At 47.2% G+C, this 139,345-nt stretch overlaps 11 protein-coding genes across 12 annotated transcripts; all 11 read right to left on the minus strand.

Annotated features, from left to right (window-relative positions):
• Nucleotides 1-13,478: 13,478 nt before the first annotated feature.
• On the minus strand, nt 13,479-15,903 carry HOXA1 (homeobox A1). Its single transcript, XM_033067434.2, has 2 exons — nt 15,279-15,903; nt 13,479-14,848 (listed from the first exon to the last, which is right to left on the minus strand). The coding sequence occupies exons 1-2, from the start codon at nt 15,895-15,897 to the stop codon at nt 14,493-14,495; spliced, it is 975 nt and encodes a 324-aa protein (XP_032923325.1). The 5' UTR covers nt 15,898-15,903; the 3' UTR covers nt 13,479-14,492.
• Nucleotides 15,904-20,450: 4,547 nt separating this feature from the next.
• HOXA2 (homeobox A2) lies at nt 20,451-22,813 on the minus strand. Its single transcript, XM_033066345.1, has 2 exons — nt 22,167-22,813; nt 20,451-21,492 (listed from the first exon to the last, which is right to left on the minus strand). The coding sequence occupies exons 1-2, from the start codon at nt 22,546-22,548 to the stop codon at nt 20,738-20,740; spliced, it is 1,137 nt and encodes a 378-aa protein (XP_032922236.1). The 5' UTR covers nt 22,549-22,813; the 3' UTR covers nt 20,451-20,737.
• Nucleotides 22,814-27,315: 4,502 nt separating this feature from the next.
• On the minus strand, nt 27,316-42,030 carry HOXA3 (homeobox A3). Of its 2 annotated transcripts, none has more exons than XM_033066081.1 (3): nt 41,948-42,030; nt 30,133-30,721; nt 27,316-28,598 (listed from the first exon to the last, which is right to left on the minus strand). In XM_033066081.1, the coding sequence occupies exons 2-3, from the start codon at nt 30,602-30,604 to the stop codon at nt 27,829-27,831; spliced, it is 1,242 nt and encodes a 413-aa protein (XP_032921972.1). In that variant the 5' UTR covers nt 30,605-30,721; nt 41,948-42,030; the 3' UTR covers nt 27,316-27,828. The 2 variants fall into 2 exon arrangements, with proteins under 2 accessions (XP_032921972.1, XP_032921981.1); XM_033066090.1 differs by lacking the exon at nt 41,948-42,030 and adding an exon at nt 38,038-38,102.
• Nucleotides 42,031-48,214: 6,184 nt separating this feature from the next.
• On the minus strand, nt 48,215-49,774 carry HOXA4 (homeobox A4). Its single transcript, XM_033066672.2, has 2 exons — nt 49,127-49,774; nt 48,215-48,585 (listed from the first exon to the last, which is right to left on the minus strand). The coding sequence occupies exons 1-2, from the start codon at nt 49,707-49,709 to the stop codon at nt 48,257-48,259; spliced, it is 912 nt and encodes a 303-aa protein (XP_032922563.1). The 5' UTR covers nt 49,710-49,774; the 3' UTR covers nt 48,215-48,256.
• An 11,573-nt stretch (nt 49,775-61,347) lies between these two features.
• On the minus strand, nt 61,348-63,502 carry HOXA5 (homeobox A5). The gene is made up of 2 exons (XM_033082622.1): nt 62,881-63,502; nt 61,348-61,894 (listed from the first exon to the last, which is right to left on the minus strand). The coding sequence occupies exons 1-2, from the start codon at nt 63,440-63,442 to the stop codon at nt 61,644-61,646; spliced, it is 813 nt and encodes a 270-aa protein (XP_032938513.1). The 5' UTR covers nt 63,443-63,502; the 3' UTR covers nt 61,348-61,643.
• Nucleotides 63,503-65,561: 2,059 nt separating this feature from the next.
• Nucleotides 65,562-67,611, minus strand: HOXA6 (homeobox A6). Its single transcript, XM_033082633.1, has 2 exons — nt 67,176-67,611; nt 65,562-65,849 (listed from the first exon to the last, which is right to left on the minus strand). The coding sequence occupies exons 1-2, from the start codon at nt 67,609-67,611 to the stop codon at nt 65,590-65,592; spliced, it is 696 nt and encodes a 231-aa protein (XP_032938524.1). The 3' UTR covers nt 65,562-65,589.
• Nucleotides 67,612-73,128: 5,517 nt separating this feature from the next.
• Nucleotides 73,129-76,517, minus strand: HOXA7 (homeobox A7). The gene is made up of 2 exons (XM_033066570.1): nt 76,009-76,517; nt 73,129-74,960 (listed from the first exon to the last, which is right to left on the minus strand). Exons 1-2 carry the CDS (start codon nt 76,382-76,384, stop codon nt 74,677-74,679), a joined length of 660 nt encoding a protein of 219 aa, XP_032922461.1. The 5' UTR covers nt 76,385-76,517; the 3' UTR covers nt 73,129-74,676.
• A 6,794-nt stretch (nt 76,518-83,311) lies between these two features.
• On the minus strand, nt 83,312-85,359 carry HOXA9 (homeobox A9). The gene is made up of 2 exons (XM_033068876.1): nt 84,775-85,359; nt 83,312-83,625 (listed from the first exon to the last, which is right to left on the minus strand). Exons 1-2 carry the CDS (start codon nt 85,319-85,321, stop codon nt 83,387-83,389), a joined length of 786 nt encoding a protein of 261 aa, XP_032924767.1. The 5' UTR covers nt 85,322-85,359; the 3' UTR covers nt 83,312-83,386.
• Nucleotides 85,360-91,925: 6,566 nt separating this feature from the next.
• On the minus strand, nt 91,926-94,457 carry HOXA10 (homeobox A10). The gene is made up of 2 exons (XM_033069000.1): nt 93,638-94,457; nt 91,926-92,200 (listed from the first exon to the last, which is right to left on the minus strand). Exons 1-2 carry the CDS (start codon nt 94,455-94,457, stop codon nt 91,926-91,928), a joined length of 1,095 nt encoding a protein of 364 aa, XP_032924891.1.
• Nucleotides 94,458-103,970: 9,513 nt separating this feature from the next.
• Nucleotides 103,971-106,361, minus strand: HOXA11 (homeobox A11). Its single transcript, XM_033071282.1, has 2 exons — nt 105,698-106,361; nt 103,971-104,203 (listed from the first exon to the last, which is right to left on the minus strand). Exons 1-2 carry the CDS (start codon nt 106,359-106,361, stop codon nt 103,971-103,973), a joined length of 897 nt encoding a protein of 298 aa, XP_032927173.1.
• A 15,210-nt stretch (nt 106,362-121,571) lies between these two features.
• Nucleotides 121,572-123,143, minus strand: HOXA13 (homeobox A13). The gene is made up of 2 exons (XM_033077658.1): nt 122,471-123,143; nt 121,572-121,862 (listed from the first exon to the last, which is right to left on the minus strand). Exons 1-2 carry the CDS (start codon nt 123,141-123,143, stop codon nt 121,618-121,620), a joined length of 918 nt encoding a protein of 305 aa, XP_032933549.1. The 3' UTR covers nt 121,572-121,617.
• Between the last annotated feature and the right edge of the window lie 16,202 nt (nt 123,144-139,345).

Genomic DNA, 139,345 nt, shown 5'->3' on the forward strand with positions numbered 1-139,345 from the left:
AGTCAATATTTATAAGACAGAAAGCAGCTGCAGCACGCAAGTTAGCATAGTGCATAAATCTTTGCAGCAGGTTATAGCAAGATGATGATACTATCCACAGGTAACACGATGGAAGCACTGCCACAACAGAGCCTTCCTAATGGTGGTCATCCATTTACCAGTGTGAGCCACGCTAATGAGGTCACACTGATTCACTTCATGTCATTTCCCCTTTGGAAGCAATCAGCGCAAATATAAACCAGTAATACATTAGAAGAGGTCACCCAGCGCAGTAGCTCTGCAAAGAGTGAGCTGTTTGTATAGGACTCCGAGCCAGATCCGAGCCTGCCTGGAGCAATAGGACGTGTGGCTACTGACATCAGGGCCTGGGAAGCAGATTAACCCCCTGTCCCCATGAAAGCTGGCTGAGGTAAAGCGCTGCTCTCGGCTTTGCCTGTGGTGCAGCTCTTCATCCCCCCTCTCTCATCACCCCTCCACATCGGTGCTGGGGGTCGCGGGAAGGGCAGAGGGTTAACTCTCAGTTTTCCTTCTGCTGATTGAAGCTTTTGCCTCCTGCCTGGTGATGCCGGATGGCAGCTTTGGGGCAGCAGAGGGACAGGGGCACAGCACTGCCAGGAGTTGTGGCAGATGTGGTCCTGCCTCCCTCACAGGGGGACAAGAGACTTATCATATGAGAGAGGTACTGACCTCCTTCCCCATCACTCCACCTCTCTTGCTTGATGCGCTAGCAATGAGACACCCAGTGTCCCTTTTTTCCACAACAGAGACCTGGTGTGGTCAGCAACAGGATGATGCCTGACCAACCAACCAGGAAATCCCCAGCAATGCCCAGCCTTGCCTTCCATATCTTCAGCCCAGCAATCATTCCCCTCCACGGAATATGATGAGCTCTGCAGTGGGGAGGCTAGAGCTGATCTAATTTTTACTGTGCAAGTTTATACAGGTTTTCCACATCTCTGTCAGTCCTTTTCCCAGTGCTGAGATTGAAGATATCAAACCCCTTGCCACAGAATTGTCTCTGAAACTAGAAGTGAAGGAAGTTCTGCCTATCAAAGTACTTGAATATTTCTCCCCCTTCTTGAGAAGGCTGTCATGCCAAAATTTTGGGGTTCTGGCACTTTTCACACGAGCGCAGCTACTCACTTACGAGACCATATGCAGTTTCAAGTCCAGAGCTCTCTCTCTAGCCACTGCTGCACTAGCTCTGACATTTCCAGCCTCACTTGACCAAATTATATGGGGTTGGAGGCAAAGACATTTGAAATTTAATGTTGGATAGATGCAGATTGAGCCCACATGGGAGGGAAATACAGTAGAAATGTGGAACCCCATTATAAGAATTTATCAGTGTACAGTCTGCATGCTTTATAAATTTCACTAGCACGATCATCTATTTCATTTCTAGAAGAGAAAAAGCTATATTAATTTCTTGAAATAGGCAACAGAAAGAGATTGACTTGAAATAAACAAAATAGTTGAAATTAAATTTTCTTGGCAAGATTTGCTTGTGTTGTTCGTCAAATAAATGTACATTATGTCTTGCACTGTTACTCAGCTGTGATCCTGTAATGTGTTCTCTGCATCCTGTCAGACATATGATCCTTTGTCCCATAATAGACCCAACTATCTCACAACCAGCTGAGCTCAGGGTCATTCCAGGGTCAGGCTGGTTAAAGATGGCTGTCAGTTCTCTGCCTGACTCACAGACGAACTTTAAATCACCTTTATCTTACTTGTGCTGATGTTTTCCAGCCATCACTGCAGCAGGAGCTGTAGCATCTATGTACAATATGAGGAAATGTCTTACAGCATCCCTGAAAATTTCTCTGTGGTTCTGCAATGTGCAGTGCACTCAATACGAAAAAAGTGCAGCTTGATGTATAATGTGAAATGGGAACTATTTCAAATACCTTTATGCAAGGTAGTTAACAATACTGTTCTCATCCATCTTGCAGATGAAAACAATAATTCAGAAGGTGAAATATCACCTTTCAGATCTGAAATATAATTATTACTTGGTCTGAAATTTCCAGCAAAAAGAGTATTTGCATAAGAAGGACAGATAATCTGGGAAATACATCACCTAATGTTTTTATTGTGACAAATACCTCTCTTCAGCTTCTGCAGCTATACAACTTCTTAATGTTTGTCACTAGTCTCCAAGGTATAGAAGAAAGACATGCCTTAATTGTGAATTTACACATGCTTTATTACTGGTGCAATGGCATAAACACATTTAACAGGATTGTCATTCCAGTTAATTATGCTGACACTGACATGTACCTATCTCATCTAAAATTGATAGTGCCTTTTGACCAGTTAGTAGCATCACGATGTGTTGTATCTTTCTCTCTAAGTTAAGCATGTTAGGGGCCAGAGAACAGCAGGAGAAAAAGAGTCCCTGCATATCAAGTAAATACCAACAGATCAGCAGCCAAACCTCCTTTTAAGAAAACTGTAGACAGCTGAACCCCAGCACATGTTCTGCATTTCTATGTCTGTTCCAGCCACAGCACACCTGCCCCAGGCAAAGACAACAATCTCCATTATGTCTAATAGTAAATAACACTGTTCCAGTTCCTCAAAAACTCTTGGTCTCGTTCACAATGTGTAGTACCCAGCACCCAAGCAGATGGTAACACTTATTAAAGATGTTAAAGCAGAAGAAAAGACAGCAGAAAAGGAGGCAACTATTAGAGAAAACGTTGTGACAAGGGAAAAAACAATTTTCATGTTTTCCCTGCAGCGGAAGAAATTGGGGGAAGATGTGAAATCAACAGCAAAAAGCAAACAAGCATCCAATGACAATAAAACATCACCCTTACCTTCAGCAGAATTATCAAGGCTCAGATCAAGGCCTCATTTTCAAACCTCACACTGGGAAGGAAACCACACATATTCCTTTCCTTCCACACAATCCAGTATAAACCTGGCAGGGCATTCCAGAAGGGAGATGGAGGTACAAATATCTTACAGTCACATCTGGGTGACAAGGGTAATGGAAGGAAGGAAGGAAGGAAGGAAGGAAGGAAGGAAGGAAGGAAGGAAGGAAGGAAGGAAGGAAGGAAGGAAGGAAGGAAGGAAGGAAGGAAGGAAGGAAGGAAGGAAGGAAGGAAGGAAGGAAGGAAGGAAGGAAGGAAGGAAGGAAGGAAGGAAGGAAGGAAGGAAGGAAGGAAGGAAGGAAGGAAGGAAGGAAGGAAGGAAGGAAGGAAGGAAGGAAGGAAGGAAGGAAGGAAGGAAGGAAGGAAGGAAGGAAGGAAGGAAGGAAGGAAGGAAGGAAGGAAGGAAGGAAGGAAGGAAGGAAGGAAGGAAGGAAGGAAGGAAGGAAGGAAGGAAGGAAGGAAGGAAGGAAGGAAGGAAGGAAGGAAGGAAGGAAGGAAGGAAGGAAGGAAGGAAGGAAGGAAGGAAGGAAGGAAGGAAGGAAGGAAGGAAGGAAGGAAGGAAGGAAGGAAGGAAGGAAGGAAGGAAGGAAGGAAGGAAGGAAGGAAGGAAGGAAGGAAGGAAGGAAGGAAGGAAGGAAGGAAGGAAGGAAGGAAGGAAGGAAGGAAGGAAGGGATCCAATTTTGTAAAAAATATATTAAAAAATCTTCAAGTCATTCATTTTCTCTCCTGTGATCCACATGCCTTTTAAAGAAAAGCAAGCTTTTACATCCTATCAAAAGCATAAAACCATAGCTGATGGCAGGTGAACTAAAGAGTGCAAAAAACCTGGAAGAATAAACCTTGAGGAATTAAAAATGCATTGAATAATAGCAATCCTGTTGGACAGTCACATAAATTGCAACTTGAAATGCATCTCTGTGTAATACAGAATTTCATTCTGTCCTTGGGAAAGGAGAAGATACCACCAGTGGGGACTCTTGTCTATGCTGTACACCCTCTCCTGCCCCTACTGCTGGGCAGCAGCCTCTCCCTACAGCTACCCCACAGATCTATAGCCAGTATTCTTGGGGGCAGTGACAGCCACGTCCAACAGAATCCCTGCACTGCTGTCCATCTTCCTTCCTCACACAAGCCCTTTTGACCATCTTCATTCTAACCTAGATTATAGCAATGGAAGACCTGCACCAAAGGCTGGAGAACATAAACTCATGAAGACTGGAAAACTGGAAAGGCTTGAATCACCAGTGAACAGATGCTGAAGACCTTGTCTCATAGCTGTGGGTAAGCATCTGGAAAACATCTAGATAAAGCTTTATTTTTAATATTCTTTTAAGCAGGAGGAAGGAGCAAGGAAGAATTAATTTCCTCCATTTTCCTTAAAAGAATTTTGCAGTTCTTCAGCTTTTGAGTACATCTAGAATTCATTTTGCTGGTCAAGAAAAAGCCATATTTTCAATAGTGGCATTCTGACTAAACCCACAATACTCCTGCTCACAATTAAAGGGATGTTCTCATGTGACAGCTCAAGGCGTGTCCTTCAGATCCAGCTGGCAGGGTCTCTGGAGCAGAGCATGGTTCCTGCCTTCGGACAAACTCACATTAAGCAGGTACGCCTCAAGACAGTGCTGCTGAAAGATTTCATTCCTTTCTCCCTCTTCTGTTTGAGCTCAGATAGTGGTTACTTCATGAGTGGTGCGACTTTTAGAGCTACTTTCACAGTCCTTTTTCTGGGAAACTCCTCACTGGAACTACTAGGCCTTTTCATAGAGCACAAATAGTGCAGGAGTTAACCTTTTGTGATAAAAGGAAATCTATTTGATGACTACTGGTATTTTTTTACTCTAAATATTTTACTACAATAATAAAATAAAATAAAATAAAATAAAATAAAATAAAATAAAATAAAATAAAATAAAATAAAATAAAATAAAACACCCTCTGAGATGTGAACAATATATCTTAAATTACTTAATATTCACTTAAATGCAGATTGTTTTTTACAAAGGCTGATATATATTCCTTGCCCTGGAGAATATTTAGAGACAAATCTAATTTTAAGGCTCAGGCTGGACTCCATCACTTTTAGTGCTGCTGCTCCAAACTACTATGGAATTGCACTAAACAAAATACCTGATTTAAGGATTAAAAACATGAAATAACGTGCCTCATTCTCATGAATCCTAAAGGACACACCTATGCACCCTTAGATGAGTCTTTTCCTTCAACACAGACATTTCAGACATGTCAGCACATGGAGCAGCTCTCAAAGGTGCTTCACCAAGGAAAATGGCTATTGGAATTTCCTATATGAAATAACAGCATCCTTCTCACTCTGACGTTCCATGCAGACACCAGGGGTGCAGGGGTCCCTGTGCAGCTGCATGGGGATCGCTGTCCCACGTGGCTGAACATGCATCCTGCCCTCAAGGAAAGGGGCCAGGTTTGTCTTAGCCAGCACACACCTGAATGCAGTTAATATTGTTCAGCTCTTCCATTCATCTCCTGGCCAGTATTTCGGTCTCTAAGAGGAAAGGAATTTTATGAAATAAAGATCTAAGGGCTGAAAATGTGCTTGCAGAGGAGTGGGGGGTGGGGAGTGTGACAAACCTTGTAGCCCATGTGAAAGGTTGCTTTGCTTCTAGACCAAAGGGGAGGAGGCCTGATCCTGCTCCCATGCTAGATAAGCAGATATCCTGCAGGCAAGCAAAGCTGGCAACAGGCTGAAATCATGGTGAGAGTTGAAAAGCTTGTTTTTCTATATGCACAACAAACCAGAAACGTTGACAGAAAAGTAAAAGAACATCTGCTCATGCTGATCTATGAATGCTTTTCCTGGATCCATTAACCTCCTTTCTTTGTCTGTCTCTCTTTTTTCCTAAACTGAAAATTATCATTTTAAATATTTCAAGGCTTTCATTTCTCTATTAATCAAATTAAATCTCCTTAGCTACAGTTAAAATACTCTGTGAGGTCCTTCGACCAAAGATTATCTGCCTCGCAATTAGAAGTCATTTTTAATACAACAGGCGGGAAATAGAGAACCACAGCTGTAGAATCAATACAACTATAAATTACATGGGAAAGGAAACGGTAGCATCCTAGCTTGAAACAACAGATTTATTATCAAAGAGGATGGTATTTTATCGACAGAGTACATAAGTTTTATAAAGAAAAAGAGAAGGAGACACAGAGAGAGAAATCAATGTTGACATGGGCTCACAGTTTCTTTAAATGCTGCATTTGTGGTAACTAATTTTCATTTCTTTTTATAATTTATAAAATGTCACACTGAAAAATGTTTACTGGCTAAAAAATCCTGAGTGGAGAATTTTCTAAGGCAAAACTCCACTGATTTTAATGAATAAGATCTGTAGAAGAAGGTCCCATTATGTGTTGTGTATTTTATCCTGGTTAAGACTGGTTACTAAAGGACTTCATCCATTCCCATATTTTGAACAATATCCTAGTTCTGACTGCAGGTAAGATTTGTATTTAAACTTCAAAGATTTGTGTTTATTTTGATTTCACCTACAGAATAGGGTGAGAATAATTGTTCTTTCTGATTGCAACAAATACTTTAAATGCATCACCTTCCACAAACAGAATTCATCTGTGGGTGGTTACATATAGTATACCAAAAAAATCCCTGAACCTGGGATCAGAAGATTTGTCGCTAGATGTTCACTGCTTTCAGTGCACAGTCTGCCCTGCTGTCTTCTCAGTGAAAAGCAAAGGGGAAATTTTTGCCTGTTGTTGACTATGGAATTTCCAGTTAGGGCCTGATCCAAAAGTCAAGGTAATACCTATGTCTTCTTCTCTTCCAGCTCCAACAAAAGTGGGAGTCACCCTGTATGGTTGGCCAGTCTCAAAATACATCATGATGTTCAAAAAAGGGGATTACATAGAGATTATCTGGATTTCTAGAGTCTCTCATCTGATATGCAATCAAACTGTCTAGTTAGAGGGTCCTCAGCAGAATTTCTGTAGTTTTGGCTGCATTCCTTAAAAACTTTACTGTATAAATGCTGTTCTACCCCTAGGGTAAGAAAGATGTGATCTGAAGAGAAAAAACTTATCTTTACTGGTGAATTACTAGGCTCAGTGAGGCTGATTTTTGGATTTGCAGACTTGTGGGTCTCAGGTGAGCTGAGTCTCCCTGAGCAATGAGCCACAGTAGGTCCCACTCAAAACCAAGATATGTATCCAGTACAAGCCTCAAAATCTTTCAAATCTTTCTGTTTGTGAGCTGACTTGAAAGAAGCTTGGGTGATGCTCCTTTATGTGAATCTAAGTTTTTTTGGGACATCCATGTTCCTATAGATATAGAAAAACACTGTATGTTTCCTGTGCAGTGGGATTTGAGCCCTGTCACTGAAGACAGGTCTTCCCAGAGCCTTTTTGCCCCACCTTCTATTTCCATGATCTCTGCCTTGACTCATAGCACTGTCAGAAATACAGAAAATAAAATATACAGGGGGATGTAATGAACTGCAAAGCCCCATGGGGTCCTGCCTGTCTGCAATACCCACTTCTATGTCTAAACATATTGTTCATGTTAATACTGTTTGCTGGTAGGAGTGTTTCTCCAAGATAACATTTTTGTGCAGTGAAATATGCATGGCTCTCAGATGGCTCAGCTCAGATGGGATCACCTTTCAGTTTTCTAGACAGTGTTATTTTTTTACCCATTTTTTCCCCATCACAGCATGAAGAACACAACACTACCTCACCAATGCCTTTTGTTTTATGACCCATCTGTCCACAGAAATATGCAAGGATGTTAAATCCACTGATAATGCAGAGCTGTGCTGCAAGGATTTTTTATTTCTTCCAAAACAGAGTAATGTGGTCCAAGTGTCTACCTTTGCTGGGTGCTAGTGGGAATATTTTACAACTATGCAAAGAAAATAAATTGAGGTTTGGATGACATTTCCACTACAGCTGATGTTTTGCAGTAGAGTTATTTGAGGTAATATATCCATTGAAAAAGAAAAAGCTTGGTTTTATTGGAACAGAAGAGTTTCAATTGTATAGAAATTTCCACTTCTGTGGCTTAGCCCCTTCCATGACCTTCACCTTCTTATGAGATGGGAAGTTTGGGCACGAGGTTGTTCTCCAAGACCTCTCCAATATGTCCCCACTCTAACCAGAAGGGGTTTGTGATTTATACAGGTGTGCTTTGCACCTGAAGGTTCACTGGTGTGCAGTGGAGGAGGCCCCCCATTTCCACCACCAGCCTCATCCTCACCCCCATCTCTTTTCATTGCTTAACTAAGCTGGTCTCCTGTGTTTTCTCTGCTCTTTATTGCTTGTCACCGGGGCTGAGTGACTGCTGAAGATGAGAGGGGATGAGGAGTGTGAAGAGGGAAGCTTCTGCCTTTGGTCTGAGCCTGACGGGGAATGATGAAAAACACATGGGCTATGAAAAAGTCCAGTCCAACTTTCTGTTTACCGAGCTCCCTAGAAACGTCAACATCTGTCACCAAGTTACCCCTAAAAGGGGCACCCCCTTGCTACGGGACCCCGATGGCAGGTCCCATCCCTCTTCCCCCAGCACGGGCTGGAGCGGAGGGGTGTTGACAGAGGGAAAGGGAGGTTATCCGGGATTTGGTGATGGCTGTAGTAATAGACAAAGGACATCAGAGGCGATATCCCCGCCTCAGCGCTGCGGTGCCACCTCAGGCTCTGCCATTCGGCCCGCAGAGATGGGGTGGGTGCCGGGGCAGCCCTGGGGTGAGCCTGACTTTTGCCGTCCCCGCAGGCGGGTCCCGAGGGAGAGAGGGACTGGGAGCTGAGCAGGGTTCGGAGGAGCGCGGCCGGCTCGTACCGAACGGAGCGGCCCGGCGGTCACAGCCCCACTCCCTTGTTATTCCAACCCACACAACGAATTTTCCTCCTATTAGTAATTTCACGAAGATCAAATACAAAGACAGCTGCGAATGAAATCGATCCCTACAAAATGCGTTAGATAAGTGTTCAGTCAAAGTAGATATTTCCTTGTTCTTTCTTTTTTTCTAATTTGTAATAGTCCATAGCATATCGCTATATTTTTTTTCTTTCCTTTCCTTTCCTTTCCTTTCCTTTCCTTTCCTTTCCTTTCCTTTCCTTTCCTTTCCTTTCCTTTCCTTTCCTTTCCTTTCCTTTCCTTTCCTTTCCTTTCCTTTCCTTTCCTTTCCTTTCCTTTCCTTTCCTTTCCTTTTTTTTTTCCCTTTCCTTTTTTTTTTCCTTGCCCCGCATGGGATAGAAGTAGAGTATGCATAAGTACCTTGGCAAAGCCAAGCTTATCGGATGCAAACAGGAGCCGCTGCGCAGCGCCGAGACACCAGGCGGGCATCGAGACGGGCACAGGGGCAAGCACCGGGGCACGGCACGCTCGTCCCTGGCTCTCGACCTCTCAGACACTGTCAACAACTCTGGCGAGCAAAACTCTCCATCAGTCCTTGTATACTCCTGATCCCCCCGCCCGCCCCTGGCTGCACCATATCTGAGACCGATGTGAACACAGGAACGAGAGTTGTGGCTGAGATTGGCTTCGTACCTCCCGCTGTCCACCTTGTATTTGGAGTTATTTGATTTTTTTTTTCTTTTTGCTACTTTTACTTTCTTGAGCGGGAGAAGTTTTGAAATACTTTGAGTTTGTGTTTATAAAACGGGCATTCGGAGAACTCATGAGCTGGTTACTGGTTTCATCATAGTCGAGACTGATCATTATTATCAGAATCAGTAGTTCCGATTTCAATTTGTGAGATATACATTTTCAAGGAAAATAGATTGGAAAGACAAAATAATGGTAAAAGTAATAGTTGAAGCATTCTCCATGTGAAGCAAAGGCTTACACTGTGTCTCTGCCCTATAAAAAGTAGCACAGTAGCATTCTCCGGACCCATTCCTACTCGTATTAGTGAAATGTGTAATCCTTTTGAAGTTACATGGCAAAGAGAGCTCCTTGCATGATCAAAATCAACACAGTTTGCTCCCGGATGCCTAGGCACAAGAGAAGACTTTTTTTTCCCTACAGCGCCCATTGATGTCATTGGTCTTTCCGAGCCTGAAACAGGAGTAACTGTGACCTGTAATATTTTATGACACATAAACCATAAAAGAATAATGTTAACAATGAGAGCCGGCCAAGTAGTGTGCCTGAGGGAGAAAAGGAATGTTTGTCTTGGAAAAGGAGAAAGGCAAAAGGGAAAGAGGAAGAGGGAGAGAAAGGGAGAAAAAGTGAGAAAGGCAGACCAAAAAAAAAAAGGAAGGAAGGAAGGCAGGAAGAAAGGCAGGAAGGAAGGAAGAAAGAGAGAAAGAGAGAAAGAGAGAAAGAAAGAAAGAAAGAAAGAAAGAAAGAAAGAAAGAAAGAAAGAAAGAAAGAAAGAAAGAAAGAAAGAAAGAAAGAAAGAAAGAAAGAAAGAAAGAAAGAAAGAAAGAAAAAGAAAGAAAGAAAGAAAGAAAGAAAGAAAGAAAGAAAGAAAGAAAGAAAGAAAGAAAGAAAGAAAGAAAGAAAGAAAGAAAGAAAGAATTCTCAAAATGCATTACATATCTGTTTATTCATATATTATTAACTTCATTATTTATATAATGCTTTTTTTGCGGTTACCAATTTTCTGTGATCTCAGAGAGCTAATTACTAAAGAAAACCAAAAAAAAGCAATCTTGCTCCTAAGCTGACGAGGAAAACATCCCTAAGCTACTCTTTCCCCCTTCAAAAAAAAAAATTGACAGCCGCGTGTCCCCGCCGGGTCCGGGCCCGGCCGTGCCGCCGGCAGGAGCTGCCTCCCTCGGGGCCGTCCCCAGCGCGGCGCTGCCGCCCGGGCTCTCCCGCGGGCTCCGGCCTCGCTCGGAGCATCCCCGGGGCCTGGCCGGGAGCTCATCGCCTTCCATGCCCAGGGTCCCCCGGCAATTCCTGGGTGGGAGGGGGCATCGCTCTGGAAAAGCAGTTTGCCGGTAGAAAGCCGCTCGGGTCTATAGTCCAAACGTGAGCTGCCATTAGAGAGTTACTAATAAATCCCTATTAAGCATGCATTTATGCAGTGATTATGTGAACTTTGGCCTTTGCAGAGTCCCAGCAATTAACGACGACGTCTATCGCGTTTTTGCTCAGATTTCTGCTCCTTTCCCATGCAGGATGGAGAGGGGAGCACGGCTCCATCAGCTCCTCCAGCTACCGGGTACCTCTCCAGCCATCCCTTTCCTCATCACTGCTGAGGAGAAAGCCCCAAGTATCCCCCTCCTTTGCCCCTGGACCCCCGCTTGAAAATGCCGGGTCCTTTGCAGGATGGGTTTTTTCCCCTCACTCCGGTACCTCTCCGGGGTATGCCCGCCTGAGCGTCGGATGCAGCGCGGGAAAGATGCCGAGTTTTTGCTGTCTCCGCAAAACAGCGGAAAGCTGTTAAAATTTAGTAAAAACATGCTGGGCAAAAATGAGAGGAAAGTTGCCGCTGCCGGGGAGACAGCGAGAGAGAGAGAGGGAGAGGGATGACTCTGTAATTGTTGCCTTTATCAAGGCTGTGAGATTAACTACTGGGATTTATTCTAAAGTGACCCATCACCGAATTCATTTCTGCTTGAACTTTCGGTGAACCTGAGATTAAAGAGGGGAGAGCAGCTAAGCAGTTTGTTGTTAGCTGCCTTTTCAACAGCCCTTTCAGACTGAGTAAATATTGATCGGTTTCAATCTGATTGCCCCAGAGGAAAACACCAAAGCATCTCAATAGCCTCCAAAAGTAAACTTTAAAGGTGAACAGCAGAAATGGCCTTAAGTATGATAGGAAGATACTAAACTCCGTTTGACATTTGAATGCGATTTGTGTTGACGGGTTTTGATGAGATGTGGGGTTTTTTCTTCATTTTTCCCTCGAGATTCTAGAGAGATTTTTTTTTTTAATTTAAAAATGTATTTTTAAAAAAAATCCTCACAGCCCGAAGCGTAAATTAGTGTCTTGATTGAAAGCACTTTGTGGGGGATTTTTAACGATATTTTTGTGGTAGAAACTATAAGCTAGAGATTTTCATTTCTCTTCGCCGCACCCCTGAACCCAAAAGCTGATGTTATCGAAATAGTATTAATGCTAACAAAATGAGACAGGATCGGGAGGTTTGGAGCGTCTTTGCTCGAAATACATTATGACTGCGGGGAGATATATACATACATATATATCCCGATATATATATAGGGTTTGGGCTTGGAAGGAGATGGAATTCTTTGCCCAACAATCTCTCATCGGAGACTGATGCACTGATAAGTGTCTTGTCTCTCGAATTTAGGCTTTAATTTATGGCCGCTCTTTCTAACACATTAAGTCAACACCGGTGGAATCGAGTTGTAGATCCGGATTCCAGCGATGTTTAGATCCAGATTTCGATATTGAAATGCCCTCATTGGCATGTAAATGCCACTTTAACACATCCAAGACTCTGGAAGAAGGCCATCTGTTTTGCTTTGTGGCTTTACACTAATAAACAAAAGGTAAAGTATATGGCAGGAGGGGAAATGAAAGAAATAGAGGCATCGGCGGGAGCCTTTGGAGACAGCCCTTCTCCCTTGTAGATAGCTCGGCTCTTGATATGGCCGCCGCGCCTTGCAAATCAGGGCTTGTCTCTTTTGACACCGAAGTGAAGAAAATTTCGTTGACTCTCTGCGGATCCCGCAAAGCAAAGCCTGCGTGGGCAGACCCGCCTCAGGAGAAACCCGCTGGCACTTCCCGCAGCTGGACCGGGTGAAGAAGATGTTAGGCGTGTTTGCGTTGTAATTCAAGAGGTATCAGTGACTTGGGACATCCCCCGTCCAGCTGAGCATGCCTCTGTCCTGTCCTGCCACCCAGGTTCTCCCCACAGAGGCTCTTCTCCCTCCCCGACCTGTTCGCTTGATATTTCTTGAAATAGTTATTATATTTACCTGCAAGCTTTCTCTTGTACACCCGGGGGAGTGGGGGGGTGGAGAGGTACCGAGATAGAAGGGAAGGGACGGTGAAGTGGGCTGGGGCTAATGCAAAAAACACACTGGGAGCCATCTCCCATTTCGGCATCCCGTCAAAGCGCTGGGGATAGCAGCTTGGGGTAGGAGAGAGAAGCCGGACAAGCTTAGTGCCCAGGCTAATTAAATGTGCAGTCCTTGAAGAGGGGCCTGCAGTGTGAGGAAAGACTGGCTGAAGAGAGTTTCTGCTTTTGAAGGGTGCTCTGTTTATTTAAGTGTCAGCATCCATCCCGAGGTGAAAAGGTTAGCACTTGACCCAGGAAGTTCTCCTGTTTGTGCTTCAGAATTAGATTGGGATCATAAATTCCTCCCAGTAACCAAGAATGGAGAGAAGGGCCTTATATTGTCTAAAAATAATATTATTTGAGCATAGGAGTGGAAGAAGTTTTGTATAGGAAGTCAGATTGGTCAGACAGAGCACTGGCTCTGACAGAACAACATAGAAGGAGTAAGGTTGTGAGGCTCTTACCCCATTTTCCCTTTGGAAAGACCCCAGTAGAAGAAAATAAGGGAAACAAAACTGCTGAGCCCAGCCTGTGACTCAGCTCTGACGTCACGCAGAGGTAGGCAGACGAGGGCTACCTGAAAGTGGAATATATTTATTACAGACATTATAAGGACCCGTAAATCCTGCCCTGGATTCCACCACCGGTGGAATCACAGAGCCTTTCATGATTGTACAGAAAAATCAGGAGGACATTTTGCTCACACACGACAACTGATAGAACTCAGTGTACCCGCAGTACAGCAAAGCACAGTGCGTCATGCAAAGGTCTGGACACCAACCACAGAAATTATACATTCATTTGGCCATTTGTCACATTCACGAGTAGTTTGAAAAGACATCGAGTCTAAAGGAAGGTTAATATGAAAATAGGAAGAGGCGAAGTCTTTTGGATGGTTGTACCCTTCAGCTGAGCATAAACCAACACAGCTTTTGGGGCAGGGGGAAAAGGAGAGGGAGCAAGCACACCGGGCAAGGTTTAAAAAACCTAGTGCAATTGAAGCCTTGTTTGTCACATTTAAAGAAATAGCGCTACTTTTTTGAGGTATCTGCTTGAGCTTAAGACGTTTACTTGATACGGTCATCTACTTTACCAATATAAAAATGGATCCAGTTTGGCGAATGCACTCACCCTGCTTAACCTGATAATCGAAACATCATTCTAGAAAAATCTGTAAAAAGATAAATCTCTCGGACAAAGTATTTACAAGCAACAAACTCATTGACACGAACAAAGAATACATTAAATTAAGGGGATGAAAGTCCTATAAGTCGTGTAAACACTTGCAATAGTGCATCTCTTTGTGAGGTTATGTACCCTAAATAACCTGTCTTTCACTCAGGGAAACTCGGTGGAACGTCCTTGCAGTGGAGGAGGGAGACCCTTACACTTGTGCCAACACATCTCCTCCAGCAGAAGAGGAAGTGGGGGCCGGGATGAAAATCCCCTGGCACCACGGCGCCGGAACCCGGCGGAACCGGCACCCCTAGGGCTGGACAGCGACGAGGGCGGCGGAGGTAGTAGGGGAGGGAGCGGCTGCTCGCCGGGACCTCTCGGGATACCGACCGACCGAGGGACCGACATAGCAGCGGTGGACGGACACGTCGCGCCCGGCGGCCGTCGGGGCGCGGCCGGTCTCAGTTGGAGGTAGCGAGCGTGTCCGAGGCGGAGGAGGCGGGCGAGGCGCTGCAGGGCGAGGAGCAGGACTTCTCCGACGAGTCCTCCGCCTTCTCCTCGCAGCCCGTGGGAGTGGCGGGGGAGATGGGCAGCAGCCCCTCTTTCTCACGCTTCTTTTGCTTCATCCGCCGGTTCTGGAACCAGATCTTCACCTGCGTCTCGTTGAGCTGGAGGGAGGCGGCGATCTCCACCCGCCTAGCCCTGGTCAGGTATTTGTTGAAATGAAACTCCTTCTCCAGCTCGGTGAGCTGCTTGGTGGTGAAGTTGGTTCTCACGGTGTTGGGCTGCCCCACGAAGCCGTACTCGCCAGCCTTGCCTGCGAGGGGACATGCAGCGGTAAGTAACAGAGCGCAAATGATTTATAGGCGATGTAATCAATATGTCCACACCGGCTAAGCGATAGGGAGCAAGAACTTCCTAGGATAAGAGGGAAACCCCGGCAGGGTGAGTGATGGAGTGCGAGGTGCTAAACCGGAGTCAGCCTCTAGTGTCAGAGCAAACTTGATAAGTGGTTTATGAATTACCAGAAATACGACCACGGGAGAGGAGAAGAAGGGGGAGTCAGGAATAAGTGAGGAATAAGCAGCACTGGCTTTCAGCTCCGCGGGCAGACAGCCGTGACTGTTCCCAGAGCTGCGGGCCTCCCTACCTGCCCAGTGTCCCGCGGGATACCGCGCCTCTTTCCCCACATCCGCGGCGGAGAGAACGGAGCGGCCCCAGCTCCGGCCCACCCGCCTGCCACTGACCTGTTTTGGGTGGGTTTCTTTTCACTTTCATCCAGTCGAAGGTTTGCGCCGGCGGCGAGGTCTCGGTGGAGGGGGAGCGGGCGTTTTCCCGGTGGCCAGCGTGGAGGGGAGACAGGGCATGGTTGTAGGTGCCCAGGGGCAGGCTCTGCTGCTCCTGCCCGTAGGGGGGAGGCACGTACTGAGCGGGGGCCCCCGCGTAGCCCTGGTGCTGGAGCGGGTGCTGCGCAGCGGCGGAGGAGGAGATGCTCCCCGAGTACACGGCGGGGGCACAGGGAGGGAAGCCGCCGCCCAGCTCCGCGTCCTGCCCCAGGGGGTAGGGGCTGTACGGCGCTCCGAAGCCCTGCGCGCTGTAGGTCGGGCCGCAGCCGGGGTGCGCGTAGGACACCCCCAGCCCGCCGTGGTGCTGGTAGGCGGCAGGCTGGGCCGGGGTGTGGTGATGGTGGCGGTGGGGGCTGATGGACACCCCGCGGCCCGCCAGGAAGCGGTCCTCTCCGCTGCAGCTGCCGGCGCTGACGGCGCAGGGCTGGAAAGTTGTAATCCCGTGGTCGGGGTGGTAGGCGCGGGCGGCGCAGCCCCCCGCCTCGCCGCCGAGGACAGGGTACTCGAGGAAGGAGCTCATCCTCGCCGCGTCGCTCTGTCACGCCGCCACCGGGTCTTCAGCGTCCGGCGGGGCCGCGCCAACTTTCCCACTTCCTCCATGGGGCCGGCAGGAAAATGACACGAAGGCGCCGGCAGCGGGCAGGCACGTGGGGGGCGGCAGCCAATGGCTGCGGCGCCCGTGGGGCTTCCCCGGCTCCTGTCGCTGATACAGCGCCGCGTCGGGGGCATTTAAACGCCGAGCGCTCCGACCCGCGGCACCGCGGGGCAGGGAGGCGGTGGCCGTGGCCCCCCAGGGGGTGGGGGGCGGGCCGGGCTGTACACACACACACACACACACACACACACACACACACACACACACACACACACACACACACACACACACCCACCCACCCCCGCCGCGGCAGCCCCCTGGGTCTCGTCCGCCAGCTGAGAGAGGAAGGCAGGAGAGACCCGGAGGCTGTGCCCGGCCCGCGGAGCCCACCGGTCGTCCTCTCCAGGGTGAGTGCTGCTGCCAGGGTGCCCCAGCATCACCCTGCTGTCGGCGCTGTCAAGCTTGTACGGGGCACCTCTGGTGTCCGCCAACCCCTCGCCGGGGCAGCTTCGTGGGGGGATGGCGAGGGGAGGCGACTGGATCCATGGCACCGGGCGAGGGATGGGGCGGAGAGAGGCAGAGACAGTGCTGAGACTATTATCCCATGGAACGGGAGTGAGAATGGGACGGTGGATACGGCTGGGGACTTCTACGGGGATGAGAATTGAGACAGGGACCGGAAGGAAGGTAAGGATAAGGTAGAGAATAGATAGGCATGGGACCGAGGATACGGATGTGGATGCGATGCGTGTGAAAATGGAGACGGTAATAGTGCCGGTGCCGGGGGATCTCGCTGGTCCTGCCCCGCCGCAGTCCCAACGCGTCGCCACGCCAAGAATTAAAGGGGCTTGTCCAGCCGCATCACCAGGCGGCCGCGGACATTAGCATGGAAATGAGGCGCTTTTGGGACTGACGACCATTGTGCTCTCCCAGGATCACCGGTCACCCTCTGGCCCTCATCCCTGCTCCCCCCGCATCTCTGCCAGGCTCACCCTCGCCAGCCCAGGGCTAGGGCAGGGAAGGAGGAGCCGGGGACAGGAGGACGAATGATTGGACGGGGTACCGGGGGCTCCGCAGCCCATCTGCTGTGCTCCCGCAGCGCCGCTGCCGCTGGGACAGGGTGGAGGCACGGCTGTCCGGGGTGCCGCGGGTCGCAGCCCGAGGAGGCGACCCGGGACAGGGGCAGAGGAGCTGCGGGAGGCGCAGGGCCCGCCGCCTCGGCCCCTTTGTCCCTGCACTCCGCCACCCGGGTCGGCGGTGGGGAGAGGTAGCAGATGGCCAGTGGCAGAGGCGGCCCCAGAACCCTTGGGAACCGCGCTGAGCATCGACTCCAACCTACCCCTCCCCAACACCGTGGGGAGGTGAGTCAAAACATGGGTACGTGGCCAGAGAAGGAGGGATAGAGGTGAGATGTGGGTTACGACCTCATATTCGGTTTACGTGTGCGGAAAGGGAAAGGGAAGATAAAGGCCGGGCATCCGTCTGTCCCAGCGCACCCAGCCGTCTGCAGGCAGAAAGGACGGCACCAAATGTCTTCAAAAGAAGTTCTGCAAAACGTCAACCTCGGAGAGAGATGGGTGGAAAGTCATGTCCCCTGACACCAGCCCCAGGAGGGGCTACCCCGTCTATTTCTGCAGGTGCCGACTCTTACGTCCCTCTCTTCCCACGCTCGATTCTTGCTTGTTTTGAAATCCAAAAGACTCTTCTACCCCGCCACCACTCCCCGCTCACGAATACACACACCCACCCACATACACACCCTGAAGCTCCTCCCTCTCACATGAACTACAACACTCTCTCCTAGGTGCAAAGCTCTCCTACTGCTCTTAGGTCAGCCCTTTATCCCACGGCATCTGCACGGCCTCTCTTTATCGTCAGCCAAAACCGAAGGGCGCCTCTCTCCACCACGCGTCTATCCCGGTGCCCTCCGTATGTCTATTTGTTCTGATTTACTGCAGAGGCAGGGATGGTTAAGGGCCCTCTGGAAAGGTTCAGTTTCTTAAACTGCAGGGGGGCGGAGTGGAGGACAAGAGCAACAACACTCCAGAGGCATTTATGGTGTTATACTGCGCCAATTTTGGCTATGGTTACAGCTGTAAACACATTTATTTCATTCATGTAAACCAGTTGTGTTAAATACTGCATGAAGCAGAGAAAAAAGACAGCGATTAGGACTGTTTACTAATAAAAGGGCTGACATCTTCTCAATGCTTTTTCCTTCAGCCAAGAAAGAAAATATTTTACTACAAGTAGATCCCTTTTACCCTTAAATTCCGATTAATCACTTTTCTTACAGACTCCAGCATCCTGAAATCCCTTTTTCTCTGCCTTTTTGGTGCCATTGTCTCTTGTTGCATTGTTTCTCTGGCGGGGCTTTCGGGTTTTGCTGCCCGCACTAAGCGTGGGGGCAACATCATGAGAAGGGTCGGAGCAGAGGAGGAACACACACCACACCCTCCCTCCTCGCGTCCAGGCGAGGGGGAGCTGCTGCCCCTTCCCCCTGCCCTCCGGCCATCCCGGCCCCTCCGCGCCCCTCCGCGGCTTCGCTCCGCGTTTCCTGCCGCGGAACAGAGGCTGAGGGGGCGATCCCGGCTCTTCAGGATTTTCCGTGGGAGTGTGCCCCCGCTGTGGCCCCAGAGTTCACCCGGAGACTTGGAGGCGGCTCCCTCTTGTTGGATTCCCCCATTTATTTAAATTGAGTTAGCGAGAAGTTTAAACCTCGTAGCACGTTTCCTTTTCCTTTTTTTTTTTTTTATTGTTATGTTTCTGGTTTTTGTTTGGGGGGATTTTGTTTCACTGTTTGGGGGATTTTTTTAGTTCGTTTTGCTTTGGCTTTCTTTAAACGTTGTCAGCATCCGGAAATCTGGGCACAAAAGAAACCCCAACCCTCACATGTACGTTGCGGTCCAATCTAACCCAGTGGCAGAGGAGTGAAAATGTCGGTAAGATTGCTCGCTTTCCGCAGGGACATGGCTGGAGCAGAGGGAAGGAGGAGAACCAAGGCCGAGGTTTCACCGCGCCCGCAGCTCAGCCAAGCTGTTGTTTTAAAAGAGCAATAAAAGTGAATTATGACTAAACGCCTTCTCACTTAATGGTTTTAGACGGGGATCCCCAGCCCCGGCAAATACGTAAGAGGATTTTTATTTGTGAATGTGTTCCTGCAATTGATCTCTTTGATGACATTCTCATTCATAGAAAGAGTTTGATTTATGACTTTCGGAAGAATTGCGTTCAGCCCTTCTAGCTATAACCCACGCATCCCAGCTCCACAACGTGTTACAGGGCTGGGAGACAGCGCTGCTCGCATGGACGGACAGCAGAGCCCCGCTCACAAACCCCCACCCAAGCCCCACTCGCTTGTGTAATGCGACCACTCGCACCCACACGCACTCCAGGAGCCGCGAACGCTCCCGCCCGGGATTCCCTGGCCCCGGAGCGGCAGAGCCCCGCCGGCATCTGTTGCTCGTTTTTAGCCCGAAGGACGGGGCTCACCCTCCCCTTTGGGGTTCGGCAACGCCGGGTGGTAGGAAATTTGGTGGAGATTTCTAAAAGCCCGTCTTTGCCGCCTTCAGCAGAAGAGTAAGGAGCCCGAGGAAATTTTAACTTTAAACTCAGAGATTCCCCTTTTCGCTATCAGTCTTTCACCTCCCAAGAAGGCTTACACAGAAAAATATCTTCGGGTCTGCCCCCACACCGCCCCCGAAAAGGATGGAGTGGAGAGCCCGGTTCCTCCCTAAATGCTTTTTTCTTCCCCCTGCGTTTCTGCCACCCTTTTGATTTCAAAGGCACTAACTTCTCCATTTCCTCTCCTCCTAGGATTTCTTGGATTACTCAGCACGTGAGAAGTAACCAACCACATTCTTTGTGAGCTCTGGTATTTTTTAAGATACGTTTCACGAAATATCTTGCTGGCTGCTAAGCACTACTTTCTAGAAAAACAGGATTAAAAAAAAATAGCCCCTTTCCTTCATGTAACAGGCTGGTTTCTGCAGGGGACGTTTCTCCTACTCAGTCTCTCTTTCTCTTACATTCTGCCTGTAACAGAGAAAGTCCTCGCTCATGCTTTTGTTACAGCTCAGGATTTTCAAGCTTTGTATCCTCACAGAGATAAGATGAGATATTTATACATTAAAAGGAACAAATCTCCACCAAACCTGTGAACGGTTTTAATTTATTTAGTTTGAGTTTCCTTCCCTTGTGAGAATCCTTATAATAAAAAAAAGGGGAAAAAAAAAAAAAGAACTAATTTTTCCTCCCTAATGAATGTCCTAAATTTCCAAAAGGGAAAAGTTCGTTGTCAGAACGCTGGATTTTGATTATTAATAAATTAATAGTGGAAGGGATTGAGAGAGATATCCGTCATGTTACCCATCTTGAAAGCAGAGAGAAAGAGAGGAGAAAGAGAAAGAAAAAAGAGAAAGCTCCTTGTAGCAAACAAGAATTTATTCTACCAAAAATACTTATGACAACTCATCCTAATGCAATACAAAAATAAAAAGAAAGTGAAGATACATTCCTATATGATCACTTTCTTACAGACCTCATATATTGCTTTCATAGAAGGACCTAGAATGTGGCTAGGTTAAAATTGAACACAACTAAAACTTCATAAGAAACGGCAAAATGGCATATCAGAGGGAGGTAACAAACAGAAAATACTGAGGAGGGAAAGGGAGGGGGAAAATAAAATTAATTCACTGGGGAAAAAAATTAAGTAGAATAAGGAGGAGAAAGCAGGACCCTTGGAGAGAACGTCTTTAATTTCTTAGTAATTCAGATGCTGCAAGTCAATTGTGGTGAGTGTGTCTGTAAAAAAGTCAAAACTGTCAGCAGAGATATCTACGGGACTGTCCAGAGATCCTGGCAAACTGGGGGAAACTGCATCTGAAAGCTGTAGGCAGGAATCTGTGGAGAAAACGTTAAAGTCCTGTAAAGAAGGGACATCTAGGGCCTCAGGACTGTCATTGTTCAGGCCAGCTGCACAGTTCTGGGCCATTGTTGAGAGGCAGTTTTGAACAGTGGGTGACTGATGTTGAAAATGTTTCAGATTTTTCTCATTGCTCGTTAAAGGCGAAACGGGGAAAGTTTGGGATTCGCCATTGTGCGCATTCTGCGCCTGCTGCTGGGAGAGGGCATTCTGCTGGAAAGCGTAGCCTTCCCGCTCCAGGAGAGCGCCGGAGACATTGCTGAGGGCTTGCTCGAAGAGGGATTTCTCCTCCTCCTCCTCTTCTTCCTCGTCCACCGCTTTTTCGGGGTCCTCTAGGTTCTTAAATTTCCCCTCGCTGTTTTGATTCTCCTTGCACTGGGTCTGTCTCTTGTGCTTCATCCTCCTGTTCTGGAACCAGACTTTGACTTGTCTCTCAGTCAGATCCAGCAAGGCTGCAATCTCAACCCTCCTTGGTCTACAGAGATACTTGTTGAAATGAAATTCTTTCTCTAGCTCCAAAAGCTGGGTGTTGGTGTAAGCCGTCCTCAGGCGCCTAGATCCACCGCTACCGCTATCGGGGATTTCAAGGGGGTCTGTTAAAAAAGAAAGAAAAAAAAAAAAGAAAAACACCACCACCACACGCACCCCAAAGCATCACCGCCAGAACAGCGAAAGCAAAGACACACGGACACACATACAAAACAGATAAATGCACGGATTGAATTTCAGCACCCCAGCACATCGCATCCCGGGGGGGTGGGGGGGAGTGCTCTCTCTGCATGTATGTGTCTATATCTATATGTCCATATAGCATAAAATAGCAACTGCAACAAAATGGCCGCCTTTGGATGCAGTAAACCCATTGTGTTGCACTGCTGAGAGCCCGGTGTTGCGTGCCCCTCGGCCACCTCCGCCAAACCGCTGCCTCCAGCTCCCCAACCTCCCCACACCACAGCAAACTTTATATTAGCCATACCGCAATTTATAATTAATGCATCAGCTGCTTAGCTGAGCGGGAGCAATCTATCACTCTTCATTACTGTCAAATATCCTAACTCTAGGACGGCGAGACAAGAGAGGTCAGCTCCAACTCAAATAAATCATCCCGCATTAGGCAAGTTTGGGGAAAGTTTGGGTTTCCATCGAGCCCCGCCAGCTCCGTCCTTCCCGCCCGCCCGCCCTCCGCCTCGTCCCCCCGCGAAGCCGGGGGGATGCGGGGAGCCAAAATAGCGGCCCGGCGGGGCTGGCGGCACGTCTTTGGACTGACCTTTGTGGCTGAGGCAGGCAGGTCCAGCGGCTGAGGCGGAGGCCGAGGCGGGCGGCAGCGCGGATCGCTTGGACGCCTTTTTCTCTTTCATCCAGGGGTACTCCGGGGGCGGCGGGGCTCCAGCGGGGCCCGGGCTGCCGCTGCGGCCGCGGGGGCTCGCCTTGGGGCGACCGCCGCCGCTGTGGCGAGGGTGGCTGCCGGGGTTCAGGCTGGGGATGGTCTGCTCGAAAGGAGGAGGAATCAGTGTCGAGTGTGAAAGCGTCGAGTTCTTGATTGATGAACTTTGAAATGTATCACCGACAGGGGGAAAAGATGTCAGGCACTCAGCAAGCGATGGCTGGCTATTGATAAAACCGATCTCTCGCTCAAATGCGAAATTCATGGCCTTCAACTGGCAGCCCCCGCGGAGAAAAAGTTCCCTCGGATTCAGGGGCCTCGGGGGGAGGGGAAGGCCCAGGAAAAAGGAGAGAGAGGAGAAAAAAAATATAGCATAGAAGATCGCTGGTGGGGTGTTTTTTTTCTAATTCACTGATTACAGCCGTATGGGGACCGTGCTACTATTAAACTATTGAATTCATGGAGACAAGGTTGAAATTGGACCGAATTGGCTGTCACATGATTGCCTCTGCCCAATGACAATTTGGGCTTTAATCAAAAGAAGCCACTGTCTGTTTGATTGATCCAAAAAAGTCGGGAAGGAACGCCTCATTGGGGGCCAGAAAGGCTTTATTTACACTTTTTTTTAAAAGGGGAAATGATATCTCGAGTATCTATCCCCTTGGCGTCCTAATCTGAAATGATCGGGGGTGGGGAGGAGAGTGCGTGTGCGTGGATATGCTTGTGAGAGAGGCTGCGAGTGTGTGTGTGTGTGTGTGAGTGTGTGTGTGTGTGTGGCTGCTTGTCCTGCAGCCTGCTGCCTTCCTCGCATCCACCCGCACACTCTTCTCTCATTGTTTGGGACTGTCAGGAAAACGCTTTGCACCTCACAAATCATTTAAGCACCTCAATCTGACGCCTTGAGTCATTAACAAAGTAATCCATTAATCTTCAAAGTTTTGACACCGTCAGGCCCCCGCATAAGAAGTTGCGCCCAGGCAGGAGTCTGAAGCAGAGGGTCTTGATTTTTTCCTAGGAATAGTACTTCCTCCAAAACTAGTTTCTCCTTCCCGACTCAGCGTCAATGGGCTCCTTTGCTCCTTTGTATTTTTGTTTATTTGTTTGTTAGGCTCTGTGTTCTTGTTTGATTTTTCTTTCTTTTTTTCCTTTTTTTCCTCTCTTCGTCTTTTTTTTTTAACTCTTCTTTTTTGGTGGCTATCGGGTGTACAGTACGGAGAACAATCGGTCGTCGGTGCTGAGCCATTGTTTATCAGGATCTTCCTCAGCAACCTTGCTTCGAGGGGAAGAGTCACATAGGCAGGAGCCCTGGCGCTTCATGACTTCCCTCTCCAGTTGGCTTCCCGGGATTGGACCGTAGCACATAACCCTAGGAGAACCTCTCTGGGCGAGCCAAATCGCAAGGCTGCAAACGCGTCTGGCTGTTGCCTCTTAAAAAAAAGTATATATCCCGTGCCTTAGCTCGCAAACGATACTCCCGTCTGCTGGCATAATTTGCTTAATAACCGTAGTAGGCTGGGTCTGGTGAGTATTTTCGATTACCAGGAAATATATGGGTTGGTAGCGGGTTTGTTTTGAAGGGACCAGACAGAGCGAAAATTCTACGGGGTTCTGGCTTGAGAGACGGTACTCGCCTCCGATGCTTGGCTCCTGCCGCCGCCGCCTCCAGTCACCCCTGCCAGGTCGAGGCAAGTCCCGAATTTGGATGCTTTGGACATAATTTTCCAACCATACCAAGACGACAGGGAGTGATGACAATGATGGCCACAATCACCAACCCGATGAATTCTATGGTCACAGGCACCCTAGACAGCCCGGACGGGTTTTGCTTGCCCGCGGAGCCCGGGGTGCAAGGCAGGGTGGGGTGCGCCGCGGGCCGGGGGGAAGGCGCTTCCGAGCCGCTCTCCGCGTCCTCCAGGAGCCAGAAACCATAGCCAGCGCGATGAGGTGCCGTCTCACTTTATTTTCAGAGTCACCAAGAATGGGTCGGCAACCGTCTTCGTAATTATATTAAAAAATAAAATTAAAAAAAAAAAAGAAAAAAAACGGGGGGCGAAAAATAGAAATCAAGACCCCAAGCACTCAGTGGATCAGTCTGCGTCCAGTCTGCACGAAGTGCATTTAAAAAATCGGTTTTAAGTTAATGCACCCACAAGATATAGCATATCTGCGAAGGCATTGGAGAGAGGGGGAGGGGAGGGGCCGAGGGGCTTTAAATGGGCTTTTTGGTGGTTGCTTGTTTAAATAAAATATAGAACGAGACTTGTCATTTAATCCCTCAAAAGGGATGCCTTACAAATATCGATGCTGTTGGAAAATGCAAGGGGTTTAATTTTCTTGCTTTTAGTCCAAACAAAGCTCTGGTGGTGTCTGCCCGCGATCAATCTTGGCCGCCAAAAGGTTTGACAGCTACTGGCCCTTAAGAACACATTTAAAGCTTCTTGCTCTTTCCAAGATCAAATGTGGCCGTGAAAAGAGGCAGAGCAAGAAACGCAAGTAAACAAGGAAAAAAGCTGCTTTTAAAATATGCTGGCAGAGGACTGGGCTGCTTGTGGGAAAAGTCCAGTTTTATTTTGCTTTTTGGTGCCTACGTTTTCTTTTCTCTGATTTTTTTTTCCTTTTTTTTTTTTTTCTATTTTTTTCCCCCTCTGGAAAATACTGGGATTAAGAGCAGGATGACAAATAATAAAGAGAGAGGTTTGGACTTTAACCAGGCTTTGTGAGTAAAACCTGTGTGGGTGTCTCCATTCTGCACATTTGTTTCTTGTGGTCAGTCTAATACAAAAACCACCTGGAACAAAACCTTTGCAGAGAGGACGAGAAATTCTTGGGAAAATCAATTACTGCTGCCTCCAGGGGGATCTTTTAATCGGACGAATCTTAAATGCAAAATTACAAATTCTTATTTGCAACCTACAGGCTCTGAAGAGAGGATTGAATACGATTTATGGAAAGAAGGGAAAAAATCGCCTGTATTTTTCTTTCTTCGGGGTGGGAGGGGAGTGAAACGCCAACTTCCTTCTATTTGAACGTTTTCCTAAATGTAATTCGTGGTGCTAAAGGAACCACTCAGTAAGTATCGTGGCTGTACCGTTACCTTTTGTTGTATCTAACCTAGCTGATCCGAGAGCTGGGGGGGGAGGGAGGAAAAGGGGGGGCGGCTTGAATTTTATATGGGCTCTCCTTTGAAACGAGCATTGTCTTGCAATGTTGTAAAAACCCTTCCTTTGCCTACAAAAGTAATAATCAGTCGCTGGTCTGTATTGGGTAATAATCAGGTTTCAGTGAAAAATATTAGCCTACATAGCCTTTCCTTCCACGGTTACATGTCTATATATACAATAAACAGCACGGTATAAATCTATTTGCTGTCCTTTTCTTTGACTGGGCATGCTTTATCTATTTATGCAGAAAAGCTCTATATAGATTCACGGATGCATGACAATGTTTCGGCATCAGGCAGGGATGGTTCTGGGAACAAGGTAAAGCCCAAAGATTAATAATATTTCAGCATGAGACCAAAATGGCGACATTTTTTTTCTGTGCTCTAAAAGATACAGATGGTGAACAGCGTGCGTTATTATCTACACAGCATAGGAATATGTCTTTATAAACGTGCAGGGGTATATTTTACCTAGTCTATTAAGGTCCGTTTTGATTTATCTTTCAAGTTTCAATCTAAAAATTACGGACATTTCGCCTGAAAGGAAGAAAAATCTGATTTAAGCAGAAGCTTGCGGGTTTCTCCCTTCTACCTCGAGCAGATTCGGACCGGAGACACCCCGAGTTCTCGTTTGGGGCCGGGACCGTCGCCCTTCTACAGAACCGTGTGTCCTTCCCCCCCGCCCCCCCCACAGAAATACACATCCGCACACACACATCCACACCCCCCCGCGGGAAGAAATGGAGCACAAGGCTCCCCTCCCCCACACCTTCAGGGAGGAAAGGCGGCTCAGCAAGAATGAAATCAACCCCAGTAAAAAAAAAAAAAAAAAAAAAAAAAAATATATATATATATGTATATTCGGGGAGGGGGGGTGGGAAAGAGGGAAAGGAAAAGGTAAAATCCACTTCTTAAAAGAAAAGGGAAAAACGGCGGGGGCAGAGAAGGAAGGAGCAGCAGTGCGCGCATCCAGCCCCCAGCGCGTCCGCGGTTCGGCCAGAGCCTGCTCCCGGTGCTGGCGGGGCTCCGCAGCCTCGGCCGCCCGGCTCAGGCCCCTCCGCGCCCGCACCCACGCGGGGCTTTATCCTGACCCCCAGTGCCTGTGTTTCCCGCACACGCTTGTACACCCACACCCACACCCAGAGGCCCGGCTGCCCTCCCGGCGCTGCCCCGCTGCCGATCCCCCAGCGCAGCCCGCGGGGAGGGGGCGATCAGCGCCCGCCGGGCACCGCGCAGTGGGCGCGGGAGGAGGCGGCGGCCGCGAGCCCTGAAACCCTGCTGGAAGAAAGGAGAAAAAAAAAAAATGAAAAAGAGGGGTGGGGGGGAAAGAAAAATCTGTCTCCCTGCCTATGAAATGCTGAAAAGGCGTCGCGGGGCCCTTCGGGTGAGCAGATCCTCGTGTAACTTTACAGACGAGTTTCCTAGCTCCCCACGTCATGAAGGGCTCTCCATTCCCCTGCGCTGCGAAGAACATGTTCTTAACTCTTTATTATTCAGAATAAAAACTTTATTTTTTTTTTTCCAGAACGTGAGCAGCAAGGAATGTATAACTTTCAAAACAAATCTAGCCTTTTCAGTTTCACACACTTTTTGCCTAGCTGGATGTCACAAGCATAAAATATTCAAACCGCGATCTTTTTTCCCAGATTTTATTGCATCGTCATCATCATTATTATCACTATTTTTAATAAAAGGAGTTAATAGTTTCCTTTCAAATGATATTTCTAACACGTGCCGATATGCCATCTAATATATGGCCTCCTGAATATTCAGGGTACAGATTTTTTTATATATATATAAATATGAACAAATGGGGATAAATAAAATTTTAAACACTTAGATTATTCAATGTTTGCGAAAAAAAAAATATAAATAAATCTGAATGTTCACCAGCATACACACATTGAAAGACTTACACGTATCAATAATTGTCCAGGAAGTCCCTGTCCAAGCGCTTTTGATGTCTTTCTTGCTATTTAAAAGAAGTGCAATAAAAAAAATTGCTTCCCCGTGGGATCAATCATGTACGAACAAATTCACATTTAAGAATTCCTTTTATAGAAAATTTGTTCATATACCCTGTTTTGATAAAAGTGTAGAAGGTAAAGTATAAAGCCTCTGCATACTCCCAAAGTGAGACACAAGGCTACAGTTCAAGAAGATAAATATCCACTAGTGAAACTATAGAGCAATTCAAGCAACAAATATTGCTACGTCACATAAACTAGAAAACGCTTTTACGAAAGGAAACAAAACAAACCAAAACGAACAAAAGAAACGAGAAGGGAAGGGGAGGGCACATGTTGGGAGGAGGAGAGAGAAGGGAAGGGATGAGTACTTTCCAAAACTTGGGGGCTTGGTGTTCCTCTTAGTGACTCCTGTCTCTTACAGATGAGTGAGTTTGGGCGCTTCCTGAATTCTTCCCTGAGAAGGATGGTGAGCGGTAAGGTCTGTGTATGTTGGATGTGGATCACAAGGTCCATGGTGGTGATTGTTGGCCATTGGCCCAGCCCCACTGTAGTCCATGTTGGCAGAGGGAGGATGAGGGAGATGAGTTAGACCGAAGATGGAAGGCCCAGAATTGGTCATGGTCTCCACGTAGTTGCCCCCTACATAGACGGGGCTTCCCTGTATGTGTGGATTCCCATAACCGTTGCCTTGAAGAGGATGAGTATCATATTCAGGTGTCACAGCTGCTGTCCCCGTGTATCTCTTTTGAGGCGGTGGGCAATTGTTAAGAGGAGCAGTATAAGATGCAGGGATGCCATAGGTGTTTTGATGAGGCTTGTTAAATGGTGGAGGCGACTGGGGCTCGTAGGGGACACTGTTTACTAAAGAATGCATAGAGTTTAGATATCCCCCAGCAGCTGGAGGGACAGGGCTTCTGCTTGGGGACTGTCCTCCTGAAGAGGTCATCATACCCTTTCCCTTTTGATCCTTTTTGTATTTCATTCTGCGGTTTTGAAACCAGATTTTGATCTGTCTTTCTGTGAGATTGAGCAAATTAGCCATTTCTACCCTTCGTGGCCTGCAAAGGTACCTATTGAAGTGGAACTCCTTTTCCAGTTCTACCAGCTGGGCACTTGTATAAGCTGTACGGGCTCGCTTAGAGGAGGCTTGCCCTGGAGGGCTTTTATCACCAGCACAACTCTCACCTATGTAAATCACACAAAGAACACAATCAGCATGGTGAACCTACACATGGCAACATGAGAAAATGGCCAACAACACCAGCACCTGGAGACTTCAGCTCCCAAAGGCAAGATGGACGCCCATGCGTACAAGTGGTCCCCCATGGCATGAGCTCAGTTGCACCAAGCTCCAAGCCTCAAAAGAGTTCCTTCACCTCATGAGTGCCACTGTACGAGTACACTTGCTTCCCTTAAGAATGATAGCATGCAACATGTCTTGAGTTTGGTAAAGAGAAGCAAGGAAGGTTCAAGGAAACACAGTGAGGTTTACAAACTCTGAAAGTGAACCTGTGTCTCTGCTGATGTAGTGGGGATCAGGGTCTTCAAGAATTAGCTCTTCTCCATTGCTGTAAAGACCTAAAGCCCTCTTCTCTGAAAACCCATACATATATGTGTGTATATATATAAATATATATATATACACACACAAATACTGGAAAGTTGGGTATTTACAATACAAAATTTTTACATTTAAATATAGAGTTGTCAGTATAGTGGATTTTTTTGTCATGTCTGGTATACAGCATGAACATATGGTAATGATTGGGAAGTATAATAGATATAAATATACATAAAATAATAATTATATATATAAAGATTATCATATAGTAGCTATGCAAGCTAGGCTTGCATATAGGCATAGAGATATATTTAAATGTTGCTGTTTTGCAATAAAATAAATACATTATATGGAAGGCTGTAAACAGCAGTGTTACCACAGCTTTAAAAAGCAGACTGGCAAAACATTTACTAAAGTTTGGAACTGTATTTCCAAGGTACATTTAAGCAAAAAAAGAGGAAAAAGTTAGAGTAAGCCTGACTTCTGGGCTTTGGAACTAGCACTGGTGTTATCAGCTTGGGTTTCCTTGAGTAATAAAAGCATTGATATACACTTCCATCCCTCAAATAATGTTTTATGGGCTGAAGTTTATAGCACTCCAGAATGATTTTTGTTTACCAGGCTTGTAACTTTGCCAATCAGCTTATTAAAATAGGACGAGGTTCTGACTGCATGCAGGGCATTGATCCTGCCTGCACATGATTATGAGCTATTTTATTCCCGTTACACTTCAGCAGAGATAGGTCACTGTCTTATTAATCTAACAGCACCATGCCAACAAAGTACTCGGGACAAGCCTCTGGCTTAAGGCCTGGTCTGCTCCACACTGACATGATTTACTGAAGGGGGGATTACCTAAGAAATGTGATAGATGTTGGAGGGCACAAGTGGTCCTGCCACTAGGAAGCAAAGTCAGTTCAGACCCTTTCTGTAAGGCTGGGAAAGTTCTGTATGGAGCATTTTTTTCACTGAGCTCCCCTCAGTGAATAAGCAGAGTGATGGCAAGCCCTTTCCAAAAGTTTCATGGGGTCAACCCAGAGGGTAAAAAAGCCCCCACCCTCCCCTCCCTGAAGTGAAGGTGGGCACGACAGCCCTCCTCCCCACCGGATGCGTAGTCAGCCCAGGAATACCCAGGGAGAGGGGGAGCATGTTTCGTACCTGAACTGGAACTGCTGTTTTTCTGCTTTGTGTTTTGCCGAGACTCTTTCATCCATGGGAATATCTGTTTGGACACGGTGGGTGAGTTAAGAGCTGGGCTCTTGGTGGGGTTGGCCGGGGCAGGGTTGCTGCTGGCATTTTGAGATGGTGAAGTGGAGGACGGAGGTGGAGGTTGTGACTGCTGGGCTGGAGGCGGCTGCGGTGGAGCCTGTGGGTCAGCGATGCTGGGGGGCTGGAGAGTCTGGTTGGGGAGGGTCCTCATGCAACTCTCACTGATGTCATTGGCCTTGTGATGGGACACAGAGCTGCCAGGGGACTGGAGGGAGCACGCGGGGCGATGGTACTCAGTTTCCACAAGTGATGAAGATGGAGGATATTGCTGCTGACTCGCATTATAAGTGAAACCATTTGCTCCTTGGTAGGGGTAGGCACCATAGATTGCAGAGCTGTCGTAGTAGGTCGCTTTTTGCATTTCGTTGTTTCCCAATATTTATTTCGCAAACTGACAGGGTCTTGACACCCTTGGAGAATAACATTGGCACCCCTCTGTCACGTGGCGCTCTTCCTCCAATGGCCTCTCCGGGCAGACCTGGGGTGTGGGGAGAGCAGAGCAGGGTGAAGAAATGGTACAAATCCATCTTACTTTCAATAGCTAAGTGACATGAAAGCCATAAAAGAAAAAGTGGTCAGCAATATTTAGCAGCATGACTTGGCCTCAGGCGTGGAGCATTTCGATATAAAAGCTGCCTGGATTTACTGGCAGCGACAAATATGTGCTTTGCTGCACCGGGATAGAGGCTTTCTAGGTTTGTTTTTTTATTATTATTTCTTTCTTCTTAAGGAACAGAGCAAGCGGGTTGATCGTTTATCACCAAGAGGCTGTTTTAATACCGGTCTCTGAGATAAGGGTGATCGAGGAATCGGTAATGCAAAGGGGCTGGGCTATTACTTCAGCCCAGCTCTAAGATCAAACCCTCTCCTTTAACCAAAGTCGTTTTATTTTTAGCCTTTCTCTCCTGGTTACGGCTCTTTATGCAACTTCAAAGAAATATATGAGATGGTTCCCGTCTACGTGTGGCAGGGGGCAGGAGCGGGGTGGAAAGGTTTCCTAAGCAGGGATATTTAAACACCCCGATCCCAAGTGATGGATTTCGGCTTGTCTATAAAATGCTCGATAGGAAAATAAACGAAGCCAGCACCTTCTCCCCTCCGTGCCCGCACACCGCCCGGGCCGCCCAGGTCACGCGCCCTGGCAGCGGTGGTTTCTGCCCGGGCGAGCCCCGCCAGCCGCCCGCCGCGGCTCCCTCTCGGTCCTGGAGCGCGGCTTGGGCCGCTCCACGGAGCCCCCGAGCCTGCTCCCCAATCGCGAGTGGGGTTGGAGCCTCAGCTGCGCCCGGCGCCGCGCAAAGCCCCTTCAGCGAGGCCAGCAGGGGCGGTCGTTGGTTTGTTTTTTTCAGCAGTTATTTTCAAGACACTAACTTTTCGTGGAATCAGCCAGATCCTACCTGTTAAAACATGATGGATTGGGGGAAAAAAACACACCAGAAACCTGAAAAACCAGCGTTCATCTCCATGACCACGGCTTGAACTTTCCTTCCAACTTAGCGATAATAGGTTCTGTCTTGGAAACTGCTATGTAATTTGATGTATGAGGGTCACTTGGCTGGGGAGAGGGTGGACACAAACTCAGAGAATGCTTCTCCTGCCCGGGCGAATCCCTTCCCCCCCACCCCTTTTTTTTTTTTCCTTTTTTTTCTTTTTTTCATCCATCCACCTTTCTTTCTGGAACTCCCCCCCCCCCCCCCCCCCCAATTACAGTCTATTCGTCACCTGCCTGAAAATAACCAATTAAAGAATCGCCCGTGCCCGTGTTAATGAGAGAGGAGACCTGTGTGTAACCTCCGATCTAGGAGGTGTTTCCATACGCACTCACATTGTTCTCAGAAACTGAAGTGTTTTCCTCACTGTCCCCCTAACCCCTTGCTGGCAAATAACCACATCTTTTCAGATCAGAAGAGCCTCTTTCCTTTTACCACTTTCCCTGTACTTAAGCAGCTGGATATTTCCCCCCCAAAACATCTAACGAGGACAAATGCTTAGGGGCGAAAAGCCTTACACAACACAAGCACCAAACGAGCTCGTTCTACGCCTTTCAAGTCATACAAGTTCTTAGAAAACAGTATTCCCTTTGTTAGATCGTAACAAAATGAAGGCAACACACCTACAACAGGGCGGTTACCCTGTTATTGCACTAATCAAGCTCTTTGGATGCTATTAAGCTAATAAGCCGATGGAGATCTGAGGCGCATACACAATTTCCAGCTCCTCGCCTCTCCTTCCCTGTGCTATCGAGGCCTGGTGTGATTTTTCTCAGTTCCTTTGAAAGAGATACTATAGACACCACTACCAGAGGACAAGGAGGAAACAATCAGCCAGCGGTGATTTCACAAAGGCACCCGCCTTTCATGACCGCGACACCAAATATTTCACCTTCCTTCGGCCGCTGCGAAGTTTGTGGCGCTGGCAGGACGGGCAGCGCGGAGCGAGGATGTGGGGTGCGCTGCTCCCGTAGCTGCCGGCCTGCAGACAATAGGCAACTTTACTTGGAAGGCAAAATATTATTGGAGCTTCGGCCGCCTGCCAGCAAGTTAAAAAAAAAAAAAAAATCAGATCCCGAGTTTGGGTTCGCCAAGTTAATCACTTCCTACAAAGTTATAAAGAAGCGGGGGTAACCTGAGGAGCGCCCGGTCATTCCAGGAGAAAGTGGGAATAGCGGGATTAAGAGCGACAACGATCACGACAGCGTCCTAACGGGAAAGGGGAGAGGAGGTGGATTTATCACCCCAGCCAGTGCCTGGGATTGGAAGAGCTCTCCTCTCCCCTTTCGAAGACAAAAAAGACAGGTCTTACAAACACAAATGGGTCCTCAACCTTTCCAGTGCCTGTTTTATCGGCTCCATCTCGGTTTGTGAAATACACGGCTCTGCACTTTACCAACTTCTTTTCCCCCCACCCAAACAGCCCAGAAACAGCAGATGAAAGTTGCCTGGGGAGGCAAATCCGCTTATTTTCCCCCACTCCCCACTTCAGCTCTCGCCTACCCTCTCCTTCCCTGCTCTTCCCCCCTTTCCCAAGCACACCAGATTTTTACCCTGCAACTCCCAATCGAGCCCCAAACTCTGACTCTAGGACGAAAAACCAGGCAGCCCCCCTGAAAGATTTCCTGAAAGATAAAGACAAAGTTGAGGGAAGGTGGGGGGTGGGGGGAAGAGAGGAGAGAGAGCTGCCTGAACACGAAGTGTAAGGGTATCAGTCACTGCCTGGAAGGAAGCCCCAGCTTGTGAACTCTTCTTGAACCGACATTTAAGTCTACGGTCATAAATCACTGGGACATAAACTCCGCCATTCACGACTGATAGCAGCGTATTTGTGGCCTGCTTACCTTAACTTCTGACGACTGAGGCGGAAGCCAGCATGCTCTCTCTCTCGCTCTCTCTCTCTCTTTTTTTTTTTTTTTTTTTTTTTGGAGGCGACACAACCCAGAGAGCAGGGGCTGTCTGCCCCAGCTCGATCCCTGTGGCCGCGGGGTGGGCACCAGCTCAGCTCATCCGCACCCGGCACCCCCCGGCCGGGAGGGGCGAGTCCTGCCCCGCACGGGATGGGGTCGGTAGCTCCGCACACCCACCTACCCTGCTCCCCTGACGCTTCAGGCTGCGCACCCTACCCCGAGCCGGTCCCCGGCGTACCGGGCTCCCCCTGTGCGGGGCACGGAGCACGGGGATGTTTCCCAGGGCTGCTCTGGGAAGGGAAGGAGAGAGAGGGAAGGAGGAGGGGGGGAGTTGGAGGGGGGGGAAAATGGAAAATATAAAAAAAAAAAAGGAAGGAAGAAAGAAAGGCGGACGCCTGGGGAAGCATGGGGCAGGGTGGGGGCTGGGGAGGGAGCGCAGGAGCACGGCAGTGAAGGAGTGCGGCCCCCCCGCACCCGGGCGTCACCGAAGTCCAGGAAAATTATGCTAATGAAGACAAACGGCGCTCACAAAGGGTCGCTCTCACCAGCCTCCAGGGTGCTGCTGTGGGGGTTTGAGTTTGTCCCTCTTACCCGTGGGCTTGGGGGGCAGCTGCAGAATAGCCCCTCTGCCGCTCCCCACGGCCAGGAGCCCCGCACAGCTCCGGCTGGGTCCCGGGGAGGGGAGCAAAGCCCGGAGAGCCGGGGCTGGGTCCGGAGAGCCAACCGAAGCCCACCAGGATCCCCGCTCTGGGCAATGCTTTCAGAGCCACGCTGGAAATCATTAGAGTTACTAATTATTAACTCATGCATGCGTGAGCGCACACACACACAGATGTACACACAGACACCCCCCTGCCCCCCTCAAATATCCCCAGCGCCCGGGACGGGCACAGAGGCGCTCACGCACACACATGTGCTGCACAGACGGGTCGGGGTGCCCGCAGCACCCCGTGGGGACGCGTGGGCTGCAGCCTCGCGTGGATGAGGGCCCGGAGCCTCACAGCTCGCCTTCGCCTTCTTTCCGCGGCGAAAAAACTGGGGAAGGCGCTCGCCTCTTTCCTCAGCGCCACGGGGTTTGGGGGTGGTGGTGTCCCCCCAGTTTCCTGCAACAGAAACACGGCAGCCACCGTGCAAACGAGAACTCAAAGTTGCAGATCCTGCCCGTCTGGGTAATGGAGCTCTGGGCTCCGTGCGTTAAGCGGAGCCTGCGAATAAAATCTAGGTGTAAACTTGACGTTACTTCGTTAATTAAGGCATTATAAATATAACTAGTCCGTTTAAAGCACGAGGGAACCCAGCGTCATCTTTAAACACAAACAAAGCGAGGGGGAAGCGAGAAATAAAAAGCACTATAAGGCTGGGGTGGCCTCTTACGCATACCAATGGTTTTTGTCATTTATGGCTATGCAAGATTTATGACTTCGTGCACCAAAGCTGTAAACAGAGCACTAAAACAGAAAACACTTGCTCCTTATGGCATAAGTGAGAAGGCACCACATGAAAGGGGAAGCGGCCAGCGTAGGAGGAGAGAAGAGGCAAAAATCCTTCGTATGCGTTTTGCTTCAAACAATCCTGTGAATGTTGCTTTGGAAGAAGAAAAAAAAAAAAAAAAGTCTTTTTAGTCAATAATCAACCCCACACTTTCTTCTGAAACTGCTGATCTGCCATTCGCCCACTTGCCCGGCCAAATACTGAGAGGCAGCGCTGCGCCCCGACGGAGCCCCCCGGACCGGCGAGGAGGATTTGGACAGGGAGAGGAAAGATGGGGACTGCCGAAACCTGCGGACACCGGGGAGCCTGCCGATTTGGGGGGCCCTGCCGAAAGCCGGGCCAGTTTTTCCTTAAGAGAGCCTTTCAACTTGGGAGCCGTCTCCAACGGGATATTCTGACTAAATGTCTGTATTTAGGAACGGGGAACGGGAAGTGGGGGGAGGTTTTTTTAAAAATGAAAGGATATGTAAGGATTTTAATCGTGAGAACCGAAGTAGTTCATAGGAATATGGAAGTGTTTCTTCCATTCATCTTACTGCCTGCAAATAGTATTTTGCGAGATTTCTTCAATTAGTCCCATTTCCCCACGCCCCCTCTCTCCCCAAAGAGGTAATTTTAAACATGAGAAGATGATTATTTTTCTTTATGTCTCCTATGATGTCGGGATAAGTGTCCCAACGCACAGATCCCTGCTGCTTTTATCTGTCTTTCCCTCCCAGAGGCCGAATATTTTCTTTCTGCTCCATTCCGCGGAGAGACATAGGGCTCAGCTCGGGGAGGGACAGGCAGTGTTTGGGGCTGATTTCTGAGTCAGAAATGACCTGCCTTTTCTCCCCGAAGAGTCCCACTCTGTGGCACTCCCTCCCCTCCCTCCCCCCACCTCCCCCGAATTACTATTTTCCGAATAAAATAATGCCTGTAAAGCGCCTTGTCCTTGGATGCCCCGAAATAGAAGCAGGCAGCACCATAACTCAGGGCTGGTTCTGAGGGATTTCTTGGAGATGAAAAAGCAAGGCGGGGAGTTGAGGGAGAAGGGGGCCAGTTCTGGAAGTGGTGCCTGTCCAAGTCGTAAGAGAGTTCGAAGGGGGTATCAGCTGAATTAGAGAAGGGCTGGACAATCGAAGCAAGCCGTGGTCAATCTAAATTGTTGTTTATGAATTCTAACACTAGAGAGGCAACACACTCTTCGCTATTTGCTCATCAGACTGAAGTTATTTACACAACTCGCCGAAATCCCCCTTTCCTCCAGAACTCTTCTTGCTTTCTTCTACTCTAGAGCAGGACTGTATTATTTATGAGTGTTTTAACTGGGTCAATATGCATCCAAACTGGGTCATAAATCAGGGGAAAGGCTGCCAAGTAATTTAGCTGCAATTAAAGCTTGGATTTTATTTTTGAGGCACATTTTGTCCCATTTCAGAATACGGCAACTCCAATCTTGGCTTTTAGGCACATAGATGGGAGCAAAAGAACTCTCCTTCCCTTGCTGAAGAGACACCGTTCTCCAGTGTGGCAAGAAGGGGACATAAAATTTATTTGGGTCAGTTTTGCTTCGCGAGCCGCTTAAAAGAGCCGGAAAACGGGAGACCATCCCAAACATCACGCTGAAGAATTATCTGCAGAGAATTCTCTGAATTCTGAAGAATTCTCTGCAGAATGGCCGTGAATACCTCCGAGTGGAAATAACCTTTTTTTTGGTGCTCTCACTGGAGTTTTTATAATCGTTAACTTTTCTCCCTCTCTCTCTCTCTTTCTGACCCCTTAGAAGACGAGCAGTTACAAACAGCGCGTAACTGGACGCAAAATGGCTCAACAGAATAAGCGAGAGGTATGGAGTGAACTGGAAGAAAGCGAGTCCCAGGGCTCCAGCCTTTCCCCAAGCCGGGGCACACCAGCGAAAAAGGGTTTCATTTAGCATTTTGCCCTCTTTGGATAGTCACGTAATCTTTCAATTTTTTGTCATTTAAAGTGTATTCGTATCTATGCATTCATATTGATAAGTATACGCAAATACTTACATATTTATATATATGGATATATCTATATTTATATAAGCGAAGGCACGGATAATAATTTAGAGCTATTATATGTTCTCCTAGAAGATACTTCCTACTCCTTTTTATTCTCTCTTTCCAGATCCCCATTCAGGGACGCAGAATAAATCCCCACATTTTCAAGGCTGATTTATTTCTAGAAGCCGTGGCTGGCTCTTGGTTCAGCTCCTTCTCACCGCGGAGAAATAAAGAGGAGCGCCTTGGCTCATTTGGGAAGGGGAAGCTTTGCCATGGAGCTGAGCACTCATGCAGCGCTCCTCGCACAATAAACAAAGTACCACTAAAGCATCATAAATAAAATGGCAGCACGATCGCGCAGTCATCGATTTACGGAGCGGCAGCGGCCGAACAAACACTCATAAAACAACAACCGCTGCCGCACACACGAGCACGACCCCGACAGAGGAGCATCACACACCCCCCACATCGTTTTCTCCGACTTGCCCAAATACATAAATAAATAAACACACAAACACACAAATGAAATAATAGAGTAAAATTGAAGGGGGAAATATTCACACACGACAATAAAAGAGGCTTCCTATCTCTAGCCGGTCATAAATAATGGCAAAATGGCAATCGAGGGGCTGTAGCGGAGGCAGCTGGCCATCAACAGCAGTGTGGGATCTCTATGGAGAAAAATAAATAAAGAAGCAAACTCTGCCTGCTCTGCTCGCTGCGAGGGTAGAGTTGAATATTTACCACAGCAAATTGAAACAAAGGGGGAAGCAGCCTGGCTCCGGGTGCACACACACCCGCACGCACACACACGCACTCACTCCAGCCTCTGCTACTGACCTTTGCCTCGAACAGCAATAACTCACCACATAAATGAACAATCAACGGAAATACCTTAAAATAAAATCCATCCTTTCTAACGAAGCATTTCGTCCTCTCGGCTCGACAATAACCTTTCCATAAGGAACGAAAGCTGTCAGCGAAATGGCCAGCTCTTGTGGGGACGGTGATGGGGGCAGGAGGAAAAAAAAATAATAGAAAGCAGTGCTTCTCTGAACAGAAACTGGAAAAGCGTAATCGCAGACGGAGCCAGACCGGGTCTCCACTCCAAATGCCACAATAATGCGCTGTATTATGTGCTCACGTGGTCATACGTCAACTTAAATCCTTTTATTTGAAATAGGGAATCATTGAAGGAACAGGGTTTCTTAGCGCGAGCCTTCACTTTTTAAAGCCTTAACCCAATATGTTAAAGAAGAGTTTTAAGGGAGGAGAAAAAAAAATCTAAGAGATGCAGATGGCTGTGGAGAGAGATTGGTCTGATTATCTTTCCTCCTACACCAATATTTCTTTTCAAAAAACCCATTGGAAGGTAAGAGGAATTCTTATAACGCTGCACTTTGATACTTAGCCTAATTAACCGGCATTTGCTCCCCAGGCCCGCCACTCTGCTCCACCTCGCATGTCCTCTGCAAGCCCCAAAGAAAGCCCAAATCTTAATGCTATTATTTCCAGCCCCCTTCTAAACGGGACGATTACCAGCCTTCCCCCCACCCCCAGCTCCCTCTACCCTGCCATTGTACAGGGCTTGCTCGACTCCCACACGCTACATCAGGGCTCCTGTAGAAGCTAAAAAGACCTATAATTACCTGACAAAGGCAAAAAAGAGTCTCTTCTAAGAGGCTAGTTGATTTTTGTCCTCGTAACACACTATGAAGAATACACCTTCCTTCACTGGCGTGCCTCTGAATTTTACAAAATCTTTTGGGACCTTGCTGTTAAACCTGTGCTTACGCATTTCCTATACAGCTAGTTTGAGTGATGCACAAAATTATAGGTTTCTAACGTTGGAAAAAAAATTGGGGAGGGGGAGTTCTTTGCCTAAGGGGAAAAAATTAAGAAAAAAAGGAAAAAGAAAAGTTGTATGTGGCCCCTGAGCCAAGCAGCTTCGCCTGTGTGTGAACCCATCACATCTTCCCTGTAAGATTGTTTAACTTGTGCTATTGACACAATAAGCTAAACAAACAAAAGAAACCCTCCACTCACACAAGTTTTCTGGAAGGAGTCAAAGTAAATCAGATAGTTCGCGCTTTTAACGTGCTCTTGGTTCAGTTCTGTGACTCCAGCATTATGTATCATCATGTATACATCCTTGCCTAAATCTTTCCATCATCTCCCACGAGCTTAAAGAAGCTAACTACATATCCCCTCTTACTGTTTCACCTACACTAAGTTGAACAGAAGGGAAGGAATTTCCATTCTAGAGATGACTTCCAGTATTACGGACAAGCCTTATTATACTCTCGCCTGGATTGTAGAAATGGGCCACTGGAATGTAAACCCATTCGTAACAGTGTACAGTAGTGGCATTGCAGCAAAGTCAGCATGACGTTACAGCAGGAGAAAACTTTGCAATTTTTCATATGGAGGTGACTAAGCTAGTACCAGGGTATACATATATTATCCCTCACTAGGAACTGGCATAAAAACTACAGAATTTTTAGAAAGAGAAGGCATTAGGCACACTCGACATGCTCGAGTCTGTAACTATCAGCATGTCTAGTAACTCCACGGCTCTCGTACACCAAGGCCGATATTTGCTTGAGATGGCTTCACGGCTCTTTTAAATTTGGTGTGCTTACATCCCATAGAAGAAACACATAGAGAAGTTCTTCTGCAACAATGAAACTGAAATTAATGGGGAATGGAGCAGATGTTGAAAAAAGCAAAGCAAGTCTTTCTTGGGGTTGTTGTAAAAAGTTATCGACTGCTTTGCGTCAAAAGTAGAAAGATGGCTTTAGAAGTTACAGTCTTGAGCAAATAGAAACTACAAAAGCAATAAATCACAATCATAAGTCATCTGAAATGCCTTAACGCTAGCTGTGGCTATTGGCTTCAAAACCCTGTTTCTGTGAACATCTTTATTGGTATTAATGGTCAAGTTAATCCTAAAACTACTGTTTAACAATTAACTTGGTGTACATAGTGGGGAAACTAATTAATTCTTAAGAAAAGAAACTTCTTGACGTGTGAATACCTTTCACAGAGTGTGCTTTGGGAAGGCAGAAGGGGGAGTCTGCCTAACTTTGTGCTGCCCTGAATTACAGCCGAAAATTATTCCCTTCCGTAGAATTTGGAGAAAGTTTTCTTTGCACTAGTAGCGTGATTACGAGGTTTCAGATGCAAATTCAAATGGTCTTGCGAGTGGCAGGCGCTAGACTTCTCTCGCCACCCCATTTATTGCTTTGTTCCTATTCCTGGACACTCAACGTTGTGTTTTATTACCTTGATGATTTGGAAACCCGAAAGACTATTTCTAGTAGAAAAAAAATGTGGAGTTTATCAGTAGGTGTGCTACTGATTTTTCTGCGCTTTATACACATGGCTTCGAGCTGAGTTTAAATTCCACCCTCAGTAACAACAAACAGATCTGAGTTCGTAACGTGCCTTCATTAAGGGAGACCCTTTGTGCCCGTTCTGGTATTAATAGCCACTCTCAGCATTAATGCTATTTAAAGTTACCTTCAATATCATTAGAGCCAGAATTTTTACTGTGCTTCAAGTTTACTTTTATGCCAGTTGGTAAGAGGTGTGCATATGACTCCCATGTGGAGACGAAATGGGAATTACCCGTAAGATATAAGTACTTATTTCTTTGCTGGCTCGAAAGATTTGCAATCAGCTGGGACGCAGATCTGTTTACCTACATCCGTGCGTCTGATAAAGTTGGTCTTTGATCATTCCCAAGTAGATAAAAAGAGCAGCGTTATCGACTGTGCCCTTTTCAGAGAAGTTCTGCTCAGAGTCAGCTGAGTGTACCGGTGTTGGGTCCGTTAAGGAATCCCAAATATCTCTGCCCGCAATGCTGTGGGTACATGCCACCGGAGGAAGGTTCCTTCGTACCGTGTTTTCGCTTTCAATTTCCGAATACAAGCGTGAATAGACATTTGCAGCGCCTTTTTGTAGTTAAGATTTAAGCAGCTCATTAAGCCAACACAAAGAGCCCTTGTAGTCCTGTAATTTATGGCCGCTTTTAAAAGGTAGTAAAATACACTAATTGTACATCAACATCCAAAAAGGAGCAGGTAAATCTAGCAGGAATTTGAGCTAATTCTATATAATCCTCCCCTCTCGACGGCCGGCATAGAAAAAAGAATGTCACTATGGAAAGCATTTCTTTTCTCCTGCCAGAGAACCAAGCACATCAAGGACTTCAGCAACTCCGAACCACCAGACACCGACCTCCACTCAGTGCAAAGCAGGCCAGGACGGACAAATACCCGAGATTTATTCGCGAACCGTTCTCTTGTATGCAGGCAGACAAAAATCAGGTTTTCTAACATCCCCACATGCACTTCTCGTTTGCAGGACTGGCTGCGGAACTCCTCGAGGAGGAGGCGAACAGACAAGCCGCGATAAGCAGCCATTCAACACCGAACTGGCTCCAACCCTCTCTCCCTCTCCTGGTGCCTTTGATTTCGGAAGGAGCTAAGAACGGACAAAGAAATTCTCTAACTCTTTGGCTCTTCAGATGACTTTGCATCCTTCCTGTCCCCAATGCCTTTATAAGGATGGCGATCACTCTGGTCCCGTACACTTCTTTGTCTGCCCAGACACGCGCATTCACCACCCACGGAAGATGAATAGAGCCAATCCAGAAAAAAAATTCCATCTAGGTTAAATATTTATCGCAACAACAACAAAATCTCATTCCAGCAGTCTTGTTCTTCATGCAGGTACCAGGCAAATCGCATTCTTACAGCTGCCACCGGCGCAAAAGCAGCGGCCGCTGCCCGGCTCTTACCTCCTCCAGCTGCGCAGGGTTGGGCTGAGGCGCTCCCAGCTTCTTCCACCGCCCCGGCCGAGCGGCTTCGTTTCGGGGCTCCCTGTAAACAAGCAACAAACAGTGCCTTACCGGGGAGTGCAGGGGGAGGTATTTTGCTCCTTCATTGGCAATACATGATTTGCCGGGTGCGCTGGGAGAGCCCGAAGAGAGGCGGGCGGGGATGGAGCGGGCTCGGGCTCCCGCGAGGAGCGTGGATTCCCACCCGGGTGAAGAGCACGGGGAGCTGAGAAATAAAAGCGTGCGGTTGTTTTGGTTGGGTTTTTTTCCTTTTTTTTTTTTTTTTCCCCCGTAGACAGCTATGCCTTCTGTCTCCAAGTGTTTGGAAATATTGTCATTCCTAACTCTTGTTACATGAATGTCTGCTTTATTTTCCTCTGGGAAACCTTTGTTTAGGATCATTTAATCAAGAACAGACATTAAACACAAGTCGTGGTGTTCATCTCTGCTGAATAAAACTAGGAAAGGGTTCCAGTTTAAATGCGGGGCGTATTGTGGTTGGGCTTTTATTCAAACGGTTAGCCCGGGCCCAATCCTGCCACCACAAGCTCAGTAAGAGACTAACAATTGACCTCAGTGACGCGGGATCGGGCCCAAAAGCTTAAAAAAAAAAAAAAAAAAAAAAAAAAGGCAACGAAAAAACCAACATCGCTGAAAGCTATTGACGGACGAGAAAAAACAGGGCTGCTTCTTTTCCCCTAAAATAAACAATATTACTAAGTCCAAAAAGACAATAGTCAGGTTACTTGCATGCCACTTACTGAATCACTTTTACATATGCATTTGTCAGATATAATAATGTACCCCTGTATTCAGTCTTGCTAATAAAACCCATCTAACGCATCTTACAATCATCAGTAAATGTAAATGCTAATAATTAAATAACACCGCTCTTGCTGAAGGGTGTTATCTGAGCCCTGGAAATATTAAGTCTGTCTTGGGAGAACTTTTCGAGCAGATACTTTGCTTTGGTAATTTAGTAGTTCCATAATTACGCTAATAATTTTAAATTTGGTGTTGAACTCCAGTCTACATAAAATCATGCAATAATAGCCTACTAAACTGTTTATTGCTGTCTCATAAATTTGCGAGCGCTGACTGTTAAAATCTACTGGCAAACACAAAAGAAAATGGAAAGTTCGAACTGCAATCACAGAACCCGGGCGCTGCTTCCTGGGGTTATCCTTAACTCTACCTTTCCTTCCACTCGGCTTCAGCACAGGGGGAAACCCCTGGCTCTTCAGGCTCAAAGTCGTACTTTAGCCGTTTTGATCCCTAATCAATAATCGTGTTATAAACAGCAATAATCATCGATCAAGCGTGTCGTGACTGGGTTGCCCCACTCGTGTTAAATATGGAGCGTGTATCTGAAAATGGTGCCAGCGACTTTCTGTTATTTATTTTGGAGCAATTAGGTCACGCTACCATATTTTACACTGCCACGGTCCTTTAAAGTATGCTGTTTCTTGAAAGAGTTGCTAAGTAGCAATAAAGCACTTTACAAAAACTATGACTTTTTTTTTTTTAATTTGTTGTTATCCCAAACTCTAACATTCATTGCGGCACTCTAAGTTCGTACATAAATCGTTCAGACTAATGAGTCACAGAGAAATTCGCCCATGACTTTTCCTTTGCAATGCTCACTGCCTTTCCATTGCTTTTTTGGCCATGTATTAAGAGACGGTGATTTATTAACGCCAGGAAAATTGAACAAAGCAGGTCCTCCTGCACTGTGGCACCCAGCCTTCCACAGTGTGAATTAGAACATTATCAAGTGTGTTTGCCTCCGTAACACTTAATCACCAAAAGCCATAATGTGACCACAAGGCAACTAAAACAAAGATTTAACATTTCTAAATATTAAACTTGTTAAGCAAATGCTCAGCAGACAAAGCAAGCACAAACAATTAAAGTCATCAAGCTAGAAATACACACTACCTACTTACCAACAGACCCTATTGCTTGCTTAAGAAGTTTAGAATCTTTCAAGATAAATCAGGTAGGGATTTTTTTAAAGGGAAGAAAAAAAAATTAAAAAGCAAGAAAGAAAGAAAGAAAAACAAACTCCAGTAATAAGGAGTTGAGTTTCACTTCTGAGAGAATCACTCCTAGTGAGGACTGACGGCCACAGATCCATTCCTGACTAGCTGCATTAATTATTTAATGAGTCACGTGACCCTAAAGATTAAAATTTCAATATCTCCCCTAGAACAGACGCAACACCTTTATCTGCGAGCGCAGGGATGCTCGTACTTGGGTCCCCTAATCTCGACAGCCTTTGACAGCTCCTCAGTTTCCAGGGAGAGCTCTGGGGCATTATTTACAAAGATTTGTCCCGTTCTGCACAGCGAGCTGGGTCAGGTTTACACCGTCCGCCCCCCCACTCCAAATGAATCAGTTGAACCCAGACCGTCATTGTCCGCAGCGGGGAGGGGGCTCTTCGCTGCTGGCAGGGGGACGGGAGAGCGTCAGGGCGGCATTGCCCGGGCCGTCTTCCATGGGTGAGTGCTGCCTGTCCGCGGGCCCGGGCGGAGCCACTAGGGCTGCCCGGGGCCGGAGGGAGGCGGCCGCGGAGCTTCCCCTGCCCACGCGGGGAGCCCCGACCCCACCGGGACTCGCGTGGGCCGGGCTTGGGCTCCCGCGCAGGAGGGGACAGCCCTGGAGCGACACCCTGGGGTCCCACCCCGGCGCGGCCCGGCCAGGCCGGGAGGCTGCGGGCACGGCCAGAGCCTCCGCCTCCTCGGGGCCGTGACGTGCGGGTCCCGCGGCCGCGCCGCCCGCCCGGCTCGGCCGGAGGTGCGGGAACGGAGGGAGAGCCCGAGCTGCCCGAACACGGCCCCGACTCCAGGCGGGGGGGCCGGGAGTGCTGGAGTTTCACCGCAAGCCTGTCAGGATCTCCGCCTGTATGGGGGTTCCCCCCACCCTTTCCTCGTTTACAAACATAGGACAAGAAGACCTGGGACTGCAAGCATCCTGGGGGAGAAAAAAATGAAAAAAAAAGAAAAAAGAAAATGAAAAAAAAAAAAATCCTAGCATTGCGTAATCCACCGATGCAGGATGGCCCTGGTTATTAAATACCACAAGGCGCTTGTCACAGTTCAGCTCCTCCTGTAATGAAACACCAGGTATAGCAAGAGCTTGCAGGAGAAACGAGGAGGGGGATCTTGGAAGAGGAGTATTTTTCTTGGTGGGTGGAGGGGAGGTGGGTGCCGGGGTTAACCGAGTGGCGTTCCCTGCTGACAGCAAATTGACTCCGAGGTGATTTGGTCTTTCTTTGAAATATTGACACACTTCCATTTCCAGCGTTTTGAGCTGCGCTCGCCTTTGTGGCCAGAGCAGATAAATCCGTGTGTGAGAGACACCGGGAGAGCGGGAGAGAGGGAGGGGGAGAAGAGACATTTAGGTCCAAGTGCCGGATTAAAAAGAATACTGTCTTTAAAGGTCAAGGGTTTGAAGGGTCAGTCTGCTCCTCTAAAAAAAACAATTAATGGGATAGAAAATTTGTCCTCTCGGTGAACTCCTGGTTGCCTTAGCAAAGGGAGTACAATGCGAGAATTTAAACAGGACGATGTAATTTTTGAAGTTATTGTAAAGATGGGAGGTATTGGACGGGGAGCAGAGGGCTCCCAGCCCGGGAGCAGCATTCTGATCCCAAGACAGGCAGAAGGGGAAAAGAGGGAAGGAGAATTTACCTTAAACGATGATAATCTGCCATGGGGTATTTTGCAGTCCGCAGTTCAATCTCCAGCAAGAGAATGTACATTTTTTTAGCAGACAGCCAAGATGCTGTGTCTTTACACATGACCACTTTTTTTTTTCCCCCAGGAAAATCCTTTGCGTCTTCACAGACTTTTCCAAGAGAATGCCTTTCAGAACCGCTGTTGAATTACAAAGAAGTATTTATTGTAGGAGGTGATTAATGATTCTCGCTAAAATTGCTATTTGCAGCGTGATTTCATTTCTCTTTACAATGGGAGCAAACCAGGTTTATACGCATAGGCTGCACACTAAAGAAATCTTGCTCTGCCAGTTAATACGTTTCAGCTGGAATTTTGCTCAGTTGTGCTAATTTTGGGTCTAAATACATTAAGGGATTCTCAAGCAATAAACCAAATGAAGAGTTACACGTTTGCGGATAGTAGTTACCTCACATACAGCTACATTTTTTTCCCCTTTACAATGAGACAACTGGCGACTCGGGATTTAGTAAACAGCAATATGTGAGCAGAAGTGTGCTTTTCAGGCCTGCTCTTTGGTCAGGTATGGGGACAGCCGTATTTGTTGAGGGTGTTTACTGCTGCCACATCCCTGATGCTGAACGTGTTCTGCCAGTGGCACATTACGGGTTTTTTTTCTGGGATGGTACATACTCCATGGCTAGGCAAGGATGCTGACACAACCTTTGGCACCTGGTGCTACAGAGGTGATGATAACCCTGGTCCTGGCGGCCTCACGTGAAGAGAAGCCCTGATTCCAAGAATCCATCTTGTTTGTATTTTGGTGAGTAAATAAATAAGTATTGGCCTTCAGGTCTTCCCTGGAAGATTTACTAGCACTTGAGCTCTTTTCCAAGACTTTTCCTACCCAGTTTGGTGCTACACCATGTTGTGGAAGCCCCAAGCAGGGCTCTCCGTTAGCGGCTCTGCTTTGCCTGAACTCCTTAGCTGCCTGGAAGCAGCAAGATGCACAGCCTGAGCTGGAACCAGTTGAGTCCCATTTTACCACAGTAGTTGTAACAATCTTGGTCAAAAAAGCCTCATGAGCTGTATCCAAATTAATGTATCTACCAAGGCTTTCTCAACACATTTCGAAATAATCTTATAACAAAAACAAACAAACAAACAAAAAAATGAAACAGAAACAGAAAAGGCAGCTTAAAAGGAAACTTTAGGTTACCGTTCATGTATTCCCCTTACATAGTGCTACTCAGCTAAGAAATCATAATCAGGCGAAAACAAATGAATAAACCACGACTGGCTAAAGATTTAAAATGTTATCACGGCATGGGAGCTTATTGGCTCCCAGAAGAAGCACAGTTTCTCTTGTCAGGCAGCTGAAAATTGTCGCACGGCCAGCGGTGGAGTCAGACTCATTCTGTCTAAGTCAGCTAAAGAGAGCACCACTCACCTATACAATGAAGCAAGACCTTTCCTCCCTCTGCAACGCAATTTTTCCCAGCCAGGCAAGTAGGAGTCAGGAGGTTTTTCACCACATTTTAAATAACCATCACCTTATTGACAAGATGAATCCAACTCAAAACAATGCATTAAACTGTTGTTTTCCATTCCTGATGCCAACACCAGCCAAGCACAAGGTGGATGAAACAGCACGTAGTGGACTTGTGTTTCAAGCGTTTAATTCTTTTGTACAGAATAATCTTTATTACTAGCATTTGGCACTGTTATACATTACACCAAAAATCCACAAATTGTACATGGACCCAAACTATTTAGACGGTGCCAAATATGAAGACAGCAACAGCCTTTATAGCAATATTTCTTTAAATAAATGCAATAGGGAATGTGGAGAAAAACTAATAGATCACAACTACTGAGGGGACTACACTTAAAACCAGTTAAGTTACCTTTGATACATAAAACATTTTCCTTTAGACAGCGTAAGGGGACTTTTTCATAAGTCTTTAACCTCTTGTGGACGTGTTCGTTGTCCCTCCCGTGTTGGTCTGTGTGTGTATACACGCCTGTGCACCATCACACACACAAGCACGCACAGAAAAATCCATGAACACACCACAAAACAGCGCTATTCAAGTCAATGCCTTACACAAGTGTCTCGCGAGCTCTTTGCTTTGTTTTAAATGGTTTTGGTTTGGTTTTTTTTAATTTTTTTTTATTTTTAACGTGTTCCCTAAAAAAAAAAAAAAAAAAAGGAAAAAGAAAAAGAGTCCGTCTTAGGTACAGAGAATTCGTCCATGACAGCATCCAGCCCTCTCTTACACCGAGGGCAAGAGAGCGTTTCCATAAATAGAAAAAAATGATGGGCATGGAACCATTATCTATATACAATGTAGACAATCGTCCGGGTTTTGGTTTAAACATGTGCCCGTTCTTGGACACGTCTCGTCTTCCTTTTCTGCTCCTGTTTTGTTTTACACAGTTTGGTCCAAAAGGCCAGCCTCCACCTCGAGGCAGCTTGAAAACCCCAATAGATAGGTAAATATATATATATTTAAAAAACAACAACAACGACAACAACAAAAAAGCCAACCAAACAAAAAAGGACCAAAAAGACTCAAAGCAAAAACCGTATTTATAGCGCAGCTGAGTTGGGTGTAGCCCCATCGAGCGGATGGGGGTGGCCCTGTGTCTGTGCTTTGGACTGCTGGCTCAGTGTAGACTGGTTTGAGGAACGCATCTTTGTGTTAGGCAGTTTATGGTCTTTCTTCCACTTCATGCGCCTGTTCTGGAACCAGATTTTGACCTGGCGCTCGGAGAGGCAGAGGGTGTGCGCGATCTCGATGCGTCGCCTTCTGGTCAGGTAGCGGTTGAAGTGAAACTCCTTCTCCAGCTCCAGGACCTGCTGTCTGGTGTAGGCAGTGCGAGACCTCTTGGGCTCCCCTCCGTTGTAATTGGGGTTGACTGAAACGTGCACACACAGGCACACACATACCCACGCGGAGGGGAAAGAAGGAGAAGGAAAGGGATGGAACATAATCATTATATAATAACTTGACACCGGGTTCACATAAGATACGTAAACGGCAAGAAAAATTGTTTCCCAGCCTATCGACAGTGGGGACAATCGAGGAGCAATAAAAAATGGTGATGGGCATTTGGGTTAGAAGAAAAGCTTCAAAGACACATGGCCCAGAGCCACTGCAGGGCAATTAAATTTATGGGGGCTATAATTACTGCCCTAACAGTTTGGCGTCTCGTAAATCTTTTGATAAAGGACCCCGGATACAAAAGGTTTCTCACTTTTTTTCTTTTTTTTTTTCTTTTTTTTTTCTTTTTTTTTTTCTTTTTTTTTTTTTTTTTTACTATTGGGAAACGCGGAGGGAGAAGGAGGGGGAAAAAAAAAAGCCACACACGCAACGACCCATCCCGGTCCCGGGAGCACCCTCCCCCCTTCCCTCCTCTGCAGGCGCATCCCCACCTCCCCCTGGCAAGGGCAACTCACCCGTGCTCACATGGATCTTCTTCATCCAGGGGTAGACCACCGGCTCCTTCCCCTTCAGCCCGGGCAGGCTCTTGTCGGGCAGCAGCGGACAGGCGGGCCCGGTGCCGGCCCCGGCGGCCGGGGCTGCTTCGCAGCGGCGCTGCAGGGCATGGCCTGGGAGCAGGGGCTGGGGCGGGCCGGGGTGGCCCTTGGCGGGCGGCGGCGGCGAGGCGCCCGGGGGCGGCTGCTCGGGGCCCGGGGCGGCGCTGCCGGCGCTGCTGTAGCTGTAGGGCGCCTGGGGGTAGGAGGGTGCCTGCGCGGGGTAGAGCGCCTCGGGAGGCGGCCCCGGCGGCCCCGGCGGCGCGGCGGGAGCCTGGTAGCCCGGTTCCCGGCGCGGCCGCGGGAAGTACTCGGGCAGCGCCGGGCCCGGGTGCGCGGCGTGCAGGTGCGGCGGCGGCGGCGGCGGCGGGGCGTGCGGGTGCGAGTGGTGCGGGTGGTAGCTGGCGGAGCTGCCGGCGCTGCCGCTGTGCTGCGTGTATTCCTCGCAGGGAGGGAATTTGGGCTCGATGTAGTTGGAGTTTATCAAAAACGAACTCATGGTCATTAATTTGTGAAGTGCAAAAATACTAATTTTTCTCGCGTTGTCGTTTTTCTGGGCTCGGCGAGGCCCCTCCCCTTCCCCCCCCCTTCCCTCCCTTCCCTCCCTCTCCCCCTCCCGCTGCTGTCAAGTGCTGCCGCTGCCAAAGTTTGGGCCTCCAGCCCTTCCCCCCCTTCCCCGCTGCACTCCCCTCCCTTCCTCTCTTCCCACCCCTGGAGCGCCTACAACACACACAAACACACACCCGCGCACACACACACCCGCAGCCCCCGCCGCCCCGCCACCACCTGACCGCCAGCGCCAATTACCGCGCGGGGCCGCGGACCCCGGATCAGGAAATGGAAGAGGGACGAGCGGCCGCAGGGCAGCTCCGCGCCCGCGGACCTTCCGCGGGGACCGCGCCTCCCCCACGGGCGGCGGCTGCCTGGCGAGGGAGCGCCCCGCGTCCGCTCCTCACCAGCATCCCCGGCTCCTCCCGCCCGCCGACCCGGGCCGCGTCCAGCAGTCGCGGTGTCAAGCGAGATAAAACTAATCCGGCTTTGACAGTCTCCCACCCACCCCGCCCGCCCCAGCACTTTTTGTGTCTTCGTTCTCCCGTGGGAGAGTGTAGGAAGCGGGGCGAGGAAGCGGAGCGCAGCCCAGCTGCGTGATCCAGAGGGAGGCAGGCATTGCACAAGGCGTTGCACAATCCTTTTAAACAAGCCCATCTCCAAACGCCGGGGCTGCGCGCAGGCAGAGGGCGGCAGCGGCTGTCGGGCACAGGCCACCGGCCGCCCTCCAGGCTCTGTCCCCAGGGCCCCGCCGCTGCGGACCGCGGGCGGCCGCGAGCTCCTGGGACAGCCTTTTGCCCCTTTGAAGCTGGGCTAGTTGGAAGAATAGACGCCAAAGTTAGAATGAAGGTCGCGGGGAGGCCGAGGAGAGTCCTCGAGGGGCTTGTGGGCTGTGAGGCATAGAGCGAGCCTGAAAATAACGGGGAGCAGAGGGGGAAGGGATGGGGGGAAGACCGACACGACGGTATCAAACATTTCCTACCGGCGATTACAGGGCTCACTGTGAGCAAAGGAGAGCTTTCTGAACTACGAATTTAGATCCATCGGTTGGTGTGCCTCGTCTCGGGTTTATTTCTTAATTTTTACTACCATAAGAAATCGCTAGCGCCTTCGCAGAAGTAGCTCGCAAACCCTGGTGTAGGAGGGAGAGGGCACCCGGGCACTTCTGCGTTGCTAGAATTGAGACTGTTAACGGTATTTGCAGCTCAGAGGGGAACGAGGCAACCGCCCTGACCTTAGGTAATTGAAATTTGATGGTTAAACTAATTACGCTCTTATTCTAAGGGGAAAAAAAATACTTATTGAGCATCAACTGGTCTGCCACATTTGGAATAGGCGCGAACTTTTTCAGATTATTTTTTTCCTCTGTACAGGAAAGAATATAAACACATAGAAATATTTACCACACCCTTAGAGAATATAATTGTTGAGTGGCTAAATCTCATCTGCTAAAATGGGAAAATACTTCTAATATATCAAGCGTAAATACGATACAGTTTAGATCTTGCCCTCCTAAAGATATTACATTAACAGTTACTCTGGTTTAAATTCAGATTATTGTCTTTTGCAGTTTAATACATAATGGATACATGCAATAAAATTCTGTTTGAATATATTTTCTATCTAACAAGACACACATTGTATCGATTTATATTTTATCCACAGACACATAGGCACGCACATTGCATGCGGCTTGTAATATGTTAGAACATTTCCAGCACTTGGGTATACTGGGGTACTTATCTAAACAATCACTCATTTCCTCCTACTATCGAATGTCTAATTTGTAAAGAGAGTTAAAACACATTTACTTACTCATTTCCAACAGCACATCTATGGAACTCTAACTGGTGTAATAGATAAGTTTCTCTATTTACTCTGCGTGGAGAGGAAATGCGGTTACACACACGCGGTTACACACAGAGACAGCCGCAAGTGCTCCACAGCACACATTCGACAGAAAAGAGGAGATTGTTTTATTTAAACTCAAAACAACAACAACAACAACAAAACAACAGCAACCCATTTCCTAAAAGAAAAAACCAACTCCCATCTGCATGACTGTAAAACATAAAAGATTGCCGAAGTCCAGCACGATAGCATTTTCCCGGTATAGAGAGATACATGCACACACAGAGAAGCATACATACAAATACCTGCCGGCTAGCACCAGATGAATTACACTGGGGTATCGTAAATATTATCCTCGGCATAAGTCCTGAGGCACTATGGCCGGAGCACTACAGCGGGCTGCCGTGTTCCCACGCCACAGTAAAACACAACGAAAAGTGTTGTCTCGGTTTGTAAGACCAGTGCTATATTGGGAGAGTTGACTGGGCTCTGCTTCATATTATTTACTGTGATTAGATCTCAAAGTTTCACCGTGGCCCTTTCTACGGTAGGGCTCTGGCGCTTGGTTACAGAGAGAAGGACTCAATTTTATATACGAGTGTAAATCTGCAAGGTGACCTGAGCTGCTCAGCTCAAGTCTGGTTTTTTCGTGTGGTTCTCTTAGTCTGCGAAGATGTGCTGAGGCAGGACCTCCAAAAGGCCTGTTCCGTGTCTTTCTGGTTTTGTTATCATAAACAAGAACCCAGCCAAGACCACCAAGTGTTATCTTGCACACGGCCATTTCGACATTTTACTGCAAGATTTATGGCTGTAATAAACAATCTCAAACCCTTTTTTTCCCCAGTACTTCCCTTTAACAAACTTGTACCATCACCCTAAGTTCTCAAAGAAAGAAAAGGATAGGATAAAATAGGCCAGCTCCCTTATTTTTCCACAAGGACTAAAGTCTCGATTTCACTGGAGAAGAAGACTTCAATCAATTAATAAAGAAGAGAGAGTTTCCCGTCCGAGGCTGGCCGAAAATGGGATGGTGACAGCACTGGAATTAAGTTGAGAGGGAGAGAGTAAATTTTCATGCACCACGAAGAGGCAACTCAATACATACCGAAAGAGGGGGAAAAGGGGATCCCTCTTTTTCTTGTGAAACAGGCAAGCATTCCTGTTACCCTCCACATATGCAGCTAAATCGTAATTACCACGAAAGTGAAAAGAATAATAACAACAACAACAATAATAATAATAATAATAGTATAATAATAATAATAATAATAATAATAATAATAATAATAATAATAATTCAAGTCAACCTCTCGCCGTGCCGGGCATCCTCCACCGAGAGCGGTAGGAGGAGGAAGAATCGCACTAGCAGCCTGGCTTGACTTTGATTTGAACCATTTTGAATATATTTAGTCCCAGCTTTCCCCTCTTGAATGCGAGGCTGTCCCAAGTTTCAAAGTGACCGAAAAGTGACACCGTGTGCATTTTGTTTCTTATTAATCTTACACATTGACAGTCTTTGTTAAATAACAAGGCGTGCCCTTCACCAGGCGACATTTTCATATTTGTTAGACGCGGTGACCTGAAGTTCACCTCGGCCTTGGACTTAGTTTTTCTAAAAGGTCTATAACAGTGTCTTTTAGATAGCAGGGTGCTTTGCCCAGGTCACTACTTCTAAGGGAAAAATAAGAAAAAAATCGAGGGAAAATGTAAACGTTATGGAATGTATCGACTGTATTCCTTTCTTTGTTCCTGGGAATGATACAGCCCCGAGGCTGCTCCTGCCTCCGCGGATGAGAGGGTCTTTCCCGATGGGCGCTACAGGGGCAATGTTGGCATTTTTGCCCCAAGTTCAGCATTTGGTAAAAGCGGTAGTGTCCCTGGCACTGGGACTCCTCTTAAGAACAGCATAGTTGGCGGAGTTTGCTCACTCTGTCCTGGTGCGCTTAAATAAACAGACGTAAAATGTGATTTGTGCCCGGATTTTAAATGAATGGTCTTTTGAGCAGACCTTCCACGCCAGAGAGCCGCGTGCTGAATGCAGAGAGTGAAAGGACAGAAAGAGTTCGTCTCAAATTATTAACTGTTCTGTTCTAGGCTGTTGCCTTTTTGTTTTCTTTTTTTCTTTTCTTTTTTTTTTTTTTTTTTCTGAGGGGGGAAACAATTTAAACAATAATTATAATGAGTCAATATTTATGTAAGTAGCGGTTTCAACTTTGAAATTATTCTCATTTATGTTTTTATTTTAAACCAGATTTAAAATATGGGATCCGGACCACTAATTGTTTTCGTGAGGAAGTAAATGGATTTCTGTCACCTACTCTTGAGTAAGCCGGTTATAGTAACAGCTTTCATTCTGGGTATATCAAAGACGCATTGTTATTCTTGGAAACAATCCGCCTGCTATTCTCTAACAAAATAGATATTTGGCTACGGTTTTTAGCTTGTTATCAGGCTTCGCTCTTACACCAAATAAATAGTCTGGATGTGAAAGGTTATATACTATCTCCAGAGCGGGCAGGCTCCCTAAACGTGCAATGCCAGGGCTCGCTACAAGTGAGCAGCAGCAACAACTTGTGAACAGCGTCTACACGCCGAGCAAACACTTGCATTACACACTTTCCAGGCTTCAGCAGGTACTTTAGGCACAATCTCCGATAATCACTTTGGCTAATCTGATATCTAACCTCTCGCGTACTTGTTCCCAAGATACAGCGCTCGCCTGCCACGATCCAGCTGTGTCTCTGGCAAATAATTCACGCGTACCAGTTACACAGAGGCCGGTGTAGGCTGCTGCCTTGGGGGTGGAAAGGCAGCAATGCGTGGATGGGGGTGAGGTGCGCTCTTTCTCGGATTTCCTTGTCACACTGTCCCCTCCTCCACACCTTTCAGGTCTGATTATGGCTATTTTGGAATATCCTTTCCCTCTTCCACCGACCCTTCAGCCTTAAAATTTCAGACTGAATCCCGTCTGCGATGATGTCCTCTAAAATGAAGTTGCTTGAGCAATATTGGCTAGTTCTCCCTGCAGACACGTCTAACCAAGGAGCTAAAGCTTTTACTAAGAGGCAGCACTGGGAACAAAAAAATCCCAGCAATGTGGGAATCTCTCTGGGCTAAGAAATTCCACTAAACTTTTTCTTGGAAGGGTGAAGAGGGGTGGGTGGCGAGAGGAAAAATAACGCGTCCTACTCTCAATTTCGCTGGGAACTGCCTCCTCGGGTAATTCCAGAAGGCTGTGAGAACCCTCCAAATCACGGAGAGGCGCAGGGCGCCAGCTTCTCCGTAATATTTTCCATGGGTATCGCAACACGGCTCCACCGCTCCGCATTTTAAACGAGCTCCTTCGGACCAAACATATAGCCCGTATTATCTCCGGCATGTCCTGTTTAAGCACAGTTTAGCGGTCGCTACAGAAATGAGAGCAAAAACAAAGACGCGGCTAGGATCGATACACGCGTTAATAGCTTCGCTCCTATCTTATCTTCCTGCCATTTTGCAAAGTGAGAAGGCTTAACATTAAACCTCTTAGAGCAGGTTATTATATAATAAACAAGGGTGAGGCATTTTGCTACCTGACTTTTGGAGGAGGCAACATCAGTGGCTTCTGTGGGGGCAACACGCGTGTTTACCTGCCGCGGCTGAACCCGAGATATTCAGACACAAATGTGGCTGATAATTCAAGATGAAATACAACGTGTATTACTCTTGAAAAGAGGAATTTTCTATCCTTTCCTTGGTAATTGAGGTCATTCAGTCAGTAGGGTTCACCTGGAGTCCATACTGTGATACACACGTAACTCAAAGCTATTTTATCTTTTGTGCTGATAGTCAAGATCTCGGCTATAACATTGACATCAAACTCTGTCTGGGCGAATGACTAAGAGTGGTGCAAAACGTAAACTTTTGACCCTCAACTTTTTGACCTGCAGTTGTAACGCCCTTAACCACAAAGATATACAAAAGCTATGCAGCTTCTTTTAGGAGTAAGAGACTCGCACTGTTTGTTTCAATACTTCTGCTGTTTCCCCCAGTTTTCTAAGGGCGATTTTTTTTTTCCTTGCTGCTGAGAAATCGGATACTTTTGCATTTTTAATTTTTTATTTTCTTTTCCTTAATCTCTCAGCTTTGTAAAATGCTGTTAGATCAGTTTGCACAGCCTTTCGGCAGCGTTGGAGGGAAGCCTGTTACTCAAAGGCGCTATATGGTTACAATTGCAGGTGAAATGCTGGGTAAGTTCTGGGCGTGAGGTTGGAAGGAACGGAGCGACGAGCGTTGGGGGAAAAGCTGCAGCTCTCTGCTGAAGGGTTTTAGTCATTTCTCCTTGATTTAAACATAAAGAAACAAGTCTAATTGTTTGCGAAGCCTTGTCTAGGCAAACGAGTTGACTGTGAACTTGGTCTAAAGCGAGCTCTGCTGGTGATTCCTAGGGTGTGCAGATTTATCTTTTCTGCATTTACTTAACCTGGCAGTGAACTGCACGGGCTGCCATTTATTATCCGGAGACAGACTTCACCTCAAGCAAGGACTGTTCCACAAAATTGCAATAATTACCCAATAACCTTCATAGCAAATATTATTATTGAAAAGACATTTTTTGGGGGGAGGGGATATGGAAAAGATTCCTTTTGCGTGTTATAAGGCAAAATCCATGCAAATTTTACACGCTCTCTGTGTCAGATTTGAAATTGTTTGTGCGCGTAGCTACAGGAACATGTGACTGGGGTGGTCCACGAGCATTCGCCTTACAGAGAGACATTAGTGAAGATGCTTTAATTTGAAAGGGATAATATTTTCAAAGGTGACCAGACGACTGTGGGAACTGTGGTTTTCCGCTCTAGCTAGCAACCCCAGCCTCAAATCGGGGAGATTTTGGGGGACTAAGAAAGCCAACGACATCTTAACTTTATCAGGAGATTTACTCGTGTCTGCATTAAATGCGTTAAATCTGTGTTTGTGGGGAGGGAAAAGGCACTGCTCCCGTATTCAGGGTTTGAAATAGAAACCTCCTGATCCCCCCCTCATGATCAGTTCCATTCAATTTCCCATGAAGCAAATTGTAAACTCCTCTATTGTCACCCTTCCACAGATACACACTTGCTAAACGTAAGGAAATGGTAAGATAATGATTTCCCTGTAATGTTCTGAAATTAGGGAGTTTGCATGGTTTAGACAAGGCTGTAGAGCTGTAATTTACGGATGACTTTCCGTTAGATTGTTGTACTTCTGATTTCGAGAAAGTTATGTCTCGCAAAGTCACCAGTTCACACATTAAGAGGGCTGCCTAATCTTTAATTGGTTTTGCACTTAGACATGAGACACTAAACACAAGTATTTCTTTCAAAAGGTTTGGTAAACGGTATTTCAAATGGCAAAAAACAACTTGCCATTCCCAAAATACAAAAAATTCACACTTACTAATCCCCCAAATTCATCAGAAAAATAGCGTGTGCAGATAAAACTCCTCTCCTGATTCCCAACGATAATTTCCCATGATATTTTCCCTCGGAAAACAATTCGGACCTGGGATTATTTTCGCAGAGTTCCGCAGTCTGGGCTCGTTTGAATTTCAAATTTCAAAGCGTATTAGGAAATCTTAATGCATTTCTGGATTTGAATGGTTTCAACTGTGATGCTTAGGACAGGGCAGGGCCAGAAACATGGTGAAGTTGTCATTACTAGCTAACTTTCCTTTGTTGATAGCGTTTCTTGCAGTACAGGCGGGTTTATATGTTTCTGAACTTAGGGATATTTTTCTTTTCTGTAGTTCTTGAACCTCTGTACATGCTTTTGTGCGGGATATGGTCCAGAAGCCACATTCAAAAATGTGGAAAATACATGAGCAGCAAATCTTTTCACTCTAGGCAATGAAAAATTACAATCCAGGATGATATCCAGGATCCTAAAATATTAGTCGAACGGGTGTCTGTGCGTGCTTGTATATTGGCCAGTTAATTCAAACTGTGCAGAGTTGTTAAATACTGAGTAATCATGAGCTGTTTGTGTCTAGTGTTATTCCCATCTACAAGCAAATGGTTTTCCTTGGAAAAGGACCCATATATAAACGAAGACCAAACTTTTAAGGGTTTTTCATGCCTTGTCTCAAACGATAAAATTTTATGGCATATAGTATAATATAATACACGCCTATCACATGCAACTTTCGGATATTCCTATTGACGAAAATGTGTCAACTAGAGTACTATAAAATCTCCAGCTGTTTATAAGGAAATTATTTTCAAATGTGCTTTTGGATATGCTCTTTTAAAGACTTTCTCATTTTTAAAATATTAAATATATGGAGAGATATTTGTTTAGTGCTGACAGGAAGGATCGACAGACACAAAGGCATCAGACTCTATCTTCCACAAGGGTTGGCTTTAAATATTAAATGTTTTTTTAAAACATTTGAGCTCTTTGGGATGAACCCACCTTAGAAAATACCATTTATTTTAAGGTAAGGGCGAATAAATTAAAAATAGGAACCAGTCAGCAATATGCAACCTTGCAGAGGTACACAACAACCTTACCCTCCTGAAACACTGCACCTTTCTCCCATTTTTGCTCACAGTAGCCAAACCAGCCTAAACCACAACATTGAAATGGCATAGCACTACCGAAATAAAACAAAGCCCATTTCTCACATCAAACCACTCCATTCTTTTGCAAACCCGACTTTATGACACATAAAGGAAAACAATGCAATCTGCTGAATCAATGTTAGTCCAAACCTGTGCAGAGAAGGAGATACCCACAGCTGGTTTGGAGAGATGGATAGATAGATAGATAGATAGATAGATAGATAGATAGATAGATAGATAGATAATCGGCAATTTTCAAAATTCTACCCTAGTCCCTGACTAGTCTGTTTATACCCCCCGAGATCACTTGCCAAAGTAACAGCTCTGAGGATAAGGATCAGGCCTTAATGTTACCCAGAGAAAGATAGAGTTCCTTTCACCCTTTCATTCAAGTCCTGGAAATTCAAAGACTGAAGTTAAATCCGGCCATAAAGTTTATTGCTGAGTAATCACACTCTAGTGAGAACAGTCCACTTAAATAAAAAGAATGTTGAAGTAAACACGCAGCTGGGGCCTACCCCACAATGGCAGCCAGCAATATAAGGCAGAAAGGGAGAGAGCGGAGCTAGGGGGATATTTACAATCTTCAATAAACCAAGCCCGTATTTCATAATTTGCAGCACTCTAATGACCTGTAGTCTCTTGTATTAATGCTACAAGTTACAGTCAATTGGTTCGCTTTAAAAAAAAAAAAAAAAAAAAAAGGAAGTCGCAGGAACATATATATGTGTACACACGTACACACCCTTTATGTATATGAATGCACCAATATTAAACACATATATGCATCTGCACGGCTTTAGACAGACGTGCAAACTGATTTGTACATGCAGGCACACATGCATATAATTTAAATATATTTATATTTATGCAATTACATATAGAACCAGGAAAAAGTTATAGCAACGTTATAAATGCACATCCCCAAAACACACTACACGCTCGCAGATGTACATATACACATAGCTGAGGATTTCTGCACAACCCAATGCAGAAAACATGTATCTAAACACTCCAGTACAGTCTGTGCCATTTTAATACTGACTCTGATGCGCAACATATTTCACCAATCCAAAGATTATTACCATATCATCACGCCTCCAACTCGATCATGCCTACATAAGATACTGCCCAGATAATATCAAGCCCAATCTATTTTGTTTCCCCCTTTTTTTAATCGCCTGCAGTAACTACTCTTTGCTAAACAAAACCTCTCCAAACTTGGAGAGTCTATTGGAGCAAAGGAAGTAATTATCTTCTGCGGTAGTCAAAGTGATTAAAGCTAGGCCCCAAAATCCATCTCTGCCAAAGTCGCTTATTGTGGTTTACTTTGATTTGATCGTTAAAATAGAGAGCTAGCTGCTGCGAGTGAAGGGATGGGGGGGAGGTATTTGCAGCGCAACCTGGATCATTAGTGCTTGATCCTGCCTCTCGGGCTCGGTGGGACCGTCCTGAAAACCTCCAGGCGGAGAGGAAGGGAAAGAGAAAGAGAAAGAAAGAGAGAGGCGAGAGGCAGCGAGAGCGAGCAGGAGCCTCGGCTTCCCCACTGTACAAATAAACTTTAAGGAACTTGTGCACGAAACTTACCTTTGACTTGCAAGGAGCCATTTTTCACATAGTACTGAGAACTTGTGGTTTGGATACTTCTGTCCCTAAACCTGACAATTTGAATGGCCAGGAGGCACACGTAGCCTGCAAAAGAGTCAAATGAAGTCCAGCGTCAGTGAGATTATATGTTATGTGGTATATAATGTTGGATGTCAACTCCCCAAAACCATAAAACTTACTTTAATGGCACCACGTGACTTTTTATAGCCAGTGAGCCTATCTGTCTGTGCTATGGATGATTTTACGATCTAATTCATAGACAAAACCCTATTCATTTGGCACCCAAATGTCATATAGCCGGAACTGGGGCTTATAAAGTTTACTGTTTTATAACTTTTAAGGGAAGGCATCAATGTAACCAGTCAGTAAATGTGCAAATCTTTAGTTGCTCTTAGAAGCTCAGAAGAGTTAACCATTCAAGCTCTGATGGGGTAAGTAACATTGCGTTTATAGCAAACTAATTGTAGCGAAGAAAACCAAAAATCTTTAAAGAGTGGGAATGCGGCTAGAGAGGGTTACTAATAGACGCAGAGGGCTTGGACATGGCTGTCCTAAAATATACTTAATGAAACCACAGGAGAAATACTAGAGCGATGAAAACACACCCTGGAGTTCGCAGTGTCTTTTAACAAAGCACATGTTTTGGGGTTTGGGTTGTGGTTTTTTTTTTTCGTGGGATTTTTTTGTTGGTTTTTTTTGGTTGTTGTTTTGCTTTTTTTTTTTTTAATTTTAACCATCAGCAAATAGTTAACAGTTGATTCAGACACAAAGGGTGTTGATTGTGGTCCTGCGATGCAGCTTTCCACCTAGCGAAAAACAAGTAAGGAAGAACTTATGGTCAAACTTTCAATTAAAAATACTTGTAGCGGACAATTGCAGCATCCACCATATGCAACGTGCAGTAAGAACCAGGTAAAATATCATAACAAACTCTGCACGGGCTATTTTTTTTTTTTTCAGAGGCAAATCAGGAAGCACAACTTCTTGCTTTGCACAAATCAGATCACAAAAACTTTACAATAGAAAGTTTATTTTTTTGTTGATTTCCAGTCAGGTTTTTTTTAAAAACAAATAATAATAATAATAAAAAAAAAAGCTGATCACAGTTTGCTCAAACAGCCAGACTTTGACTATATTTGTAACTTTGTTCACAAAAAACATACATCACAGAAGCTGCGCTTAATAAGAGCCACTTCTAAGAGTTCGTGCAAAGAGTCATATACAAAGGCACAGCAAGGACATACTGCTTGGAATCACAGTTTTCGTCACAGATTCACTATTCACTACACGTAGGACAAGTTCAGTTGATTTCATCATTTCACCTCTACAACAGCATTAATTACACAGGAATTATATAGGTAGTTTGAATAAAAATATTTTTAACAGCTTGGAGCTATACAGACATTAACACTTGACCACACATGCACAGTTAAGCAGGTTGAGTGCAACACATAACATTTGTACTAAACCGGGGGAGGGTTTCCTTTCTCTCTCTCCTTTTTTTTTTTTAACTTCTTTTTTTTCCCTTTTTGTTCTTTTTTGTTTAGTTTTGTTTTGTTTTAACAGTTACTTCAAGTAACACAGCTCGCTTCATATAAATAAGTTAAAACATCTATTATTTTTTTCAAGACAAAGCCATTCAAGACAAAGAAATGTACGATAAAAGCAGATCTACTTATACACGCGAGAGAATGGTAATAAACAGGCTCATGATTAAAAGATGAATAAGGGCGACAAGAACAGGGTTTCTTCACAGAAGTAACACAAGGAAGTTTTAGAAAGTCAACTTAGTACTGACATGAGACGACGCAGGGTCAGCTAATACTGCTCAGTACTTTTAATTGATCAAACGCTTAGGGACGGAATGCCCCTCCTGCAGCTGCCATGCTCATACTTTTCAGCTTATTATCCTTTTTCCATTTCATTCTCCTGTTTTGGAACCAGATCTTTATTTGTCTCTCTGAGAGGCAAAGAGCATGTGCTATTTCAATCCTTCTTCTGCGGGTCAGGTATCTATTGAAGTGAAATTCCTTTTCGAGCTCCAAGGTCTGATAGCGGGTGTAAGCAGTCCGAGCCCTTTTCCCTTCTGGTCCCCCTATGTTGTCTGGAAGAGAAAAGTACATGATTTAGATTCTCAGCAGCCTCTCAGAGCCGTCGTGTCTTATTGCAGCTACCAGCGACCAGGACCGTTATTCTCAGTCCTGTTTGGTTTTGTTTCTGGTTTGGATAAACGCTCAACAAGTTTCCCCCTCCAGCCCCTCTTAGGAAAGGCTTGGGGGAGGGGGATTTGGTAGTCTCGGTAAGTTTTCGCTTAGATTTGCGATTCGAATTTTTTAATTTAATTTTTTTTCAATTTCTTCCTCTTTTTAAATTTTTTTAAAAATAAGGTCAATTCTTCTCCATGCCTCCCCAGATAAGCTGATTTGGAGGATGTCTCTGCTGATAGCTGGGTTTTCAGAGCTGAGAGAGCGAGGCTGAATCGTGCAGCCCTTTCCCACGGCAGAGCTGGGGAAGGCTCTGGGAGGCAGGGAGCCTCCGGCCGCTCTCCCAGCAGCGAGGGCAGGGCAGGTACCCGGGGCTGAAAGTTGCTTCGCTCCCCCGCGCCCCTCAAGCCCTCTACCCCGAGTTTGGGGCGACTCGCCCTCCCCCCTCCCCCACGGCTTCCCAGCAGTGAAAACTGCCCTTCTCGCCCTTTCCTATTCTCTTTTTAATATGTCTAAGCAAAATAAATGGGGTCAGCCGCGCCGTTCCCACTGGAAGATCCCCCATTCAGAGGAGAGCCGGGAGCAGTCTCTGCTCCCGATCTCCCTTCGGCAAGGCTCCTTCTACTCCCCCCGCCGGCGCTGGGAGCCAGGCGGGCGGTGTTTTCGGGGCCGAGCGTTATTTTTTTTTTTTTTTTTCCTTTCGGGGGGGACTCGCCCTGAGAAGGGAGAGTGCTTCCCTGCGAGCAGAGTTGTGTGCGCGGAGACTGCCCGCTCTCACGCCCTCCTCTCCCCCTCTCCCCGACCTTGCTCGGCGCAGCCACCCGGTTTACATTAAATCCTCCTTTTCCTCCAGAGAAATAAAGAAAGAACAGGGTATTTGCTTTACCATGACTTATGTGCAGTTTTCGCATCCAAGGGTAGATCTGGGGCTGTGAAGGCTGGGCTGTGCTTTGGTCGGTCGGGGCACTTGCCTGCTCGCTGCTTGCTGGAGTGTCTTCCTCAGTCCCAGACGAGGTGCCAACCCCGTCTCTGCTGATGTGCGTGTTGCTGCTGGAATTGGACGAAGTGCTGGTGGAGTTGGCGAGGGAGTTTTTCACCCCGTGGTGACTCTCGCTGACAGGCGAACCGGCCACGGCGGTGCAGGGCAGAGGGTCAGGGGGAGGCGAGTGGGAAGACGTCGCGGGCTGGTTGTACCTGGGCTCTGTCGAGGCAGAGGTGGTGTTGGCCGGGTAACTGCGGGGTCTCTCATTGGCACCAAAGTGAGTGGAAGCAGAGCGCCCGACGCTGAGGTCCATGCCATTGTAGCCGTATCCGTACCTGCCGGAGTGCATGCTGGCGGAGTCCCTGTATTGCTCGCTCACCGAGCTGTGATCTCCATAATTATGTAACTGGTAGTCCGGGCCATTTGGATAGCGACCGCAAAATGAGTTTACAAAATAAGAGCTCATTTGTTTTTTGATATGTGTGCTTGATTTGTGGCTCTTGGTCGTTTTGTGCGTCTATAGCACCCTTGCACAATTTATGATGAATTATGGAAATGACTGGGACATGTACTTGGTTCCCTCCTACGTAGGCACCCAAATATGGGGTACGGCTTCACATCACGTGCTTTTGTTGTCCAGTCGTAAATCCTGCCTGATGACCTCTAGAGGTAAACTCGTGCACTGGTGGGGGAGCTGGGAGGGCGCGGGCGGCCCGGGGCGCGCCTCCCGTGCGCGCCGCCGCCGCCGCCGCCCGCTCGTCCGCCGGCCTCCAGCGCCACCCGCTGGCGGCGCGGGGGATGGCGGCGGCTCCGCGGGGTCGGCCCGGGGTGACGGCCCCCGACGGCGGCGCGGAGCGGCGCGGAGAGACGCGGAGAGGAGCGGGGCTCGCCGTCACCGGCTGCGGCCACCGGCGGCGGGGCTGCGGGGCCGACGGGCATCGCTCGTCCGAGCCGGCCGCCGGGGAGCTGGGTGTGCAGAGAGCGCTCCGCTTTGTGCCTGCCTTCTCCTCCGTGCGAGGCTTATTTACACCAGTTCGCAAATCTTATACGATCCGTTCTCGGGTGCTGGCAAGGCTTATGTCCATTCTACGTACTATATAGGTATATGTAATATTCCCCACACTTACTCCCGTGCCGGAGATTTCGAAAGGCAGTCGGGTCCTGCCGATGTGAAATGGCAGATAGCTATTAAAGACAAATATCGTGCAGCGTTTTTCCAACTAGGGGGTCAAATTCCAGGCGACTTTATGGCTGCCGCTATTTCATCGCCTCTCGGAAGGAAAAAAATCCTCTAAATGCGGCGGTAGCCATTTTGCATTATGTTCTCCAGATTTGGCTTTTAAAACATTTGGAGTGGTAGCCCAAACTGTGCTGCCTTCCAAACAAAAGAGCCTCGATGCGCATACAAGTGCATTTGCACACAGCTTCACATGCACGCTCAAGCACACGCAATATAATATAGAGAGATATAACATATATATTAATCAATAATTTGCTGCGCTTATTTTACTTCCACAAATCTCGAAGTGGAAGCATTTTATAGCAGCTATTTTTTCTTCAAAGTATCAATTTATTTTTTCCAGTGCTAAGTAATGCGAATGTGAATTAAGATACCGCAGAAGCAGGAAAGAAAATCCCCGAGTTAACAAGACCTTTTTTTCAAATAAGAAAGAAAGACAGAAAGAGAGGAAGGAAGGAAGGAAGGAAAGAAGGAAGGAAGAAAGGGGGAAAGAAAGAGAGATAAAAGGGAAAAAAAAGATCGATCTAAGTTCACGAAGCCCCAAGAAATGTAGTCCATAATTCAAACCCCTTCAGTGCAGAGCTGAGCTTACCAAAACCTTAGCGTAAGCTCAACGGGAACCACAGAAAATTGCCCTCTTCGAAACCCCTTCCCTAGCTTCCCCTGAAGTTTAACACCGAGTTTTTACTTTAATTCTAGTAGTGCAGATTAAGCAGTTTAGCGGCATTAAAAAAAAAATCTCCCTGCAATTCATCTTCGCTTTAAGTGAAAGTTTATACACAGCGATTTGTACAACGTTATTTTAAAGAATTTTTCTTCCTTTTGCTATTTAAATATCTTAAACATAACTAAAAGTTTTTTCCCCCCTGCAGATCATAAACTCCCAAACACAGCATAACGAGATGGCCCGCCATAGCGGGAGCTAGCGAAAACATCACCCAAATATTTTCTAAAATCTCTTATCTTTCTACAATATGAGCATTTCTAATTAAAAAAAAAAAAGATTAAAAATAATTTGCTTATATTTTCTCACACAAGCACACTAGGGACACTCACCCACACACAGATGCTGATCTCAAATACTTAAAATTCTGGGCCAATTCTCTAATACTTTAACCAACGCCATATATGCTTTGGGAAGGTGGTTACATACATACATGCCTGTAGCTCAAAAGCTGGGGCTTCCACATATATTAGAGCAAGTCACAGATGATTGCAAACGTACATCTTTTAACCAAGCCTTTTGGGGATTAATAGACTGTGACAAACCTATAGGATTTCAGTAGCAGAAGGAACACAAGGTAAATAATAATAATAATAGTAGTAGTAGTAAGAGCTAAGGAAAGGCCTGGTAGCGTTTATTAAACGTAGTTCTACTCCCCTGACTTTTCCTCTGTTTCTTCGCTGCTGGGCTGTGTGGAATTTATGAATTTGTTTTCCTTTTTCCATTTCATCCGCCTGTTTTGAAACCATATTTTAATCTGGCGTTCAGTAAGGCAGAGAGCGTTTGCAATCTCAATACGTCGTCTTCGGGTTAAGTATCTGTTAAAATGAAATTCCTTCTCTAACTCTAGCGTTTGGTATCTGGTGTAAGTTTGCCTCCCTCGTCTCCCATGTGTTCCATATACTGTACCTGTAGAAGTAAAGACAAAACGATCGCATTGGATAGGGCCCAGTGATTTCAGACCAGAAAGAGAGATTAGTATATTCTGCCTCCTTTTGCAGGCACAATCACGGGGAGTGGGGAAGTTGCTCTGGTTTCCTGGAGGCTTTTTTTTTTTTTTTTTTTTTTTTCAATTCTCTCTTTTCCTTTTCTCCTGCCTGACGAGCTGTAAATGCGGATGTACAGTGTGCTAACGGTGGCGGGGTAAGTGGGATACAAAGAGGCTTTAAGGGGGACCTAGTGAAGGTGCAGGAGGTAGCACGGTGCGAGCAGAGCTGAGCAGAGGCTGCTCTGTGCGCGCTGGGAGCCTGGGCGCACACACAGGCACAGGCACACGTGTGCTATCCGGGAAGCCTCATGCATGTGTCTGTGCGTGTGTGTGTGCACGCACATGTGGCTGTGTTGACACAAACACACAGCCATTGCCATGGCTGGGACTACAGAAGGTCTCTAAGTATAATTATAGACATCAGCTAAAGATCATACAAGAGCGTTTTGCCATTTGCTCCGGAATTTATTGCTCTCGAATGCAAAGCAGCATCGGAATGGTCTTGCTAAAAGTTTAATTTTCAAAAAAAGGAGTGAAACCTACCCTGCAGCAAATATAAACTTGGGAGGATGGGAGAGAAGGCGAGTCATTCGCAAACACTTGAAGTAAACGTTTAAATTTGGGATTACAAAAAATGAATGTCACCTCAATACAACCCTCCCACTCCACCCCCACCCCTCATTCCCCCACCACCACTCCTATACAGAATAGTTCAATTATGTGAAGTTCACTCCTAAGTCTGAAAAAATTCACTATGCCATGGAAGTGCGCCCACGGCCCCAGAAACGTGCTCTCAATATCCAATACTCGCAGGCTAATGAGCTGGGGGAGGGGGGCGAGGAGGAATGTACCACAAATGCTTTGGATCCTCAGTACAGAGGGCATATTCCATGCATCGCTCTCTGACAATGAAGAAGCAGAGCAGAGGCTTTGGGGTGGCTTTAAGAGAGTGATAAAAGTGCTTTACTCCTTTTTATTTCTTCCCCACCCCTCCCTACTTTCCAAGGATTCCCCTGTAACTTTCACTAGTAAACCTACACACTGGGATCTTGGCCACCATTCCCTGGGTGCCAAGGTGCCAGGTCTAAACCTGGGAAGGTTTCATGTTACATATTGCCCTGCAGAAACCTTGATTCTCCAACAATCTGAACTTTATCTAACAACAACAACAACAAAAGAAAAAAAAAAAACAACTTTTCCTTTTCCTCCCCTCTCCGCCCTTGACTGCACCGAGATGCCTTCCTTACCAGCGCAGGAGTTCATCCGCTGCATCCAGGGGTAAACAGGGCTCGTGTACTTCCGGTCGGTGCCTTCGTCATTTATAATTTTGGCTTGCCCGCCGCTGGTTTTGTACTGTTGATCGGGAGAAAAGTGCAGGTAGTCCCCGGGCCCCCTCTGTTTGCCACTGCCGGAAGGAGAGGCGCTACTAATGTCCTTGTCCGAATAAAAACAAGAGGCTCCGTACTCATAGGAAGCCCGACTGCAAGCAATGACGGTGTTGGACTGTTGGTAGAAACAAGGTGAGGTGTAAGTCTTGTCCTGCAGGCTGCTTGCCCCGTACGAAGCCGGAAAATGCCTGAGAGCATCATAGCCCGCCGGGTACAGGGGGATCTGCCCGAGGAAGGAGTCCTGGCCCCCGGGCAGGCTCCCCGGGAAAGTGGGATTCACAAAATAGGAACTCATTTGCTCTCCCCCTCTCCCGGACCGTGATTTGTTGTGTATTAGTACATCTGGCGATAACTATTAGGAGTCATCGAAGTGGTTTGTTTCTGGATGGCCGAGCGCCAAAAGCGACAGCAGAAAATAGGAGCAGCTGACGGCGGGGCGGCCAATGGGAGCGCGCGCGGCGCCCGCTCCCCCGGGGCCGCCGCCACCGCGCCGCCAACTTACCGGCAGCCCCGGCCCCGCCGCGCCGCCCCGCGCCCCCCGCACCGCACCGCGCCGCGCAGCCCGCGGGACCGGCCGCGCCCCCGCCGCGGCACCGCCCCCACGCGGGAAAATAACCCAATAATAATAACAACAGCGGCAGCGATAATTCCCGGTAGCGCGGGCGGTGCGAGAGCGGGTAACGGGGACACCCCCCCGCCGGCTGCTGGAAGGGTGTGGGGGGGGACACCCTGAAAAGTTGGAGGCCCCACGACGAGGGAGTCGCGCGACCCCGTGGGAAGGGTGGGAGAGCCACCCCCGGCTCTCCGGCGGAGGGAAGGAGGAGGGAGGGAAGGAGAAGGCGGTGGAGGATGCTGAACTGAGGAAGGGAAACTTTGGAGCGGAGGGAGCACGTGAAAGGGGGAAAGGAGCGCCGCGCAGCGTGGGGGGCGAGGGGGGGGACGGCCTCTCTCCATTTTGCCTTCGCGATGCCACAGTCGCATCCAAGAATTTTTGAGTTGTTCTAAAACGTATTTATTTATCCATTCAGTCGAAAATTGCCCCTCCGCTAAGGCTTCCCTACGGAGCTCAGGGAGCCCGCCCCAGAGCCGAATCCAGCTTTTGTGAGAGAGGCTAACGCGTCCTGCCATGGAAGAGGTCTCGTATATTAATGAACATTCCCGTAATTAGGAGGTTGGGGAGGTGGCCTTCTGAGGAGTGGGATTTTTGATTTGTACCAAGTGCCCGAGGAGGCCTCAGGAAGAGCCGCATGGGCTCCCGACGCCCCTCGGCAGCCCAGATGAAGTTGTATGTGTCTCTTCTCCCCAAGTCTACCCTCCTCCCGCCAGAGCAGAGCCGAGGGAATCAAACACTCAAATACAAAAACGAGCCAGTAGGACTATTCCTAATTAATACAACCCCGCTAATGAGTCAGCAGAAGCCAATCGGTTTCGTTGTTGTTCCGAATAATTTGATTAAACCTGGATTTGTGTCTTTAAGAGGGGAAGAACAATACACGAAGCAAACATTTCCACCTTCATTTTTCAATATGGCAGTTACCCCATAGCGGAAATATAATTCTTGGCCCAGGGCTCGGACAGTAACAGTGCTGATGAAATTCGCTGATGCGCATTTAATTCAGCCCTAACCCTGCAGTTCCTGTAGATAACATGAGGTTGTTAATTCTAAACTGTGTTTACTCATAATCCGCCCATTACAACAGATTGAATAGACTAATTTTAAACGCGCTCTGTCACGTAAAGTGACATTCGTACGAGCATCGTTTCCTAAAGCAGCTTTCAAAGAAGAGTTTTGTTGTTGTTGTGAGACTATTTGTCTCATTTCCGGGGGCAGATTACGATACCTATAAAACAGTAGTGAGTTAAAACATCGCTCCACAATAGTTTGTATTGTTTGCAGTCTCAGCTGGACTTTCACATTCAGATGTTGATTGCCTTCGGGTTTTTTTTCAACTTCCTTAGCCTCTTCAGCCCAGCTAATCCACAAACACACCTGGTAGAATTACAGCTCACTAGCTGCATGCTTTGAGAGGTCATTTCAGAAACACGTATTTCCTGAAAAGCAGATTTCTCCGGAAAAAATAAGGTTTCTTTTACTCAGTGAGAATGGAGTTTTAAAAGGAGGAAACACCAGCAAGCAAGCACTCATACACAGAACGCTAAATGCGAAAAGGCTTTTAAAAGAGCATATTTTCGCCAGTTTAGGTCAGAACGAAAACGCACCATGAAAAAATGAATACTCGGGACAAACAAACGCCACGGGCCTTACTTCTAAAAAGTTGTGGGCAGACGATCTTTTGTTTGAATCCATCACACGAAGACCAAAACAAACATTAAAATAAAAATCGCTCCAGGCTTAGTTATTTTTACATTTTATAGCATCGGTTACACTCTGATTCCCCCCCACCCTTTTCTTTTTGTTTCTTTCCCGTTTTTCAAGTTACTGTTTGAGTCCAAACCAAGTTGCGAAAGCCAAATCGCAGGCAGCGAAAATATTTCTTCGTCGATCCCATAACACGAAAAGGAATGAAATCTGCACGTTTGCCTGACTGGGTGGTGTTCGAGTAGTTACAGTGACAGCTAAACAATCTGCACCGCAATCTCTGCTTCAGTCACATTCAGGCGTCCTTTCCGCTCCTCCCCCTACCCCAGAAAACCCCGAATCACAATAATCCGCTACCCCCATGTCTGCCGAGGAAATGTCCGGCCTGGACACATTTCGGGGCAGTTTTCCTTCACCATTCCCGCCCCCACTCTGGAAACCAGAAAGCAAGCCAGTCGCTGCATTTTGCCACCGCAACAGTCACACTTCGCGATACCTGTGTATTTCATACCCCGTTTATTTGTTTTCCTATTTCCACGCACCCCCAGCACCTCCTTCAGAGAACATTTCGCCTTCCTCCTCCCGCCGAAAACGCGTCCGCTACCCCAGCCACTTTCGGATACAGGTGCGGGATTAGTTACCCTCTTAAGCTTAAAAGCCTCCTTCTCGTCGTATATAAAACCACTTTAAAATCATTCTCGTGCTCGCCATCGTCATCAAAACCAACCTTTAACTAATAGCTCCTAATCCAAACAGTTTGGGCAAGGCGGACCGTTGTTTAGACTGGCGGGGTACAGAGAGCCCGGCCGGGGGGACGCGGGCGGGTCCTCCCCAGCCGGCTCCCACCGTGGTAACTTGCAGTTGACACACATCGAGGCAGAAGCGGAGGGGAAAGGGAGTGGGCAGAGCCGGTCCTGCCGGAATATTTTGCCTGGGGGTGAGCTCCGATATTCCCACAGAAAAAAGATAGGCCGCATTTTTTTTTTTTTCCTCTCGGTCTTTTATTTGGGCTCCCCCGAGCAGTGCAGGCTGCCAGCGCTGCTCTTCCAGGGACTGCGGGGGCCGCTCCACTCCGCGCCCGCCTCCGCCGCGCCGCCACGCCGTGGCAGCACTGAGCACCCGCGAGCCGCAATAAATAATCCGGCGCTCACTGCAGCTCCAGTCCGGCGGATACCGCAATGCAATGCAAATGCAGTGCTTTATCAGCCCGGCGGCACTGGCAGAGCCGGGGCCGCCGCTTAGAGCCTTCCGAGCCTCTCCTTCGCCGTGAGGAGGCGGGATCGGAGCCGGGTGGCAGCGGCGGGGGGTCCCGGGGGCGCCGTCCCCGGGTCCCCGCTGCCCCCCGCCGGCACACACCACGGGGCACCGGCCCGCCGGCCGCCGCTCCCCCGCCCCAGCGCCGCACCGTAACAGTCACAACAAGGAGAGAAAGGGGGGGGAAAGCTCTAAAGCTCTGTCTCCGGCACTGGAATGGGCTCAGCCGCCGCGAAGCCCGCTCCGCGCAGCCGGGGCGCGCAAGCCGCCCACGCCGCGAACCGCCGGCAATGGACCCACGGCAGGGCCAGCGATTTACGCAAGCAGCGCTTGATCTGATAAAGAAAATCTAACACATATTCGCGCTGTTTCCCCCCGTCTAGAAATAACCTTCCTCCCGGACACGGCAGAGAAGCTAGGAGACATTGTGCTGTTTGGGGCATTTTTTTTGTTGTTGTTTTTGTTTTGGTTTTTTTTTAAGTGAAACGGTAAACAATACATTACGTCTAAATTTCGTAAACCGCAAATGAAATTTAAGCTAATGAGCTAATGCAGCGAATTAATATTAAAAAATGTTTGGGGATATCACTTTTTTTCCCCTCTTGCTGGGAAAAAAAAATACCCTCCACCTATATTGTAAAACTGAATTAATAGAAAATAACCTGAACGTCACAACATATCCATGGCTAACGCAAAAAGAAATCAACTTCGTGAAAAAAAAAAAAAAAATCCACCGCTTCCTTGCTAAATCACAGAAAATAAACATTTTATTTAGGCATATTTTTGCATGCACTGGCTAAGTCAAAATCAACTGAGCTTCAGCCATCTCTATTTTTGGCCGATAACATTTCCATTTGGTTTAATTGCACATGTCTAATATTTAAAAGTATTAAACAATTTTTCCCTGCTTACAGTAGTGTCATATACATTTCTCACCTTTTAGGTTCTGGCTCACAGGAGCCCCTGCGACTTTGACAGCTGTCGCTTTGGCTGCACAGGAGACGAATCGCCCTCCTTTTGGTGCCAGAAGAAGCAGGAAATTAGCCAGGTTGCAAGTTGAAAATCTGCCACGCCAGTGCTTTGAATCCAATATGCCACACCTTCCAGCGGGGGAACTGGAAATTGCCATCCCGGATCTGTGTTCTAGGCGGCTGCTTATGCCGAACCTCCGCACACTTTGTTCACTATTGCCTTACAAAGAACAAATGAAATGGGGATTGAAAGCCAGAGAGATCCGAAGCAGGACAGAGCTCAGCAAAAGAATGCGGCTCTATTCTCGCAAGGGAAATTATAAAAAAGTTCATGTTCACGGTTACCATCCACATGACCGACAACGACCAATGGAAAAACCGAACAACTCATAAAGTTGTATTGCAAAGTTGTAAATTTTCATAAACAACAACGGATTTATGGCCTTTTCCTCATCACTAAGAAGAGGCAGGTCTTAGAGAGGCGCCATCTTACCACAGAGGCAGCCCTGGAGTTTTTTAAAAGACCTGGACTTTGTACTAATTTTATTAAAATTACAATTAGTGCGTTGAGCAGGAACGAGTGCAGCAGAAAAAAGGGAACTTCAGCGCAAATAATGCCCCAGGTCTTACCTGTATTTATCCGGCCGAATAAAAGGACTTTTTTGGGTTAATATATGTATATTTTTAATTAGAAAAAAAAAGAAAAAGGGTGACTATTAGATCTCATTGCCATTTCGTGGTACCTGGCAAAAATAAGAGGTTTTCTAAAGCGGGGCAATTTTTCCCCATTTTCGTGCCACCGTGATGCCCCCTGGCCCCCGAAAGCCACACACACGAACCACACATGTACCCGATCAGATCATTTACACTTGGAAGTTTCGCATTTCACTTTCTGTTCATTACAAAATATTCTTTCACTGCACGCGATTTCAACTTGATCGCCGATCGTCTGGACTGGGGTTATGACTGCAAGAGGACACGGGAACACGGTGGAAGGAAGCTCTTCCATAAAAAAGGCTTTCCGCTTTATTAATCAACAACGCTAGGGAAAAAAAATCACTAAGTCGAGATAGAGATATTGACTGATTCCTATCAATTTTTCACCTTGGGGTTTTGTTGTGGTTTTAGTTTTTCTTTTGGTTTTTTTCCTCTTTCAGATTACCACCCCCCCTCCCCCCAAATGTTTAGATTGTTTAATGTCTTTATTTGTCTATGTAACTTTTTTTTGGTGCTTCCCTCGAACTGGTTCCTTAATAAAGAAACGCAATTCATTGTCAACAAGCATATTTATTTTTTGTGTAACATAAAACACATTTATCGTGGGAGATAGTTGAACACGGTATCACTTCCAAAGAGAGTTCACAGACATTTTTTTTTCCCACTTCCAATACTTACACGGCATATCCAAATGTTCACAACGAACACACCGAAACACATTGTAACATACAATTTGTGAATAAACTTTAGCCAAACCTTCAAGACGGATTTATACAGAGTTCTTAACAATACATCATGCTACGAGTTTTCAAATTAATTACATACTTCCCAATTTAGGACATGATCTTACAAATGAGGTTCAAGACGAATATAAATGACAAAAAAATTACAATATCTGCTATTGTAGGAAAATTCATGGTATTACATATTAACACGTTCAGATAATCAGGACAAACAGTTTGTGGCGGTTTTTTTTTTTTTTTAAGGTGGTTACATGATCATTTAAATTCACTTTTCAAAGAACACTTTCCGCTATATTAAGTAAGATCAACATAGAATAAGAAAACGGCCTTTAGCAGAAGCAGCTGAAGGTAGAAGCCAACAGGAGATATTAAACCGCTTTGTACAATATTGGCGTGTGTTTGCTTCCTCTCTCGGAATAGCAAAGAATCGAGAACAAAGATATATTGCAGCATATGGTTTCCATTTATAATTGCTTTGGAATAAATATATTATTTTAAATTTAAATATATTCAGACTTTTCGGTACCAAATTCTATACCAAAGCTATTGATGCGTGCTTTTCGAACGACTACACTTGCATGTCTAAAAGCATTTTGCGATTCACATTAGTAATCTTGTAACATCCTTTTGACTACTAAAATACAGTATACTTTCGAAGATAGGTAGGCAGAGCAAGATATATAGGTAGGTAGTCTGGAAAATAGGTAGTACAAATAATTGCTGTAGATTGTAGTGGTTTGTGGAACATTTTCCCCCCCCCCTTAGTTGCTGTTTAACCTTTTGTTAGTGTAGCTGTTACTTATGATAGTTTTCTAACAACAATTAAAAAAAAAAAAAAAGAAAACAAAAAGAGAAGTGCAGAGCTACTTATTCAAAATTAGGTAGTTTTTCTTAATGTGAGCCTAATGCACTTTTCCCCTTACACATGATTGGGACTATGGAGTCAGGTAGTTACTTCGGAAGGTCACGGTTTACTATCTGTGCAAGCAGCAGTTCTCCCACTGAAATGTCCCCTGAAAAAGCCCACCCAGGTTTGGGCTAATGAAGAAAAAAAACAAACTGATGGTAAGATGCTCTTAGGAGATATTACCGAAAAGTTCGGCATAGGGCAGGTTTGGGGAGTATGGGAGAGTGGAGAGAAGGCTGGAAAGCCAACCCAAGAAATGTTTTCATGTTTGCAAATGCTCGCTTTCAAGATGATTATTAAAGGGAACAGATTTTTTTCTTTTTTAATAAAAACAGCAAGTCTCTCTTTTTTTTTTCCTTTTTTTCTCCCCTTTCTCCTTTAAAGGGAGCTTTTCCAACTGTCATGTGCATACACTATTCTAAGAGATCTCTTCCTCGGGTGGGACTCCTTAGTCCTCCTCCTCTTCATCTTCTTCCACTTTCTCGACAGAGGCTGCTGCTGACGTGGGCTCGTTGGGAGCCGGGGTGCTGGAGCTCTCCTCCTTGTGCTCCTTCTTCCACTTCATCCTCCGGTTTTGGAACCAGATTTTGATCTGCCTCTCCGTCAGGCAGAGGGCATGGGCGATCTCTATCCTTCGCCGCCGAGTCAGATAACGATTGAAGTGGAATTCCTTCTCCAGCTCCAGAGTCTGGTAGCGGGTGTAGGTCTGGCGCCCTCGCTTCCTATCTGGACCTGAAAACAGGCACATACACGGCCAGGAGTTAGACAAGAAGAGAATTGGAAAGTTTTCTGGTTTTATTTTTCTTATTGATGGCTTTAATAAATAAATAAATAAATAAACAAAAAAGTGGCCGAGTCAGAGTGAACGATCCCTTTCTTCGACTTCCACCCGCCCCCCCACTTTGCTCTAACAAAGACATTTCAGCCACACGACCTGCCCTGCTCAGGCAGGGCAAAAATTAAGTTGCTCGAGACCTAGAAAAAGTGAAGAGAAAGCATTCAGGAGAGGAGGTGGGGGAGGAAATTGCTTTTGGGAGGAGGAACTTTTCCCCCAGGCGATGTATTTCCCTAAAACCTTCCAGACTTTCACGTTTCGCAAGGGGAAATAAAAAGCTGGAAGGCTGGGCTGTATTTATTTTATTTTAATGTCGTGGGCTCCCCCCACCCATCCCGCCTGGATCGTAAACAATACATAGCATTTAGCTCCAGAAGAGAGCTCTCCTTTACACACACACACACACACACACACTCTCGTCCCCTAGCCCCCTCCTCCCCCCTCCCCCGTTTTCCTGTTTAGTACATTTCTATAGATCCTTATCTCCGTGGAAAGGGCAGGGGGGACGAGAGTGGCACGTCTCGGCAACGCGGGCTGGCAAAGCCCTCGACATGCCGTCCCTCGGTCCTAAACGCCTCTGTCCCCTCCGCCTTACCCAGCCAGTGGGATTTTTTTTCCCCAACTTCGACGAGAGGGTAGGGGAGACGCTTATCCGTGGGGGCTCTGGGAGCCCGCAGCCAACTCTCCGCTTTTTCATAGCAAACAGCGCAAATCAACTCAATGCTAAAATTCCATAGCAAATGGAGTTAAATAAATTTACGAGGCTAGAACCCATTAATTGGGCAATAAAAAGTTTTATGATACTCATTTACATACAATGCCACGGGCTTTCTACGCAATGGCGCCTCGGCTATAATTAAAACCATAAAGGCTGTGCTGACAGTAATCCTGGCGACACGCTTTGCCTGGCTGCCACGGCTCCGAGCCCTCTCCGCTCGCCCCTACCTGAAGACCTCATCCAGGGGTATATCCGGAAATTAGGCTCAGCCTGGTTGTGCAGGTTGCTTTCCTCCGCTTTCTCACAGCTGGGTTTGGTTAGCTCATTGCAGAGGACGGGAATGTTCTGATCAAAAGAGGAACAATGCAGGTTGTAGGCATCAGAGCCCAGGCTGTATCCGGAAGAGAACGGGCTTTGATATATGGTACTGTTCACATTGTACAAGCCGGGCATGGAGGAGGCGAAGGCACCCGCGCCTGGTCCATAGCCGCTTCTCTGGGAGTTGCTTGCAAAGGAGCAAGAAGTAGGCTCCGCATTTTGGAAAAGAGAAGCCCCCGCCGTATATTTGCTAAAAAGCGCATTCACATAATACGAAGAGCTCATAATTTTGACCTGTGATTTGTTGTCCGGCAGGCTTCAGTGTCGGTTTTACGAGGTAGCGTGATATATGATAACATTACACCCCCAGATTTACACCAAACCCCATTTTCTTTTGGACTGAGCTGCCCGGAGCACGTGACCGGTCATGTGACGCCGCCCGCCAATCCCCGCCCGCCTCACAGGTGGTGCCGGCCGGGGCCCGCCGGTGCCCGGCCATGGACGGGCTGGGGCCGGGGCCGCGCCGCGCCCGGCAGCGCCCTCCAGCCGCCGCCCGCCGGCCCCGGCACCCGCACCCCGCCTGGCGGGGGATGGCAAAAATCACGTTTTAAACCTCGGTGTATAAATGTATTTACGTGTTTATTTAGAGGAACCAGGTTTAAGGGAGGCGGCTCGCTCCCCCCCGCGCTGTTTTCTCGCAATGGCAAGAAGCGGGCGGCAACCCTGCAACAGGGTTTGCGAGGGCACCTCCGCTGCCGAAGCCTTGGAAATCAAGGAGCTTCCAAGCAGTCAGCCCCGGGGGGGTGAAAAAATCACAGTCATCCTCCCCGAGAAAGGCAAGGAGAAAAAACAAAACAACAACAACAACAACAAAAAAAAAACCCAAGAAAACCCACAAAAAACAAACCCCAAACAAACAACGACATCCAACTAAACAAAAAACACCCACCCAACAACAGAACATACAAAAAATCCCCATCACCCACCACAAATAATGGCCAAAACAATTTCAGAATTGAGGATTGAAGTTTATGAATGTCTGAAGAAGAAAAAAAAGAACAAAACCAGAATAAACCGAAACTCCAGAGTTGAAGAAATCGCCTGCAAATGGCTTCAAATCGCCGCCGCCTGTTTACTGCCCGAGTTACCTTTCCGCCCTACATACCTTGCAGTCCAGAGAGTGAGGCGGCAGCGGTACGCTCGCATGACGGGGAGAGCTGCTGCTTTTCTAAACACTGGGGTCCCCAACAATGCGAATGGCTCTCCATTGAGGATGCTGCTCCGTGCCCTTCCTTTAAACGGATCGTAAAATGAGTTTCCTTCCCTCAGACAGGGAGTCCTGGTAAAGACAGCTTTTACTGCCTGCCTGTATTGCACATCATAAACTGGAAGAAGCACAATGGAATTGCCCCGGAAATTCTCCTTTCAATTATAGTTTGGTGCCCCGTGTACAAAGACTTTCTCACCAGTTAAAATTGTTCTTGGTGATATTTCGCACGGACCCTAAACTTTATGTTTTGTAAACGTGGAGCACCCTCTCCCCCTTGCACACCTCCAACACGCACCCGCACACACACCCGCGCACCCTTTGGCACCCTTTATGCGTGGTTATTGCAGCCCCATGAACACAGGTTACTGACAGAAGCAAGTCAATTCTTGAAAGCCAGATCTCTGAGATACTGGTGCTTCAGAGAATGCAGATGCGGTGGATGTATGTAAATGTTTGCCAAGTGTTAAGTGTGTGAAAACGCAGTTATTATTCGCAGGCACAAGGGAGAAGCCGCCGAAAGAGCCCCTTCGGTTATTTCGCCCAATTCACCAATATTAGACAATATCCCTGCGGTCGCAATCACGGCGCGGGAACATGCCGGCAGAAGAGGCTGCTGGAAGGGAATAGAGGCCCAAGAACTTAAACGAATGCGATGCAAACAAGACGACGACCAAAAAGATCAAAGAGGCTGAAGTAGATGGCATTAGACCAATAAATTGCTCCTCCGGTGACAACATACCAAGATGCAAGAAAAAAGAAACAGCAAATATAACCAATGTCTAGACTTAAATTTGGATAGCGTAGGACTGAATAGATTGTCTGGATGGTTGTATTTCGAGCTCTCTGATTCTCTGCGATTTGCACGTTTATGTTTTTTTCTTTGCTTACGTGTGTTTATCGCCGCCAGGTTTTTTTCAAAATGTATTTTGCTTTCAGCTTATTTTTCCCTGCCAACCCTTTAGATTTATCTAAAAAACCTGCACTGAATAAATGCTAGAAGGACCCCTAGATATGGGTCTCCGCCACCTTGTTGACTCCCCCATCCTCTGCGAATTAGGAATAAAGCTGCATCTGAAACACCCTCTGAAACCTTTCGTTCTGTCGCTTACAGGATCAAGCTAAATCCCCGCGCCTGTAAAAGCGCTTTTCATTTGAACTTATTTTTTTCTAATCGACAAAGGGTGAACAGGCGCAGATCTCAAGTTTTTGGTCATGGCAATATTCTCACATGCTTTACAAATAATCCTCTAGGATGGAGTAGTTGTAATTTTTTTTTTCCTGGTAAGCTCTGGGCTACCCCTCTTTGGCACTGAGCTTTTCCGGGAAGTAAAATGTAGTGATAAAACGGTGCTCGTAAGTTATAAGCGACCTGGGAGCACTACATGATTATGGCTTGTGTACTAAGCAGTATCTTGATGTGGTTCATAGTAGAGAAGATTTTGTTGGTTTGGAATCTGTTCTCGCCATAATTTATCCACGATTATAATGGAACATGCTGTGCCAAGTTATTACTTAGTATGACGATGCATAAACACTTTTTAATTTCAGTATAATTTTACTGCCCAAGGAAAAAAAATAATTAATCATAATAAGTTTAGCAATGCCATTGTAGACAAACATTTGATAGCAAGGCTCTTGTTAGAAAGCAGGGAGTGGCTGTTAGTCTTTATCCCTAGAAAGAATTAAATCTTTGAATCAGTGAGGGAAAAAAACTAGCTCAGTGCATTCCCAGTGCTGACTTTCGATATAAAGAGAATGGCTTTGATTTAAGGAAATGTAAGTAAGATGCAGAGAAAGTAGTTCTGTTACAGAGTACTATGCAGCGATTTGTTTAGTTGTCTGGCTTAAACTTACAAAATACAACGTTTATACTTCAGCCCATATTTTATGCTTCCTTTCCTCCTGCATTTATTTTCCTTCCAATTACTTTTTTTCCCCAGTCTCTTTTGGCAATTGCCATCTGAAAATATTCCACAACTCCACACTAAGCCTCATTCTCAAGACGCGGGAGCCAACAAAAGCAAAGCCGTAAAGGAAAAAAAAAATAGAAAGAAAAAGAAAAATAGGGAAACGATTCGAGGAAACAAAATAGACGGCGAGAACAAGTTAGGAATGACTTTGAGAGACACGTCAAGTTTGCAGAGCATCAGCCTTCTCACATCTGTGTAATATAATCACAACGGGTCCCACAGAGCTGAAATTGCTTCGGACACAAGCAAGGCTTTTTATTTGTATCAAAGACAGCTGTTGAAGAAATTCACCCGCCGGTAAATAATTTTCAAATAAGATTTTTGCAGCACTGCCGGTTCCCCGCACGGCTGTCTCAGCTACGCGGAGCGGACAAGGGCGTTGGAAAATCCATCGATTTGGCCCTAGAGCTCCAAGGGTGAAGCTCTTCGGGCACTCTCCTCCCAGGCTGAGTCGGGGAGACCCTCTTACATCCTGCCCGAACCCTTCAATTCCCCCTTTCGCCCAATATTTCATTTCACACCAGCCTTTCGGGAAATCAGGACACCGTGTTTGCAGGCTCAGGGAAGGGCAAAGGTTTGGGGCAAGGGAGAAAACGCGGTGCAGGCAGTTCGCTGCCAGGGCTCCATCCGTCTCTGTCGCATAATAGGAAATGTCTCGGTATTTTGAGAATTAAAAATGCACAGCGTGTCCTTGGTGCAGACCAAGCTTTACTTTCACCACGAGTGCACTGAGCGTGGCCAGACGGTAAACGCCACCCTGACGGCGTTCGGTCGGCGGGATAAAGCGGGGAAAAACTCTGTGATAAGGGGGGTGAAAGCACCCTCAAACCCATCGGCCCTCGTTAAAACCAACGCAGCGCTTCGGAGCGCAGTTATGCTCCCACAAAGTCGACATTTTAGGAGCTGTCGGGGAGGCGGCCGAGCTCTTGATGGCGGAGGGCGCCGGGCGCTGTTTCGCGGGCTCACAGCGCCACCTGCCGCCGCTCGGCCGCCACAGCCGCGCCGCCCGGCCCGGCCCGGCCCGCCGGAGCCCGCGCCTCTCCCTGCCCGCCAGCCCACGGCAAGATAAATGTCCACCTCCCAGCCTGGGTTTAAGCACGGGAAGGCCAATAAAAGGTTGTTATTTCCGCTCTCCCGCTTTATCTAAAACAGCCAGACAAAACAAATGAAAAGGCTTTTGTAGAAAATCTTAATTGTGGCTGGACAGTTGTAAACTCATTAAGAGCCGAATTCCAGACAGTTTGCAGACCCGTCATTTATTACACACTCTTAATGCTGATTCTTTGAAGTTGCCTCTGTCTGCAACAACAGAGGGCGTCCCAGCATCCCCAAATACTGGCTCGGGGATCAATTAGGGGGTTTTTTGTGTGTGTGCACGCCAGAACGAGCTCCCTTTTGCTAATTAGAACTCATCAAATCTTACCTCGGATTTATTTCCTTTTTATTTTTTTTAAGGTGAAGTCGAAAGCATTTCTTTCCTCCCGCAGTCCTGCACATCTGTAAACTTCTTGCCGGCTCCCTAAGTTTTGTCTTCAGCCCTGCAGCGTTTTACACCCCATAAACGGTTACAGCAGTCATTTTCTTTTATTGCACTGTAGTATGGCTCTGAATTTTCCTAACAACAACTTCTGCCAAGACCATAAGCGTGTTCCGTCCTATTTTGCTTTCAATGCATATACAAATACATATATATGTATATATGTATGTATGTGTATATGTATGTATATATGTGTAAAGGTACCTTCATAAAACAAGAACCATTTTATTGTTACTCGCCGTATTTGCAAACAAGGGTCGGGGTGATGCAGAACTGCGCTGCGATTCATGTTATGGAGGATATTCACTGTGAGTAGTAAAATGTCCGCCCAAAACAGGGGTAAATTTCAGCAAGCTCATAGACTTTGCTATTTTCTTTTGTTGCTGAGCTTGGTTTGGCTTGGGGCGACGGGGGAGGGGTGGGTGCAATGTGGAGGGGATGTATGGAAATCTTCCGTTCCAAAGAAACCATCCTTCTCTTTTTAAAAATAAATACAATTTCGTGTTCTCTGTTGTAGACTGTTGCCAGCCCACCGCTTTCCTTCGGCTATATCAGCGACTAAAATTGACACCATAAATTCGACCATAATTGTCAGTAAAATTTTATCTGTTTCTATATCTATCTATAAATACATATATAATCTGAGGTGCTAGTAAAACCCGACTGGTCGTATTTATTTGCCACGAGACACTAAAAAGGAGGAAAAAATATAAAAGTGAAGGTAAGGGAAGGAAAAAAAGTGGATGACGTTGAAAATAACGTATTTTGCATGGACAATTATCTCTAACAGGGAATTTGAAATGAACCCCCTGATAAGGCGAGCTTCTGACATGGGTTGTGGAAGCACACTTAGCGCTGGACATTTTCTGGTGGAGGCTAATTAACAATCTCAGTTTAAATGTCGCTGTCTGAGCTGATTTACATTATTGTCCGCACCAAAGAACGTCGGACATTTTGGTTTGGTCCTAGTTCCCCCGCCCCGCCGGTGAATTTTATTAAAACTGCGTGAGCTCGGCACCGCGCCCCGCTGCCATCCAAGGGGCTCCCTCCGCACACTGCTAAGCACCCGCTTATCAAATCATACCCAAAAAGGGAGAAGAAATCCCAACCCTCCGAGAAGCTATGGCATTTAGGACCTGAATCCGTCCATTTAAGATAAAATTAAAACCAAATTTCCATCACCTGGGGGCTGCGTCTATAAAACCATGGGTTTTCCTTGGCTCAAAAATAATACCACTCCTCGCCTCACTTCTGCAGCTGCCCTAGCCCTGCCACATGTGCTGGCGAGATTTGGTGCGCCATGGAAGAACCTCTCCTCAATAATGTTAAAACATCACAAAATATAAAAGAATCAATATATTTTATTTGGCAAAAAGTTAAATATCATTTCAACACAACGATTTGGTCAGTAGGCCATGAGGTAACTGTTTCAAAATAGACAGTGTACGTTCTGCATCAACATAACTTCCCAGATTTTTTTTCTTTTTTTAATCGATACAAATTTACAATAACCAAATGTAGGTTTTTATAACGTATAATTTATTATCAATAAAATTAACCTTCATTACAATAACCATCAAATCATTCGATTAAAATTCAAACATAAACCATAGGTAGTTACCCTTTTCACATATACGTATAGCTCCGAAATCTGCTAACTGCTCACTGGTGCAAAAACAATATTTAAGCTAGTCTGTTCATTTACTTTTTTTTTTTTTAATATATAGATTATATATACAACCGACAAAGACAGTACTATATATATATCAACTGTGCATACTAAAATGACTTGCTTCATATTTTGAGAACCGTAATTCCCAGACATCCCGAACGAACGGTTTTTCTACCTTTTTTTTTTATTATTTTGCATTGGGATATATATAATATATATATTTTACAATCAGAGGTTAACTGTCTAATTATACAGAAAAGACTTAATACACTACAGAGCTATACTCTATGCAATTTTTATAATAAACAACCTGAGTTCAAATTGAATCCTAGCTTACACCATTACATCCGGTACAGCACCCAAGCACATAAATTGAGTCACAAACATAATTACCACAATAAAACACAGTGTTCAAGTATTAGAGCAGAGATCTCTCTGCCACGCAAAGAGCGAATAAAATTAACTACGTAGACTAAACTACACAGTCCGTAAATAGTTGTGCATTATGAAAAGGTAGTTTTTTTCTTTTTTTTTTTCTTTCCATAAGTGAAGAAACAGGTAGATTTATATAAGCCAGTTAAACAGCCTTTTCGTGCTAATGCCCCCTTTTTCTTTCCTATTAGAAAATTAAAAGTCTTACTGTACCTCTCCTGGCAATCTGGCCTCTGTGACTATCATTGTACAATCATAATCAGAATTTGCCAAGGGAAAAATGAGGCCTGGACCCAGACGCATTGCATGGCAGGGCTCGAGGGGATGAATTTTTTGTTTGTTTTAACTTTTTTCTTTTTTTTTTTCTTTTACATTTTGAGTTTTCATTTTAACCCACGTGTCGCCATCATTCATCCTTCGCTCGATCTTTGTTGATTTTCTTCATTTTCATCCGCCTGTTCTGAAACCAGATTTTCACTTGTCTCTCTGTTAAATTGAGGAGTCTGGCCACCTCGTATCTACGGTCCCTAGTGAGATACATATTGAACAGAAACTCCTTCTCCAGTTCCAGTGTCTGATGCTTGGTGTAAGGACATCGCTTTTTCCTGGTGGACCTTGCGTGGAGCCAGTTTGCAGCTGGATTATCTACAACGAAAACAACAGAAGATCAGGCTGAGGGGGAGGGTGGGAGGTGGAGGGAGGGGGCTGGGAGGGAAATCCACGCAGAAACAGCCCATCAGGTGTCCCGGTATTCGTGTTTAGGACGTGGCTCTCATTTCCCCAGGCACAGAGGCTCGTGAGGCACAATGGATTCCAAAATACAGACACATGGGGAGGTCACACGCAACCACACGCGGCAAAGCCCCGTTGCTCCCGCCTCCCCTCGCATTTTTTATTGTTTGGGGAATACAATTTTAAAATACTTTCTCCTCCTCTCTCTTCCTCTCTCTCTAACTCCCTCTCTCCTTCCTGGCCTCCCTACACCTCCAACTGCCAGCCCGGGGAGTGACCAGCCAGAACAACATGTCATCGAAATTGTTTGTCTTTTTAATCTCTACCTTCTCCTGTGTCATCCCTGGCAAGACCCAGGGAGCTGGCGAGTTAATCTACAGCTGGCATAATTAAACCCTCGCCTTCTTAGGACCCTTATTCGCACGGCGTTAATCGCGATAGTAATCCCGAGGCGTTCTGCCACCAGTCTCGTAGTCCTGGGAGCATCCAGCCCGGGGTTTTCCACCGGGGAGACGAAAGGGGGAGGGGATGAACCATGTAAACGGCGATGTTTCTGTTCTCAGCCCAGCAATAGCCGCCCTGGCCTGAGAGCCGTCTCAAAAAAGATCAGATTCACATCCAGTGCTTTCTAGGCACCCCTCTCCCCGGCGTCTGCCCACGCCTGGGAGTGCGGCGAGGCAGGAGGATGTGAGCACGTCCTGCTGAGTTTGCTGGGGTGGCAGGAGCGGGGATGGGCGGCTATTGCATTTCTGTCTCTCTTTTTTTTGTTGTTTTGGGGCTTTTTTTTGTTTGCTTTTTTTTTCTTTAATGTTTGTTTAAGTTGCAGTTGTAGGGTGGGTTTTTGCTTTCCTTTCACCCTGGAAAGCCAGAGCCGTCCTAGATCCCGTTCGAGCCTGGAAAAGGCAGCGCTGGCTTCTGCAGATGGCAGACCCCGGCGGGCTGGCGCAGCGGCGGCGGCAGCGGCCGGCGCTCGGCCGCGTAATTAGCCCCAGAGCCTCGACACCTCCCCGCGGCCGGCGCAGAGCCCTGAATGAAGTCCATTACCCTTGCCGTCCCACTTACTTGGATCGATCTGCGGTTTCTCTCCGTTTGCCTCACTTTCTCCATTGCTTTCAGAGAATGCGCCTTCGTGGCTTTGCTTATCCCTATCAACTGGAGGAGAACCACAAGCATAATCAGAGAGAGACAAAGTGTGAGTGTCAAACGTGGTACAGTCAGCCCTCCTGGCCGCCAGCGGTTCAGGTTTAATGCCGTAATGCCTGCTGGTAGGTAACCCGGGGAAAGACAAGGAGCCCGGCACAGGCTCAAGCCACGAACGCATGTACCTGCCGTCGGGCGGTGCCACGGGCGCCTGGTGGTGCGCGTAGGGGTGGTAGACGGCGGGGACGCCGCTGGCGCCGGCGGGGTGCGCGGGGCTCCAGGGGGGGCCGAAGACGGGCGCCTTGGGCTGGAAGCTGCAGGGGGCCAGCTCGGGGTGCTCGGCCAGCGCCGCCGGCCGCGGCGGCGGCCCCAGCGGGGCGGGGGCGTAGCGGGGCGCCGCCAGCTCGTCCCCCTCCGGCACCAGGAAGGAGTCCACGTAGTAATTGCTGAGGGTCCCGGGAGCCGACATGGCGGGCGGGCGGGCGGCGGCGGACCCGCCGCGGTTCGGGGCTGCGGGTTTCACGTAACAACTTGGTGCTGGCGGAGAAGTAGAGTCAGTAATAAGTTGAGGACAGCGCAGGCGCCCATTGGCTGCGCCTGTCACGTGGCGGGGGAGCAGAACAATAAAGTATAAATCAGTCCGCGGGCTATTAATGGGTCAGTGTTTTCCAGCCATAATTTTTATAGCGAGGCCATATGTTTTTATGCAAAGGGATATTTGAGTTATACGGCGGGTTTTGTTTTAATTGCGGCCAACTGAGATTAAAAGATCAGATTCCGTATTACAGCCCCCCTCCCCTCTTTTTCTCTTCCTCTCTCTCTTTCCCCTCTCTCTTTTCCTCTTTTTCTTTTTTTTTTTTTTTTTTTTCGTTTTAGCGGACTATTTTATATCAAAATTAATCATCCCATCAGTGGGTCGTGTTCTCCGCAAAAAAAAATTCCGCCACCCTTGTGATCGGAGACCTTCACATAAAATGATACAATAACTGAAGCAATAAAAAGAGCAAAATAGTAGTTGCGGTATACTGTATTTAAATATACATTTATTATATTTCATAAGGAGTTATTGTTTCGGGAGCCACGGGGTTGTTATTAAGTCAGTAACTATGAGCGCGCTCATTTGCATCGCTGTGTTTCACAGCAGTAAAAATTTACGAGTGCTTGGAAAGGTTAAATTATACTATTGTGTTTAGTTTGGGAACCCACTGTAAATAATACCGTTCGGCTCAGAGCTGGCAGCGGAAAGTCAAATTCAACGTATCCCCTTTCCGAAAGCCCGGCGCAGAGCCGGCCCTCCCCGCTCGGCCGGAGAAGGACAGGGGCAGGCGCTGGCTCGGTATTTAGCCTGGCCCGCACCAAACTGCACTTCACCACCCCACCCCGCCAAACATGGCTCGGCAGTGACCGAAACACCCTCCTCGTCCTCCCCGCTGCCCCTGCCCTTGGACCGGGACCCCCTCGCCAGGCCGGGGAGAGGAGCCGGGGCTGGGCGGCGGTGCGGCGGCGGCCGGAGGGGAGCCGCCGTCCTGGCCGGGAGGGAAGGAGTGCGGGCAGAGCCGGGCGGCGGTATTTATCACCACAATTAATTCTTCAACTATGCAGGGAAGCAGCGGGGGGAAAGGGGAGAAAATGCCCCGTCTCCCCTCTGCCGAAAGGCACCCTGCTTCTCCAGGCGGCTATCAAAGGGGCGTTCGCAGTCGGCCGTCCCGCATTCTGGTGAATCAAATTTATGTGCAAATATAGTTATTTATTTGCTGGCACCTCCTGTGACTGCAGGACACACGCTAGCGGCATCGGAAGCCGAGCGGAGGGTTACAATCCTCCGCAGAAGGAGGGGAGGGTGCGCGGGGGAAAGTAAGAGGCGGCCAGATCCAAGTCCAGTGTTAGGAATTAAAGTAGTGGCTGAGCTCTTGGCAAACATGCCTGCGACTCCCTGGTTTCTCCCTGGCGGACATTCACGCTGTTTATCCCCGTGGCTGGCGAAGGAGCGCGGTCACTAAGATGCAGGGGGCACAAAAAATCTCCGTGAGAGGCTCAATTTACTTGAAATATCTTGTATTGGAAATAGAGTCCAGCAAATGGTAGGGACGACTGAGTAATGATTAAAATCGCGTGTAAATATTGTGCATGCGAAAGTGTGGTTCTAATTAGTTTTACATCGCAATGTGGGCTGTCTCTCTCCCTCTCTCCCTCGCTCTCCTTATTTCTTTTTCTTTTCATGTCTTCTCAACAGTTTAATCCGAAATCTTACAGAGGTCCTATTTTAACACCGCTCTCTCCCACATTCAAAATTACAAAGGCCCATAATGAAACTATTATCCCCCATTAGAGCTCGAAAATCGTGAAACAGTTGCAAGATCTCAATAAACAAGGGCCCCGTTACTTTCTAACAATTAAAAAAATGCAAATAAAGCTCTCTTGGTTTCTTTTTTCCTCTCCCATTGTATAGACACTCCGTAATAGAAAAAAATAATTGTATTTCTTTCCTGGAAAGACGGAACTCCACGTCATTTGTATTTATTATTAAGAGTCAGCTGTGGTGAAATGTGATTGTAGAACTTCCTTTTTCCATTCAGAAAAAATAATCTTAGCTGCAGGAGTCCTGGATGTTTATATTCGAATTTGGGTTCTCAACTTCAGCAGCGGGTTTTATTTTTTTGGTTCCTCACCAAAACTAATAGCAAATGAATAACAATAACAATAGCGTTTAAAAGAACGTGACTGCATTTTTATTTCCCCTGTAAAATTCCGCATTTGTTCACTGCCAGCATCCAAGCGGCAGGAGAGGTTGTACAGAAAGTAAGAGGAGAAATACAGCAAATAACTAGACATTTTCCACGCGGTCACGTTGCTGTTAATAAGGCTGAGATATTCGACTTTTTATCGCCGTTTTAGATCCATTTTCACCCAAAGTGCGTTTTTCATACGAGCCACGAAGGCGATTTCGCTTCGTCAATCTACTTTGCGAATGACTTAGGATTTTGGTGACTTACACCTTCGGAGGCAAAAGACCCCAGACAGGGCAGAAACAGACACTGACATTAAAACGCTATATGAAACCAGAATTCCCAGGAACGAAGCACTACTGGAGCGATTGTATCCGAATAAAAGTACTCCCTGTCCTCCATCCCAACACAACCGAACTAGCAGAGCTCCCATTCCGCTAGCTCCGACCCCCGGCTGCATCAGGAAGGATCCCGTCAGTTTTTAAGCGAGGAGGGGGCATCTGCAAGCGCTGTTTCATTAGCCACGCACCACGGAGGCGCGGAACATACTCGGGCGCTGGGCAGGAATTCGCGGGCGTTGGCGATCTCTCCTGAACGGGAAGTTCAGGATCGCCTTTCCCAGGGTTTCCTGCCACTGCAGACCTCTCTCACGGAACCAGTGGTGCTACGAAGCCACGGAGGGGTTTTGGCACGGTGAAGAGAAAAAATGATTCAGAATTTAGAGGAAGCAGTCCAAAATCAGGATGAGGCGATTAAAATGGGAATCAAAAGGGCAGAGGCAAAAGACGCCATACAGGCGCACACAGACACGGCACTGTAAATACACTCCCCGAAATGTACACAGACCCTGCAGACCTTGTGTGTAGAGGCAAACACAAGCACTTCAATTTGACTGCAATGCAGAGCTCTGCTCCTGCCCGGGCCGGGGACAGCTGCTTTTCAGAGGATGGCTGAAATCCGCTATCCGAACTCATCTGAGCTCCTGCAGCCCAGCCTGAAGTTTCGAAAAACTTTTTAGATTTTACTATTCTGATTTTTTAAGGCAAAAACAATCACGACCGCTAAAAAATAAATAGAAATTATCGAGCAAGGAGTGAGTTTTCTGTCCGTTTCCCCGCCCTCCTTTCCTCCGCGGAGGGTGCCCCGCTCCGCGGCCGCGCCGGCTGCTGGCGGAGGGCCCGCCGGGAGCCCGCCCATTGCCCGCGGTCGCGCTGCGAACACAAAAGGCGGCGGTGGCGGCGACGGCAGCGGGCCCGGAGAGGTCGCTGTTGCCCGTTCCGCCGCCGCGGAGAGCCCGCACCGCAATCGTGATCGTAACCGAGGCCTTGCGGGCCGCGGGGCTGCCGGCGCCTCCGGACAGTCCCGGGGTAGCGGGCCCGACGGCGGAGCCGTGCGCCAGGCTCCCGCGGCACCGGCCAGCCCACCGCGGGGACCGAGAGCCGCCTGTGCGTCCACCCGGCCGCGGGCGCTGCGCTCCGGGCCCTGGTTTTTGATGACGCCTGGAGCGGGGCAGGCAGATTTGATCTATCCCCACCCCCTCCCCCAGGCACGCTTTCAGGTCTCTTGGTTTTTAATAAATCCAGATTGAAAAATTAAACAGTCACCCACCTCCCCCCGGCCCCCCGAGCTCGACCCACGGCGAGCGGAATGCAAAAACGCACCTGACCTTGAATGCAGCCAACGAGATATATTAAAAACCCGCAAGCAGGCAGGGACTCGCTTAGGAGCTAGCTAACCTTGAAGAACTTGTCAAGCTTCCCCCCTCGGCTGCCGTGTTTATCTGAGGAATCAAAGGAGGCTCCGCTGCAGATGGGAAACAATGGCATTGGGACTTGACGCCTACAGTTCACTTCAGCGCTAAGATTTCTTCGGGTAGAAAGGACCCTCGCAACAAGCATACCTGGTGATGATATCAACTGAAGTAATTAAGGCAGTTTCGTGCTGTAGAGAGAAAGGTGGAGCCCCAACAACATGAAACTACCTAAACCACAGAGCAGTTCTCAGGCGCTAATTATTACTTTCCCCATTGCCGTGGTCCTTAACGCAAGGATCCCGCTACGAAAATAAAACCAGAAACGTGACTATAACATCCCTCTCGCCCTCCCGCCCACCCCGCCGGCGCCCCTCCGCGCCCCCCGGCCAGCCTCGGGTGGGTTAATGAAAACAAGAGTAAAATATAATAACAACCACCCACACACACGCGCGCGGGCAGCTTTCGCCTTTCCATGCAGATGTAATCGGGGAAAAAAGGGCCGTGCACGACAATGTTACATCACGAAAAGCTAACGGCTCCCAAGAATCCCGGGTTCAAAGTCTATCCCCCCCCCCCTCCTCCCGGCATACATATACCCTTGCAAGGAAGCATTAGCTGTCTCTTCTCTTCCAGCCTTCCTTTTGCCTTCCCTTTGTGCAAGACCCTATTAGCTAAACATGCAGCAAGGAAGAAAGGATGCAAAAGGGAAGGGGGGGAAAAAAAGGGGAAAAAAATTAAAAAAAAAAAGGAAAGGCAGCCTGTGTGAAATAAGCTCTTCCACATGCAGCCAGGTAGGGAATAGCCTCGTCTGGAGGGGCCCGCTGGTAGGGAGGCGAGGCTGGGGTCCCCCCCCCCTCTCCCCATGAGCTCACCTTTACGATTTCTTCTCAGCCCTGAGATAAAGCTAGAATTTTGTCAACGTCCTCTGGAGTTAAAGATCTCCGCACACTTGTAGGTGTTCGATTAACCAAGAAAAATTTAAAAAAAAAAAAAAAGAAAAAAGAAAAAAGAGAAGAAATATATCGTTTCCCTACCCTCAAGAAATAGTAATTTGCTTCCTCAGTCTATGCAGTTCCTCAGTCAACTGAAACCACTCGTTCAAGACAGCAACAATCCAGATATACTAGCAAGTCATAAAACTGAACAAAAGCCGACAAACCTTAGAGCACCATCGCTATATGGCCCAGACAAATTACGACCGTCTAGGTAATATTTAAATAGATTCCTAAAGTAATTGCAGGGGGTTTAGGCAACTATTCCTGTTGTAAAAGTTCTCGAAGACATAAAGTAGAACCTGAGGATAAACAGTCACAAAAAGAGGTAAAATTAAAAGGATTCATTCCACGTTTTTTTTTTTTATTCTTCTATGAGAACATAAACATCGTCTTTTTCACGCACAGCAGCATTACAATATTAATTTATTCCGATTTAAGGTAAGAACTAGATATAGCTAGAACTAACATTTATAATTACGATAGAATGCATTTGCTTAAAACAGTATCGGCATTTTAATAATAATAGACATTTATCCATATCTGTATTTATAGCTTTTCCCCTTCTTTCTTTTTTTAAAATCTTTTAAATTTTTTTCACCTATATGTTTGACCCTTTAATGCATGTAACTTCACAGTATAAAGGAAGACGAACATATTCTCCCTCGCAATCTCAGACTCTGGCTCAGAAAGTCCATCTGATGTTCAGGATATATATACTTTTCAGTGAAATTAGTGAGGAAAAAAGTGACTATTTTCTTCTCAAGGGGGAATTTCTGTGTGCTTGTCATGCGTTACCAATGGTAACGTTATATATAGACACAAAAGAAAATCACCAAATTCACATATTTAAGCAAAACTACATTAAGTAAATATCTACAACCAGCGAGAGAAATTCAGAGGTAACTGTAATAATTTAGTCCATGAGTAAAACGAACTCTTTTATACCTTTAAAGAGAATATATTTCATTTTCCTGGCCAAATTTAAAGCTGTAATATTGGCTTTTAAGGTAAAGTGGGGGAAAAAAAATTAAAAAAATAAAAAAGAAAAAAAAAAAGAAAAAAATCACTCCTAACGCCCCTTCCCGTGAAACGCTTTTAAAGGATGCCTGCATTTCATTATTTTAAGTCCCGCTTTTCGAAGGAAAAAAAAAGGGGGAGGGGGAAAAAAGGCAAACAGAGAAGGGGAAAGCTCCCAATACATAGAAATATGGCAACGCTTAAATTCTTAATTGTGCAGCTACGTACGGTCCAAGTTACAGCAATTACATTTTAAACGAATGCACCTTTCACTAGGATTGTTTACTTTTCAGAGAGCGAGATAGGGGAAAACATATTTGCAGCTTCTGAAATGGTATTTTTGTGTATCAAAGCATAGAGGAACAAATTGGCCCCGGGAAAGGCTGAAGGAAGAGGGGAGGTTCACACACGACATTTTGTGCTTTAGCGTGACTTTAGTCCGCCCACCCCCCAAAGTAGCTCTTAAGAGGTTAAAGACATATTGAGAGCGCCTAAAATCGTTAATCCATACAGGTGCGGATGAATACAGCCTAGGAAAATGATACTGGCTCTTTAAACCATAAAGATGTGTTTATGGGTTCATCAAGAGAAATTAAAGTTGGCTGTGAGCTCCCGAATCCTATTCTCTCTGTTCATTTTCTTCAGTTTCATTCTGCGGTTCTGAAACCAGATTTTAACTTGTCTGTCTGTGAGGTGGACTGTGCGGCTGATCTCTAGGCGACGCTCACGAGTCAGGTACATATTGAATAGAAACTCCTTTTCCAGCTCGAGAGTTTGATGCTTGGTATAGGGGCATCGTTTCTTTCTGCCACTTTTTGCCGTGAGCCAGTTTGCTGCATTTTCTCCTTTTGAATTGCCTAGTTTTGAGAAAGTAAAAAATGGACGTTACCATCGGGTAGGAGGCAAAGATCTGTGGGGGAGAGGATGGAAGGAGCATCTGTGTGTGTGCCTGTGTCTGTGTGTGCGATGGGCTCACTCCGCCAGCTGCGGAGAGCTGGAATGTGGGGTATCCTTGAGGGAACCGAGAGCTTCAAAATGGTTTCTCAAAGGTTTTGGATAGATATGTCCGGGTGAGAACCGCCACTGCTCAAAAACCTCCAGACAGCCTCTGGTGGGGCATCGTGCCCCAGATTGTAGTTCATCTCCGACCCTTCAAAACGAGCTCCTACCCTCTCCCTGTCGGCCATTCTGGTGCTGGGGGCAGTTGGTGAAAGGCCTGCAGTCTTATTTCCTTCCCCCCAGGCACCTGCTTCCAAAAAAACAAAGCCTCCGGATCCGGGCTTTGTAAGTGCGCTACGGAGGTGGAAAACAAGGTGAGCTGGGGAGCCGGAGCCTCCCTGCCTTCAGCCCCTGCCTTTCTGGAGAGTTTCGCCATGGCCTTCTCTCTTCCAACCATTTCGGGGAAGAAAAAATACAGTCATGACAACAATAAAAACGTTTTGAGGTGATTTCTATCGGTGGAACTGGCTGGGAAAGAGGTAACACCAATCCCTTGATGGCTCAGAGCGGTTAGTGGTTTGGGGTTGGCTCTCTAGGAGTTTTTCGCTGACCCTTTTTTTTTTTTTTTTTTCCTCTAAATACTACTTTCCAACGGGTAGCCTGAAAGGAGTAACAGGGCGTCCGAAAGGCGGACGGAGAGAAGCTCCTGAAAAGTCTGCCGTCTGGGGAAGGGGAGTTATTTTTTTACCATGGGAACACGAAAGGGAAATAAATAAGGAAATGTATAAATAACTGCTCTGTTATCTAGGGTAGATGCTGAAGGATATTCGCCGTGCATTCATCAGTCTAATTTGATAGCAGCTCATAGATGGCACATTTCAGCGCGGTTGTTATTCCGAAAAGCATTCTGGATCGTAAAATATAACTTACCGCGTTAATAGGTTTATTTATTGGCACTGCCTATTGCTTATTTTGGATGCTTTACAAACATCTCTGTTATCTGGTAGGCACCTTCACATCACGGGGGAGAGATTGATCTTGTTTTTCTATATGTTTTAGCAGCATGCAGGCTAACGTTGCCCATAGCGGAGGCTCTAAGGGTTTTAAACTATAGGATGGACATTAATTTTTACGGCAAGCCCATGCCCGAATATTACAAAGTTCAGAAGGTCAGTCTGAGCAGTGCTTCTTGGCAGCCCCGCGGGGCAGCTGGGATCCTCCTTTCTCATCTCAATGCCGCTATGATCCTCAACGACTATTTTTTTTCTTTCTCTCTCTCTTTTCTTTTTTTTTTTTTTTTTCCTTTTCTTTCTCTTTAATCATCACTACCACCATCACCATCATCATTCGCTTACCTACAGGCTCTTTCTCGGGAGAAGCTTTGCTGCTCTCTGACGGAGCTGGAGAGAGCTCCTCTGCGGTGGAAGATGAAGCTTGAGTCTCGTCCTCCCTTTGGGAGACGCACGCCAAGGGGCTTGGGGAGCGTTCCTCATCCTCCTTCCTCCCCGCGTCCGGGACGGGAGGCAAAGATGGAGGCGTCTGGAAGCGACCGGGGGGCTGCGGAGGGAAGGGGGCAGCCCCGGCTGGCCCCGCGCCGTAGTTCTTGGAAGTGCCATAAGCCTGGGAGAGGCGGAAGTAGCCCGGGACGGGCACCCCGCCGCCGCTACTGGCTGGGCTGACCTCGGCACTCAGCCGGGGGAAAGGAGCGAGGTCTGTGGCGGCCGAGCCCTTGGGGCATTTCTCTGAGTCATAGAGGCAGTAGGAGCTCTCCTCCTTAATGCTCGGAGCGAAGGAGCACGATGTGGCCTGCTGGCTGTCCGGCTCTTCCATGCGACAGGACCGGGGCGGATCTAGCCACACTTCCATCCCTGACACGTACGAGTGCGAGCTGGGGACCATGCTTTGAGAAGTACCTTCATTGCGTTTGCCCAGAACGGGGAAAAGTCCGCAGCTTTGCAGCCCGTAGGACAGATCGGACGCCTGTGGCAGGTAGATACCACTGTTGGGATAGTAGCCGCCTCCGCCTCCGCCTCCGCCTCCTGCTCCCGCCGCTTCCCCTCTGCCCGAGCTGATCAGGGAGTCTACCAAAAAAGAGTTTGCAGCCGGGCTCTCGGAGCATGACATTGTTGTGGAATAATTTGGCGAAGGGAGCAGATAGCCCTTTCTGGCTGACATTTCTTGTGCAAAACATGCTGAATATGATGAGAGATACCCCCGCACCACGGCAGGCGCCCGCAGCCAATGGAAGCCCGGGCCTCCCCAGCAACCCCTCCCCGTCTGGTTTCGTATGCACAGAGCTGCTCTCAGGTCGACCTCTGAATTTGGAAGATAGATGTATATTAATGTGTAATATGGATTTCCATACACACAGGCGCGCGCGCTTCCACCACATGGGCGAGCGCCTGCGCCCAGGCGGGAGCCGCGCTCCCGGGAAGAAGAAGGGGAAGGGGGAACGGGAAAGGGGGAAGGGGAAGAGGAAGGGGAAAGGGAAGGGGAAAGGCAAGGGGAAGAAACGGGCTGTGCTGGTACTGACTCCAAGTTTTGCTCCCCTCTTATCACACGCGCCGCTATAAAATAGCCCGGCGGTCCTGATGTTTATTATACCTAGGCTGAAGCGGTGTCCAGATGAAGCTTTTACTATCGCTCCTTTCTCCCCGTGGTTGGGCTTTCCAGCAGCAACGCCTGCTCACCTCCCTGCGCAGCCTATGTGTCACACGAAATTAATAAAGCCACGGCTCGCCCGGTGTTTTATGCTCAGCCTCTGCTCATTTTATTTGATTGTCTCGTTTTTTTAAGAAATAAAAGACGTGTTATTGTTTATCACGGATCATTGGAAACCGTAAAGGGGCCTGGTGCCTCCCGCGTTAAACTACTGAGGAAGGGGGCTGCTTGCAGCCTAACATCACCGCCACGACGCCAGGCTGGGCTTAATTTTCCTGAAGATAAAATGCTCGCCGCTGCGCTGAGGAATCTCTTAGGGAGCAATACCACTCTGGGAGGATTGATCGTGCGGTTGCAGCTTCTAATGCTTTAGTTAACGCTGGATTCTTCCTGAGGTCTGATTACCATTTAAAATATAAACCCAGACATATGTCACAGAAAGAATCCAGACGCGAGCAGTTCAAATGGATCCTCGCAGGATGCTGTGCACCGTGTTTATTGATGTGTTTATATTTGGACGATCATTTTTATATCTCCCCTCCCTCCCTCTCCATTTGGGTCTTTTCACTTTTCTCCTCTTCAAAAGCATCGTCTCCCTTAAGCAATGCACTAAATAATAGAAATAAGAGTAGCTAGATAAATATCGAGATACTAGACAGCCCAGTCCAGTCAATATGTAATTGTGGCGGAGGTAGCAGACAGATAGCAGACAGGCAGGGACGCAGGCAGAGAGACAGATAGATTTCGTAATGAAATGCTTAATGATGACTTGCTTTCACTTCCATCATCTCTCGCTTATGCCATTTTGAAGTCGCCTCACTGCCTGGCCCGCGGAACTAAGGGCACTTTAGTTCAAGGGGAACCTGAGGCTACCCAGTTCTCGCTGCCCATCCCTGAGGAGCATCACTCGCTCCTCTCGCCTGCACGCCGCCTGGAGAAGCAGCCCTCGACCGGTTTCCGCTTCCAGCAGGTCGGGCGGGTGAGAGCGGCCGCCGACCGGGCGTCATCGCCGCCCGGGACGAGAGCTGCTGCCGGACACCGGGCTGCCGTGTCCGAGAGGGCACTGGCTGCGGCGATGGGGCCGCTGCCTGCGTGGAGAGATGATGCCCAGCCCCTACTCTCGGCCTTCAAAACCCCCAGGGAGCATTTCTTTCCCCTCGCCCCACGGATCTGTCAAGCCCCACGTGGTCTTGTCCCGCAGTGTTTGCCTGCCACGGGGAAAAGCTTTTTTTCCACAGCCTGATATTCCCCTGGAGGAATCCCTCCTCGCGGCAGGAGGGCAGTGACCCTTCCCGTGGGGCCCTCCCCAGCCTCCCTTCGCGCCCCCGAGGAGCACCAGGGCAGGCAGGGGATGCTATAACTTTGAAACATCCATAAAATCTCTGTGGAAAGGCGCCTGATTTTTCCAGCGTGGTGGGGCGAGCATCACAGCGCGATTTCCTTCCGACCGGCCCGTGGGATGCGGTGACAGGGGTAGATCTCCCAGCCTATAGAAACCCTTCGAGGTTTTTTTCCTTCCCGCATTTCATCCTGTAACATTGCTCGCAATTTCCCAACCTGACTAACTTCGGATGTGTTAATGTGCGATGGACGAACCCTTATCAGATTCCTAGGAGGGCCATATCATTACTAACGAAATTAATACCACATAAGGATCTGGTCTATTGGCTAGTATACAGGAAGGCTATTATCAATAGGCTTAGCTTCATAAATACAGATCTAAATAAAAAGAAACGTGAGCCCCAGCGCCGCCTTCCAAATACATTTCTCTACACAAGTCAGGTATAAAAATTACTCTGGGGAAGTCCGCTCTTGCGGTATGTTTATTTTGCATTTGCCAAATTAAATAGAAAGGGATTGCAAATCTAAAAGCCATACGGAACCGAGGAGAAACGCTTGAAATCCTTCCAGAGCTGTTTTAAAAATAAGCAGCTCCCTTTTAAAAATTGGATTAAAGTGAAGGAAAGTACTATAAAAAATATGGTGCAATCCTCGTCAGCCGGAATAAAATGACTGGAAGTACATCGATGAGACGGCGAGCTGGCTTTTCCTCCCTGCGCGATCTAATGCAGGGGAACCAGACAAAAGGCACAGAGCCCGGTGAGAATTTTTGAAGGTATTCTTTAGCCTCCCCGTTTAGGTTTTGCAGCAGTGGGTTACCCCAGCCCCATGTCAGGTCCCGTGGGGTGTTGTGTTGACCGCAGTAAACGCTGCCGGTTTGATGGTCAAGGCACCGTCTCCGTCTAGATCATGAACTCAGCTCGGCGTTGCATTATCTCCGCTTTCTTTAATCGCTAACAAGGCCAAGGCAAATAGTAACCAGCATCATCAAACCCAGCGAAGTAAAACTAATAATGTTCACTTGATTCGTAACTATAAAAGATAATGGTCAATTCTGACTAAACTGAGCTAATTTGGCATGCGCTGTGTGTAGCTACTGCATTACCAGCGCTTAACAATGTGTCCCTTGGAACTTAACCCCTATTTAAAAGAAATTTTAAAGAATATTGTGGACGCCAGGGGACGAGAATTACTTTCTTTTTAATTCTACTTCTGTAAGTAAGGCTATCCGAGGGTCTATAAAACTGAGCAAATAAAATTCTGATAAATATCAAAGCCGGCGAGAAGGTGTTTTCGTGGAGAATCTAAATTCATGGCGTACATAGACAATACTATCAAAATAAAATTTTATTGATCTAAGAAAAATATAATAGATGCATTAATAGCGTCGTTAAGCCGTTTTATTGGTTGAACTAAAATTAAAAACAAAAAGGGAATAAATAAAAACCGACAGCTCAGCCTAAGCAAACTCTGACTGGAAATCTCAAAACGTATCGTGTTAAACCGTGATTTATCTTTTTATTATTGGCCCGTATAACCCAAAAGATCAACGCTGTTAATCCAGAGACGCATTTTGCGAGCTAATTAAAATATGCTTTTATTTGTAGACACGGGCAAGCTGCAATTTGTGAAAACGTAAACGGCCTTGCAGTCTGTGCAGGAGTGCATGCGCCGCCTATCTGAGAATACAGCCGTGGACTACATTTTATACAGCTCCAAAAATTAATGCGATCAGACTATAGTTATTTAATATTGGAACTGTCAGTTCCCTGGAACGTGTGTGTGTGTGCCAGATTCCTCTTTTTTCTTTTTCTTTTCCCCCCTTTTTTTTTTTTTCTTTTTCTGGATTTACTCCAAAGAAGGCGGATTTCAGACAGGAGGTTTAGGAACTGCGTCTGTGCCAAGTTAGGTGACAAATGACGGCCCCACTAATTTTATCTTTACTAGAAATTCTTTCACGCTGGTGGTGGTGCTGGGGAGTTTGGCTTGTTTTGGCGGATTATCTTGTTAAAAATTAGGCTGCGATTTAATTTTATTCCAGCCATCCGGCGGCTTGCTCTCCTAACTATGTTTTATATTATACATGTATCGTTTTACTCATTTGGATTAGGAACATATTTTGCAAGTAATTCTGACGAGCTTCAAATGCTAGTGTGCGGCAGGACAAAATACACCCAAACCAATTCATTAGGGCTTTATTTCCTCGCCATTTTCCGGCACTGACGAGAACAAGGGGGCTTTCTATTGTCCGGAGAGCCCCAAACACCATGCAGAAGCAACAACGGTATCGAGTTATATATATGTGGGGAAAATATTGCATACCCAAGTCTGTCTTTTAAGTGTACCCCTTCTATTGCGAGAGATGGGCCGCGCAACTCTATTAAGCATTTGAAACTGTACCCCTTTTCCTTTTTTTAATCTGTATTCCCTTTAAAGAAGATCTGAATGCATATACAAATATATTTTTCTGCTGTTGTTGTGGTATAGCTTGTCTGTCAGACGCACACGTTGTCCAGAAGTTTCGATTTCAGAGCATTTAATGAAAAGATTGTGACCAAAAAAAAAAAAAAAAAAAGAAAAAAAAAAAAAAGTAGACAACAAAACACAAACCCAACGAGCTTATGAAAAAGCCTCCCAGGGGTTTGGATGTGGTATGTGAGCTGAAGTTGAGTACACGATTAATTAAACACAGTGTAGACACTGAGCTGGCTTCCCCTCTTCCCTCCAAAACATGCAAACCCAAATAATGTGAAATAATAAACAGTTATTGTAAGAAACAAGCTTGTTTTTTTAAAATATTATCCTATGACCGCGGCCGTCAGTAAACAATTCGTAACCAGAGGGCGCTTTAACTGCTGCTGGGGTCCCTTTGATTTATTCAGCTAAGTATTGAATGGGACAGGGAAACAACGAGGGGAAAAATAAATATTTGATCAAATATGCGGAGTTTAACTTGACTGGTGTAAAATGAAATGTTGCAAAGGGACCCTCAAATCTCCCTGCTTCTCACGTGGCTTCTCACGTCCTGGCATTACTGAGGGGAAGTCAAAAGGGATCAACATCCCCGAGCTTTTAATGGAGCATCTTTGATGAAATCGATAGGTTCCAATAATCATCTGAAACTGCTCTCTGTCGACTGAGCATGTGCTTTTAACTGCACTTGCAACAGTTCCCTGGAAGCACAATTTAAAAAATACTGCAGGCAACTGGCATTATATACATAGAAGAGAAAGGATAAAATAATATTTTACATTTTTCCGGGCAGATACTTTAAACTCTGTCCTAAGCAACACGTGTATTAAAATATGTAGCCAAACCAGCATCTCCTCCATGTAATACCACCTTCCCTCCCGCCCTTCTCAAATGGAGACATAAGAAAAACATGTGAAAATTTTATGGGCATGAAAAGTAACCTGGAGTTAGGGATACTCGTAGAGAGGATAGAGTTTCAAAGCTACAATCCAGAGCAGCCCTGAGCACATGAGAATGAGTGACTATTGTTTGTTTACAGCACATGTGCTGATTAAGAAGAAAGAAAGAAAGAAAGAAAGAAAGAAAGAAAGAAAGAAAGAAAGAAAGAAAGAAAATCGAAATCTAAATCTGATCTTGCATGAACATTGACTTAATATGCAATCACATGAACAGTTTTTAGCATAAGTATGTCAAAAGTTGTTTACCACAATCTGTGTCCAGCTGCAAGGAAGCAGACTACCCTTTAAAGTTACTAAACGACCCTAACTAAACTACAGTTCAAGACTAATAAGATCGTCAGAATTGTCTGTCATTTGCAGACCGTGTTGCCATAGATCTATTTGATTGAAGACACCTACTGTTCCACACATAAATGTCAAGTTTCATAATATTTCCAATGCTACACTTTTTTTCTTTTTTTTTTAAATCCTTTTTTTTCTTTTCTTTTTTTTTTTTTTTTCTTAATAAGTGGAAGAAAGCTACAAGTTACCCTGGAAAAATATTTCCAGATAACGTGTATTTTCCATGCGGCTGGCCAAAACGAAGAGAAAATTAAAGGTCAACTGCAACTTAGAAAGTCCCTTCTATATTATTTCACATCCTAATCACCAAATTTTTGCATCCCTTCCCCTCCCTACAGTTCTTTTCCGCGGTGCTCAGCGGTGGGGGCAAGGGCTACCCCACATGGCAGGGTACCATTCCGGTCACCGCGTACTCCTCGCGGTTCTCCATGCCGGGTAGATGTATAAAACACTTACCTTCGCGGATTTCCTAACCCAAAGCCCACAGGCTTTAACTCCACCGAGAAGCCCCAGCGTCTCCCCCCTCCCCCGGCATCCCGAGCGGCTTTTTGTACAGCGGAGCCCGGTAAGTGCAATAATTACCCGTGTGGCTCCAGGGATGCAAAGTGAACAAAGGCCAAGATTTTTTTTTTTTTTTTTCCCTTTGCAGAGCTGCTCCCCTTGCCCCGGGCGGCTTTGACATTGATCTGAAGATCGCCATCTTGTGGCAAAGCAGCCCCTAAACCGCGGCCGACGTCCGTCCGTCCGTCCGTCCGTGTGCCCGGCCGCCCGCCAGGGCCCCGCGGCAGGAAGGCGGGCGGGCAGGCGGACGGACAGACGGCGGCGGAGAGCAATGGTCGCTCACCTCCCGGTGTAAAAACCTCTGGGCGAACCTGCGCTGCCTTTATAGTGAGGCATTTGGTACAGGCGAGCGGACAAGTCACGGACAGTTTTTATGGCCGTAATGTCACAGCAACACAGAGGATGCGATTTTATTGGGCTAGGAAATCCAAACCCCGACCACAGAAACTCCATGTTTTTACTGTCTCTGGGATTGGCTCTGAATACCAGTTAATTTTTAACCAGGAAAGGAAGCTAGCAGGCTTAACTTTCATTGCCATTCAGCTCTCCATCCGTCCCTCTATCCCTCTCTCACCGTCTGTCCGTCCATCTGTGTGCCTCCTTTTAACCGGCATTTCCCCTTGCATACTAGACAAACAAACAAACAAACAAAGTTCCCTCTTTTCCCCCTGGTTTTCCAACATTCCCTTTGGGTAAACGTTGTCTGGCTGGGTGGCGGTGGTCAACAAAGGCCCGAAGTCAGTAAGTCCTTCACCTCAAGGTTATGGGTGATGTCCAAGCAATACAGAAGTTCAAAGCCAGTAAACAATGCAAAAACAGAATCTACTTTCTTCTCCTGATTAGGATTAGGGTCAACATTAAAGATTCAAGCACTCTTTTCAAAACACATTCCTATCTCAGCTATTGTTTGGAGTCTGGGGTTTTCTCCCCCCTGCCCCCTCCAACTTTCTCCCTCCAGCCCTCCTCCCCCCGCTGCCCGCCTCAGTCCACCCCCTCCCTGCCTTGGAGATCAAGGACAATTTCAATCAACCCATTTCCCCCACACTGCCATGTGGATTTTTTTTTCCCCAAAGACAACAATTTTCTTAGGGCTCTCAAATTCTGGCCACATCCATCAGCTGGCTCGAGCCTTCCCTTTGGTGCCGTCTTATAAAATGTGTCCCAAATGCTACTGACAAGCGTTTCTCCTGGACACATGTGGCGGGGAGCAAACAGCAATGGCACATCCAAGCCTCGAGCATAGAACCTTGCTCCGCTGGTGCTGGCAGGGTAAGGAGAAGGCCTAACACGTAGCGAGCTATGAACACACTTAATTTTCCTTTTCCTGTGACGCCCTGAATCTATGCTCGAACAAGCCTAGGTTCACTTGTTAACTCCAGAGTAGAAGATTTAACGACGAAGTTCACAAAAGAAGGGTAATTTGCCCCAAAACGACCGAACAAGATCATGAGGAATTTCGGGTCCCAGAGTTACATCGGATAAAAGAACATGCAGTAACGTAACACAGGAGTAAAAATATAAAGTTTCCATTTTTTTTTTTATTTTCCTTGTGCGCTGTTCCACTGTATACATGCAACCAAATACTTTTCGCATATTAAAAGAAAACTGTATATACATATAGATGATACATATTGAAAACAGTGACGTCATATAAAGATATTGCATGTTGTGAATTGTGACAAAGAAATTACATCCATTTGGTAAAATTTATTAATCAAAAACATTCTTATCACCACTTTGTTGCACATGTAAAGAAATCCCACACCCTTTAGCCCCAAAGGAACAATAAAAAAAAAAAAGCAACACCAACAAAAAAACCCAACCAGGGTGAAAAAAAAAAGGCATTCGAACAAAATAGGTCATGGGTTCTTTTTTTTCTTTAATATTTACAAGTCTTGTAAAACACCGTTCTTGTATGAAATATACATTCAGATATTCTCGACAGCAAATTACCTCAACGATAGAACACCGCATCCTTTGTAAACTGATATAGAATTTTAAATATTTTCCTTTTTTTTCTTTTTTTTTTTTTAAGTTTTTTTAAATTGCTTTTTTTTTTCACGCTTTGGTTCCTGCAGGGAAATATATATATTTATAGATATTTAAAATAAGTCCAAACAACTCTCCATTCTTTGCATACGTCGACTGGGCGACAAAGTAGAGCTCATGACATTTAAAGTAGACAACAACAAAATTACCATATTTACATTGTTTGGCTTCTGTTTAAACTCCTCACTAGTCACCTTTAAACGAACATGCAATCGAGTTATTTTAATCATCCAATGTTAGTACATTGCACAACTCCAAGTTTCAATTAAGTGTTGTGTGGTATTTGCTAAACTGTCGTTCTCCACAGGTATTTCCTGAAGAAAGTTCGTGAGCCAGAAGCCAGAAGGTTACTTTCCTTTATGGAGTTGTTTCTTTTAAAATGCTGAAATTCACACTCTTTTGCCGATTTACTTTTAGCATTTGTATATGATTTGTCTCCAAAAAGATGGCAACGCATAGTCTGTTGTCATAAATAAAACAGGAGCTAATTAATTTTTTCTAATTTTCTTTGTAGTGATTGTTTCTTTACGATATATGGCGAATTTATACCTGATTTTGAAAAGTAAATAATTAACTCTCTCATTTAGGCCTTTTTTCCCTCTCTCCCATCCCTCCCCACAGCCCCAAAGGAAACACTACTATAACCATCACTACATCCATATTACAACTACTCGCGGTTGGCCCCGCGAAGGTGTAGACATGACATCCCCCCTTTCTTTAATTCCCTGTGAGTGTGTATTGTGTGTGTGTGTGTCCGTCCGTCCTTCAATTCGTATTTCAAACCCACGAGCAATGGAACACTGCCTCTAACCCAGACATTTTCCTAAGGAACAACAAAAGGTTATTTCTCAGAGCTTATATTCTGCAGTGGTCCTGGTTGGGTGAGCCCGACCTGGCAATCTCCAGACAGCTGTTCCACAGCAGTACAAGGGCGAGAAAGGGCCGAGGGTGGGCGAATCCGGGGATGGAGAAGGACCATCCACGCCCGTGCCTGCCGAAAGCGGTGGCAGGGTGAGCCGCAGTGCCTGGAAAGGTAAGAGGTATGGATTTTGCACTCAGAGGTGACGTGCACGTATAGAAATGGATCCCATGTGTGTCAAAACCAAATCGATTCCAGTTGATATGTAAATATATATATAAAAAAATCATAATCGCAGTTCCAGAGTAGGTCTACATGTGTGTAAAACCTTAGATTCTTCTAGTCCCGTCAGATACACACCTCCTTCCTCCACGTAACCCCGTGGCTTGACCTTGTCAAGGGCGAAATCTGAATTTAATCTCGTCTTGAAAAACGCTATGAGTTTTAAAGTAGTGGATTAGCTGAGTAATATTGTAATCGGTCCCTGTTAATTTTTTTTTCTTTCATTCTTCTGTTCTGAAACCATATTTTGACTTGACGGTCGGTCAGATTGAGCATTCGGGAGAGCTGGAGGCGTTTCTCTTTGTTTATATAGACACTGAAGAAGAATTCCCTTTCTAACTCTCTAATCTGGTATTTGGTGTATGGGCATCTCTTTTTACGCGTACGTTGTCCACCTGTGGAGCGAAAAAAGGCAGAAACATTTGAGACCCGGCTGTGGCCGGCGGCGGGGGCTGAGAAGGGAAGGGGGGACTCTCAGGCAAAGCACGGTAACATGGAAAAGACGCGTTTTGCTCGCTCCCGGCTCGGCTTTGCTAGGTCCGAGGCTTGGCGCCAGCCCTCCGCCTTGGCTGGTGCGCGCAGCCGGGCCCGGGACCCGCCGGCACACCCCGGCTCCTGCAGCGCCGCGGCCCCGGGCAGCGTGCAGGGCGAAACCCCCGCCGAGACGCGGGGATCCGGCCTCGCTTCCTCCGCGGGGAGGGCAGCTGGAGGAAAGAGTGGTGGCGGGGGGTTCTTGCGGATTTCACGAGCCGGAGGAAAGCCTTTGTAGGCTGCCCCGCCGGGCGCCGCCGCGCACGCGGAGCTGCCCAGGGAGCAGCCGTCACCTGGCTGCCTGCGGCGGGCAGCGCTGCGGCGGGCGGGGGGGCCCGCGCCCAGCCCTCCCCGAGCCCGTACCCGCTGGGATCTCGCCTTCGCTCCCTGGCCTAATCCCGTCTCTACGTCCCGAGCAGAGGAAAAGCCCCTGAGCCCAAGGCTGAGGCGTCTCCTTCTCCCCCTAGCCAGCTATTTTCAAGCACGCTCTCCACCGCATCGAGGTATTCTCCTCTCGATTAGCCATTACGGTTTTAAAGTTCATTAAGCAGAATATAAAAGGTTTCAAGGTTCAGGAGCTCTTTACATTAAACGTAGCTTCTATCCCTTTAAAAACTTCCTTTTCTGGTACAGTTCATTGTCGAGGTATTTTTTCCCCCGGCCGTATACTAGCTTTGCCTTTTAAAAAGCCCACATAAAAAAATCAGACTTTGACAGATTGAATAACAATTGTAAGTAACAAACTGTTGGACAGAAGGCAACACGTAATTGCCACAGTGCCTTAGTAAAATGGCTTCCTTTAGACAAAAAGGCCAGCTTTAGGTTAATTTGCTTCTTTTAATATATTGCTACAGTTCAGGCGGCTACTTTATCTGTTAAACGCTATTCTAGCGCAATCGTTAAAACGGCGAAGGCTTTGAATTCAGCTCCTAACTAGACTTCTGGTGCAACACATGGCTTTTATAAAATCACTGGATTACGTTGATATCAAAGGAGTCAGGATCTGCTTTTTTTGCCGAATTTACAGGCACAGAACTAACGTTATTATATTTTCAAGAGCTGACCACTGAACTCTTTTCTTATGATTATTTTTTAAAAAAAAGTAGAAAAAAATAAAAAAGGAGAAGAAAAGGGAAAAAAAAATTTAGGCATCCATTGCCCGGTGGGTATTTCACGGCCAATTTCAGCACTAAACACGTGATCTCGCCTTTTATAACAAAGTTTTGTTGGGGGAAATCTAAAGGCCCTTCATAAACCTTATATGCTTATAAAACAGCATATAAAAATTTAACAGCGGCGGTGCGCTAGATTTCAAGCTGCCTTTCCTAAAAGCGCTCCGGCGCTGCCTTTATACGTACTGGAACTGCCGGATTTCTCCTCATTGTTGCCGGAAGATGACTCGGGGCTGCTGCTGCTCTCCGGCCGCCTCCTCCTCTCCTTCTCCGCCGCCGTCGCCGCCGCCCTGCCGCAGCCGCCCTCCGAACTTGAAGTTGCCGCCGCCGCCGCCCCGGCGGCCGCGGGCGCCTTCTCGCCACTCTTGTCTACCGGGTAGTCCGCTGAGGCCAGGTTTTCCGCCGTGCCATAAGCCGTCTCGAAAAATTGGTCGAAAGCCTGGGGCAGGACCCCGTTCCTGCCCACCGTGCTATAGAAATTGGAGGAGACGTTGGTGCTGGGGTGGTAGACGTTAGCTGTGTTTTTGCCGAACATCTCGCCCATGCTAGCAGTGTTGGTGGCAGGCAGGCAGTCTCTGTGCATGATCTCCTCTGCGGAGTAGCAGTGGGGCAGATTGTTCCTGGGGTGCCATTTACTGGAGGGATCAATGGCATATTCCCTGAAGGTAACTTCTCTCACAGGTTGGACCTGGGGTAGGTTGGAGGAGTAGGAGTATGTCATAGGGCGAGAAGACGGGGTTTGGGGCAAAAAAGAAGGGAGGCTGGAAAAATCAGGACCCGAGACGTAGTAAGTACAACTTGGCAAATACATGTTAGAGGAACAAGGAACACGCTCATCAAAATCCATCATTAGGGCTACCTCGGCTTCTCCGCATTAGCTGAGCTTAACATGATTCTCTAACGCAGCTGCCCCTTTGAAGCGGATCCGTGAAGTAAGAGATGGGGAGACGTAGGCTGACGTGGAGAGCTCTCCCGGCGGCGGCAGGGAGGTGCGGTCACGTGGCCCGACGTTGACATTGACGAGCGGCGGGCCCGGGCCCCGCTCCCTTTGTGGCCGTCGCGGGGGAAAGCAACAGCTCGTCGCCAGCGCCCAGGGGCGAGCCGAGCGCAGGTTGGCCGGGGGGGAGCCCTGGGGGACACACAGCCGCCCTGCCACTGCCCCAGACTTAGCCGCCCGGTCCCTGGCACCCTCTGGCTCTGGAGCAGAGAGGCTTATCAATTCCCCCCAGGGTTAGGTGAGACCTTTCTGTTTGTTTGTGGGCTTGCTGGGGCGTTCGGCGGCTCGCCGGCAGGCTCCGAGAAGGAGGGCACCGTAGAGATGCACGCACGCTTTCTTGTGGAAAGCTGCTTCCGAGGAGGAGAACGCTCCTGAAGAAAACGTCTTTATTTTTTTCCTTTTTTTTTTCCTTTTTTTTTCCCTTTTTTTGGGGGGTGTTCGGTGTGGGCTTTCCCTCATCCCTTCTAAAAAAAAGAAAAAAAAGCCCTCCTCACTCTTCAGGGTTTTTCTGGAAACCTTACTAGGAAGAATGTGCCAGGGTCAAGTCTTTACTGATTTTCATGGTGAATAGATTACATGCTTGCATTCATGTTCACTTCCGAAGCGCTTAGTGTCTTCCTTCCCTTACTTACATATTAACCTCAAATACCCCGCGCGGCTTCAGCCAAGCTTTACTGGAGGTAGTTAACAATGTCGGGTCCCCAGGACGCAGGTTTCCCCTCCTCACCCCCTCCAAATCGTCCCTTGCCTCATTCGCAACGCCAGAAAGCCAGCAAGCCTTTAAAGTGCAGACCACGGAGCTAAAGACTGTTTGCTGATTTCTCCGCTTCAACTCTGCAGCTAAATGCTTGGAAAACCAGTGGATATTGGGCTACCCCAGCTTGACAAATACTCCGAGTTTAATTGCCAGAAGCCTAGTTAAAATTATTTGACATACTGTTAACCCGTAGGAACAAACTCGCCGTACAGAGATACTTTCCTTTTAGCTTTTTTGTCGTCGCTGAAGGTTGAGACCCAGGGAGACCTATTTTAAAAACCTGGTTAAACTTTTACTATTGTTGCATGAAAGGGATGATATAGAAAGCGGATTGTACGGGGCAGAGACTAAAAAGTACTTTTCTGCCAATAAAAATGTACACCCCACCGAAAGAGCAGAGCCAAAGAAAACAGAGAAATACGCCAAAGAATACAGCACCTTTTGAGGCACGGACATCCCTAAGCTCTCGGAAAAAGTATTTTTTTGCTATTCTGATGCTCGATTTCAGAAAAGAAATATTTGAGTTCCGGCTGGATTTCATCAAAATAGAAAAACAGAATGGCAAAAGGCTATTGTGAAGTCAGTACTCTTAGGAAATCAGAAGTAGCTCAAGATCCATGCCCCCGTGGACTTGGGAGGCTAGTGGAAGGGAAACGAAAATGTTAGGGAAATAATATTTGGATTTTTCCCCCCTCTTCCTCTGCAGTGCTGGTGGAAGTATTTATATATCCGGAGAAAGTTCTCTAGTAAATTCTGGAGATCCTCGGTATTTAAATGTCAACATCGATTTGTTTATTTATTGCTTAGCTTATCGTAACTGACTCAATAACAAATCTAATCATGTTATGCAGAGAGAAAATATTCTCATTATGTATTTCCCCTACATTATAGTTAACTATTGCGTTTGAATTCAAGCTGTAAATTCAATATTATCAAGTAATTACTTTGTAGTGGAGTAAACTAATTTATTAGCATTAATGTTTATATGCCTTTTTCTTATTTTACAAGGGTTACCGTTCACAAATCAAATGCTCTGGACGTATCCCTGTAATGAACTCTTTATTTTGGTTTGCTGCAAGAACTTCTTAGGCTTACTGCACGGCTGTGAGCTGAACTTGAAATTAATGAATTAATCTTCCAGCTTGACATATTTGCTAGAAAGTGGATGGAAAGAGATTGCATGTCGTCAAAACCGCTAGCAAAAGACTGCAATGTCGTTTAGGGATTGTAAAAAAGGTTTGGGGGCTTTCCCTCTCTCTCCCTCTTTTTTTTTTTTTTTTTTTTTTTTTTTTTTTTTTTTTTAACTTGAGGTGGGGAGGGGTGTGCAAGAGCTCTGGTTGGCTTTTTCCTTAACGCAGTAATTTTGCTCGCATTTACTTTCCCCCTAGTTTTTTTTTGCAGGGGGTGGTCGTGGTGGGTGGAGTGGACTGGGGGGTCGGAAGCCCTCTTTTGGTGTCCGAACATTGGTTATTTTCCCTGTATGCCCGCACCGTTCGATTCCGTCGATGAAAACCTCTCCCCACACCCTGCACGCACGCAGACACTCCTCCCTTCGAACAAAAAGGAATGTATAAGGATTTCAGTGACTTTGAGATAACAAAGGCGCCACCATTGCCGAGCCTCGCCCCGCCTCTGTGTGATGGCAAACAAATTCTTGCACTTGTATTAGGGCTTTTAAGGCTATAATTGAACACGGCGCGTCTAGGGGAACCGAAAACAGTTCTAGACTGACCTGCGGTTTTATAGCACTTTGGCAGTCAACTTCAGCTTGTGTCAGAGCAGACATGACAGAGCTGCCCAACACTTAATCGCGGGACGCCACCTCCTCGGACTCACTGCAGCCGCCCTCTTGCATTTCAATAAATTTCAAACCTTGGGGCTAGAAATGGGGAGCAGAGCTGGCACAGGTTTGTATGGGGCTCTTTGCCTCTCCTCTCTGCAGCGGGGGCTGCGGCGCCGTGCGAGGCTCCGCCGTGCCAGAGGTCGGGGCTGCCTCTGGGAAACAAAGGGAAATTAAGGCAAGAAGGGTGAGAAGGCAACTGGAAATAGGAGTGTGTGTGCGTGGGTGTGCGTGTGTCTGGGCATATATGTGCTTGCACAGCATGCACACGTGCAGCCCCGATGCCTGCTTTTGAATCGCTCGAGCTCTCTCCCCCACTTCTCCAAACCAAGCAGCCTATTTCTCTCCAAGCGGGTTTGTAAGGCAAGGGGACCCCAAAATGCCTCCGGGTGCCGCCTGCACAACAAGCGGGAAGGGTGATGAGGAAAACCGAGGGGGGCACAGCTCGTCTGGGAGCGAGTAGACACCCAAGGCACAGGCTGTTCTCTGCTTTATTTGCTGTTAAGTGAAACAAGAGATAATGTACGCTTAAAGTCCCGGAATGTGTGGGTAATTGCAGGGACCCTGCTGTTAAGTTGCTGTGTTCAGCACAATTATCAATGTTGATTATTTGGTCTAATGTTGAATTGCTCTTTTAATACAGTAATTGGGACTTCCGCGTTGAGGAAGGGGGAAAACTGAGCCTTCCCCTCGCTAACCTCACTGAGAACAACATAAACAAAGGCAGGCATTTCGTTTGGAGAAGCAAAATGCATTCGTTACGCCTTCCCATGTATTTCGACCGGATTAGAGAGGGTAAAACCGCTCTGAATTTGGAACCTCTGCTGCAGGACGGTTTTGCAAAGGAGAAGCGTGGCCAAGAGGTGGGGAGACTGTTACCCATAGCTAAGCTAAACAAAGGGAGGAGAAAAAAGCTACATCTCTTCTTTGGAGGAATATAAACAGAACTAGGACGCCTCGATAGTCTAGCTTTTACATATACAGATGGTGTGCAAAGGGAACTGTTTAACTCACTACTGCTTCTCCAAAAGGTCAAGTTCTATTGTATCTAAATTGTTGTCTTTTTGTACCGGGCTTTGCTTGAAAAATATTTGAAGCCGACCATTTACCTTGCCAGTAGGGTGGGTGCCTCTAATTAACAGGAGAAATGTGTGCTAGAAGGAATTTGCGTCAAGAGGAGCTAATTAAAATATTACAGGATCGCTGGCTTCAATCTCTGCTGCTTCTCTCTCACAGGGAGGGTGATGGGTATTACGACTCGAGCAGGAGAAAATATCTAAGGAATTATGACAGCGTTTTGTAAAACTGAGGGTTGATTACAGTCTACCAAGGCTTACTAGAAAACCATAGCATTAGAGAGTTCGAGACGATGCTGCCAACGAAGAGCGCACCGTCTTCCCACCTTTACCAACGCAAATAGGGGCGCAAGGCGATAATTCGTCGCAAAATTTGCGAGGAATGCAGCTGCAGAAAAACCTGCTGATTATTTGAATTTTAAATATCTCGGGCTCAGAAGTTCTTAAAAGGCGTTTATTTTCTGTTTGCCATTTTGTCTGTTATGGAGAAAAGCTATACGTGAACCTCTTTCTTTCTTTCTTTCTTTCTTTCTTTCTTTCTTTCTTTCTTTCTTTCTTTCTTTCTTTCTTTCTTTCTTTCTTTCTTTCTTTCTTTCTTTCTTTCTTTCTTTCTTTCTTTCTTTTCTTTCTTTCTTTCTTTCCTCCTTTCTTTCTTTCTTTCTTTCTTTCTTTCTTTCTTTCTTTCTTTCTTTCTTTCTTTCTTTCTTTCTTTCTTTCCTCCTTTCTTTCCTTCTTTCTTTCTTTCTTTCTTTCTTTCTTTCTTTCTTTCTTTCTTTCTTTCTTTCTTTCTTTCTTTCTTTCTTTCTTTCTTTCTTTCTTTCTTTCTTTCTTTCTTTCTTTCTTTCTTTCTTTCTTTCCTCCCTTCTTTCTTTCCTTCTTTCTTTCTTTCTTTCTTTCCGTAAGATTGCAACAGAATTAAGTGCTACAATAGCTAGCGAAATCATGTGAATAGTAGGTAAATTTTTATATATATTTGTAAACTCGTATATATTGGTGAGATGCAAGCCCCGTGCTGTGACATGGGACAGACTATTTATTTTCCAAAACGTGAGCCGCTGTGGTTGTGATTTTGCTAGGAAACTGCAGAATACGCGTAAAGAGAACGAGTAGATGTAAATAGAATTCAATGTAATTCTGGCCTTTTTTTTTTCCCACATTACATTATTTCGGAGGCTTGAACCTCAAAAGACTGCACTCATCTAGGCTAGAATACTTTAGATTAATTGTTAGTATCAATTAGTAAAATCCTTTCCTTTCCTCCGTCACCCTCTGTGTCTCTTTTAAGTTACTGAAATGAAGAGGGTGATTGTTTTGGTTTTTTTCCACCGAGCCTCCCGTCTAGTTTTGAATTTTAGGATTAAACGACTACGGACCTACAGAGATATGCTCATCACTCGTGACCAATCATGATATTTTGCATCCCTTTTGAGCTGATGAACATCTGAGGGCTCTCTGTAGCTGCAAGTAGTAGCCGAAATATTGCGGGCTTTTTTTTTTTTTTTCTTTTTTTTTTCTTTCTTTCAGGAGCGGAACCTACTTCTAGATAGAAAACTTCATGTTTCGGCAGCTATTCTCTTGCTCACCAGCAGACAAACGATTTGTTGTTCTGACAGCCTCCCGGCGCCTTCCCAACGCGCGGGGAGTCTCTCACAATGTCGTGTCTCCTCACCCCCCTGTTCTCCAGCCCTGAGCTCCAGGGTCCCGGGCCGCTGAACCCCTCTAAAATGTTTATATTTACTGCTCGGAGGCTGGTCCTGAAGGACAATGCTGGCGAGTTTGGCAATAAGATGGACGCAAAAAGAGGCTTTCTCACACCAACTAGTATATCAGCAATTGATTGACTGGCGATGCTTCTATAAATGTCTCCTTTTCTCCCCTTGAACACTCTCGGAGCCTTTCCCGGCACAGGAAAACATACACACAGTCACTCCATTTCCCCACCCCGTGTATCCAGATACAGGTGCAAGAGACTTCTAGCAAACTTAGTCTGCGGGAGAGGGGTGTCTAGAGCCAGCGGCGGGCTCTAAACTGGTGCGAAAGCAAATTTCCTTGGTTATAATCCGCCGGTACAGAGGAACAGGCACTTTCCACCGACTCCCACCCAGACCTACAAAGCACCGTGTACCTTAGCACGGTTTGTAGTACGCAGGTACCAGTCCCCTTTCTTGTCAATGTATTTTGGGAAGAATTAAGTAGAGTTTAGGAGAACACTCCCACTGATCCCTTGAAAGTGAGGTGCTAGTAATCGACAGTTATCCTCCCTGCGGATGGCCATATCCCAGGCGATGTTCCCATGCAAAATTCACCCGCGTACGAGAGTGCCGCTTTAATCTACACATTAAAAAAAAAAAAAAAAAAAAAAAGTCCGCCAAAACATTCCCATGTCGACTTACATTTTAAAGTATTGCTAGAATTGATGCCTTGAACTTGACCTTAGATTTGTTAATCCAGGAAATATATTCGGTGAGAGGGAAAAAAAAATAATCCTATCACATTGCCTCTGGCAAATGAGCATTTTCTGCCTACCAATTCAGGGTATAAACAACTCACGAGAGTTATGAGATATATAATGTGCCCTCTAGATTAAGCACAGAAAGCTACAGAAAGTGAAATGCCTCAACGCCGAGACCAGCCTGTCGTAGCCAGACTGCTTCTGAGATGCCGAGATCCACAGTATGCCGCAGAAATTCACGTCAAGGTAATTGACTGGGATTCTAAGCTAAATTGAATTTTATAGGATATAAGGTTCTCTCTAATGCACATTAAATTTTAACAATGATTTATAAAGGTATTTCAATTTTTTATTTAATTATTTTTCCCAACTCGCCAAGAAACACATCAGATTTTACTGTACCACTGCTAACTTTATAGGAGAGCCTTATTCACATATCACTAAAGACATTTCTTCATCAATGCTTGCTTTAGGGGGCGGGTACAGGAAGTATCGCTATATCGGGACTGTCAAATCAACGACTTCAAAGCTCCAACTTCATATTTTGATGGACTCTCAGAATTGTACTATAATTAAGGTACCCCTACTTGTGTAACATTTATAGGAAGCTATTTGTCTAACACGATCTTAAAGTACGTGCTGCAATTTAGAATGCAATCATATGCCCATGTTCAGCTCAGCCAGCTCGTAAGGATCATTTCGTGTCTTTTCTCTCATATGTAAAGCAAAGATACCCATAAAAACGGCCCTTCCTCTAAGCCTAATATGGCTGCTTTTGCCTATGCCCGGGTGGAAGCCCGCTCACTGTCCTGATCGCTTCCTTCTCCCGACTTTGCAACAAATGCTGATACTAATATCACTCCTTCCAGAAATCGGGGCGCATAAGCATAGCAGATCCACATTGCAGAGCCCAGGGGAATTTGGGCAAAACATCCAGAATGGGACCAGGCGAAGTGTGGGGGTTACTCGTTCTTTCTCTTTCGGTTTTATTTTCCCATCAAGTGTCCATACGGCACAGTATTTAGAAATCCTCACATATTTAAATGTAAACCAGCCACTATCTGGAGGCGAAGTCCATCTAAGGTTGCTTTGCATTAAAAAACTTTTTTTTTTCCTTTTAAATTTTTTTTCCCTCGCCTACCCGAAGGCATTTCAAAGCCAGGCTTGAAATAACCCGCTTTTCCATTACTCGTCACCCAAGCCGACCATACAGGTCGTTTTATACGATCGGGAATAAATGAAAGCAATTTGCTTAGTGCGTTCAAATCAAGGCGATTACGACGAAATTCAGATTAATTAAAACTGACAGGTTACAATGCCCGGCTGGCATTTCTCTCTCTAGATACGCACAAACAATGGCGAAAAGCAGACAGGTTAAACATCCTTCCCCGTATTTCTTCCACACACAGCCGTCCACCCTCCTCCCCAGTACTTGAATGACTAAAATAATTTCAGAGGCAAGAACTCGGGAATAAAACAACAGGGAATAAAAACCAGAAGACGCTTTTCCATGCAGCCTGACCCAGCTCTGCAATACAACACGGCGCTGCACAAAGCCAAACAAGCAGCAGCTCTATCTGCGAGTCTGCTCTCGTCCTGGGCTCTGACCCCAGCCTCTCCTGGCGCACTTTCCTGCCAAGAGCCCTCTTCACTTCCCACCTATGCTAGAGAGGAAAGCAGCATCTCTGGGGAAGGTGGAGCCGGCACCCAAGCTAGGAGAAACAGTCTTACTTTTCTCAACCGGCTCTACGGCTCTATTAGCATCAGCTCAATCAGCTTCCCCCGGGTCCCCGCAGGAGAAGCGGCACTTCGGCCTCATACACCGTGGGAGAAACGGGGTGGGGTGGGTGGGTGGGCTGGGGGCAAAGCAGGGACCTGGGAAACTCTCCACAAAGGCCTCCCCAATGACTTTACTCCAGTCACGCAGGGGGCTTTCTGCGAGGGGACCGAGTGGGTGTTTGCTGTTGGCTTGTTTGCTTAGTTCACCACCGAGCAGGGAGAGAGCAGAAACATTGAGCCGCTTCCAGGAAGAGCACGAAAATCTTACCCCAGCATCCAGAAGTCTCTCGCCTGTGCAAAAATATATCCCCACGGAGAGTGACAGTTTAGGATCCCGCGCTGGGCTGTAGATCTCCAGTTCAGTGAGGATGGATTGCATATTTTTTGGTTTCCTCTCTTACAGATTAAATATACACGGTCCACCAAACATTCCTTCTCGATTTTTCAGTGTCTTGGGTTGCTGTTGATTTGGGGGGTTGTATTTTTTTTGTTCTAGTTGTTCTTGGTTTGCCTTTAGATGGAGAGAATTCTAGCCACTGGGGCACATCGTCCTTCCTGCCAGCTTCAGGCAAAATGCAGCGATATCACAGTCTAATGACGATTATTACTGTTATCATTACTGCTACTATTATAGCTATTTATTTTTTCCTCTCTCTCTCTTTCTTTTTCTCTTCCCTCCCCGCCCTCTCTGTCTCTTCCCCTGTCTCTGTTTCTTTCCTGGTCCCTTAGGATTTCCGATGGCGATTTGCACACAAGGGGATTGCAGGAGGCTAAAATGCTGTCTAATTCCACGGATTCCCATCGCACAAGTAGGAGAAATGAAAAAAAAAAAAGAAAAAAAAAAAAGAAAAAAAAAGTCCCAGTGTTTTTGATCACGAGACACCCGGCCGTTCCTCCCCAGTACACCCCGGGTCACAGTACAGTAATGACCGTGGGTTGTGCGTTGTAGGACTTGACCTTTCCTACGTAGAAGAGGGCGCTTTACGCTAAGGGGAGGGAAGGGAGGGGGAAGCTGCGGGAGGAAGAGAGATGCTCTCTTTGGGGATGTTTAATCACAGTTCGGATCTAGGAACGGGCAAAGCTTCTGCCTTGCAGTACGCCATGTTGAAGCTATTCACTGGAGGAAAAAAAAAATTTTTGGGGGTGCGGGGGCGGGAAGGAGGCCGAAGGGAGGAGAGAGGAGGATAGACTTAATGAACATTAGCATTTCGTACCCTAGTTCATGAATCAACTGCATTCAAGGGGGCGGGGGCCCAGGGGGCAGGGAAAGGCTCACGGCGTGGCCAGAACACCCGCGGCCGGACCCCTGCCGACGGGGCCGGAGCTCATGGGCCCGTCCCGGCACCCACCGCCCCACATTCCCCCGGCCCCCGCGAAGAAGCCATCCCCTGGTTCCCTCCCCCTCCTCTTCTTGGACTCCTTTACCGGCCGAGATTGAGCAAGGACATCTCTTCAAATCCTCATGAAAGTGCATTGAAACGCATCTAAATGTTATGAATGGCGACAAACGGCCTTTTAGCGCCTGCCAATATTTTTTTGTATTAAACGCTGTCTTGATTTTATTGCTAATGCTGCCCACGGAGAATGCTGAAATGTACCAGGAATGGGATTTTATTTACCCGTAGATATTTTTAATATATAGTCTAGAGGCCGAGATTCTTACCCGTTCTCTCAGACATATACATACATATACACATATATATATATATATATGTATATGAAAATAACCTCGTTTTTATGGAAGTAAGGGGTGATTTTCTGAACATTTCAATATTGAGGACAACAGTCTGGGTTATTTAAATGGGAATCTTTCTGAGCAAAAGACGGTCGGGAAAAAAATAGATTTAGATTTAGAGTTATTCTTTTTCGGAAATATGCTCCTGTCAAGGTTTATTTCCCATAGCAAACCACCTTTGCTACTGCCAAGTGCTCTAGGCGGGGATAGATTAAATACGAGATTATTCTCTGGGTGGGAAAAAGTGTAACATTTGTTATACCTGTCTGTCCGCGTCAAAGACATAAGGACGTTTTCTGCCCATGGGAAAACTGAGGGACCCACGACGCCAAGAATCAGGCGATTATAAACTAACATTTCCGGACACTGGGAATTAAAATACATGTCTCTGAATCCAAGACTGAAAGCGAACTACGTGGAGATTGAAGTGAAACTGAACTTTTTTTTTGTCATTAATTACATTGCGTTTTTTTGCGCTAGGAATGAAATGCTGCTCTGATATTAATGCTCCAATAAATACATTAAATATACGATAATAACTTGCTCCCTCTGGCCCTTGCATCTCTCTCCACATCTGCTAAAATATTACACCTAACATTCTTGATTCGAGGGAAGCTGAGAAAATAAAGACTGTACTATGTTTACATACATTTTTGTCTTTTAATTTTGTGTTTTGTTTTCCTTCCAAATCTTTCTTCCGGCGTATTTTCTTAACGTTTGCAAATAAAACTCCTTGTACACGTAACTCTATCCAGCAATCCAGGCACAGTAAGTTCCCTACCACCATTTTAAAACATTCTCTGTAACGCGGGGAATACAAACAATAATTCTCTCCGAATCGTGTGCAAGGACGGACGTCGTGAATTAATGTATCACGTTGCTTAATTATTTTCGTTGGTGATAATATTCACTTGTAAAACATATTAGGCATGTATTTTAGGACTCTGGCGGCAGATTGGTGAGAGGGGAATATGTAGTACAACAGCAATTTGTACTTGAAAATGTATGTGCCAACAGCTTTTGGACGATAAATGAAGGCAATAAATAACATGAACACACACGCTCCGAGGCCACATCTACCCAGCAAAGGGATGGAGAGATGGAGGCACAGGGGGCTGCGTGGGTGCAGCCGTGGGTAGGGGCGACACGCGGGACGACCGAGGCGAGGGCGGGAGCGCACGCAAGGCCCGAGGAGAGTGAATCTTCCGTGACTCGGAAAACCGCGGACACCCCCGTCCTGGTGCCCTGAGCCGCCGCACGGCCGCGGAGCGCTCCGCCGGCCACCTCCGCTCCCCTCGGTCCCGTCTTCTCGGTGCCCTGGAGAGCAAGGCACGGAGCTCCCTGTCTCTGCTCACCTGACCCAGCCATTCGCACTGTGGGATATTTCTCCAGAGGCGCCTCGAGCCGGTCCCGACGAGGAAGCGGCGGCTCGGCTCCGAGCGGCCTCCCCGCGGGACCGAGCGCGAAACTTCCTCCGAGGCCGCCGCACGCCCGAGGCTTTGGGGGGAACGCCCCGGTGGGGTGGGGGGCTTCGTCCCTGGCCTGGGGTTCTACTTCCTTGGTGTCTCCTGCGGGCCCGGGAAACATGACCTGCTCCTCCTGCTAAAGCCTACGAGAACCTCGGAGCCTCGACGCTGACTTACTTGGTAACAGGGGTCGGATCCAAAATGTTACCTTACTCCTGCCAGCGATCGCGAGTCAAACGCTCCCCTTTTTACCCTGTGAAATATATATGCGGCTGAGCTATTTGAACAGTAGTGGGAATTTAAATTCGCTAATCCACAGCCAGTCTTGAAATGCTTAGCGAATTTGAACGGTAGGTAGTTCAGTGTGAAAACATAATCTTCATGAGCTAGCTCCGATTAAAACTTACTTAAAAAAAATCAAAACAAATAAACCAGAAAAATCCCCCATCAAAAACAAAACAAAACAAAACAAAAACCCCAAACAAACAACGAAAAACTTCAGTTACACTAATGTCGGCCATGTTCTCATTGTGGCCTTCTTTCAAGGCGTCCCTGAATTATATCGCTCCGGGGCATGGTCTGAAAATAGAAGATCCTGACTAAGGCAGGCAGGATTCAGTCCACTGCATCACCCCCAACTCCAACCTGAAGTACATATAATTTGCGGCGTCTCATGCAATAATGACACGGGCTGCGAAATTACACAGGTTGCGAAATATAACGAAATAAACAAAATTATTCACTCGGAGCAAGAACAAGTGTAATTCACTAGTGGCCTTCTTCAGGCAATTTTCTCCTCCAGGAGAAAACGTCGCAAGGAGAGGGTGGAAAGGCGGCTGTCCCGTGCCTGCAGCCGGGGCAGACAGCCCGTGGGCAGCAGGTACGGCCGGTGGGGACAGGTCCCCGTCGGGAGCCCACAGTCCCAGACCTTCGAGCAGGGTAACAGGGCTTCCCGCAGCTAGAACAGCTCCAGCGCGGGAGTTTTCTGCCTGCTCCAGCTCTGCTGAAAATCTCAGGCCGCAGGGCTACTGCGGACATCTGGAAACTACTGTCTCCTCAGTGGTCCCCCTCAGCCGCGGGCAGCCCAAGGCCCTGCTCGCATAGGCGGGTGATGTTCTGCCCGTGGATCTTTACCCCTGTCCCTCTCACGGTGCCGCAGGCCACTGGAAGCCCGGCTGCTTGTCACCTTGTCACCCCAAAGCACAATCGAACTGCATGGGCTGGAAACCGCCTGCCAATAATGTGACACTCCTAGGCTATTTTCGCAGCAGGATGAAATTTCTCGCTCAGAAATTCCCTGACCGGTCTCCGAAGGGATGCATCCGAAATTCCCACGCTCCGCGGCCGCGGGTTTCCCGCGGCCTGAGAAACCACAGGGCTTCGCAGCCCGAGAAACCACAGTGGTTCACAGCCCCTTCGCGGCCGCACACGGCGGGAAAGGGCTAAAATCTAAAATCCCGAAAGTAGGGAAAAGCCCCCGACTCGAAAGCCTTCTGGAAAATAAATCCCGCTCCTGCAGGTAGTTTTCATGTCAGTTATTGCACGGATGCGTTACAGTCAGATCTGAGGGACGGAAATCGCTCTGTGTTGATCCCTGCAGAGGTGGGTCCTTTTGAATTTCAGAAATGTAAGGCTAGAAGCGCACAACGAGCGCGGTATATGATACCCTCTAAATGTACCGTAAAGGTTCCCCAATAGCTCTAATTAGAACTACAGACCACCGCAGGAGACAGGCGGCTAAAGCAAACTTCTCTTTGTGCCCGACCAAAGTCGTCCGCCACTCTCTATCCCGGCAGGGCGGCGGCTCCTCGCACGGCCGCAGGCATCCCTCAGCCGAGCACCGGCGGAGCACCGTGGCAGCTGCCTCGCTTCTGCCCTGTCACCGCCGGAGATAGAGAGAGCAAGCTAAGCATAACCTGCCCCGCACTCTGCCTCGCAAGCCCAGAGGCATTTTACACAAATGTATATGAACATCTGCGGGCGGTCCTGGTGCGGGGCGAGCGCAGGATGGTGCACAGGCGGGATCCCGGCAGGATCCCGCACGGGCGGGATCCCGCACAGGCAGGATCCCGGCAGGAGCCCACACTGGCCGGATCCCGGCAGGATCCCGGCAGCAGCCCGCACGGGCCGGATCCCGGCAGGATGCTGCGCGGGCGCGGCCAGGTGCGGACGCCACCCGGCGCTGGCCACGAGGTGGCGCTGTCGGCCCGCGGATGCTGCCGGCGCCAGGAGCTGTCAAAAGTCAAGGTCACAAACCGGCTTTTTCCCCCTCAAGGTCAAGGTTTCGGGCCTTCCCCGCCCTGTCAGCGCCACGCAGCCCCCCCCAACTCCCCGTCGAGGCATCGGCAGGCCGGGCAGCGTGCCCCCATCCCAGGGGTCGGCCACCGGCCTCCATTTCCCGGCGAGGGCCGCAGCGCTGCGCTCGTATCATCCGGCTCTTCCACCCCCGTCCCCCAGCGCGGCTGCAAAACCACTGTTTAACATTACCGAAACATTTATAGTTTAGGAACGCTGGTTATCAGGCGTGCCTGCCCGCAGATAAACACCGCCAAGAAAAATAAAACAAAATCCACCATCTATACGCACGCTACATACTGAAAGACATCAGTATTGCAATTGTAAGATAGATACATTATATTTTTCTATTAAATGTGAGTAGGAATGGAAAAAAATAAAGAGTATTTCAGGTTTTATTACAGTGACTATTTTATTAACAGTATTAATACTACTATACTTCTACACGTCTTGGGTTTTCATTTTTCAGTAGAAATATATAAAAAAAAGGGTGCATAAGTACATTTTCACAGTGCGCTGATTTTTTTTTTATTTACAAGATAGCTTTTTATAGTGAATAAAACAAAATAATGTGCTGGTTGAAATAACTGATTGGATTAAAAGGTGCTGTAAAAAGAATCCCTAAACATTCTACTGCGGCCTCATAACAGACAATAAACAAGGAGAAACGACTAATTACTTATAGATCAAATATAGATTACATAAATCAAAATACTTCTGGGGAAAAAAAAGTATTTCAGTTCAAAGTTCTTGGGTATTTTTTCCCAGACCTTTTTTTTTTCTACTGTAAAGAAATGCCAATATTACAATATTTAAAATTTCCGGGACTTAAAATATTAATTCTTGAAGATTATTTCAGGTTTAAAATAGGCACAGTCCTTTAAAACGTATCTATTGTATGGTCTTCAGGAGAAAAAAATAAAATTAACCCCCCCCCCAAAAAAAAATAAACCCCAGTTTAGATGACAAGAATTCATCTGTGGAAAATAAAAAATAAAACCGAAAGACATCTCCAAGCAAATATTTTCCTTTCTAGTCTCACTAATTTGTGATGTTCAAATTTACTATCAAGATAGATCCTCCACAGAACTTCCTTCATTACTGATGTCTCTGAAATCCTTATTCAGTACCTTTGAGGTTTATTATTACTTTTCGACAATAAATGCATTGATTAAAAACATACAGTAACTGTAATTTTTTTCACTATGGTTTACCTGAGCAGTCATTCAACATATAGTTTGGATTGCAATGGAAGAAAACCAGATCATGTGTCCACATCGACCTCCTCACGTTAACCAGCTCTCGCATCGTGGCCACGAAGTGTCTTCTTTCATATAGTAACGTCTTAGAAGTATTTACAAGTTTCTCAGAAAATCTCGTCTTAATTGAAAGTGTATCTCTTGGAGCTGGACGTGTGGGCTGTACAGTCTGTCAGTGATACTGGCTGGCTTGGCTGTTTGGGATTTCAGGAGAACTGTCAGTTTTCACCATTTTGCTACAGCAATATTTAAAAAAAAAAAAAAAAAAGGAAGAAGAAAGAAAGGCTATAATTCCAAAGATACAGATCTCTTGTTCTGAAAGAAGAGGTTCATTGTCTTTTCTCTTTTTAATTATTATTAATAATTACTTTAATCTGAACACACACCAAAAAAAAAAAAAAAAGAAAAGTTCTGAAACTCTTGAATTGCTGCTTCTCCATTTTTAATCCATTAACTGGTAGTCTTCAATTTGTTGATCACTTTTTTCTCTTTGACCCTTCTGTTTTGGAACCAGATTGTGACCTGTCTCTCTGAAAGATTTGTAGTCGCCGATATCCTCCTCCTCTTGTCTTTGGTTATGAATTTATTTGTAGCATATTCCCTTTCGAGTTCTTTTAACTGGACCTTTGTGTAAGGCACTCGTTTCTTTCTTCCACGTCTGTACGAGTTCGCATCCGAGGGATGAGAAACGACGTCTGAAACAGAAAAACCATGCAGGGAAGCGTTAGAAAATCGCTCGAACCGGTTAGGACATCTTCAAGTGGTACTAGGGTTGGGGTTAGAGCGCACTCCTCCGCCTGCCCCGCTCCGCTTTAGCTACTAAAGCCCGGCTCAGAACTGGGGATTCCTCTTTCCTGGCCGCCGCAGACAGCTTTTAGGCAGGGAAAGACTCACTTATGTCAGACAGACAAATAGTAACAAATTCAGGGACTCTGGGAAGGACCGAGAGGGGCTGCAGGGATTTACACAGCTCGCGTACTTCGTGGTCTATGGAAAATAATACCACAGACCTTCCCGCGGCCCTTTTCAGCTGTTTCCTCTCCCGGGGCCGGCGCCGGGGCCGGCCAGGCGAGGCGGGATGTGCCGTGCGCCGGCGGGGGGCAGGGGGCGGCACCGGTGCCGTTCCAGCGGCGCTGGGACATGTGTGGACCGGGACGGGATGGGACCGGGGACGACGGGCGGGACGGCGAAGGGTCGGCCCGGGGGGTTATCACGGAGCCCTGCCTTGCCGGCGGGATAGCCGGGAAAGGCGAGCGGGGCAGGATGAAAAGAAGAGACAGGGGGAGCCATGCAGGTGTATTACCCGGGAGGGTGGATTTCCAGAGGTGAGGCGGCTGGCTCTGCTCCTTGGGGCAGTACACTTGCCCGTTCCACCCGTTCGTGATGGCCCAAGGCTGGTAGCTGTCCATGGGGAGAAGGGGGTCGTGGCGCGGCTCGCCGGGGCCGCCGATGGCGGGCACCACGGGCATATCCAGATAACCGGGCACCGGCTGGTAGGGCCCGGCGGCGTAGCCCTGATAGAAGGCGAACTCCTTGGCCCGCGACGTGAACTCCTCGCCGGAGACCGAGGTGTCCATGTACTTGTCGGCGAAGGTGGAGGCGGGCTGGGCGCAGGACTTGATGGCGTTGTGGTGGGTCATGCGACAGGGGTAGTAGCCGCTGCCGAAGTAGCCGTAGGGCAGCGCGGCGCCGGAGGAGCTCTGCACGGCGGCCGAGCAGGGGCTGCACTGCTTGACAGTGGGCTCGGCCATGCCGGCGGCGGGGGCCTCGCTGGAGGTGTAGGCGGCGGCGCTGGGGGCGGCCAGGGGAGCGGGGTGAGCCATCAGGTTGCGGCAGGGGTTGGCCGCCGCCGCCGCCGCGAAGTTGCTGCCGGCGTGAAACCCGTCCATGTTCTTATTGATCTCATCCAGGCTGTTGTCGTAGAGGAACATGACGGGCTCGATCCAGCGGGGGTGGAGGAGCACGGAGGCTGTCATAGCCCGCTCCGCATTGAGACTAGTGGCTCTTTTTTAAAAGCCCCAAAGACTGAAAAAAGAGATACTCAATCTCCGGGACTTGACCAGGGCTGACGCGCCAGCGTCGCGCCAGGCCGGCCCTCATTGGCCCGCCCGGCCCCACGTGATATGCAAAGCAGCTGATAAACATCTGAGGGAATAAAGTGGAGATAATTAAATAACGCAATCAGCGCGCGGGGCCGGGTCCCGGCCCGGGGCGCGGGCACGGGCACGGGCGCGATCCCGCCGCGGTCCCGCCGCCGCGCGGGACGAGGGCGCCGGGGGGGGCCCGCCCGTCCCTCCTCCTTCCCTCACTCCCTCCCTCCCTTCCTCCCTCTGGCCCTCCCTCGCCACCGAGGCGTGAGCTTTTTGGCCCCGTTGTTGCCGCGGCGCACCCCCCGAGGCGCGGGGCTCCCCTTGGCACCCCGCCTGATTTCTCCTTGCGCCGCTTTCCTTGAGCCCTCCCCGCCCCGAGCGCCGCGGAAACCCCGGAGGCCTCCCCTCGCCTCGGGGGGAAGATGAGCCGCACCCCTTCTACCCCTTCCTCCGCCGGTCTGAGCCGCCGCCTCTCCCCGGGGAGCGCTGGCGGGGCCCGGGCCGGGTGACGCGGAGAGCCCACCGCAAGCTGAGGGAGGAGAATCGTTCCCCGCGCGCAACGCTGGGACACATAAGGCTGTGGAAACGGAGCCTCCCGGGGTCTTTTCTGGGTGTTTTCCTCCTTCCTTCCCGCCCGTCGAAAGCCCAAGACCCATCTCACTCCTCTCGCCACAAAGTCTGAGAAGTCAGATAAGAGGAACGGACCGGGAAATCCCCATTTTATTTATTATTATATTTTAGGAAGGTCTTGGGAAGGGGGAGAGTTAACTGGATATTCATCGCGATACTGCTGTATTATTTGTTGCCGTAATAATAAAATCCTGGGCCTACGATTCGGCTTGAATCTTTTTCGACTGTAATGTATCACGTCGGCTTGCATGGTGTAGGCACGGACCCACGGCGGTTTTTGTATGTATGTGTACTGGAAAAACAAAATGGATTATCGGCTGAAAAATAGGGGGTTTTTTTGAAGGCCGTACCACTTTGCAAGTGAATGTTAGAAAAAAAACCCAACCCAAGATCTCCGTTGTCTTTTCGGGATGAATTTTTTCATAGGGTGAAATAATTTCAATTTTTATATCCTCTCACCGGCGAGGATGCTGCTCTCCCCCAAGCTTTTCGCGCACAGCCTTGAACCCAGAACCCTGCATCAATGAGCTATCAATAAACTTGACCTAAAGCAGCGTTCATCTCATCGTTAACAGCTCTCAACCCTCACGCGTGTGTACAAAATACCACAAATACTCCCATCCTGAAAACTAATTTTTTTCCCCCAATTGCGTGTTGCTTTGTTTTGAGTCTGACAGCTCGGCGTATTTATTATCCTATTGTGCTTTCCATTGACGTTGTAGCATTGTTTTGCCCTCATGGCTACAAGCACAGAGCAATCCCGGGACGTACATTGTTACCGAGCAGGCTTTTCCTTGCCTAGTGCAGAGCTGCCAGCCATGAGAATAGCTCTTTGGCGCCCAAGGATATTTTTTCAAGGTGCTTTTTCCGTGCCATGAGTTGCGATACCTGAAGTCTCTGTCATCCCCCAGCTAATTTGGCAGCATTTAGCCGCTTTTTTCCTTCATTGTAGCCAGTAAAATGTTCCCATTTTAACTTCGCATACTCTTTTCCGCATTTTTCCTTATGGCCAAAAGCAAATATTTATTCCAAGCATATTTTCCCTTTTCTTTCAGGCTCCAGTTTTGAAACCTGTGGATTCCCCCGGCCAAACATTGCTTGACTGGCATGAGTTGGTTCGGTTTGTTTCCCTCTTTTCTCGAGGCAGCTTCTGAAAATCGCTTTGCGGGACGAGGGAGAAGTGGGAAGGGGAGCCAGCTCTATGGGGCAGCGCTGTTTTACATACGGGTTAGACGCGGCTAGAGGCCAAGGTCAAGTTGAAAGTTGCAGTCTAGCCAATGTGAGAACTGTCATTCACAGCCCGAAGGTCTGTCTGATTTGTCAAAAAACGGGTAGCCATGAGAACTCCAATCTCTCCAGCTCCCCTCTACCCCCCTACCCAGCCCACCCCCAGTCTCCAAGCTCCCCTCACCCTCAGCCGCAGAGAGTTTCTCGCTTATCTGCCTCTACTTTTCCAGCTCCTTTCCATAAGGAGGGAGAAGTCATGAGAAACAGCTTTCAGACCCAGTGCAAACTGTACGAGTAGTGTGTGGAGGGTGTCAGGGTGGGGGGCTGTGGGGGGCAAAGGGAAGCATCCGGTCTGCTGACTTTTGGTGGTTGTTATTTTGTTTTGTTTACCCTCCTGGGGCTGTTCCAGCCCTGTGTGCTAAAAGAAGAAGGGAAATTAGATTAGACAGCTTACTTTTCTCCCTTCTCCGCATCTCTTACTCACTCTAGAGGTCTATTTAATAATTATGGAAGAAGGCCGTGCTTTTCACTTATAATAAGAGCAGTTTTCTTTCCCTGTTTGCCATGATGTGACGATACATCATTTCGGGAACGGGACTGTTTCCTCAAAATAGGGAAAAATGACATCCGCAGGGTACGTATGCACCATCAGAAAAAAAAGTGTTGTCGGACACGGGATTTCACGCTTTGTTTTGTCTTCCTAGTTTAGATGGCGTTTAATAAATTATCGACACCGAGAGAGGAAAGAAGCTATATTTTATGCCCACGATACTAAATTTTAATTCCTCAGCTATAATTTCTTCCTGCCTTAATGGGTATCTGCCATTAAATATTAGAAAGGAACCGTGAGGACTGAAGGCATCGGGCAGAACAGATGTTCTTCGAAAATCGTGGACCTTGTAATGAACACCAAGTATAAAAATACTCCCGAGCCTACCCACCCTTGCCTTGAAAATACCATTCCCTACCACTTGTGGAAGAGCTTTTCCTTTTTACAATGCAAGTCTTGGGAAGAGTTGGATAAATTAGACAAAACTAAGGAATTTACTTGAACAGTGTTTGATTTGAACGTCTTTGGAAAACTTAATTGATGATTAAATGCTTCCATGCATGCAACCGACGGACCAATCAAAGTTTCTTCCAATTTTTTTTTCTCTTTTTCTTGTGAAATAATGTTAGAATACAGGACACACGAGCGCATGGTAGAACCATAGCAATTTCCAGGATAACTGATGCAAACCTCCGAACTGCTTTGCATTTATATGGAGTGTGAAACAACTTGGAGAGAAACGCATCTGTTGAATCGTTTCCTCTAAAACGAGTATTAATTCCTGGGGGAGCGGGACGATGAACAACCATGATCAGTAGCAGGAGGATTTTAAAAGGTCCTGAATCTTTTCATAGGCAGGCAATTTCTAACTGATGGTAGTCTCCCATCGCGCTACACGGCTGTGCTCATCTCAGGTATTACAAAATGCTGAAGTGGCATATTTTAACCTCGTTGCATCGAGAGTGGTCAGAAGCATTTCACCCACTTCGCAGGTGTAAGCGAGAGTGGAATTTGGCCCTTACAAGTGCTTTAAAACAGGTTACTGTGTGTGTTCTTGACGCCATGAAGCTAAGAATAGTCTTGCCAATGAGGACTGTTGCAATATGGCCTTAAACGTGAAAATATAAACTGTTTTAAAACCTCTTTATGTGATAGGAATATGGCCACTCATCCACTTCTAAAGGGGCCCTAAGATTTCTCTTGGAGAAACCAGAAATCCTTTCAGTTGAAAGGCAAGTTTTAAAAATACGAGGTTTGTCGGTTCAGTATGTAAAAAGCCTTTTCCCCTCCTAGACCCGTCTTTGTGTGATAACACACACGCACCCTCCGCAGCTCTGCCGTGGGAATGCCTTGCTGAGGAGAATGCTGATTTCTTGTAGGTTAATCACAATCTACTAATACAGAAGAAAAAAAACCCCACAAAAACCAAAACCCCCCCAAAATCCAACCCAACCCCAAACGGTTGCCCAAAGAAATCCACTCTTACTTTTTCATGCATTGCTTAGAGCTAATTAATAAGCATGAAGGAAAAAAAATCGCGTCTGATTACTGAAAATATGTTTGTCACGGAGTTAAATCCCTCTAAACCCGCTAAAATATCTTAGCTGATAAAGGAGGAGCGAGAGGGTGATCTTAGTCACTAATAATAATCGTCCTGCAGAGCTCAGGATTCTTGGAAGAAGCGGGAGGAAAGCGATAGCAGGAGCAAGAGCCTTAATCGAATTTGATTTTCATGAGCAAATGAAATTTACCTGCCAGAAGAGTAATTTGGAGCAGTACTGTCACCAATGTTCTTTTCCACAATTTCTAAAGCATCAGGGATTGAGATAAACATTCCTCAGTCCGTTTTAAATACACTTTGTCTTTCAGGATATTCATGTGTTTCTAATGGAACTAAGCAGCTTTACGAGCGGGTTTCGCAGGACATCTTAACTCTCTCCCTCCCACTGCGTGCTAAGGGGGGTGCTGTGATAATTACAAAATAAGAAGAATTTGTAATAGCAAATGCAAAAGGGGAAGAGCTCTGGAAAATTTATGAAGGCGTCCTAAAAATCCTCAGGCGCACACGAGATCCGAATCTATCTATTTCAGTCGACCCAAACATGCAAACAGCACTTCCTATGAGAAAGGTGTGCTGGAAAACAATGTCACTGCTTTCACCCGAAGTTTGGGACGTGGTCTAATCCTAATGCTGCCAGATTTCAGAAGATCGATTCACTCAGTGTGTTTTTTGGGTTTGGTGTTTTGCTTTGGATTTTTTTTTCATATTTAATCTCTAGAAAGAGCGCTGGAAGTCTTTCACGTGATTAGAAATTAAAATGAGGATTATCGTGAAATGCGTCTCGCAGGCGAGGTCTGTTTTCTAATTTGTTTTGCTTTGCTTTACATCTTTTTCCATAGTATTTTCGGGAGGAAAGGGGTGTGCGAAAGCTTTCTGTTTGTATTTGGCGGCTGAAAGCAGCTGAAACCTGGCATTAGATATTCGTAGTCCACAGAAAATATTTTACTTGAACTACCGTGTAAATGCAGTGATAAGGAGAAGCTTTTGCCCGCTCTCTGTCAGCCACAGGCTGCTTGAACATAGTGATAATGCCCTTCTACCCCTTATAATTTCAATTAACTTTACCATGCAAACTGAGACGGAATTATTTGCCCTCAGGTCTACTCTCTCGCACCAAGGGTGCCGAGAAAGTTTTTATTTTTCCTTTAGCAAATTCTGATAAGGAGGAGGCCTGGCTGGCCGTGCAGTAGTTTATCTGGTAGATTCCATCTTCTAGTTGAAATGTTCTGAATGTGTAATAGCAACAGATGACAAAATTATACTCAAGTTACTGTTCCTTGATTTTCTTTGGTTTATCCTCATATTTTCGAGATTCAGCATTTTAAGGGTAAATTAATTTCTCACCTTAGGTACCGGTAGGTCACACTTTTGGAAAAAGGAAAAGAAAAGAAAAGAAAAGAAAAGAAAAGAAAAGAAAAGAAAAGAAAAGAAAAGAAAAGAAAAGAAAAGAAAAGAAAAGAAAAGAAAAGAAAAATACAGTAAGCTACAATAACATATCCTCTCTATTTCTGCTGTGAGCTTGTAATAATTGCTACCACATGATCACATGGTGTATTGTTGCAGGCTGATTACAATTAAACTTATCCCTCCACCTTTTTCATTAGAGGAAGGAAAAAAAATGTTCTTCCTGAGCTTCAGGCCCATTTTGTGCTGTTTTATTTCCTTTTGAAAGGCTGTCGGAGAGAAGCCGAAGTCTCTCTTTCCTTTACCGTGCGAGAGAAAGCGTTTCCAAAGAGCCCTTCTCACCATAACTTTCTTGTAATAGCGTGACATTTACACATTACGTCCGACCAGGGGGGCTCAGGGGCAGAAGTGGACGCTACTGCTCTCTGCAAGAAGTTGTACAGTATTTTTTTTTTTTTCCCCGCGCTGAACCACCCTAAAGTCGTATCTTCACCTAGGGAAATGAGGCTCTCAGTGTTAAACACGTCTGTGCGCGGTATCTAGAGGAAAAAAATGAAAAGGAGGGGGGCTAGAGAGAGAGAAAAAAAAAATCATACAGGAAACATTGGACATGTTTGCCTTTACTGGAAGACAGCTGTTTGAGTACATTCTTCAAGAGCGTTTTTTGGTTCCCTTTTCAGAAGTGGTTTGAGTGATTAAAACATTGACTTGATGGAGGCAGTTTATCTCTAATGTCTGGCTCTGTCTCACAGCTCTTTTTCCTCACTTTTTCAGCCCTTTGCTCCACTGAGACTGTACATACCCGGGGCTGTATTCACGGCTGTCTCAAGAAATACCTTTAGAGGTACGGGGACTCACCGCACTGACAGGAGGGGAGGATGGCTCTAGCTGGAAGATAACTGAGCCACGAGTGGAAATCTTGCCAGCGGAGAGGGGAAAAAACAACCCCAACTTCAACAACCAAAGCCAAAACACACCGGATCTGGCAAACCCCTGCACTTCTTGCCAAATGTGGTGGAAAGGGGCGGGAGCCGGCTCTGGAGAAGTCCCCTGGCCTCCGTCCCATTTCCCTCTGGCTCCTCCAGCAGGCCGGGTGGTTGCAGGAGCTGCGGGCTCGCCCTGCCCTCAGCCCGTGGCCCGGCGGGGAGGGCCCGTGCAGGGAAGGCTCTCCACGCCCGCCCGGCGCCGGACCCAGATCGGCGGCCGCCCGGAGGCACACACGCACCTGTGCCCGGCCGCTGCCGGCTGTGTCCCGGGGCAGCCCCGCGGTGCGGCCTCGGCAGCTCTCCATGAGTCCTTCCACCGCCTGGAGCACGGACGGGGATGGTTTTTGGCAGTTTGTGCTTCCCTGCTCTGCGGGCGTATGGAGGGGCAGAGGGTGAGGAGGGAGGTGCGTGGCCGTCAGCGCCGTGAGGAATCGGCACCCACGGGCAGCGGGCGAGCACACCTGGGACGAGAGCTGTGTCCCCTCGCCCTGGCTGGTGTGTCTGTGTGACCGCACGCGTGCCTCTCGCCTTGTCACACCCTTTACTCATCCCTCTGCTGGAGCAAGGAGGGGAGCAGGGTCCTCTCCCACCCCTAAGCGCATCCCACCTCTGGCTTGGCTAAAGCCGCCTTCTTGCGTGGGTGGGACCCCGCAGGGACAGCCCCGGGGACACGTTTCACAAAAAGCAATGCACCATCTGCACGGATCTGTGATCACTTTTGAGCAGGAAGAGGCAGCTGGATTCGGCCGAGTCCTCAGCACTGCTTAAATGACCTTCGCCCATGCCGTGGGTGCTTCCAGTACCAACCAACCACCTACCAGCAGAGCGCTACTCGATACTGTGATGTGATCCCGTCCTCTCTGATTAGCTTTACACTTCACCAAGCACACGCATTTTTGCTAAAAGTTTATTTGGTAAAACCCCAGTAAACCCAGGGTCTAGAAAATGCATTATAGTGCCTACAATACATTTCTCAGGTATATATAATACGTGCTGTCTGTAATGACGAGAGACATTTGCTACTCTTCATGTTAGATGGAACTAATGTCTTTCTATCCATACCGTGAACACATTTTCTAAATAGGAATTATACAGTGTTTTCCTTTAAACATAACACCAGTCAAATGCAGACTAGTCGATAACTTGCATCTCTGGGTAAGCATATTGCTCCCTTTTTGCTGAATCATGAATTTTTCCAAAGCTTATTGTATTTTATGTCTTCTTTAGATAAGCAGTTACATATGTGGAAGGCTAAATCCCATTCTTACATACGCGACAGCTGACTGTACTTCCATGATGTTATTTACTCTGGAATCAGCTAAAAATTGAGACTCGTGGCTCACCAGGAAAGGCGGGAGTGGAGTCAGACCCTAATTAACCCGCACACAGCGGACTCCAGCGGTTCACATCTGCCCACGCCTGGACTTAGATCTTCTCATCTGGGGTTCGAACTTCATCTGCCTGAACGCGCCGGCTCGGAGCCCTCGAGGATGGCCGCTAGCCAGACCACCAGCACCGTGGCACCGTCTCGCATTGCCACCCTGTGCCCCCACATCCACTCCCACGCGTGGATGTGGGGGTATAAACTCTTCCCACCCTTGCCATGGAAAGAAGGACTGGGGAAGAGCGGGGATAGTTTCAACCCAGTGAAAACAACCCTGTTGCAATCCTGGGAGCCTTTGCAGAGATAGCCGGGGAGAAGGAGCCAGGCTGCTGCCGAGGGACTGGAGGAGAGCTGAGGGCACACGCCAAGGTTCCCACGCTCCGAAGACAATTCGCAAAGTCCCGGGAGTCAAAGTATATTTAGTCCAATAATGGCACAGAGAAAAGGGAGTGGTTTCATAACAAGTCCTCTGACATGCAAAATAACGAGCGGCTGAATAATAAAGGTTCGTCTCTAGCCAAGCACTCCCCTGGTCTTCTAGGGCAGATACCTAAAGGAAGAAATTCCCCTGTCCCCTCGCACGCAACCCGAGGCCATTTTCCTGCAGATGTAGCTGCCCTGGTGCCAGTGAGCCAATATCCTCGCTCGGAGCCGCTTCCTTCCTATTGTGGGGAAGATACTCGCTGCCTGCCAGCAATTACCAATTGTCATCCACTTTCACAAGACCGTATTTCTTTGCAATTTCTCTTGATGCGTGTGGGGACTATGTCAAATCCTCTGTCATCTCCCGGCGCGGCCCGCTGCCATACCGCCCTCCTAAAAAGAAAAAGGGAAAAAAAAAAGAGAGAGAGAGAAAGAAGAACCCGACTTCCCAGTCCCCTCAAACAGCTGGATGTAACATAAAGCTACATATCATAGGTCGTGTTGCAAAGGAAACATAAAGGCTGGTGCGCCTTTGCTCACTGAAGTATCTATATCCACCCAACGCTACTTCTTGCTGTTGCCAGGTCAACAAGTTCTCAGCACAGGGGCTCTCCCTCGAGAAGTCCATCACGCCGTGTGGACGTGAATCCTATCTGAAACCTGTGTGTGCAGACGTGAGAAGCGCTGGACAGGTTGAGCGGATCAGGCCATTGGTGTAGGGACCAGAGGGACGAGGGCACATCCCACTGCCCCGGGCCGGTAGCTCACCTGCTGCTGGGGGAACACTCCAGCTCCCAAATCCGTCAGGAAGTTTTACCACAGGAATAACGTCACTGTGAGCTGATGAAGGCATGAAAAGACACGTCATCACCACTTTGTGTGATGTAAATATTTGGGCAATAAAGGTGAGGGAGCTTGTTAATTTTAGAGCGATTCTGAAACGATGGGAGTCCCGGTTCCATGACTACTCTGGAAGTCGCTAAAAGAAAGGTCAGAAGTTTATGCTGAGGCTCCTACGAAGTTTCGGCAGTGCCTAGGTATCAAGTAATCGTAATTTCATAATTAGCTTTCAATCAAAGACTGTTTTTCTGTAGATGGCACGACCGTGGCAAGTGGAAAAAAAAATCTCCCTCAGATGGAAAGACGAAATTGTGTATACAAACATGCCAGTCAGAGAATTGAGATTAAATTGCATTTATCGGGGGGTTGTGTGTTATCGATTGTACCACTTATTTTAATAATAACCACAGGATCGAAACCTTAAAAAACTGCGAGCAAGAATATCCTAGCTGACATAAAAGTTGCCTGTATATAAAAAGAGAATCCCATATAACTCCCCAGCGGAAATCGGTTAGCAAGTATCTTCTGCCCGTTTTCAAACATCAAATGTTTTTGCCATATGTCCGTTCTTATTTGTGTATCAGCTGAGAAACCTGAAACGTATATATGCGATATTAAAACAAAACATGAAAGATTTTCACAGAAATCTGTGAGAGGGGAATGTAGGTCTGAGGCGGGGGTTGAAGGAAGTAAAAAACCCAAGTGATGCTATTGCCAAAAACTTTAATATTGAACAACACAGCTGAAGCTTTTATCACGGTACGAAATTTACAGCCTAATAATTCAAACCTGTGTGTGCATTGCAAGATGTCTCTTTGCCTTACTGGGTATCCAAAGAGACAGTTTTGCTTCCGAGGTGAGGAGCATTCCTGCGAGCCAGAGAAGTCTTTGGAAACGACAGGTGACTGGCAACTTGAGGGAGAGAAAGGGTCAAGCAAAGAACAGAAAACAAGGTTATGGAAGATGATGACTTTTCAGGATCAGAAGAGATTTCTGATACCTAGTGTGGAAATACAAGTGTGGCATCTTTAGTCACCAAAGAAAACAAGAAAAAACATCTCTAGTGAATGAAAAACGTGTGGGCTGAAAGAACAATAGTTTAAGCATGCTTAAGCATTAAGCATTAAGTCGGAGATCTCCGAGCATCCTCATCATTCGGGCAGATAATGGGGCTTCCCACATCTCAGCTGAAACGTGATTAGGTAGCAACTAAGAAACTGGAGTGGTCTGAACTCCTTAGAAAAAGAGGGAAGGTGGAACCGAAGGAGAACACCCAGTTAACTTTCCTCAAAATAGAAGCAATCCCGGCCGTAGATCTCACTGTGGCTTGGAAGCGCCTGTCGTGCCCAAAGAGAAGCCATCTGTTTGTTAGATGGGGACAGCCTGGGACCCCCGGGCACGGAATGGCCGGTCGCTATAGTGCCGGTACACGTTTTAAAACTCAAGGTCAACGCCTCTCCTCGTCTCTCCCACCTTCCCCGGATACTCCGTCCACTCCCCGCGGCGTAAATTAAAACATTAATTTCTGCCACGGCATTGGGGAAGCCTGGAGCCGAGCTCTACGTGTGCTTTACTCATCCCCGCTCTTGTCTTTTCTGCCTACTCCTGCTGAGATCTGTGACCAAGAAAGGAGCAAAAATGTTTCGGGTAAGCTCGGGTGTCCGCCGTCCCGCCGGAGCCGCGGATCTCAGAGCCCCGCGTGTCCCGGCTTGTTCGGGTGGCCCCGCCGGAGGCCGGGGCACGCTCCCGACCCCTGCCGACGATAACCATCAGGGATTTGCAAGTGTAAACAGAGCCCCAGAGGCTGCGGGGGGTGGGTACCCTTGCTTGAGTTTCGAGCACCACCCGTGCCAAAGGGAGCGAGGCACCGGGCGGAGCAGCACGGCAGGTTGTGGGGTCGCCCGTGTGGGACTGAAATCGGTCGGGGGCCGGTCTCGGCGGAGCAGAGCCCGGGCGGGGCCGGGCTGGCACTGGGAGCCTCCAATAGGGGCGAGGGGGGCCGCGCCGCGGGGCGCCGCCATGGGCGCTCGGCGCCCCGCCATGGGCGCTCCGGTGCGGGGGCACGGCCGGGCCGCGGCAGCAGCGCTCCGCTCCGCAGCGGCACGGGGACACGAGCGGACGGGAAAGGAGAGGAGAGGAGAGGAGGGCAGCGGTGAGTCCGAGGGGCCGCGGTAAGCTCCTTCCTGCGAGGCGGAGGGGTCGGGCTGCAATGGCAAGGCTTTCCCACTAGATGTCTGCACAGCTAATGATAGGCGAGAGCTCTGTCCTTTCCCGGGTGTATCCCCCAGAGTTCGACCCTCCAGCCTCTTTCAAGTCTACCACCCCTTTGAGAAATTAAATCCCTTCCCACCCTACCATCCCATTTTTTCCCCCTCTTTGTTTCTTTTTTTCTACTGGAGTTTTAGTTAAAATAAAATACGGATTTCTCCGCAGAGGAAGCTCTCTAGTTTGCGACTCATGTTGTTGGAATCCTTTTATGACCTTTGACGCGTTTAAATAACACGGTAAAACTGTGCACACACCTCGGATTGAACTTTAATCATCCCGAGTCAAGGACATCCAGGTGGTAAATTACTCTACTTTGACATTTCTGTTTTAGAACAGTATGTTCTGCAGTCCCAGTCGCAGGTCAGAGAGACGTTTCTAGTTTTCTCGTCCTTAGAAGCGCAAATATACTTTACCTACATCAGATATCAGAAACTCGTCTCTCCTGTTACCTCATTAAAAAAAAAAAAAAAAAAGGAAAGAAAAAAAAAAAAAAAAGAAAAAAAGAAAACCAAACCCAATAATCAAGGCTCCTGGGATTCTAGTTCTATTTGGCACCTCCAGACTTCCCCGAGGACTGGGAAAATGTTCCTTGCCGTTAAGCACTGCTCTACCTCTCCTGGAATATATGTGTGTATAAAGTGCTACACAGGAATTTAGGAAGTTTGTTTGTATGTATGTTCCCTTTCTGCAAGCAGTGATGTTGTAATGGATTGCTTTAAAAAAATTAAAGTAATCTGCAGACTTTTTCTTTGGTCTCAGCGCAGTGTGAGAACCCAAAGTGAGTTTGATTCATCATGAACAAAATATTCTGACAAATTATGTAAGTATCTTCAAGAGAAATCCAGAACGCTTAATTTTGCTTGCTACTAGCACCTGGTTTAAAATCAGATAAATTTGAGTGAACACGTACAAAAGAGCGGAATTTGTGGGCCTTTTTATTGCCAATAAAAATTAGTGACAAGTAAGTTTCGCCTTGATTTTTACCAAGGGGTCCCTGGTCAGCCTCATCTTAGGCTTGTCTTGGAAGCTGTGGAGCCCAGGGACCTAAAGCCAAGCCTTTCGCATGGAGTTTTAGGTCCTGAACTCAGTCATAGGGAAGGCCTAAGCATGGGAAGTCCCATCCGCCTTTGTTATTCCCTTTCATGTCCGCTTTGACGAGCTGAGACTTTACATCCACACCTAGGAAAATTAAAATATGGTTAAATATGAGATAAATTTTAAGGGAAAACTAGCAGGAAGGAGGTGGGTTCATGCAGTTCACTTTTAGGGGGTTTGTTTAGAAACACACGAGTCCAACTAGAGAGCAGAGTATCACGGGGAGAGAGGTGAGATTTCGGCTCCACTCGTGAGCCGGAGCAAGTTCAATTCCTCGTGAACGCAGTAGTCGCGACCTTTAGCAAAAAATACATGAGGTTGAACGGACAGTCGGCCCTGGAGGAACGGCAGGATGGAAGCAGAATATCGACGCTTTCCTCCCGGGGTCTGCCCCAGCCCTGTGACGGGGGAGGGTGCCACCCTCCCCACGGCTCTCCGCGGGAGGAACGGCAGAGTGCCGAGGGCTGGAGAGGGGCAAGGCTGCTGGCACAGAGATCCGGGGTTGTGGGTGGACCTTGTGAGACCTTGCGACACTCCTGAGACTTTACCTTGACTATTTCCAGAAGTTCGAACGCGTTGAGTTCGAGATGAGAATTTTCTCAAAATTTCTCGGGATTTCGTGAGCTGTAGGGGAGGAAGTTCCCCGCTCCCTCCCGGCCGCTGGTTACACACAGCTGCCTTCCGTGGCTGGCCGTGCCAGGAGTTACTGCCTTATGTACTGTTGCTATTGAATAGAGATAAATAGCAGGGAAAGAGACACGGTCGCCATAATCGCGGCTCCCCGAAAGACACAAGGCTGTTCTTTTGTTTTATTCTTTCTTTTATTTTTTTTCCCCCATCTCTGAAATCCCTGAGTCTAATTATTTAGCTGTCCGTTCTCTCCTCCGCGTCTCATTATGAACTCAAGATGTTTAATGCTGGAAAAATACATCACTTGTTTTATACCCGGACAGAGCCTTTACTTGTGAAACTCACTTCTTAAAAAAAAAAAAAATCTGGAAATAATTAACTCGTACAGTTGAGAACATTATGTTACTTTTACTGTAAACGTGTCCTTACACCTTTACAAGACGTTACAGAGGACTTACTCAACTAATTGAAACTGTTATATAGCAGCGTTATGTATTCAACATACTTGTTACATTTCATCTTTATGGACTTAAGAGTTTTATTCCTTTCACAGTGTTGGGATTTTTTTTTTCTCCAGTAGCCACTCGTTTAATCTGCAAGAAGGACAGGTATTCGAAAAGCTACGAAAAGAGACTAAATTTAGTGTTATTTTCTCTGTATCAGGGTAAGATGGATTACACCGTCACGGACAGAGTATTGAAAAAAGAGAAAGCTCGGAAAACCTAAGAGCCAAACATTTCTACCTCATCCCAACATCCCGGGAAGAAATATATATTTATATGTACCGGCTAGTTTCTATGCTAGCTCTGTCGGATGGTGGGACCTCCTGTTTTCCCTCTCCCACTTTAGCTGCACGCTTGAGGTGGGGAAGAGGGACAAGGGCAAAGCCTGGTTGGCAGGGAGATGTCCTCACCCCGCCGAGCACCGGCCTGGGGCGGCGAGGGCAACCCTGCCCGCCGACCACGAGGGTATCCCTGGCCTAGGTGTTGGGAGCGGGCACTGCAGCGCGGAACAATCGCGTGTGTGCACCAACAAGGAACAGCGAGATACCCACTGCGCGGGGTCCCACGAACGGCCCTTGCTCCCGTGTCTCCTGCCCATCCTTCCTGTCTGGCCCTTTCCCGGTGAAGGCGACTCGTTACGGTAGACAATTTACCCTTCATGCTAGTAAGCGAGGGAGCCCACAAGGAAGCGTTTTCATTGCTCCCACCAGTGTCACGCCTTCAGGAGCTGATGGAGAGTTTAGTCCAGTCCGGAATAACTAGCACTCTCACATAGGCCAACACAAACGCCCGATTCACGGGGCACCGGATTTGGGACCAGGATGTGGGCTGTTCTCTGAACTCGGATTTGTGCTGAAGCCACAGTCCTGCAATTATTACGTTGCGTTATTTTCAGTGCACAGGGCAGGGACTACTTCAGATGAATAAATTCATCTCCCGCGGAGTTTGCCCCAAAAAACTCTGTCATGGCCGATATCTAAAGGCAGAGCCTGGCATATCAAGGAGAAGGGCAAACTGAAGAAGGGAAATCTGGTAGCAGGAAGTTAACTTACACGAGGAAGAGATGTGCATATTATCAAAATTACGTGTACAAGCCAACACGCCTATACACCCACAGATGTGTTTGTAGATGACAGGGGCTCTGTGTGTCTTTGAAAAGATGTCTTATGAAGAAGTGTTTTCAGGGAAAGGTTGAAGTTTCAACTCTACAAGCGAGCCTTTCCGCCCAGAAACCAGCCTGCATCCTTGTACTTCCCCTTGGCTGCCCAAGCAAGGAAGCGCCCCGGCGAGCAGGAGGTAAACCTGCTTCTGCAGGCTCGTCCTAGTCAGTGATGCCGCGTGTTTCCCGACCCCGGCAGGACGCGGAGCCGCTCAGGTGCCGGCGGCTCGGGCGCTCCCCGCGCAGGGCCCAGCTGCCGGCCACAGGTGATGCGGGGACCACCCGAACATGTGTGCCGCCCGCATCGGCACTGTCTCCTCCTGACAAAGTGGATGTGTGATTAATGCCGACCGACGGCTGCCCCCAGCCCTGCTCCCCCTCCCATTTTCTCCTCCCTCCCGTCCCCTCCTCCCGAGGTCCTCCGCTGGTTTCAATAAAAAACAGGATCTAAGCTTTCTCTCCTTCAAATCAAAGAGGTGTTACGATTGGCGAAACGAGGGGCAGATGGGGTCTTTCCAAAGATATTTCCAAACAATATGAAGCCGAGACGCCCGGTTTCTCGGGAAGCGAATGTTGTCCAGTAAAACAATGGCAGCGAATAAATCAGTCATCTGTGTCCTTGTCGGGATCCTGGGATGTTTTAACCGAATGAATGATTCCTTCCCTAATTCTGCTCCTTAGAAAGCTAATAGGAGGCGCTGGCGATTTATCCCGGGGTGGTGGAGGGGGAACAGGATGGGCAAGGCCGAGGCACCGGAGAGGACTCTGCTTTTAGGAGAGCCCCGTGGCAAGCGAGGCTATGGGTGACCGGAGTGCCCGTGGTCACGGAGCCGGGCAGCAGCGCCCATCCCGCTCCTGCCCGCTCGGAGCACGGGCAGCACCGCGGGGCTTTCCCGGTCCATCGCCCCTGCGTCAGGGCAGGGCGGGCTGTGCTCACCCGGCTCTTTAACTGCGGCTGACACTGCTCTCTTCTCTTCTCTTCTCTTCTCTTCTCTTCTCTTCTCTTCTCTTCTCTTCTCTTCTCTTCTCTTCTCTTCTCTTCTCTTCTCTTCTCTTCTCTTCTCTTCTCTTCTCTTCTCTTCTCTTCTCTTCTCTTCTCTTCTCTTCTCTTCTCTTCTCTTCTCTTCTCTTCTCCTCGCTCTCTCTCTTTTTTTTCCCTTTTTTTCTTTTTTCTTTTCTTTTTTTTTTTTTTCCCCTCAGAAGGTTAAGAGGGTGAAAAGTAAGATTTATAGGCCTCTGTGAAAATGTGAAAATTAAAACAAGTCTTTCAGGTGTAAAATACAACCCTGAAATAGAGTTTCGAGATTTACTTGCTCAATTTTCAGTTGGTAAACTCCATATTACTCCAAAGGGAAAAACTTGTCTCGCTTAACAGAGCGCAAAAGGCAGGATTTGCACTCGCACAGAGGAATCGTACTCTGAAAGAGG

Source organism: Catharus ustulatus, chromosome 1, assembly GCF_009819885.2.
Source record: "Catharus ustulatus isolate bCatUst1 chromosome 1, bCatUst1.pri.v2, whole genome shotgun sequence".
Lineage (NCBI taxonomy): Eukaryota > Metazoa > Chordata > Aves > Passeriformes > Turdidae > Catharus > Catharus ustulatus.

What these genes read in the sequence shown, in the direction of transcription:
- HOXA13 (XM_033077658.1), bottom strand. Translation starts at nt 123,143, where the DNA reads ATGACAGCCTCCGTGCTCCTCCACCCCCGCTGGATCGAGCCCGTCATG. An exon ending in CTGGAAATCCACCCTCCCGG is followed by an intron (nt 121,863 to 122,470) that starts GTAATACACCTG and finishes TTTCTGTTTCAG; the next exon opens with ACGTCGTTTCTCATCCCTCG.
- HOXA10 (XM_033069000.1), bottom strand. Translation starts at nt 94,457, where the DNA reads ATGTCAGCCAGAAAGGGCTATCTGCTCCCTTCGCCAAATTATTCCACA. An exon ending in TCCCGAGAAAGAGCCTGTAG is followed by an intron (nt 92,201 to 93,637) that starts GTAAGCGAATGA and finishes TCTCAAAACTAG; the next exon opens with GCAATTCAAAAGGAGAAAAT.
- HOXA3 (XM_033066081.1), bottom strand. Translation starts at nt 30,604, where the DNA reads ATGCAAAAAGCGACCTACTACGACAGCTCTGCAATCTATGGTGCCTAC. An exon ending in AAACAGCAGTTCCAGTTCAG is followed by an intron (nt 28,599 to 30,132) that starts GTACGAAACATG and finishes TGATTTACATAG; the next exon opens with GTGAGAGTTGTGCTGGTGAT.
- HOXA5 (XM_033082622.1), bottom strand. Translation starts at nt 63,442, where the DNA reads ATGAGCTCTTATTTTGTAAACTCATTTTGCGGTCGCTATCCAAATGGC. An exon ending in AAAACTGCACATAAGTCATG is followed by an intron (nt 61,895 to 62,880) that starts GTAAAGCAAATA and finishes TTTCTCTTCCAG; the next exon opens with ACAACATAGGGGGACCAGAA.
- HOXA4 (XM_033066672.2), bottom strand. Translation starts at nt 49,709, where the DNA reads ATGACCATGAGTTCGTTTTTGATAAACTCCAACTACATCGAGCCCAAA. An exon ending in GAAGATCCATGTGAGCACGG is followed by an intron (nt 48,586 to 49,126) that starts GTGAGTTGCCCT and finishes TGCACGTTTCAG; the next exon opens with TCAACCCCAATTACAACGGA.
- HOXA9 (XM_033068876.1), bottom strand. Translation starts at nt 85,321, where the DNA reads ATGTCGGCTCCCGGGACCCTCAGCAATTACTACGTGGACTCCTTCCTG. An exon ending in GAAACCGCAGATCGATCCAA is followed by an intron (nt 83,626 to 84,774) that starts GTAAGTGGGACG and finishes TTTTCGTTGTAG; the next exon opens with ATAATCCAGCTGCAAACTGG.
- HOXA1 (XM_033067434.2), bottom strand. Translation starts at nt 15,897, where the DNA reads ATGAGCTCCTTCCTCGAGTACCCTGTCCTCGGCGGCGAGGCGGGGGGC. An exon ending in AAGAAACCCACCCAAAACAG is followed by an intron (nt 14,849 to 15,278) that starts GTCAGTGGCAGG and finishes GTCCCCTCGCAG; the next exon opens with GCAAGGCTGGCGAGTACGGC.
- HOXA7 (XM_033066570.1), bottom strand. Translation starts at nt 76,384, where the DNA reads ATGAGCTCTTCGTATTATGTGAATGCGCTTTTTAGCAAATATACGGCG. An exon ending in CCCCTGGATGAGGTCTTCAG is followed by an intron (nt 74,961 to 76,008) that starts GTAGGGGCGAGC and finishes GCCTGTTTTCAG; the next exon opens with GTCCAGATAGGAAGCGAGGG.
- HOXA11 (XM_033071282.1), bottom strand. Translation starts at nt 106,361, where the DNA reads ATGATGGATTTTGATGAGCGTGTTCCTTGTTCCTCTAACATGTATTTG. An exon ending in GGAGAAATCCGGCAGTTCCA is followed by an intron (nt 104,204 to 105,697) that starts GTACGTATAAAG and finishes TTCGCTCCACAG; the next exon opens with GTGGACAACGTACGCGTAAA.
- HOXA6 (XM_033082633.1), bottom strand. Translation starts at nt 67,611, where the DNA reads ATGAGTTCCTATTTTGTGAATCCCACTTTCCCGGGGAGCCTGCCCGGG. An exon ending in GCGGATGAACTCCTGCGCTG is followed by an intron (nt 65,850 to 67,175) that starts GTAAGGAAGGCA and finishes TTACTTCTACAG; the next exon opens with GTACAGTATATGGAACACAT.
- HOXA2 (XM_033066345.1), bottom strand. Translation starts at nt 22,548, where the DNA reads ATGAATTTCGCATTTGAGCGAGAGATCGGTTTTATCAATAGCCAGCCA. An exon ending in TGCCTGCCTCAGCCACAAAG is followed by an intron (nt 21,493 to 22,166) that starts GTCAGTCCAAAG and finishes CTTTTTTAACAG; the next exon opens with ACCCCCTTGAAATCCCCGAT.